Below are 134,590 nucleotides of genomic sequence, written 5' to 3'. Positions count from 1 at the left end.
AAATAATCTCTCTCTGTCACATGGAACTCATGGGAGATTATTTTCTACAACTCAAATGTATTTTCTGAATTAGAAGGGATGTTTTCCTTGTTGCATGTGCTGTCATTGCAAGCATTTCCTTTGGGCTCTATGACATAACATACCTGGATCGTTCAGTAGCATTATCAGGTCAAAGGCTGTGTATCCATTTTTTGCACGTAGATTGACATCAGCTCCTCGATTCAACAAATACTTAACAACTTCTTTATTTCTTTAAGGGAAAAAAAATTGGTCACATATGTGAAAGAGTGCTAATGTTCCATCTCTTCCCTCTTATGGCACGCTCTTTTTCCTGAATTAGAATTTGTCCAGATATTGTCTATAGACAACATAGGTGGCTCTCAATTCTGTGGGACTGGCACCAGCAAGGAACCCTCTAACATAGAAAGTGAGGCGTCACTTCTGATGGGGGGAAACAGTGGAACCCTCACATCAAAATCTTTGCAACAAATTAGAATGCTCCTGGCTATCTGCAGAACCAGTTTGGCACTTAGCATCTCCAGCACTGAAGTCCCCAGATCTGCCATTCAATTCTTGGATCCATAGTCGCAATGTTTCTTCTTCTGCTGTTTCTTCATAAGAGAGTTCTGGTTCAATAACTGGGGCTCTCTAAGAACTTTCCTCCTCTTATTCTCCTTGGGGTGAAGAGTGGTTGATGGAACTTGAGACTGAGGCTTCTGAACCAGTGCTACTCTGCACTGACAGGCTTCCACTTGGTACCAGCTTGGTACCCTGGGTCTCCAAGCCACTTACTGGAGATAGGACCTGCTAGAGAAACCTGAGGGTCCCAATACCAAAACTGAAGCTTCTTTTGAAGCTAGCACCGAGGAAAATCACATCAACAATACCACAAGTTTCAGCACCTAAGAGAGGCCTGGTGTTTCTCACCAGCATAGGACTTATTGTTCCTTGGCATCGGCATATAGAATTTTTAGTTAGCTTGCCCTCTGCTATTCTGAGCCAATATCTAACTGATTACTTTTGTGTCCATATCTAGGAAGTAGAATAAACCCTCTCCTACCACTAATCAAGGGGGAAAATCACTTACCCATGGTATGTGGCCTGCATTAGGGCTGTCCAGCCATGAACATTATCTTGTTTGTCAATGTCAGCATTTCTCTCAACAAGCAGCTGTACAAGATCCAACTGTCCAGTTACAGCTGCAATCATCAGTGGAGAAGCACCATCACCATTAATAATATTAACTTGATTTGGGTCTTCATCCACAATCTCTTTAACCAGCTGAAAATTTCCTATGAAGAAAGTCACAAAACATAATAATGCTGTATATTAGGAATAGACAATTTCTCAGCCTCTAAATTAATATATATTTTGATTTGCTAACTTTGACAAAATATTCTTACTTAAAAAGAAAAATAAAGAAACAAAATATATATCACCTTTAAAATGTATTGTACTATGAAAACTAAATGAAATAGCAACATCAACAGAAATATTATTACTTCACATACACTATAGTTCCATCTACATTAGAGAACTGCACTATTTCAAGTTTAAATGTTACAGCTAAGAATTTGTAGTGCTATTTGTTCCTTCAACTGATCAGTGTATCTGTCCTGTTTTGCACAAACAGGCGGAGTGTATCCATACAAAGTGCTCCCTCCAGTCTTTTCCTGTGCACCACAGCACTATCCCATAATTCCAAGGATAAATCCCTAGAGCAGGTGTATAAAATGTGTACATCAAATATTATAGAGACATTGGTACTGACTCTGTAGTTAAAGTTTCACTTTGATTTGCACTTAAAACAGGCCTAAAATCCTGTTTCACTTTCATGACTGAACGTGGTGTCGAAACTTTACCACGAAGGAGCGTGTTAGCCACTGGGGCCTTGTTACTTCTACTGTACTCTAGCATCTTAACAGATTTGAGATGACTCTAAGCCCTGGTCTACACTATGAGGTTAGGTCGAATTTAGCCATGTTAGGTCAATTTTATAAGCAATGTGTCTACACAACCAACCCCGTTCTGTTGACCTAAAGGGCTCTTAAAATCGACTGCTGTATTCCTCCCCGGCGAGGGGAGTAGCACTAAAATCGACTTTTCTGGGTCAAATTTGGGGTAATGCAGACACAATTCGATGTTATTGGCCTCCGGGAGCTATCCCAGAGTGCTGCAATTTGATCACTCTGGACAGCACTTTCAACTCCGATGCACTAGCCAGGTACACAGGAAAAGCCCTGGGAAATTTTGAATTTCATTTCCTGTTTGGTCAGCGTGGCAAGCTCAGCAGCACAGGTGACCATGCAGTCTCCCCAGAATCACAAACGAGCTTCAGCATGGACCGAATGGGAGACACTGGATCTGATTGCTGTATGGGGAGAAGAATCTGTGCAGGCCGAATTCCGATCAAAAAGAAGAAATGCTAATATATATGCCAAAATCGCACAGGGCATGGTGGAGAGAGGCTACAACAGGGACGCACAGCAGTGCTGCGTGAAAGTTAAGGAGCTCAGATAAGCCTACCAAAAGACAAAGGAGGCAAATGGTCGCTCCGGGTCAGAGCCCCATACATGCCGCTTCTATTATCAGCTGCATGGCATTCTGGGGGGGACCCTACCACTACCCCACTACTGTCCGTGGACACCTGCAAGGGGGGAGTCTCACGCAACAGGGAGGAGGATTTTGTGGATGAGGAAGAGGAGGAGAAGGAGAATGTGCAGCAGGCAAGCGGAGAATCCATTCTCCCCAGCAGCCAGGACGTTTTCATCACCCTGGAGCCAATACCCTCCCAAGGCGGGTTCCGACCCTGAAGCCAGAGAAGGCACCTCTGGTGAGTGCACATTTGTAACTACACTACAGGGGATAAAAGCAATTGTGTTTAATGTTTGATTTGCCCTGAAGAATTGGGATGCATTCGCGGCCAGTACAGCTACTGGAAAAGTCTGTTAACGTGTCTGGGGATGGAGCGGGAATCTTCTAGGGACATCTCCATGAAGCTCTCCTGGAGGTACTCTGAAAGCCTTTGCAGAAGGTTTCTGGGGAGGGCTGCCTTATTTCGTCCTCCATGGTAGGACACTTTACCACGCCAAGCCAGTAGCAAGTAGTCTGGAATCATTGCAGCACAAAGTATGGCAGCGAATGGTCCTGGGTTTTGGTCGCATTCAAGCAACATTTGGTCTTTATCTTTCTGTGTTAGCCTCAGGAGAGTGATATCATTCATGGTCACCTGGTTGAAATAGGGGAATTTTTGTAAGGGAACAGTAAAAGGACCCCATTTATGCAGGGCTGTTTGAGCTTGGCTAAAAGGGATCATCCCTGAGAATAGCTACGCGGTGGGGGGAGGGGTGAAGGGATCATCCCAGAGAATAGCCACACAGTGGGGTTGGGGGAGGGGTGTCCTGCACATCCACCCGAAAACCACAGCCCCTCCTTTTAAATGGCAAACCCAACCGGCATTGCTTGCTCTGGGAAAGGAGGGTGCTGCAGTTTGAAACCATTCCCACATATTATGAAGGCGTTAGAAGCCAACCCCACATACCCTTTGGCTTACCATGGCTGCCTGGAAACTGAATTCTGTTGCCCAGCCGTGTGTGATGTGTCACAATACCGGCAGGTGCTCAAAATAAAAGGCAAAATGCGACCTTGTACCTAAAGCACATGTGCTGTCTGCTGTGAATTGCTTGATTCACTGTGAGTCTCCCTTTTCTTCTCAGAAATGTATCTTCTTAAATTCTACTCTCCCTTTTTATCCCCCCGCAGGTGCAAATGTTTCTATGCTCCCCCTATCATCTCTGTCCCAGAGGTTATCATAGATTAGAAGGCGAAAAAACTACACTCGTGTTGACATGTTTTCCGAGCTCATGCAGTCCTCCCACACTGATAGGGCACAGCTGAATGCATGGAGGCATTCAGTGACAGAGGCCAGGAAAGCATTAAGTGAGCGCGATGAGAAGAGGCAGAAGGCGATGCTGAGGCTAATGGGGGAGCAACCGGACATGATCAGGCATCTGGTGGAGCTGCAGGAAAGGCAACAAGAGCACAGACCACTGCTGCATCCACTGTATAACCGCCTGCCCTCCTCCCCAAGTTCCATATCCGCCTCACCCAGATGCCCCAGAATGCGGGGGGGAGGCTCCGGGCACCCAGCCACTCCACTCCAGAGGATGGCCCAAGCAACAGAAGGCTGTCATTCAAACAGTTTTGATTTGTTGTGTGGCTACAATAAGCAATGTGGCCTTGTCCTTCCCTCCTCCCCTCCTCCCCCACCCCACCCGGGCTACCTTGTCAGTTATCTCACTTTTTTTTAATTAATAAAGAATGCATGGTTTCAAAACAGTAGTGACTTGGTTTCCTTTGCCAGCTGTGATCGAAGGGGGGAGGGTGGTTGGCTTTCAGGGAATTAATATCAACAAAGGGGCGGGTTTGCATCAAGGAGAAACACACACAACTGTCACACCGTAGCCTGGCCAGTCATGAAAATGGTTTTCAAAGCCTCTCTGATGTGCAGCACGCCTAGCTGTGCTCTTCTAATTGCCCTGGTGTCTGGCTGCTCAAAATTGGCCGCCAGGCATTTTGCCTCAACCTCCCACCCCGCCATAAACATCTCCCCCTAACTCTCACAGATATTATGGAGCACAGAGCAAGCAGTAATAACAATGGGAATATTGGTTGTGCTAAGGTCTAACCTAGTCAGCAACAGCGAGCTTTTAAACGTCCAAAGGCACATTCTACTGTACCACCATTCTGCACTTGCTCAGCCTATAGTTGAACTGCTTCTTACTTCTGTCCAGGCTGCCTGTGTACGGCTTCATGAGCCATGGGAGCAAGGGGTAGGCTGGGTCCCCAAGGATAACTATTGGCATTTCAACAGCCCCAATGGTAATTTTCTGGTCTGGGAAGAAAGTCCCTTCTTGCAGCTGCTCGAACAGCCCAGAGTTCCTAAAGATGCGAGCGTCATGCACCTTTCCCGGCCATCCCATGTTGATGTCGATGAAACTTCCCTTGTGATCCACCAGTGCTTGCAGAATCATTGAGAAGTACCCCCTTGCAGTTTACGTACTTGGCAAGGTGGTCCGGTGCAAAAATAGGGATATGGGTTCCATCTATCGCCCCACCACAGTTAGGGAACCCCATTGCAGCAAAGCCATCCACTATGCCCTGCACATTTCCCAGAGTCACTACCCTTGTTAGCAGAAGGTCAGTGATTGCATTGGCTACTTGGATCACAGCAGCCCCCACAGTAGATTTGCCCACTCCAAATTGATTCCTGACTGACCAGTAGCAGTCAGGCGTTGCAAGCTTCCACAGGGCTATCGCCACTCCCTTCTCAACTGTCAGGGCTGGTCCCATCTTGGTATTCCTGCACTTCAGGGCAGGGGAAAGTAACTCACAAAGTTCCAGGAAAGTGGCCCTACGCATGCGAGAGTTTCGCAGCCACTGGGAAATATCCCAGACCTGCAACACTATGCGGTCCCTCCAGTCTGTGCTTGTTTGCCGGGCCCAGAATCAGCGTTCCTTTGTATCGACCTGCCCCACTGCTGCCATGATGTCCCAATTGCCTCATCCCGTGCTTTCAGGAACGTCTGTGTCCATGTCCTCCTCACAATCCCCCTCATGCTGGCAGGTCCTAGCCAGGTTCTGCACATACTGCAGGATAATGCGCAAGGTGTTTACAATGCTCACGACAGCAGCGGTGAGCTGAGCAGGCTCCATGCTTGCCATGCTATGGTGTCTGCACTGGTAATCTAGGAAAAAAGGCGCAAAATGATTGTCTGCCATTGCTTTCATAGAGGGAGGGAGAGAGGGAAAGAGGGAAGGGAGACTGATGACATGTACCCAAAACCACCCACGACAATCTTTTTGCCCCATTAGACATTGGGAGCTTAACTCAGAATTCCAAAAGGCAGCAGAGACTGCAGGGACTGTAGGATAGCTACCCACAGTGCACCGCTCCGTGAGCTGATGCTAGCCACGGTATTGAGGACGCACTCCGCCGACTTAATATGCTTAGTGGGGACATACACAATTGACTATATAAAATTGCTTTCTAAAGATTGATTTCTATAAAATCGACCTAATTTCATAGTGTAGACATACCCTGAGGAAAAAAAGGGAAGATGGGTGGTTAGCATTAATGTAGGGAAGCAACACCCTTGAAGATGTGCAGTTATTGGCAAGTATCATCCCTTTCTTTGTCAGAGTAGTCTCTGCCCATTTTCAGTACTGCTAGTTTGACAAGCAGTACAAACTCCAGAGATAAGCGGGCTGAAGAGTTTTTAACTGAACATCAATTGTAAAAGCACTCTCCCAAACCTAGCATCAGATCTGGAGGTAAATCTAGGTATTATCATTGTGTAAACATAATCCTATGCTTCTCAGTTTGACAGTGATGAAGACAACCACAGGAGGTACTTCCTGTTGAATTAGCCCAAAGTCCGTCTAATTTGGGAACACTAGCTAAAATGCAAACAAGTCTCTGTGCACAATTTAATCCATCTGGACAGATGTCAAGAAGCAATGACATTTCCCTTACAATGTTTCACATACGGAATAAAAAGAAATCTAAGTAATTTTCTAAACACCCTAGATTTATCTTCGTAATAACTCAAAGCTCTCTTAAAATCCACAGTGTAAAGCCTAACTTCTTCACGGTGTGCATGAAGCTTATGGGAAACACACACACCAGAAAGTTAATTATTTCGTTAAGGTCTTGGGGTGGGTATGTATAACAACCATGGTCTTGTGAAAAACTGGAAATGGAGTGTCAGGCATAAGACTCTATAGTTTACTTACTCTCCTTATTCATGTCACCATCATCAGGAAGCCTCTTTTTATAGATAGGTTAGTGAGCATCAGATCCCAGATGGTAACTGGGTCTTTGACTGGTAGAAAAACATTAGCTAGACCCTTCAAGAACTTTTTCACTGTTGAGTGCCAAAACACTTCGTTATTGTTGCTCCTCTTTGCTTGATGACACAGTATATTACAGACTTGTTGTCCTGAATGACCTAGATCACACCACCTCAGGTTTGCAGAAGAAAGGTAAAGAACCCACCTGATAGCAGGGATAAGAGATTTTGTACTGCTGCATCTGTGGCATCATCCATTTGAATGTTGGTTTTTCAAGACAACAGATCTTCAGCTCTTCATTACTATATCAGATAGCATCTCAAGCTGTTCTTCTAAAAAGTCACTGGTCTCCAAAGGTCTGTGGATTAGCAGGCTATCCAGTCTGGATTTGTCCCTGGTCTTATAGGTCAGATAGATGAACTGCAAAGATTTTGTTTCAAGTATATATTTCCTGCACTTGAATCTGGAAGTGAGAATTATGGCTACATCATCTACTAATTTGCATTCTGTGGACTGGGTTGGTGGGCCCAAGTGACCTAGCATGGGGAAAATGGTGTCAGAAAGCCAGGTTGCTATTATGTAGACTAGGTAACTCATTTTGTATGAATGGTTGACTGCTGACTTTTACTGATCAGCATAAGGCTGAAATATTTTAATTTATCTGTTTTGACTTTGTTTGGGTAGTCTATTCACTGTGTGCACTGGATTTTAATTTCTTGTCTGCTTATCTTTCCAGTCACTGGTGGGTGCTTCCTCTGTGTTATACTGTGTTCCTAAGTGTTATACTTCTTGATAACACTTATATCAGAGAAGATTGTATGTAGATGATCAGTTTGATCAAGGCCATGCTCAAGAATGCATAGATCTCTTCCTGTACTGATGGAGTCTACAAGTTCAAAGCCTCACCCAGGTTGATAGCCATGTCCTGCACTTGCTGGGGTCTCGTGAAGATACAGAAGATACTCCAGTGTTGTCATCTAGAGAAGTTGATTGTCAATACCAGTTGGGACATCAGCACCCACCCCATCATCCCCTGACAGCCTGTCATCAGTCTCAGCCAGGGCAAAGGTAGATTAATCTAGTTACACATCATCTAGTCTACTGGCAGGAACTGAGGGACTATATACAAACTTTGAAAGACTGACAGAATCAGCATGGCACAGCTCTTGTTACAGTCCTGTCCTCCTGCAACACTGCAGGAAGAATTCTTGCTGACTGTCACCCCATCCACCTGGTTATTTACTTGTAATTGAGTCCTGAAAATGTCAGAGTGGATTTCTCATTTTGATATCCTCCCAGTGTGTCAAAGGAATCACAGAAGGTGAATGTCTTTTTTAGCTTGTCAGAACCTCTGATTTTGAGTCCTTTGATACGCTAAGCACTGATGCAGCTTTTGTTCATATCTTTATCTAAATAGTAAGGAAAGGGCAAAGTAGCCTATAACTCCAGTACACACTGTTTCAATTTTCCATGTTAGCAAGTAAGCCTGCCTTACAGTCTCAAGAAACAGATTTGGTGGTGAATTTTTTTTAATGCTTACCCATTTTCAAAGCATGAAAGACATCAGGTTGCCTCTTGTCATTATCTGAGAAAATACAAATATCTGTATTAAAATTTGAGTCATGTAGCTATAAATTTTTAGTACAATTAGTTTAGCATAAAAAGTAAAAATATATTTGTGATGTTATCTGATTAGAGTATGACCATGCAAATCATTGTTGCTACCACTGTTATATAATTGCAACAAATCTTATACAAAGTGTGACGCATGGCCAGAAAGGGTTAAGCGGCTCGCAGGCTAAATGACCCAGAGTCAACCTTTAGAGACATGTTAGAAAAGTATGTAAATGGTAATTAGGGCCATTCCATGTTACATAGGCTAGAACTGTGAAATGCAAACCTGTATTGTTAGAGAATTAGAAGTGATATTAATTGTATGTTTACTTATATCTTATTAGATGTTACCCATGTAAACAGACAGTTCCTCTCCGTCACAATAGATATTGATTCAGAGATCAAAAGGGAATATTAACATTTAGATGAATCTGGGGTGAAATATATCATTGTCTATATGTCTCTTTAAAGTTTGTGATAAATTGCCTAACGGATAAATTGCCTTATGTTAATCTGTGTAGCTAATTACTGGTGATGCTTAGGAAATCGGTCTACTTCAAAGTCTCCATGATTGATGAATCTTCGCCTAAGGACTCCGAGCTGTCAAGAGAAGGCCTGGAACTGTATAAAAATCCCTTGGGTCCTAATCCTTTTTTTATCTCAGATCGGCTTGATGCTTCATGCAGGGGAAGCTTAAGACATAAGATTGAGATCTCCAGTCTCATCTGGATCAACCTGAATATAGACATTGGACTAATTCTGAAAGAACTCTTTGCAACTACAAAGCTCACCATCTCTTCTATGAATCTGATCTCAGAACTGTACTCATGTCTGTATGTATATTGATCTTTTAACCAATACTCTCTCTATTTTCTTTTTTAATAATTTTTAATTTACTTAATAAGGATTGGCTGTAAGCGTATATTTGGGTAAGATCTGAAGTATTCCTGAACCTGAGAGGTAATGTGTCCGATCCTTTGGGATTGGTAGAACTTTCTTATATGATGAATAAGATTTTCAGTAATGATCATCATATTTGACTTGGGTGTCTGGGTGGAGGGCTGAGGCTGGGTTGCTTTAAGGCAGTGGTTTCCAATCTTTTTACGCCCAAGATCACTTTTTGAATCTAAGGGCAACCCAAGATGTGCCCCGCTCCTTCACCAAGGCCCTGCCCCTTCCGCAAAGACTTGCCCTACTCACTCCATCCCCCCCTTTCCGTTGCTCACTCTCCCCCACTCTCACTCACTTTCACCGGGCTGGGGTAGGAGGTTGTGGTTCGGGAAGGGGTACAGGCTCTGGGCTGTGGCCAAGGGGTTCGTAGCGTGGGAGGGGTCTCTGGGCTGAGCCTGGGGCAGAGGGGTTGGGGTGCATAAGGGGGTATGGGGTACAAGCTCTAGCAGGGAGTTTGGGTGCAGGAGGAGGCTCTAGGCTGGGGCAGAGTGTTGGACTGCACAAAGGGGTACAGGGTGCTGGCTCTGGGAGGGGGTCAGGGCTGGGGCAGGGGATTGGGGTGAATGAGAGGCTATGAGGTGCTGGCTCCAGGAGGAGGCTCAGGCTGGGGATTGGGGTGTGGCCTCCCACAAGCAGCACTTACTTCCGGCAGCTCCCAGTCGGCGGCAGGCAGCAGGCACAGCGAGGCTAAGGCAGGCTCCCTGCCTACCCCGGCCCCACACCGCTCCTGGAAGGGCCCAACGCGCCCCTGGGGGGGGGGAGGGGCGGAGCATGTGACTCCGCGCACTGCTCCTCTCTGCAACCACCGCCCCCACAGCTCTCCCGGCCAATGAGAGTTGCAGGTATGGTGCTTCCAGGAGAGTGTGGGGCCAGGGTAGGCAAGGAGTCTGCCTTAGCGGCAGCCACGCTACACCACCAGAGATCGCATTCGACTGGGAGATCCTCTAGGATCGACCAGTTGATCGCGATTGACCTGTTGGTGACCACTGCTTTAAGGGACCTGTGTTGTTGGCTTCTGGGTAAACAGTAATATATTATAGAAGCTGTTTTATGCTGGCTTGGTAAATCTAAGTATTGGAATATCCACCAGCTTTGCAGATTGTCTGCCCCATTCTTTGCAGTTCACCCTAATTGAGTAACCTCAGTGTGGCTCCGTGGGACCCCCGTCACAATATTCTACATATAATTATCTTATTCCAAAATGTACATTCGGGCTTCTATTTGATCAGTAAAGAAGAAAGCACAAAGAAACTAATATAGGCCCTGCGGGAGCAGAGGTCCACCTGCAGGGTTCTCAGTGCAGGAGCAGGACTACAAACCGTATAAAGGATCAGTAGAGTTGTTTGCCACCCAACTTCTATTCTGTATAAGGAAAAGAAATCTTGAAATTTATACAGTAATGTGTCTGGAAGAGTAAAATATCTGTTAAAGGATGACATTCACTTCAGAAGGCCCACAATAAGGTTCAAAGCATTAGTGTGAATTTCTGGGATAAAATGTGTGAGCTTCTGCACTGGGTAAATATTCCCCAAAGTGCAAGTCTACTCTGAAACATAGCTAAAAAATGGCTTTGTGGGATTCCATTTTCATTTCTACTCATGGATTTCCACATCAAATTTGCTCAGTTCACATAAAAAAAATATTTTTCTAAACCCCCTTTCCAAGGCCATCATCTCCATCCTTTTATCAATGATAAAAGAACGTAAGAATGGCCATACTGGGTCAGACCAATGGTGCATCTAGCCCAGTATCCTGTCTTCCGACCATGGCCAATGCCAGATTCGTCAAAGAGAATGACCAGAACAGGGAAATTATCAAGTGATCCATCCCCTGCTCTCCAGTCCCAGCATCTGGCAGTCGGAGGATAAAAATTCTGCATATGAAATTATTCCAATTTTAAGTTTTTTAGGACATGGTGTTTGTCTTCATAAATCTCTGAAGTCTCTAGGAACTGTTGGCCCCACATAATTAAGGAAAAAAGTGATATATTCTGTTTTGTGTATACAAGTCAGATAATAAATCCAGCTCCCTCTTCCAAAGCATTATTGGCACTTCAGTGCTAACAGAAGTATAAAGTAATGATATATTTGAAATGAAATCAAGAAAAGGTGGACAGAACTACTAAGTTAGAAGTTGCCATTTTTACACAGACAGTTTTCTGTCCATAACTGGACTTCACAGGGAGTAATTCCAAAATACTGCATAGAGTCAAATGCTGAGAAGAGAAACCAAAGGAAGAATGAGAATTCCTTGGACTCTTTAAAACTGGGAGCAGTAGTTGAACGTAATATCTGGTCCTAGTCACATGCACTAGAGGAAACTGTATAGAATGCTTCCTAACTCTTAGGCAAAGGACCAGAAAGGAGAGACCCCGGGTCAGGAAAGGACCTGGAAAGGGGGACTCCTTGCACCTGTCAAGTAAAAGGCCAAATAGGAAGACACCTACAGGGAACTGCAGCTGGCTGGAAGAAAGCCTGAGCTGGAGACCCCCTGGACAAAAGCATATAAGGACTGTGAAGCCCTGGAGACAAGGGTTAAGACAACACCCTGTAGGGCAGCCAGAATATTTTGTTTTTGTTTTAATGTTGTGTATTTAAAAAAACCCTGAGAAGAAAATTTGAAGTGTGCTGTTGTTTAGGGGGTGAATTCTCCTTCCCTCACAGGGCACATCAGCCAGCCATCTTACAGCATATTAGATATTTAAGAGCTGCAAAACTCATGTGAGTGTCCCTTTCTGCTGCCTTGCCCCTTTCGAGAGTATATAGCTAGACCCCAGTGTATGGCAGGGATTAAGGCCTTGTCTACACTAGCACTTATGTCAGCAAAACTTTTGACACTCAGGGGTTTGAAAAAACACACTCCCTGAGCGACATAAATTTTGCTGGCATAATTTCTTTTGCCCAATAATTCCTGCATCAGACCCAGAAATTTATGGATGAACTACAGTATATATTTTAAAAACACATTCAATCTTGCTTTAAAGACTTGAACTGATAAAGAATTTACCACATCCTTTGGTGGTCTGTTCCAAAAGTTAATTATTCTCTTTGTTAAAAAATTGTCTTATTTCCATTCAGACATTCCATTCCAACATTACTATGCCTTTGTCTGCTAAAGAAAAGAGCACCCCCCCCTCGTATAAGATTTCTTGTCCCTATGTAGATGTATTTAGATTTTGATCTAGTCACCTCTTAACCTTCCCTTTGTTAAACTAATAAGACTGAGCTCCTTTAGTCTCTCACTGCAAGGCAGGATTTCTAGACTTGAATCATTCTCGTAGCTCTTCTCTGAATTGTCTTCAATTTTTCAACATCTTTGACCCTTTGGATAAATATTTTTATTTTCCCCTAAAAGAGAACAAATAGGATCCCGCTTGGAACACCGATTTTTTTGTTTTAATTTTTCAAGTCAAATTCACAGTCTTGTTGCCATAAAACTATGGAAATACTAACATGCCTCCATATTATTTGGAGAAAACCTGCTCGCAGGCAAAGGTGAGTAAATCCACTCCAAGAACATCTAGATCAAGAGCCCTGTGCCTCAAAGTATAAAATGTACATTAATAACTACCTCTTTGGTTCTTATGTCTCAAAATGTCTAACCTAAACCCTGCAGAAAGGAAACTAAAAGAATAGTAGCCCATACCTGTCAGGGGTCTGATTGTTGTTAGTGATTCCAAATAATCTTTCATGTCTTTATGTTTGAAGCCAATGGAGATTTCAAAAGGTGTTTTATGCAGCACATTTAGGTGATTAGGATTGGCTCCCTTGTCCATGAGTTGTTGTGCCAAGCTCAGCTTTCCACTAACAGCTGCCAGCATTAGAGGACTCCAGCCCACAGTCTTCACAGTGTAATTACAATCAGCTCCCCAGTCCAGTAGCAAGTGCACCACTGCCTCATATCCATGCTGGGCAGCTGCTATTAGTGGTGTTATATCAGGCAGTTCCTCTTTGCTGTTGTCAACCAAACTGGTATTAAAATGGTCATAATTATCAACAAAAGCTCCAGATTCCAGCAACAATTTCACGACACTGACGTGGCCACCTCTAGAAGCCATTGTAAGTACACTGGCTCCCAGCTTATTCTGTGCATTGAGATCAGCACCATTCTCCAACAAGATGTGAGCCACAGTTAGATGTCCAAACCTTAAGAGGAGGAAAAAGAATTGAAAAAAGAACCAATTCTACTGTAACAAATATCTCCTATAGAGAGCATGTGAGAAAATTTTGCTGCAGCAGTTATCCAGTATGCTAAACTCTCATAAGATACCTACATCAACTGAAAATGTACCATTTGGACTCAAGACTATCACCACTGCCCAACCCCCATCCTCTGACATTAGGATTTAGAAGAATCCACAGAACTATAAAGATCTGGACAAAACACAAATGTCCCAGATCAAGAGGGCATTTAAATATATGTGAGTTCAATATGGGAATATTCACATGCTTAAAATTCTACACATACTTAAGGGATTTCGTGAATCAGGGCCTAAAAAAATAGAAGTATTGTTTTAATACCACTACTGGATGACCTGCCACTGTGCACACGTATTTCCATTATAAATCCCTATGTTCAGATATAGGCTAGGTCTACACTGGGGGAGGGGAGGGTCGACCTAAGATACACAACTTCAGCTACGCGAATAGCGTAGCTGAAGTCGGCGTATCTTAGGTCGATTTACCTGGCCGTGAGGATGGCGGCAAGTCGACCACTGCCGCTCCCCTGTCGACTCCGCTTCCGCCTCTCGCCGCAGTGGAGTTCCAGAGTCGACGGCAGAGCGATCGGGGATCGATTTTATCGGGTCTACACTAGACGTGATAAATCGATCCCCGATAGATCGATCACTACCCGTTGATCCGGCGGGTAGTGTAGACGTACCCATAGTCACTTTTAGGGGGGTTATTTCACTTTTCAAATAGAAATCTTTCTTCACCATAAACTTCTCCCCACCCCAAGCTTTTGAAATTTTAGAATGGAGGTTTTATTTGTTTCTTTTAAATTACCAGTCCAATTAACAACTGGCCCAGTAGTTCAAAACTTCAAATTCAATTTTCCTTCCTATAAATAAGCTTCTACTGCTGTGAGCTCTGCAGAGCCAATATAGCTCTGTGAGAATGAGAGAGATTCTTAACCATTCTGTGGGCAAAAACAAAAAAGTTCCAACTTCAGAATATTTATTATTGGGGATGAGCCAGAAAGACCTAAGCTTGGCTGTGGTGAAAGATGCTAGAAAAGGGAAGAGTTAGCATTCAGTGTACAAATCAAAAGGAAAGGGGAAATGTTCAAAGTACAATAATTTTGTTTTCAAATGCATGGGGCTTTTAATAAATATCTCAGTCTCAGTATCCTGCAGGAGATTGGAAACAGGCAAGTTTTTGTTGTTGTTGTTTTTGTTTTTTGTTGGGGTTTTTTTGTGTGTGTGTGGGGGGGTTATTTTGTTGTTTCTTTTGTTTGTTTAAACACTACCAGGATATTTTTTATATCATAAGAATCAGGATATGTCCCTCATTCTTGCCTCACCTTCTCTCCTCCCCACTCTCCCCTTTGTGAGCTCCTGATAAAAGAGGTTTTCCTAAGTTCCAGGAGGAGAAGCAATGACAGCATAGCCAGAAAATGCCTCCCTGTCCGATTTTGCTACCAGTAGCTGAGTGTATAACATGTATCATCTATCCCATTTATCATCTGCCCCTTTCTTCCCACAGTAATTATTATCATTTAATATTTGTCACATAAGAGTATTTTTTGGTAATTCATGTATATATATACACTCATACATTCAAACACCTAATTAAATTTACCATAAATCAACAAAGTTGAACATTTCTGGTTAACTTGTGTGTGTGTATATATATATATATATATACACACACACACACAAGTTAACCAGAAATGTTTAACTTTGTTGATTTATGGTAAATTTAATTAGGTGTTTGAATTTGCATTTGCGAGTGATCAATGTGTGTCATCAATTAGCATAAAATAATTTGTTCCTTTTCCACACAGGATTTGATGTTAAGCTTATACTCTGAGAGTACAGATATAAGGAAAGTATTTATTTTGGATCAGATTGTGAAAAATATGCACTTCTGTTATAATAAGCCTGATTTCTCCATTTATATAAAACCCAATATCCCCCAGGCACCAATTCAGCCCTGCTGGCGCTCCCCAGGAGGAGCGCAGGGATGGAGAGACCATTGTCAGGTGTCTGGTTTTCAACTGGAATACCTGGTGGAAAAGGGACCTTCCCCAGCCCAGTGAAAATGAGTGAGTGAGGGTGGGGGACAGCAAGTGACAGAGGGAGGGGGATGGAATGAGTGGAGCGGGGCCTTGGAGAAAGGGCAGGGCAAGGGTGTTCTGTTTTGTGTGATTAGAAAGTTGGCAACCCTAACCCTGTTTATTATGGGCTCTAGCCAAGGTAAGTGGAGAAACAGACACACTCCAAGACCCGATGATGTTCAGGAAGGAATGTCTCTGCTCTGAGCGGACCACTCCCCCAGGTTTCCTCTGCTCTTGGGGGTTGTTTTGTTTTCTAACGGGCTTCCTTGAAATGAAGAAAGAACAGGGCCACTTTATAAACACCAAAGCCAGGTCAAACCGGGGCGGGATCAGCCCCAATAGGAGCCGTTCTGCTAGAGAAGAGACATTACACAGGCCACTGCGACCCAACCTCTGTCCTGCAGGAAACCCCTGCGCTCTAGCCGCCCTCACCCCCCGGCCCCTGAGCAGGGCGATGCCCCAGGCGCCGCTCGGGCGGCCGGAGCATGCTCAGTGGCTGCGCGGGAGCGGATACGGGCAGCGCCCGGCCCTACCTGGCCGCCTGCATGAGCGGGCTCCAGCCGTAGTGGTTCCGGCTCTGCACCGAGGCCCCTTTGCGTAGCAGGAACCGAACCAGCTGCTCGTGGCCTCCGGCCGCGGCGAACTGCAGCCCCGTGTTGCCGGCCTCGTCCGTGCAGTCGACCGGCACCGAGGGGGGAGGCGCTGCCGCCTCGCCTGCCCCGGACTCCGCCGCCTCCTCCGCCCCGCAAGCGGAGCCGCCCGCCGCCTCCGCGCCGCCCCCGGGCAGCCCCAACAGGCGCCGGGCGCTCTCGTAGTCCCCCTGGTCGCAGGCGCGGAGAAACAGCTGGACCTGGGTGGGAACCCCGCATTCCCCCATCGGCAGCGAGCCCCGGGCAGCTGCCGGCTCCGCTTCCTACGTCCGCCCCCGGCGCGGGCCTCGCTGCCCTGGAAGGAGAGCTCGGCGCTCCGCCCGCGGGAGGGCAGCCGGTGTAATGTTACACACACCGCTCCCGTCCCCGGTTGCTCCGGCAGCAGTTCCTGACAGCCTGGTGCTCCTTGGCGCTTCTCGGTCTCGCTTTGCTACTCCTCGCCTTCCCCGTCCTCTGGGCCAAGGGCAGCGAATGGGGACTGATGTGGGAAAGCCTGTCACAACTTGCTAGCGCTCCCCTTTCCCCAGCTCTTGGGGCAGGCGTTGCGATGGTTGGGGGTGCACTGTCACAATTTGCTACTACTGTGAAATCTGCATTTCCAATTTGGACGCAAATAAAGAAACATTTTGGTAATTTGGAAAACCATTCGACAGAGGTAAATGGCAGGGCTAGTGTATGTGAAACCCTGAACGATCTTCTTTCTTTATTAGTCTCTATAGACCATATAGTTTCTATAGTAAACAAATATTTTATGTACAGGAAACACTGAAACTAGTGCAAAGCATTGTAAATAGTATTTGAAATACATTTTAAACACAAGCTGTTAGGCAGAATTTCTTCCATTGTTCCTTATGCAACCTTTCCCCCTATTGTCAGTTACACATACTGATCAAGTTTTCAACCTGATCTGCTTACCCACTTTGGCAAAACATATGAGTATATTGCCCCAGCTCTTATTCCAGAGACATTTTCTCAGGCCTTTTTCCTCACTGTTCAAACTGAAGTGCCTTGTCCTCACTGTTTTTTCCCCAGTAGAATCATAGAACTGGAAGGGGGACCTTGAGAGGTCATCTAGTCCAGTCCCCTGCACTCAAGACTAATTATCTACACCATTCCTGACAGGTGTTTGTCTAACCTGTTCTTAAAAATCTCCAATGAGGGAGATTCCACAACCTCCCTAAGCAATTTATTCCAGTGCTTAACCACTCTGACAGGAAGTTTTTCATAATGTCCTGTTATACTAATAGAATAAAAACCAGCAGGATCTTATTAAGAGGGATAAGGCAAAGATGCCACATTTATTGTAAATATAATGATAAAGCAAAAGATAAAAGTAAACAACGTTGTTTGACTACTTATTCCTATCACTACTTATTTCTTATACACACACACACACACACATATATGGATTCATTCACACAATCATTCATTCAAGTTCTGTATAGGTGTTATAGTTACCAGCCTAGAAGTTGCTCATGCCAAGTTACTGGCCAGGTATCTTGGTCATGAGGATGGAGCCGAGTCTGTGTCAGATGCACCTGATGCTCCTGGAGGTTGGCAGCAGAACCAGAGACTCAAAGTCATCAGTCTTGAGAGTCCATTCTTATAGGATTTAATTCCTATGTTAGTCTATGGGAGCTGTTTCATTCTGCTGTTGCTGACTCAATCAGCAGATGGCACATTCCTGGACACATTCCTGGGCACATTCCTGGTGGCTCCAAACTGTCCAAAGTTTGTGTTTCTCATCCTTCCAGGTGACGGGGTGGATCCCAGTTTATCCTCCGGGGGTTGTCTGGTCATCCACTTGACACATTCTTCGGCCGATGGATACTCCCTTTCTAGGCTGACACCTCCCTAACCATTCATGTACATCAAGCATTCATCAGCATACATTTCATATCTTAACCATATTTTAATTTACTGTCTTCACCACTTTCGGGGTGTGTGCTAATTCATTTGAGACTCCCGGCCCTTTAATCACAGAGGGTGGGGGTCTGTCCTAGGAGTCGTTGAATGAAGTGAAAGTCACTTAACAGCTTATAGTGTTTGTTTACATTGTATCAATTACTTCAAGAACAAAGTCAATTAACTTGTTTGTAAGTTTTACATAGTAATAAAGTATCTTTCACAGGATAGATATAATCAATGGTTTCTACAGACAGTAGCTTACAAGTTTTAACAGAAGACCCAAGAGATTTTTGTACATGGTGAAACTGTTGGATTTTAAAGTGTGGGGGACAAATTATGAGGGGGTCACTGTCACTTGGGGGAATCACTGTTAGTACCTTCTTTAATATCCCTACAGTCCAACCTAAACCTCCCTTGCTGTAATTTAAGCCCATTGCTTCTTGTCCTATCCTCAGAGGTTCCTCCTCCCTGTAACAACCTTTTATATACTTGAAAACTGTTAACATGTCCCCCCTCAGTCTTCTCTTTTCCAGACTAATCAAACCCAATTTTTTCAATCTTCCCTCATAGGTCATGGTTTCTAGACCTTTAGTCATTTTTGTTGCTCTTCTCTGGACTCTTTTCAATTTGTCCACATCCTTCCTGAAATGTGGCGCCCAGAATACTCCAGCTGAGGCCTAATCAGAGCGGAGTAGAGCAGAAGAATTACTTCTCATGTCTTGCTTACAACACTCCTGCTAATACATCCCAGAATGATGTTTGCTTTTTTTGCAACAGCATTACACTGTTGTCTCATATTTAGCTTGTGGTCCACTATGACCCCCAGATCCCTTTCCGCAGTACTCCTTCCTAGGCAGTCATTTCCCATTTTGTATGTGTGCAACTGATTGGGCCTTCCTAAGTGGAGTACTTTGCATTTGTCCTTATTGAATTTCATCCTATTTACTTCAGACCATTTCTCCAGTTTGTCCTGATCATTTTGAATTTTAATCCTATCTTCCAAAGCACTTGAAACCCCTCCCAGCTTGGTGTCATCTGCAAACTTTATAAGTGTACTCTCTATGCCATTATCTAAATTATTGATGAAGATATTGAACAGAACCGGACCCAGAATTGATTCCTGCGGGATCCCACTCATTATGCCCTTCCAGCATGACTGTGAACCACTGATGGCTACTCTTTGGGAATGGTTTTCCAACCAGTTTTGGACCCACCTTATAGTAGCTCCATCTAGGTTATATTTCCCTAGTTTGTTTATGAGAAACCTGACCTATGAAGAAAGGTTAAAAAACCCTGAGCATGTTTAGTCTTGAGAAAAGAAGACTGAGGGGGGACATGTTAACAGTTTTCAAATATGGTAAGGGCTGTTGTAAAGAGACGGGACTGTGAAACAATTGTTCTCCATGTCCTCTGAAGATAGGATGACAAGTTATGGGCTTATTCTGCAGCAAAGGAGACTTAAGTTAAATATTAGAAAAAACTTTCTAACTATAAGGGTAGTTAAGCTATGGAATAGGCTTCCAGGGGACGCTGTGGAATCCCCATCACTGGGCGCTTTCAAGGACAGGTTGGACAAACACCAGCCAGGGATGGTCCAGGTTTACTAGCTCCTGCCTCAGCACAGATGGTTGGACTTGATGGCTTCTCAAGGTCTCTTCCAACTCTCCATTTCTATGATTCTATACTGTGTCCATAATATGTAGTGTACATGCCTGTCTTCTTCAGTTCTTCATAACAATGTCGACATCCTCCTTCTTTTCAAAACATTTCTCAGTGTTGTCAGCAAAACCATCCTTCACAGCAGACATGTGCATGCTCTTTCATTGATCAGTCACTTATGTCACAGGGCTGTCTTCAGCAGTTACGTTTATAACATTCCCCCTGCCCCTTGAGGTCTCATTGGCTCAGCTATATGGTGAGTAAATGGGAGCGACCTGCCAAGTGGCTTGCGTACAATGAAAACATTCTATACAGCTTCAGAAACAAATACAGAGCATGTCTAGTAACTGCCACACTCTGTTTCTGGTGATCAGCTCTGCACATGTGTTGAGGTACAACATCACCATGTTTTATGTAAGCTGAAAAGACTTTTGTTGCGCCTATCAGACTGTGCCCTTACACCTTTGTGGATATTGCAATAATGGACTCGTTAATATTACCATCATAATGCAAGAAAGGGGTAAACATGGCAAATGCTGCGTTTGTAAGTTAAATTTTCCTGGGACCACGCAGTTATTAAAAATAAGGCTTATATTACTTTTGGTTAGCTAGCAGGTAGAGGCTGAAATCAAAGAGAAATCTTTGTTAAAGCACCAAAACCAAGGATCAGTTGGTTAATTCTAATGAGGCAAGAGTGCCACCACTGTCTGTGCATTGCTTATGGAGGGGATCACTCTACAGCTAAGCCAACACCGTCTGTGTGCACAGCAGAATCTACCATAATACTCTCAGGCCTTCATTGTCCTACTCATGAAAGATGTCCTGACCAGTGCAGGTCAGAAAGGAGCAAGATCACCTTTAATTTTAACCTTAAACCATTTACTGAAATTTTGTCAGGCCAAAACTGATACTTGTGAAATATTGCAAAGGTCTTTCTATATAGGGCAACATTCTAAGATGAGTGCTCCACTACTTCACTCCTTCTCTTTGGATACACCTGGACTATACAATGTTTTTAAAATGTTGAACCCAAGTCAAAGGCCTGATGGTGATAGGTTTTGGGGAATGACTCTTGCAGTCTTCTATGGTTGCCCTGACTGCCGTAGTCAAAACTAAGGTCATAACCTCAAAACAAAAGTGTCCATGCAGGGGTTTAAGGCACAGTAACTTATGTGCATTAACTTCACACCTGTAGTGTGTCACACCATCTAGACAAGCCCTTAATAGGGGAAGGGAATAAGGGAAAATGAGGGGTAAGAAGTCTTTATTAATTCCTTTAGTTTAAAATGTTTTAACTGGTTTTCCATGACACCCATACATTGGGGGGGGGGGGTAGCAGACATTAAGATGCAAATGCCTGTGCTGGAGAAGGAGCAGTATTCACTACATAATCAATATCAGAGTTGTCAAGCTCTGAATAATAATGATTAATTTAACATCTAAATCACCAGTATAGTCTGTGTCCCCAGTGCTAAGAACATGTGTATTTTCAGTGTCAGGTAACAACATGTATTAGTAAAAACTCAGTGGAGACAAGGCATTTTAGGCTATGGCTTCACTACGCAGCTTTTAGCGACAGGGCTGTGTTGCTACAGCCGTGTCGCTAAAAGGCGCGGAGTGTAGCCGCTGTTTGTCGGCTCTCCTGCCGACAAAAAACTTCCACCCCCAATGGGTAGAGTTAGCGTTGTCGGCAGGAACAGCTGTTCACACCGGCGCTTGTCGGCAAAACTTTTGTCTTTGGGGGTGTGTTTTTTTAACACCTCTGAAAGACAAAAGTTTTGTCATTTAGTTGCCAGTGTAGACATAATTTCACCCAAGGCAAACTAGGTGAGGTCAGCACTATGCCACCCCACCCAACCAATGCAAAGGAGTAACTGGATAAATCATCTTAAAAATCCTTGATTTTAGCAGTACAGAACAGTAAACTTGTCAGAAAGAAGAACATCACTGAAATGTATCATAACCAAATATGTAGCATACATAAAAGGCTATGAAATTAAAATATGAAATTAGAAATATAAAAAATTGCGTAGAAAAATGAACATTTATTTATGCAACAAATGAAGTAATAGGAGAGTAAAGTGTGCACTTCAGAGTTTTCAGGATAGGGAATTACAGAAATAAGGAGTTTTAATATGTTTTCAATTACAAGAGGAGGTAGAAATCACATGTTACTGGAAGTACAAAATTATATGGAATGTTATGGGAATGTACAACTCTTTTAGGTATATGGCTTCTTAGGGTGAGGTGACAGCAAAAGTATCAAGCTAATGTGCCCTAAAGGCTCAAAAACAGAAAGGAAAATTAAAAGAGCCCCAAATGTATTTATCTATCTACTTTAATGTCATGATTTTGGGGGGCATAATTCATGATTTTTGAATACTTGTGGTTGTCAATCTGTCTTGGGGTTGTATAGCTAGCCTATATTAAGTAAAAAATACAGTAGAAATTTGCCTTTGAGGAGGATTTTATAAAAGATAGTATAGTGACCTTCGGGCCAGATTTTTAAAGGTATTTAGGCAACTAGAGAGATTTTCAAAAGCATCTAGGTGCTTTCAACCTTTAAAATTCTGGCCTGTGGTGAATATATGGGAACCAAGTTCTACACACATGTGACATATGAAAAAGCACCAAGGTGCTGGATAGAGAGGCAAAATAACAGTTTATAAAGGCAATCCGTTTGGTGGATCAAAGGGCTTGGAAGAAGGGGTGGAGTGGGGGCAGGGTCTGGGGCAGAGCATAGGAGCATGCAGGGGTGTAATCAGGAAGGCCAAAGCACAACTGGAGTTGCAGCTAGCAAGGGATGTGAAGGGTAACAAGAAGGGTTTCTACAGGTATGTTAGCAACAAGAAGAAGGTCAGGGAAAGAGTAGGACCCTTACTGAATGGGGAAGGCAACCTAGTAACAGATGATATGGAAAAAGCTGAAGTACTCAATGCTTTTTTTGCTTCGGTCTTCACAGACAAAGTCAGCTCCCAGACTGCTGTACTGGGCAGCACAGTATGGGGATGAGGTGAGCAGACCTCAGTGGTGAAAGAACAAGTTAAGGACTATTTAGAAAAGCTGCACATGCACAAGTCCTTGGGGCTGGATCTAATGCATCCGAGGGTGCTGAGGGAGTTGGCTGATGTGATTGCAGAGCCATTGGCCATTATCTTTGAAAATTCGTGGCAAGCGGGGGAAGTCCCGGACGATTGGAAAAAGGCAAATATAGTGCCCATCTTTAAAAAACGGAAGAAGGAGAACCCGGGGAACTACAGACCGGTCAGCCTCACCTTAGTGCCTGGAAAAATCATGGAGCAGGTCCTCAAGGAAACCATTTTGAAGCACTTGGAGGAGAGGAAGGTGATCAGGAACAGTCAACATGGATTCACCAAGGGCAAATCATGCCTGACCAACCTAATTGCCTTCTATGATGAGATAACTGGCTCTGTGGATATGGTGGAAGTGATATATCTTGACTTTAGCAAAGCTTTTGATATGGTCTGCTACAGTATTCTTGCCAGCAAGTTAAAAAAGTATGGATTGACTGGATGAATGGACTATAAGGTAGATAGAAAGCTGGCTAGATCATCAGGCTCAACGGGTAGTGATCAATGGCTTGATGTCTAGTTGGCAGCCGGTATCAAGCGGAGTTTCCCAGTGTCCTGGGGCTGGTTTTGTTCAATATCTTCATTAATGATCTGGATGATGGGATGGATTGAACCCTCAGCAAGTTTGTGGATGACACTAAGCTGTGAGGAGAAGTAGATAAACTGGAGGGTAGGGATAGGGTCCAGAGTGACCTAGACAAATTGGAGGATTGGGCTAAAAGAAATCTGATGAGGTTCAACAAGGACAAGTGCAGAGTCCTGCACTTAGGACGGAAGAATCCCATGCACTGCTACAGGCTGGGGACCGACTGGCTAAGCAGCAGTTCTGCAGAAAATGACCTGGGGAATACAGTGGACTAGAAGCTGGATATGAGTCCAGCAGTGTGCCCTTGTTGCCAACAAGGCTAATGGCATATTGGGCTGCATTAGTAGGAGCATTGCCAGCAGATCGAGGGAAGTGATTATTCCCCTCTATTAGGCACTGGTGAGGTCACATCTGGAATATTGTGTCCAGTTTTGGGGCCCCCACTACAGAAAGGATGTGGACAAATTGGAGAGAGTCCAGGACAGCCTCCCCATCGTCCCCCAACCCAGTGCGCGCGCACACACACACACACACACACACTATTGCTCCTTCCCCCAACCCAGTGCATCCACTCACACACGCACACACACTATTGCCCTTTCCCCCAACCCAGTGCATCCACACTCACACACTCTACTGCCCCTTCCTCCAAACCTGTGTATACATACATACACACACACACTACAGCCCCTTCCCCCAAGTCAGTGCATCCACTCACACACACACTATTGACCCTTCCCCCAACCCAGTGCATCGACACTCTCACACACACACTACTGCCCCTTCCCCAACCCAGTGCATACACACACACACACACAAACGACCCTTCCTACAACCCAGTGCATCCATGCACACAGACACTACAGCTCCTTGTCTACATCCTATTTTCCTATGTGATAGTCATCTCCATAGCCCTCCATTACTGTCACCTCCACATTACTGTCTCGTCCCCAAACACAGGACATTCACCTCAAATTACTACCTCTTCCCCCCATTTCACCCCCACACCACAGCTCACTGCACTCACCATCTGACTACAGACATTTTCCTCCATTCAGTACATCCACCCCCAAAATTACAGCCACTTTCCTTCATTCAATCAGTTATCTTTCTCCCAAACCAATACAACCACCCCCCCCACGTTCTACACCACCTACCACCCTCGCACTGTAACCTCTTTTCCCCCATCCAAGTCACTCATAGAGTGAGGGCTGGATTAATGCATAGGCAAACTAAGCACATGCCTAGGTCCCAGACTGTGGTGAAGGGGGCAAATTGTTTTTTGTTTGTTTGTTATCAATGCAGATTTGTACGCAAACTCAAATAATTTAATTCACTTGAATGAGTGGTGTTGTGACTTCATGCATGGGGTTGCATCACCACTCAAATTTGCCTTTGCTATCCCTCATCACGACTTTAGGGGCAGCTGGACCAAATTTGAGTGGCATTGTGAGTGCAACAGCACTCACTCAAAATTGGGCCTGGCTATTCCTCCATCATGATGGAGGGGTAGCCAGACCAAACTTGAGTGGTGTTACAACCCCATGTGCCAGGTCCCAATGTCACTCACTCAGGTGAGTGTAAAGTTCTTTTAGTTCATGCGCAAATCTGCATCAGTGGGCAGGGATCTCAATCTCACATACGGTTGAGATTCATTGTGCCATTCCCAACAGAGCCAAGGAGAGAGAAGGGACTGGGTAAAGAAACCACTTCCTTTTCCAATGGCAGTAAGTGAACAGGCTGGATGGAAATTTACTGCAGTGGCACGTAAGGGAGGGAACATCATGGACGGGTATTTTCCCACCTTCTTTCCATTGATTGGCTGTTTGTTGTTAGTCACAGTAGAAGGTAGGGGCCCAGAAATTTATGTTTGCCTAGGGTCCAGTGATGGGTTAATCTGACTCTGCATATGGCACAGTCTCTTCCAGTCACCCAATACAGACATATTACAGCATCTTCCTCCCACTCGGTACTCTCCTCCCCACATTACAGGCCCTCCCTCAGCCATTACAGTCATCACCACACTAGAGCTTCATTACTGTCCCTTTCCCCCCACTTATTACTTCCACTCCCACAACATAACCTTGTCTTCCTACATCTGTGCAGTGCTTGTTACGCTACAGCCCCTTGTCCTCACCTCAGTACTCACCCAAATACAGAACCCCACAAACAACTGCCCTCCACACCACTATATATCTCCCATGCTGCTGCTTCCCTCTCTAACCGAAGCCAGTTACCCTCAAAATCCATGCTCGTCAGTATCTATAGTTCCCTGATACTCTTGTGACGCATGACCAGAAAGGGTTAAGCATCCTGCAGGATGAATGACTCAAATTCAACCCTTAAAAACATATGGGGAGATAATGTTTGTGTTTTTGTGAATTTACATATGTATTTTGGTAAAGGTCAACAATGTAACCGAACAGTCCCTGTCTATGCTGTATTCTGTTAATTCAGAGATCAAAAGAACTGTAAACATAGGAAATCGCTATATTCATCTCTCTTTAAAGTGTATTACAAATCATTTGTGAATGTTGGAAAAACAGGCAATTGCCTTATGTTAATCTGTGTGAATAATTAATGACAATGCTTAGGAAATTAGGGCCTATTGTTCCCAGAGGGACTCCAACCTGTCAAAGAAGGTCTAAATTGTATAAAAGATGTTTGGGTCCCAATCCTTTTTATCTCAGATTTGCTTAAGAGTCGTCAGGAGAAGTTTGAGTAACAAGATTGAGATCCCAGTTCAGTCTGGACTCCCCTGACATATAAACATTGGACTATAACCTTTGGACTATTTCTAAAAGAACTCTTTGCAACTACAAAGCTCACCATCTCTGCTATGAATCTGAACCTCAAGAATTGAACTCATGTCTGTATGTATATTGATCTTTTAACCAACACTCTCTCTTCTTTTTTTTAATAAATTTTAGTTTAGTTGTTAAAAATTGGCTGTAAGCATGTATTTGGGTAAGATCTGGAATATTCATTAACCTGGGAGGTACCTGTAATGTGTCTGATCCTTTCTGATTGGTAGAACCTTTTCTTTTTTATATGATGAAATAAGATTTTCAGTAATCTTCATCATTTTTGACTTGGGTATCTGGGTTGTGGCCTGAGGCTGGGTTACTTTAAGGGAACTGTGTTGTTGGCTTCTGAGTAACCAGTGAGGTATAACAGAAACTGTTTTGTGCTGGCTTGGTAAATCTAAGTCTTGGAATATCCACCAGCTTTGGAGATTGTCTGGCCCATTCTTTGCAGTTCACCCTAATTGAGGGACCCCAGTTGGCTCCCGTGGGATCCTGGTCACAACCCTATTCTCACTTCCACCCCAATAGCTACAGTCACTCACCTTATTTCTCCCATTTCAGTATCATTGCACACCCCAGCCTCTTCTCCAACCCAATACAACCACTGCCCAATTAAGTTTCTTCTTTCCCTGGTACAATTATCTCCATCCAAGTCTCTTCCTTCCACACTCAACCCCATACAGTAACCTCTTCAGCCCAGTTTCTTCAGTAGTTATCCCAATCTGACCAATTTCATCCCAGTCCAACACCCTTAAAACCCTGCCTGTTCGTTCTATCCAAAATGCCATCCCTTCTTGAGTTCAGCCAACTCTATCCAAGCAGTCACCCACAGACACAGCAAACCCAGATATTCTTCAACCCATAGTGACACTAGAGTGCTTTCAATGCCCAGATTGAGCATGACTTCTGAAACAGCCCAGGATTTCATGGTCACTATAGTAACCATGGAACTATCTCAGTGCTCATGCACACTTTGGATTTAGTTTTGGGATTGGTGAGAATATTGTAAATTAAACACTTGTCATGGCCTGATTATTGCTTCTTTCTATTTAAGACAGATGGTCACCTCTCCTGATGGGCCTCTAAATGTCATCTTTCAACTTTAATTTCATAGGTCACCTTGGATTACAGATTAACTGTGACAAATGAAGTGAGAGAAAAGACAGTTAGAACAGCAGTAAAAGAAGTCTCAGACCTAAATTGACCAATTGACCAAAGATTTTTAATGTCTTTTGCTGTGTCTCTGCAGTAAACAAAGAAGACAACTGCAAAGAGTCAGTTAATCCTTTTTTTTTTTTTTTTTGGTGGGGAACATGTTTAATCCAGGTTTCCTCTGCTTGTCTGTTGAGGTGAGTACATCCTGTTCTCAGGAATTTTATTCTTACTTTGCAGGTAAAATTACTCAACGTTAGTAAGGGCTATATGCCTCCATGGGAGCAGGGCAAATTCTCAAGGGGACAAATGCCAATCTTCTCTGCTTGAGTTATGGCCAGTGTCTCTCTCTGAAGGAGGTGGGAGGACTTTATACACTAACTTGTGCTTGGAATCCATATCATTCCTGGCTGGCCTGTGGGGGAGTGCTGGACCAACTGTTAGTGGTGATTGTTAATGCCTCCTTGCAGGAGAGCAGATAGTCTGCTTCACTTAGAGGCATGTGTATGGCTTGCTCAAGAAATCTTCATTTCACATTGACATTCTAGCCAATTATCACAATGTCCCATCTTCCATTTTTGGTTATGATTATTGAAACTATTGTGGCAAGACAACTCTCACAGTATCTAGTATCAAATCTAGGCCTTTGTAAAATGGGGTACTGACTTGGGTACAGAACAGAGACCACCATTCTCAAAAGGTAATGGTGAGAAACTGTTCCTGCTGTGTGACAGAGCTTGCTTGCGAAGTTGCATAGGGTTTTGTTTTATTACCTTTCTTTTACAAAAGGGGGCTGTTGGGAGGGTTACTAAAAAGATACTGGCTGCAGTATTTTCTCTAAACTGCTGATTCACAATTTTATGTCACCATTTCATCTGACCCACTCAGCCAGAGCCTATGGCTGGTGGCAGCATGTATCGTACGTATAGCTACACACTGCAGTGAAAAGCACTTATGTCTGGGTAGAAGACACTGAGTTATGCCACTCACAGTTGGAATGCATTTATGTCTCCTGATTTAACAACTTGCAGGCCCACTTCTCCATCATCAGGCTGGCCCTATTCTTGGACCACCACTTGATAGCTGTGATGGCCTCATTGACACCTCTTCTGCAGTGACTACACCTGGGGGTGAGAGGTTTTGGAGCTGGAGAAGCACCTGTCTGCTCGCCCCAAGGATCCATCTCTCTGCAGAGAGTGTCAGGAGAAGCAGGAAGAACTCCAGGCACTTGATGACCATTGCACCAGGGCTGCTTTTTGTTCGATCCTGCATCTAGCTCCTTTGGAAGATTGATTGTGGGTCCTGTTTCTTCTACAGCTTGGAGAAAAAGGAGGGGGGGAGATGAAGACATATCACTTGGTATGCATCTGCAGCCAGGTCCACACCTTCCGTCTTTAGGCCCTGCAGAGACTCCTTTACATTGCACGTAGTCTGGCATGGAGCATACTGCTGTGCTTCTCCCTCTGATGCCTCCAATATGACTGGCGGCTCTTTTATCATCACCCAAGAGGTCACCCCCAAGACTTCTCTGAGCTGCCAGTCTTTCACTAGGACGTCCTTAGGACCTGGAAGCTAGTTTCAGTAACTAAGTCCATAGCCACTGAGGGGGACAATCTTCTCACAGAAGCCTTGCCACACAACCCTTACCTTTATGTGCAGGTGACGGAGTCCACTTTGGTGCACCAGAGGATGATCCTGGCTGGTGTCAACGGAACTCGAGACCTCCTGAACTACGTTCATAGAGACTAAGTGGACCCCATGGTGCTCAGCCAGCGTATGGGACTGCCCACATTGTGTGTTCCCCATCATGTGCTCCGGAAGGTGAGGGCAGCCTTGAGTCCCATTTATCTCAATTTTCTCGATCAGGTCGTCTGGGAGGGTGCTCCCTGCCCACCCCTTAACCCTGGCCCCCTAGAACTCGTCATTGAGCCCCGTCCTGCAAGCCTCCCCCTACATGTCACCTGAGCCAGCTGAATGACGTCCAGCCAGTCTGTCTCTGAGCCGTGCCCAGAAAACCTCTGTACAAGCTGGTACTTCATACCATCCACTTCCAGACCTTTGTGTCCTGCCCCAACTGAGGAGGATGGGGAACCCTGGTGGGCCAGTCTGTACTCCACTCTGGTGTTCCACAGCCTATTGGGATATTAGTTGGCAGCTCCTCCATGGAGCTGTAAGCACAGGAGGGTACCTGGCACAGTTCACAAACTCCCTTGACACCTGGTTCTTTCTGCAGTGAGTGGGAGACTCTGACACACATCTATGTAGAGTGCATCAGGCTGCAGCCCCTTTTCCAGCGCCTCCTAAACTTCTTACTGAGTTTCTGTCTGCACTTCTCCCTGCACTTCCTCATTTATACACACCCCTTTCATGGCCCCACAAAGTCACAGGACCTCCTTGTCAACCTTCTCCTGGCCAAGATGGTCATCCAGAAGGAGAAAGCTGGATGGAGGGGGGTGTGTGCTCTGCGAGTGTTGGCCTATTTCCAGTCCCTCATCCTATCACACCTCCAGGCAGAGTTCCTCTGGGTGGTCTTCACTGACTCCTTAGACACTTTTAAGGAGAAGTTGGCACTTTTGGGGCTTCTCTGCTCAGTGACTCCCCCTAGATTCCTGATTTTCAGCCTTTAACCTTCACTCCTGTCCACAGGCACTGGCTTCCTCTGGGCCCCAGGGGTGCTCAAACCCCTGCTCCACCCCAGGACCTGCCCACACCTGACCCCTTCACCCAAACCCCCACCCCTGCTCTGCCTTTTCCTGCCCCCACTCTGCCCCAGGCCTCCCCACACTCCACCCCTTCCCCCAAGCCTCTACCTCCACCCCACCTCTTCTTGCCCCCACTTCACCTCAACCCCGCCTCTTCCCGCCCAGTTCCACCCCCTTCCCCAAGCGCACCCCATCCCCGCTTCTCCCCCTCCCCCCAGACCTCCTGCACGCTGCGAAACAGCTGACCGCAGCGGCCGGGAGATGCTGGGAGGGAGGGGGATTTGATCAGCGGGGCCGCCAGTGGACGGGAGGCGCTGTGGGGAGGGAGGGGAGCTTGGCTGCCGGTGGGTGTTATGCACCCACTAATTCTCCTGTCCCTGTTTATTTCATTTATTGTCCCCAGTACTGACTTGTGGCCTGGGTCCAATGACTCCTCCCTCTCAGTTGAGGGGGTGGGCCTCTGGCTTTGGGCAGGTCTAGACTTGCCTGTCCCAGTACACACAAATAGTACACACATCTCAATTCTGCAACAAATGAGGCAGGGGTCCTACAGATAACAGCCTCCTTACCTATAGAACCCCAATTCATCCCCAGGTTGGGTAGAAGGGAAACCTAGCAACCGGAGAGTCTAGCAGCCTGCAGGTTCCCTGCAGCAGAGCTCTCAATCCTGGAACACCATCAAGCTTCCAATGGAAACCTGCCTATGTTTTTGCAAAAATGTTGTCAAAATTGCAATAGATTTGTTGAAGCATTTTACTCCGTGTGGCCTGGAGAATACTATTATTATTAGGTACAGGTGCTCTATACCCACAACTTTATTTACTTCTTATAGTTACACAATCTAATTTTTTCAATCTACTTTTTGGCACCTGTTGTCCTTTTTTGCACTTCTTCATTAATCCCATCACTTAACATCTTATTCCACTCCTGGCTCACAGCTTCTATCATTGCATACAGAATATATCAAAGTCTTTGGGCTCCTGATATAAATTTGTCAGCTACTGTAACCCTGTGATATCCAAAATCATACAACTTTGAATAAGGAGTCATAGTCCTAGACAAATCTATCATATTGTTATCTTGAATTTAGTATTCGAGTCACCTATATCTGCACAGGAGTTTCCTCAAAGCTGGTTTTTCATTATAACAGGGCTTTGATGGTCCCTTCAATACCATCATCCGACACGCCATTTTCCAATGAAACTGTGGTTTTATTGTAATGGTTTTTGTTTGATAACGTTTAGTGACAGGAAGGTTGCATCAGAACACCCCCCATTCACGCAAAACCTTAAAAGAAATAGAAATATGAGGAAAGATTTGTGCATTCCTTTCCACCTTCGTGCTGCCTATAACACTGTAGATAACTCACTCCAACACTCCATAAGGTTTTCACTTCCATCTCCAACAGATACCAAAAAACAATATGTATCCTAACTTAATCAAACTTGCACTCTAATGCAAAACCATAACAGTGATCTCATATTCTTTTTTATTAACAGATCAGCATATCTGACTGCTGCCCATTTCATGTATTTGCAAAGTTATTCTGTCTTAACACTGCTAAGGAAACCGCAGCACTATGCAAGTAAGGGAAGCAGAGAGCTGGGGGAGCCAGAGCTGGAGTCCAGCTGCAACAAGGGATCAACGAGAGCTGGGCTGTCTAGAGTACAGTGCAGCAATTGAAGCCAGGGGAACCCAAAAAATGAGCTGCTGAAATTGGCTGCAAGCTCTCTCCTTCACTTTACTTGGCGCAATGAGATTCTGAGCCAGGCTACCTGGACTGCCAAGCCTATGGATCCTAGAGAACCTACAAAGAAAACCTCTACTCAAAAATAATGTTGCTGCATGGTAAATGTTATGTCAAATATTTTCAGCTATTGGCCATATTTTGTGTGTTTGGGGACAGCAAGGCTTTAAGACACTCCAGAGAAACACGGGGAGTGGCGGGTGAGGGAGGAGCTCCTGTGCATCCATTCTTATGTCATGGCTCTGCCCCCACTTGGAGTGACAGAGGCAGAGTGTCCTTTTCCACTCCCAGAGAGTCAGGGACAGTGTAAGGGGGTCCCCTTCTTTTGCCAGTAATGGCAGCAGGGGCCTCCCAGTGCCACTTGTCCCAGTAGTCAGGGTGTGTCTGAGTGGATGGGCAAAGCCTCTAGTGCAGTCAACTTTTGTACTGGTGACCCCTTTCACATAGCAAGCTTCTGCGTGCGATCTCCCTTATAAATTAAAAACACTTTTAAATATATTTAACACCATTATAAATGCTGGAGGCAAAGTGGGATTTGGGGTGGAGGCTACCATCTCGCAACCTCCCCATGTAATAACCTTGTGACCCCCTGAGGGGTCCCGACCCCCAGTTTGAGAACCCCTGCTCTAGTGCTCTACTTTTACAGAGTCCTCTGCTGGGGTGGTCTTGGTAGGTCCCCCACCTCCTGAGCAGGGAATCTTGGAATGAACACTCTGCTATTGCACGTGGGGGCATTTCACACCTCAGAGCTGTTGCTCTAGGCTGTCCACAGACACAGGCAGATATCATAGTCACATTTTCAAGCTTTCCTTTGCACCTAAGAGTTAGAAAAATGTTTTAAAATGAAAGCTAAGATATTGATGTAATCACATGACTTCAGGAGCTGGGACCCTAGGCACAGGCCTACACTGTCTATGCCTTCATCTGGTGTTGTCTGGGGGTGAAAGGGATGAGAATTAAAGTCAGGTGTACACTAAAAAGCTAAGTTGGCCCAGCTATGTCACTCAGGGGTGTGAGAACTGCACATCTCTGAGCAACGTAGTAAAACTGACCTAACGCCTGGTGTAGACAGCACTAGCTTAACAAAAGGCCTACTGCCTCTCAGGGAAGTGGATTAACTAGTGAGTAGCTACACTGACATGTTAGTTATGCCATTGTAGCGGTATAAGTGTAGACATAGCCTTAGGGTTTTTCATGGATACAAATGAATTAGCATTGTTGTGAAATTTTAGGGGATCTTGGGAAATTTGGCCCCATTGTGCCATAGAATGAGTATTGCTAACCCTAAACATTCAAAAACTACTATATGACATGGGATTTTTCCTTTGCTTTGAGCCATTATGTAAGCGGGGGAATGGTCCCGCTATTGTGGGGAACACTACCCTGGTGAAATGGGCCAGCGAAAGGATCTGAGTCCTCGCTGCACTTCCTTTACCCAGAGGCCTGTCTGACCTCAAGGGCTCCCCTTCCACTCTCCTGCATGGCAGAGTCCTCGTAACCCCAACAAGGCTGGGCCAGGATTCCTGGGGGGCTCAACCCCCAACTTTGTCATGGTCACTTAGGGCAGGGCCTAGGGAGTACTCACTCCGGAGTGCTCTCTCTGCACTGAATGCTTTCCTGACCCACTGATCATTACATACAGTTCAAAGCAAACACAATTTATTAAACACCAATCAATTTAAAAAGTAAGGAAAAAATGGGAAAGGTTAAAGGAAAACACATGTCCCCGTGCCACTGTGCGCGTTTATCACAACCGGCGTCTCTGGAATGTAAGGGAAGTTCAGTCTGTTCCTCACAAGTCTGAAGCCTCCTTCTCAGGCCCTGGCTGTGCTGCAGGGATACTGCGGATTGGATACTTGCTCTGGCGGTGGCCACACACCCTCAGGGTTTAGGTGACAGGACCCTTCTTCCTAGTGTTGCCCCCGCCCCACTGGGGTTACAGGGACCCTCTAAGTCTAGCCTGCAAGGCCTCTTGACTGGGGGCATCTCCCTGCGCTGGGCCCACTGCCCAGGGTCCCCCTCATTCTCCCCAGCTGCTCACTGCACTCAGCTCTAGACTACTCCAGCCCTAGCCCCAACTCCACTCTGCCTCAGCACTGCTGCTGCTGCTCTGCCTCCAGCTCCCTGGGCTGCTTCTCTGGCCCCTCTGGCTCTGGTTGCTACAGCTCTGCTCCCGGTGCAGGTCTGCTCTCTGGGCTGCTTCTGTGACTCTGCTCCTGGCACTGACCTGCTTCCTGGACTCCTTTTCTGGCCCCTCTGGCTGGCAAGGCTCTGCTCTCTCCTTAGCTTGGCCCCACTCTGTCTGACCCAGGCAATTCTGGCTCACACCGAGGACGGGACCTCCTGGCATCCTGACTCCCTCATTAGCCTGCCCTCCCTGTCAATCAGATTGACCTGGAGCATTGGCCTCTCCCCTTGTTTCTGAGGACTGTCAGTATCAGGGTCCTGATTTCCCATTGACCCTTCCCCCTACTTTTGGTACTGGGAGTTAGCCAATCCCCCCGACACACACACTGAATTTTAGTAAGGGGCCTACAGTCCCCTTACATTTAGTGTCCACTTGGGTCACATTTTCCAGGTTTTCTCTGCAATCAGAAGTGTTGGAAATAGAGACAGGTTCTTAATCCCATGACTCCAACTGCTAGGTCTTTTAAGAAAAACGCCAAGTACCATGAAGCTTGCAATAAAACTGTGCACCACCAAGTGCAATGGGGTTTTGACGATTAGTATTGTTAGGAGCTCTTCCTGTTACTGTGAAGCTCTATCAAGGGCAGATGCTTCAGGTGTTGAGCTCCTTCCTGCCTGACATTTACACTCTGAGGACGCTTTCCTGTCAACGAGCAGTGATTTGTTTGTATTTGGGGAAGGGAGGCTTCTTCAGCCGTGGGAGCATGGCTAGGAGTTGGACCTCTGCAGCAGTCGGTACAAGCTGAGCAGCGCAGCAACGCTCAGCTCCCCTTTGAAAGAGTTCAGGACGAACTCCGAGCCTATTAAATGTAGGCAGCGGGGGCTGGGTTTCTCTTGCTGGGCTGACGCTTCCCTAGGCTGCTCCGTCCGGCTCTGCCCTCCAGGTTTTGCTGGCAGTGGGGCGGGGAGAAGGGAGGAGCCGCTGGCGGAGGATCCGGCAGGGTTTCCTGGAGGGGGAGCTTTAGCGCCCGCTCTCGGGTAGTTGTGCTGCTCCCAGGTTTGTGAAACTTTGCAAAGTTCCCAGGCCGCCCGCGGGCAGGAGCGCCCCCAGCGCGGGCATGGTGGGGCTGGCCGGCCGCGGCAAGTGGTGGGGCAGGCGGGGCCGGGCCCCCCGGGGAGCAGGGGCATTGCTGGCCCTGGGGCTGCTGGCGGCACTGGGTTTCCTGCTGTGGCGGCGCGTCCCCCCGGAGAGCGATGCTGCGCGTCCTGCCCGCGGGGCCCCCCAGCCGCCACTGCCCGGGGACCCCGAGCGCCTGCGGAGACCCGTGTACGAGAAGCCGCCCCTGGAGCCTGGGGCGCTGGGCGAGCTGGGCCAGGCTGTGCGGCTGGAGCTGAGCCCGGCCGAGAAGAACCGCCAAGAGGAGAGTATCCGGCATCACCAGATCAACATCTACCTGAGCGACCGCATCTCCCTGCACCGCCGCCTGCCCGAGCGCTGGAACCCGCTGTGAGTACCCGGCGCCCCCGCTGCGCCCTGCCCGGCACTCACTCTGTGCGCTCAGGTGCCGCCTGCTTCCCCGCCGCCCTCATGGGGTGGGTTCCCTTTTCCTGGGCGCGGCTGCCCTCTGCACACGCAGGCTCCCACTCGCTGCAGCCAGCCACTCCTACTCCGCGCCCCGCACAAAGGCGGCCAGAGATCCCGCAGAAGTGCCGCTGAGCTCGGTGAGCCCTCCTGGGCCTGCCAGGGATCTTGGCCCTGCAGACTGTTTAGTCGCCTCATTTGCCCTTGGTGACCGACTGAACTGAGCATTAAGTGCCATTTTGTGGTTTAAAAGATATACAGCCAACACATCAGGAATTAAGATTTATAGAAACAGAAGATTAGGGTTGGAAGAGACCGCAGGAGGTCATCTAGTCCAACCCCCTGCTCAAAACAGGACCAACACCAGCTAAATCATCCCAGCCAGAGCTTTGTCAAGGTGGGCCTTAAAAACCTCTACGGATGGAGATTCCACCATCTGCCTAGGTAACCCATTCCAGTGCTTCACCAAGCTCCTAGTGAAATCGTGTTTCCTAATATCCAACCTAGACCTCCCCCACAGCAACCGGAGACCATTGCTCCTTGTTCTGTCATCTGCCACCACTGAGAACAGGCCCTAGCTCCATCCTCTTTGGAACCCCCCTTCAGGTAGTTGAAGGCTGCTATCAAATCCCCCCTCACTCTTCTCTTCTGCAGACAAAACAAGCCCAGTTTCCTCAGCCTCTCCTCATAAGTCATGTGTCCCAGCCCCCTGATAACTTTACTTACCCTCTGCTGGACTCTCTTCAAGTTGTGCACATCCTTTCTGTAGTGGGGGGGACCAGAACTGGACACAATACTCCAGATGTGGTCTCACCAGTGCTGAATAGAGGGGAATAATCACTTCCCTCCGTCTGCTGGCAATGCTCCTACTAATGCAGCCCAATATGCCGTTAACCTTCTTGGCAACAAGGGCACACTGCTGACTCATATGCAGCTTCTCGTCCACTGTAATCCCCAGGTCCTTTTCTGCAGACCTGCTGCTTAACCAGTCGGTCCCCAGCCTATAGCGGTGCATGGGGTTCTTCCGCCCTAAGTGCAGGACTCTGCACTTGTCCTTGTTGAACCTCATCAGATTTCTTTTGGCCCAATCCTCCAATTGGTCTAGGTCACTCTGGACCAGGGTGTCCCAAACTTGGTTTGCGGCTTGTTCAGGGTAAGTCCCAGGCGGGACGCGAGACGCTTTGTTTACCTGAGCTTCCGCAGGTATGGCCCCACACAGCGCCCAGTGGCCGCGGTTCGCAGTTCCCGGCCAATGGGAGCCGCAGGAAGGGGCACAGGCCGGGCCACTGCTTCCTGCAGCTCCCATTGGCCTGGAACCGCAAACCGCGACCACTGGGAGCTGCGAGCGGCCGTACCTGCGGACGCTGAAGTAAACAAAGCGTCTTGCGGCCCGCCAGGGGCTTACCCTGAATAAGCCACAAACCAAGTTTGGGAACCCCTGCTCTGGACCCTATCCCTACCCTCCAACGTATCTATCTCTCCCCCCAACTTAGTGTCATCTGCGAACTTGCTGAGGGTACAATCTATCCCATCGTCCAGATCATTAATAAAGATGTTGAACAAAACTGGTCCCAGGACCGACCCCTGGGGCACTCCGCTTGATACCGGCTGTCAGCTAGACATCGAACCGTTGATCGCTACCCGTTGAGCCCGATAATCTAGCCAGATTTCTATCCATCTTATAGTCCATTCATCCAATCAATACTTTTTTAACTTGCTGGCAAGAATACTGTGGGAGACCATATCAAAAGCTTTGCTAAAGTCAGGATATATCACGTCCACCGCTTTCTCCATACCCACAGAGCCAGTTATCTCATCATAGAAGGCAATCAGATTGATCAGGCATGATTTGCCCTTGGTGAATCCATGTTGACTGTTCCTAATCACCTTCCTCTCCTCCAAGTGCTTCAAAATGGTTTCCTTGAGGACTTGCTCTATGATTTTTCCAGGGACTGAAGTGAGGCTGACTGGTCTGTAGTTCCCTGGGTTCTCTTTCTTGAGACTGTTGTTTTTGCTCCTTGGTGCAGTACATGGTACTGGTCTTTAAATCTTAATTTAGTAGGGTAGACTAGAAACAGTCTGTCTACCAGTACAGTGGTACTAGATGACAGCAGTCTGCTCTCTGAGCAAAGTTAGCTGTTGAGTTTAATTGCCAATTCCTTACTAATATACAGACTTCCTGCCCTGTAGTAACTTTGCATATGATTTTTCAAAGTGTTTAAAAATGAATGACCCTAAAACTGTTGGACATCTTATTGTATTTTGTATGCTTGTTTAAAAGACATGGAAATAGTATATTGGCAATGTGCGTATGGAGATGGGTGAGGGTCAGTTTCCTTGGATTGCACTAGCAATGTAATATCCACCTTAAACAAATATTGTTTAGTGGAGCATATATGAGCAATTATGCCCAAGAACAAATATTCTCAAGTTCAAACCAGTGCCGCTTACCATTAGCTTCTATCATGAGCATAAGATATGGCCCTCTTGTGTATCCACACACAGAAATGTTCCTAGTGGTACCCACCTTGCAACCACTGTTTTGGTTTAGCCTTACACAAAACAAGACTAACAGCTATGCGGTCTGACACTGAGAGTCTCCACTGGTGCAGTGCTAGTGGGGGTGGGGACTGCTGATGTAGTAATCTTCACAACACACATAATTTTTCTACTGCTGCCCCACAGTGCACAAGAATCTGTTATGATGGACTAGTAGTCTGCTTTCTAAAACCAGCCCTAACTTTACAAATAGTGCTGCACAGGCCTTGAATTTCACTTGTGTGCTGTTTCCACCGTATCTTTAAACACTTATGTGAAGTTTTTCTTACTGTAGTGGCACGCCTTAATGTTGGCTATCATACGAATAACTCAGACTGGTCCGAGGCCATTGTTCAGGCTCTGATAACGTTCTGGGAAGCAAAGAAGGTTCAGGATCAGTTCAACTGTATTATGTAATACCCCATAATCAGGTGGCAAAGCAGGGCATAGCCACCTAAAGCACAAGTGTTTAGCTGGTGTTTGCTACAGACCACCAAATCACACTAGGGAACAGCATGGCCCCCTCTTTATGCATCTATCTATCATTTGTAGGAAAAAAAGCTGCATGATCATGAGTGACTTCAATTGGAGTGACATATGCTGGACATCTCCTGCTGCCGGTACTAAAACATCCTTGGAATTTCTAAATATTATAGATGACAATTTCCTAACTCCAAAAGAGTTGCATCCAACATAGGGGAATCCTATAGTAGACCTGAGTTGACAGATAAAAAGGAACCAATCACAGAACAAAAAATTAATTGTACCTTAAGTACAAGTGAACGTTGCTTGATCACATTTATAGTGTGCAAACAGAATAAAGTCTAGACCACTAATATATACACTTGGTGCTTTAAAAGGGCCAATTTCACAAAGTTGAAAATAATTATGAGCCAAATCAGCTGAGAGGAAGAATTTAATCGGAAAAATGTGAATGATAATTAGGATTTGTTTAAGAACACTTTACTAGACGCCCCCAAAGCCACAATCCAGACTAAACCAACCTGGTTTAGAGGGGAAGTAAAGGCAGCTATCGACAATAAATAATATATATATGGAAGAAAGGGGAAGTGTATACTAGTAAATATAAATCGGAACCTGGGAATTGTAGAAAAATTAAAAGGGAAGCAAAGAAACACAAGGAAAAATCTGTGGTCTGCAGAGTTAAGGATAATAAGGATTTTTTAAAGTACATTAGGAACAAAATGAATCTTAACAACGGTATTGGTCCAATATTAGCTGGAAATGATAGAATTATCAATAATAATGCAGAAAAGTAAGAAGCCTTCAATAAATATTTCTGTTCTGTATTTGGGGAGAAATAGATGATATAGTCTCATCATATGAGCAACACATTTTTAAGTCAGCAAGTCCAGATAACTTTTATCCAAGAGTTTTAAAAGAGCTGGCTGAGGAGCTTGCTGGACTGTTAATGTTGATGTCAATAAGTCTTGGAACTTTTGGAGAAGTTCCAGAACACTGGAGGAAAACTAAAGCTGTGCAATATTTAAAAAGGGGAAATGGGATGACATGGGTAATTATAGGTCTGTCAGCCTGACATTGATTTCGGGCAAGATAATGGAGTGGTTGATGTGGGACTCAATTACATCTCTACCCTGATGTAACGCAATCCGATATAACACAAATTCTGATATAACGCGGTAAAGCAGTGCTCCAGGAGCGGGCGGGGCTGCACACTCCAGCGGATCAAAGCAAGTTCGATATAATGCGGTTTCACCTATAACGCGGTAAGATTTCTTTGGCTCTCGAGGACAGCGTTATATCGAGGTAGAGGTGTATTAAAGAATTAAAGGAACATAATATAATTGATGCCAATCAACATGATTTTATGGAAACTAACTTGATATCTTTTCTTGATGAGATTATGAGTTTAATTGATAAAAATAATAGTGTTGATGTAATATACTTAAACTTCTGTAAGGAGTTTTCCTTAGTACCACATAACATTTTGATTAAAACAAAACAGAATGATATGAAATAAACATAGTACACATTAAATGGATTAAAAATTGGCTAGCTGATAGGCCTCAATGTAATTGTAAATGAGAAATCAGCATCGAGTGTGTTTGTTTTTAGTGTGGTCCCACAGGGATTGGTTCTTTGCCTACACTATTTAATGGTTTTAGCATTTACCTGGAAGTATACATAAGATCATCACTGATAAAGTTTGCAGATAATGTACAAATTGGTGAAGTGGTAAATAATGAAGGAGACTGGTCATTGATACAGAGTGATCTGGATTGCTTGGTAAACTGGGCACAAGCAAATAATACGTGTTTTAATACTGCTAAGTGCAAAAGTGTGTGTGTGTGTGTATGTGTGTATATATAATATAAAAACAAAGAATGTAGGCCATACTTCGAGGATGGGCAACTCTATCCTGGCAAGCAGGGACTCTGAAAAAGATTGGGGGTCATGATAGATAATCAGCTGAAAGTCAGCTCCCAGTGCAATGTTGTGGTCAAAAGGGCCATTGTGATTCTTGGATGCATAAACAGGTAATCTCGAGTAGGAGCAGAGAGAATATTTTACTTCTGTTTTTGGCACTGGTGCAATTGCTGCTGGAATATTGTGTTCAGTTCTGGTGTCCACAGTTCAAAAAGGATGCTGATCAGTTGGAGAGGGTTGAGAGAAGAGCCACAGGAATGATTAAAGGATTAGAAAATATGCCGTATGAAGATAGACTCAAGGAGCTCAATCTATTTAATATAACAAAAAGAAGGTTAAGGGGTGTCTTGATTACAGTCTATAAATTACTGCATGGCAATTTTAAAATCAAGATTGGATGTTTTTGTCTAAAACAGAAGTTCTCAACTGGGGGTTCGCAGCCCTCTGGGGGGGGGCACAAGCTGGTTTCAGAGGGGACTGTGAGCCCTGGTGTCCCATGGGGCAAAAGCCCAGAGCCCAGGGGTGGAGTTGGAGGAACATCGGTCTTAACCAGAGCGGGGCAGTCCTGGGGGGCAGTTCCACACTTCCCGTACCTCCTCCTCTTCTCCCCCCACCGAGGCCCTGCCCCCTGGCCAGGTCAGAGACAGGAAGCCGGAGCTGGGCAGTGTGGGGTGGCTGCTGCTCTGGCTGGTGCCATCCAGTGGGCAACTGTGGTGCTCCCCCACCTCCTTCTGCTGCTGGTGCCCGGGGCTGCGGCTGCTCCTCAGCTCCCACCCCTCTTTGAATACTGCACAGCTGGTAAAAGCTGCCTGGGCATGGGCCTCCCACCACCACCATTCCAGCAGAGCTCTGATGGGGCAGAAGCAAGGGGGCCATTCTCACACAGAGACTTTTGCTGGAGCTGTGTTGGCAGGGAGCCATGGTCCAAATTCTCTGCTGTTGTAAACTGGCTCAGTAGAGCACATACATCACTGGAGAATTCAGCCCTGTGAGCACAGTCTCTCCCACTCTGACCCCCTTTTCTTCTCCCCCATCCCCATTTTTATTACCTCTTTATTCATTCATTCCCTTTGCTTCCTCCTTTATTTCATGACTCATCTACATGAGAAAGTTGCACCAGCCATAGGCACCAACTTTTACCAGCAACAGTGGGTGCTCGCGCCCCCGGCCCTGCCCCAACTCCACTCCTGCCCCACCCCCATTCCAACACCTTCCCCAAAGTCCCCACTCCAACTCCGCCCCTGCCCTGGCCCTATTGGACTCCTTCTCCAAATCCCCACCCCGGCCCCGCCTCTTCCCCAAGTACGCCGCATTCACCCTGCTCCCCCCTCCGTCCCAGTGCTTGCCACCGCGAAACAGCTGTTTCGCGGTGGCAAGCGCTGGAGCTAGGGGGAGAAGCGGTGCGCTCAGGGGAGGAGGCAGAGGTGGAGGTGAGCTCGGGGGTGGGGCAAGGAGCTACCGGTGGGTGCAGAGCACCCACCAATTTTTCCCCGTGGGTGCTCCAGCCCCGGAGCACCCACGGAGTTGGCACCTATGGCACCAGCTGTGATTTTAAATCTTTTTAGTTAAACCAGTGCAAACCCCTGTGTTGACACTTATTTCAGTTTGAGTGGCTTATTTAGGTTTACCTTTAAACCAGTTCCTAATCGACCCAAGTTAAACTGAAATAAGACACTTTTTTAAAAACAAAGATTGTGTGCATTCAGGGGTTTGCACCGGTTTAACTTAAATCAGTTCAGGAAAGAAAAAGCAAAAAAAAGCAATAGCAAAAAAAGCTATTCATGTAAACGCTCAGAAATGTGAGTAGGGATTCAGGCAGAACATATTGGTCTGAGGAACATAAAGTGAGGGTCACCTTTAAAAGGCTGGACAAGAGTGTACAAAGACTTTGGCATGACAGGACACATTACTACAGGTAGACAAGAAAATGATTCAGGAATATATAAGGAGAGAGTACAGAGTACAGTGAGGTAAATAATATTTTTTTGAAAGGGTAAGAGAAATAGACTGTTGCTCTAACCCATCATCTGGTCTCTGCTCTGCCTGACCAGTACTAAATTAATTTAATTTAATTAATTTAATATATCCTCAGTCTGGACAATAGTCCTTATTGGACTACCTCTATCCTTCTGTTCTCTCACAATCATCCTCAGCAAGATGATGAAAAAGAAATAGCTTACCTTAAAAAGTTGCATTGTATGTGAATATTAATATTGCCACTGCTTCTATACTTAGAGGGGCATGTAAGCTTGATTGTATGTAATTTTTTTTTTAAAGCAAATGATCCACATATTTCTATGATACTGATCTTACAGCATCAGTTCACTTCCCCCAAAAATACAATTTAGTTCCATAGTTACAATCCCACCAACTGAAAAACAGAATATATTAATTGCATAATAACTCTCCGCAACCTTCCTCATCACACTGTTTTCTCTATTCATGATTAATAAAGACATTTTAACAACATAAGAAATAGGTGCATTATAGCATGTGAAGAGTCATGTTACTGCTCTGTATGATCGATGAAGGACATAACACAGCTGAAGAACTTCAGGCCTATATCAATACTATGCCACCTCTACCAACTGTATGAGCATCTCATCTTAAATTGCCTGTCATCATTCATTGACAAGCACCTAATCCCAGAGCAAGCTGGATTCCACCCAGGCAAGTCATGCACTGGTCATGTGCTGAATATCACTCAATACATCGAAGATGGCCTTGAAAAAGGTATGGTAGTAGATGCCTTGTTTGTTGACCTATCAGCAGCATATGACACAATGAATCACCAATGGCTCCTCACTAAAATATACAACATGATGAAAGATCATCACCTCATATGGCTGATATAACCTCTATTAGAGAACTGACGTTTTTATGTTGAACTATGCAAGAAGCGGAGCCAATGGCAGCACCAGAAAAACGGCCTACCGCAAGGGAGCGTACTCTCGCCAATACTTTTCAACATCTACACAAATGACTACCTGATCCATCTCGGCACAAGAAATTTTATCTAAGCTGATGACCTACGTGTCAGTGCCCAAGCCAAGGATTTTGCCTAGATTGAAGCTATGCTAACATCGGGGCTGTCTAGGCTTTCAGTTTAAGACAGAAAATATCATATTGCCTCTATATAAATCCATCGTACGCCCACACCTTGAATACTGCATGCAGATGTGGTCGCCCCATCTCAAAAAGTTATATTGGAATTGGAAAAGGTTCAGAAAAGGGCAACAAAAATAATTAGGGATATAGAACGGCTTCCGTCTGAGGCGAGATTAATAAGACTGGGACTTTTCAGCTTGGAAAAGAGGCGATTGTGGGGGATATGACAGAGGTCTAAAATCATGAGTGGTATAGAGAAAGTAAATAAGGAAGTGTTATTTACTCCTTCTCATAATACAAGAACAAGGGGCCACCAAATGAAATTAATAGGTAGCAGGTTTAAAACAAACACAAGAAAGTATTTTTTCATGCAACGCACTGTAAACCTCTGGAACTCCTTGCCAGAGGGTGCTGTGAAGACGAATACTATAACAGGGTTCAAAAGGGAGCTAGATTCATGGAAGATAGGTCCATCAATGGCTATTAGCCAGGATGGGCAGGAATGGTGTCCCTAGCATTTGCCAGAAGCTGGGATTGGGTGACAGGGCATGGATCACTTGATGATAACCTGTCTGTTCATTCCCTTTGTGTACCTGCCATTGGCCACTGTCAGAGGACAGGATACTGGGCTTGATGGATCTATGGTCTGACCCAGTATGGCCATTCTTACGTTCTTATTACATCAAGAACCAATTGCGTGCCAGTCCAGACAAAATACAAGTGAGTCTCTTCTATTTTCATAATTGTGAGGCCAATAGACAACTCAACATCATCTGGAATAGGGTATCACTTCCCCACTGCTGGAATCCTGTCTACCTTAGAGTGACACTAGACCATTTTCTTTTCTTCAAGGCACGCATGGAGAAGATAAAAGGCAAAGTTAGCACGCAGAATAGCACACACAAAAAGCTTGCAAATTCAAAATGGGGAGTCAACCCAGCAACACTAAGAGCCTCTGCACTTGCACTTTGCTGTTCAATGGCCAAATACGCATGTCCAGTGTGGGAAAGATTGTCTCATGCAAAAAAAGCTGGATCATGTTCTGAATGATGGCTGCTGCTATATTGCAGAGTGTCAAACCATCAAATGTGAACAACTTTTATGTGCTTGCTGGAATTGATCCACCAGATATCAGGAGATTGGTCAAAAGCAAAATGGAACGATTATGACAAGCCAAAGATACCAGACATCTGTTGAATGGCTGCATGCTGGCAGTGAGATGCCTGAAATCTTGGAAAAGTTTCCTAGCTGCAATGGAACCACTTAAAAAAAATCACTGATGGCTGCCCAGTTGGAAATGTGATGCGAACAGCTAAAATTACTCAATGCGGATATCAAAATTCACATTGGCATTGTCGAATTCCTTTCTGCAGGCACAGAAGAGGATTGATCAACCTGGAAATGTTTAAATTGCCTCTGACAAGAGTTGGCAGGTCAAAGGTCCATATGTGGAATTGGGGCTATTCCAGTGACCCAGACACATGATACACCATGAAAGATACACCAGGGCCACAGACCCTGTCATGTGCCTAACACTGGAAAAACCTATGTCTGCAATGGAAGGACAAGAGAAGAACTGCTTTGTATACAATTTTCAATCCCCAGTTTTGGAAGAGTGTGTACAGAATACTTCTAATCTGTGCCATATACTTACCAGGCAATTCATGCAGCCCTAGCTGCAACTGCTTGTCTGTCCAATAGTGTGTAGGCTGCGGCCAGTTAAGTAGCTTCAGCACTATTCATTGAAAACTTCACCTTGCTTTTCACAAACATTATACAAAATGGATTAGGATGATATGAACCTCCCACAATATCCACAAAGTCCTGCATCACCATTAAGTAGCAATACTTTTTCTTAATGTACTCTTGGGATGGAGGGGGACTATTCTTCATCTTGAAGAAAATATAATTGCTTGTATTAAAGGACTGCATTGTTGGTATTTGCATACGAATTTACGTAGCAGATCACACCATGCTTTATTCAATTCAATATCCTGTCTCTGACAGGAGCCAGCACTATATGCTTCCGAGGAATATGCATAAAGCTCTCACTCTCTAGTAGTTAGAAACTGATTTCAGCCCTGAAATGTGAAGTTTAATACTTCTTCCAAAATTTGTTAGCATTAACTGTTATAACTGTGGATATTCTTGTTATCCTGTTCTTTAACTTATCTTGTTCCTAAATATTCAGTCCCATATTGAATATTGCTGTGTTTTTGTCCTCAATTGCATCTTGTAGCAATGAGTTCCACAGTGTAATTACATGTTGTATTAAAAAAAAAGTATTTCCTTTTATCCGTTTTGAATTTTCCACTTTTTAGCTGCACCAAATGTCCCCTTGTTCTTGTATTATAAATCAAGGTAAATAGAAGCTCCCAATCTACCTTCTCTGTACCATATACTCTTATCTCTGCTAGTTGTCTCCTTTCTAAGATAAATAATCTAGCTTTTCAGACTTTTCATATAAGCATTTTTCCACACCCCTAATTATTTTCTTTGTCCTTCTCTGAACCACCAGTAGTTCTGAAACACGCTTTTTGAGATGGGGTGACCAGTACTGCCCACTGATTTATATAGTGGCATTATTATTATTTATTTTATTGTATTACTTGCTGTCTCATTCCATATCCATCCTAATATATTGTGTCCTCTTATATGACTGCAGCAACACATTGAGCTGATTCTTTGTTGATGCTAAGTTCTCATAGCAGCATCTGTGAGTAATGCATTTGTCATCTCTGGTTGTTAGAAGACTCCATCCCATCCTGGCAGATGAGGATCTGGCATCAGTTATTTGCACCTTCAATTCTCAAATGGACTACAGCAATGCATTATACCTAGGCAGAATGTCTTTGGCACTTACGAAATTACAGCTGGTACAGAATTCTGAAGTGCATCTCCTCAGCCATACAGGCTACCATGAGTACATCGAACCTGCCCTTAGCTCTCCCATAGAATATTGAATCAAGTTTAAGGTCTCAGTTCATGGCTTGGGTCCTGGATATTTAAAAAACTGCCTGAAGCTCTGGGATGCAGACCATGGTTGACAACTACTCTTCTTTGTCACAGTGGAATTCTGCAATAAAATAAATAAATGAAAATAAATAAACTCTGCAGTGTTTTGTGTAGGGGACAGACCTTCCTTGTGGAGTGGTCCACGGTTGTGGACTGAACTTTCTGAGGAACTAAGGACCACCACAAACTTCACCACCATCTCTTCCAAGTGTGAGGCGCATTGCTTTGATTTTTGCCTTCGCTAACATAAAAACCAAAGCAACATGTACCGTTAAAAAAACCAATCAAACCCACAACTTACCAAAACAAGATACCATTGCACACATGTCTCTCCCAGGGAGCAGATGAGAGAACAAATGCCACATGACAGCTGTGTAGTCATGTTGCTTAATGCACTACTGGAAGGCGATCAGATACCACAGTGATGAGCATGGTATAAGAATCCATATAGAATAGAATACCTATTTCATTCATGTAGTTACCCCTACATGGATTGCTTAATATAGTAACACACTTAAGTAAACTGCACTACTGTAAGCCTCATTTTACATCTATGCAATGTATATGCATTAGGCGTTTGTATCAGTGTAATTACAATCAATGTAGTTAGACCTGTGCAAGTTGCTCTGAAGTTGATAGGGCCTCAGACAGACTATGGAAAGAGCTGTAGTCCTACTTGAGTGAGCACTAATCTTTGCAGGTATGGGCATTTAAACTATGTTGTAATAAGTTTCCATACATGATCTTCTCCATTTTCTGACTATTCTGGGTAGATATTGCATCTCCTTTGCTGTTTTCTCCATAAACTACAGACTCTAGTGCAAGGGTCTCAAAGTCCCGGCCTGCGGGCCATCTGCCACCTAAGAACCTCCTCACTGCGGCCTGCGGAGGAGAGACACATGCAGCCACGTGGCTGGCTCTGTCTGCTGCAGGCGCCGCCACGCCCCACAGCTCTCATTGGCTGGGGGAGAGGGACAGAGATACCATCACTAGTCACTGAGCAGTCAGCCATGGAGGCAGCATCATTAGTTGCCGGGCAGAGTCAGCCATGAATGTAGCGTCACTTTTTTCCACAATGAATATAAACAAGTCAAAATACCGAACACAACTATTTGATGCACACCTTGCTGCAATCCTGAAGGTTTCAACTGCTCAGTCACTGAGGCCAAACATCAACAAACTGACAGAACTGAAGCATTACCTGGTGTCTGGCAAACACTAAAAACTCTCTGGCAGGCGAAGAATTGTATAAAGTTGTATGCCAGTTTTATTATTTCTAAGAAATTTGAAATAAAAAATACAATATAAATGTTTTCTTTTCTGAACACCATCTTCAGTGACATTATTGGCCCGCTGGGAAGATTTGAGGACTGGCACTGGCCCTAAGGTAAATTGAGTTTGAGACCCCTGGTCTAGTGGACTTTACTTTTATTTGGAGAGAACAAAGCTGTTTGTAGAGAGCCCTGTTCACATCTAGAGTGTATAGATGGGTCTCCCAAAGAAGGGTGTGGATCTCGGGGTGGTACGTCAGGAGCAGAGTGTGATCGATGCATGTGGAAATCTGTGACCACTTTAGGAATAAAGTTTAAGTGTGGTCTAAGAATGATTCTTAAAGAATCACTTTGTCCTTATGAATATTAGTGTAAGGCAGGTCAGCCATCAGGGCTTGTAGTTTCTGGCTGAAGTGTTGGCTGTTAAGATGATGTTTCAAATGAGAGGTGTGAAACAGCAGTCTCCTAGGGGAATTGAGTGGCGCTTCTGTTAACTTTGTTAGCACCAAATTAAAGTCCTAAAAAGGGGCAATTCTTTCAGAGAAGGAAAGGTGTTGGTGAGGTCCTTCAGGAATTTTGAGACTATTCAGTAGGAGTATACACTAGCTCTCTGTATTAGCTTGTGATATGGCAATGAAATGGACCTGGATAGATAGTAGAGACAGTCCTAGTTTCTTCAGATGTAACAGTCTAAGATGGAGGAGACTAATCACTTGATAGCCTTTCTTCCTGGCCCATGTTGAAAATCTCTTCCACTTTTGGGTGTAGAATTTCAGAGTTGAAGGTTCCCAAGTTGGTAGCAGAATTGCTTGAACTTGAGAGAAACAGTTTAGGTCTGTGAAAGCCAAATGCCTAGAATCTCTGCTTTCCAGATGCAGAGATTCTGGATTGGGGTAGAGAACCCAATAGTCCCTGCATTCCCACTAACTGAGCGGTGTTAGGGTCTTTGTTGGACTGAAGAGAAGAAAGTCCAAACTGTCCATATAGGAGGGTGTAGTTTTGGGATGTTCAGTGTTATACAGACCTCATGTGTAACTGAGTATATGATGTTATGTATGTGAATGAAGTTCCATCAGTGTGAGAGAAAATTGTTGTCTGATGTGGTTTAGTCTTTAAGGTAGACAGGGCTTGTAGTATGTTCAGATATCTGTCACCTGGTGGAAAGATTCTTCCTAACACTGAATCCAGAACTATGCCTATGCAACATATCCTTTGACAGGGAGCAAGGATGGATTTTCCCCAGTTTATTTGCAGACCAGAGTCTGAAAATCCATGTCCATGTCTTTCTGTTAGTGCCTGGCTCAATCTTCCTCATATGAGCTGGTGGTCCAGATAGGAGAAGGTAGATGAATCCCCTGATATCTCAGCTGTGCAGCTACCACAACTAGAACTCATGTCAAGTGTGATAGGATAATTAGACAGGCCAAAAAAGAATTTGAAAAGCAAATAACAAAAGACAAAAAAACTAACAGCTAAAACTTTTTAAAGTACATCGGAAGCTGGAAGCCTGCCAGACAATCAATGGGGCCACTGGATGATCTAGGTGCTAAAGGAGCACTCAAGGAAGACAATGCTGTTGCAGAGAAGCAATATAAATTGTTTGCATTGGTCTTCACTGCAGAGGATGTGAGGGAGATTCTCATATTTGAGTCATTCTTTTTAGATGACAAATCTGAGGAACTATGCCAGATTGAGGTGTCATTAGAGGTGATTTTGGAACAAATTGATAAATTAAACAGTAATAAGTCACCAGGCTCAGCTGGTATTCACCCAAAAGTTCTGAAGGAACTCAAATATGAAATTGCAGAACTACTAACTGTGGTGTGTAACCTATCTCTTAAATCAGTCTCTGTACCAGATGACTGGAGGATAGCTAATGTAACACCGATTTATTTTCAATGTCTCCATAGGTGATCTTGGCAATTACAGGCCAGTGAGCCTAACTTCAGAACCAGACAAATTGGTTGAAACTATAGTAAAGAACAGAATTACCATATACATAAATTAAAAAAATATGTTGGGGAAGAGTCAACATGGCTTTTGTAAAGAGAAATCACGCTTCACCAATCTATTAGAATTCTTTGAGGGGGTCAACAAACGTGGACAAGGGTGATCCAATGGCTATGTGGTATAATTGGACTTTCAGAAAGCCTTTGACAAGGTCCCTCACCAAAGGCTCTTAAGCAAAGTAAGCTGTCATAGGATAAGATGGAAAGTCCTCTCATGGATCAGTAACTAGTTAAAAGACAGAAACAAAGGGTAGGAATAAATGGTTAGTTTTCACAGTGGAGGGGTAAACAGTGGGGTCCCCCAAGGATCTGTACTGGGACCTGTGTGTATTCATAAATGACTTGGAAAAAGGGGTAAATAGGTGGCAAAGTTTGCAGATGATACAAAATTACTCAAGAGAGTTAAATCCAAAGTAAACTTTAAAGAGTTAGGAAGGGATCTCTGGAAACTTGGTAACTAGGCAACGAAATGGCAGATGAAATTCAATGTTGATAAATGCAAAGTAATGTACATAGGAAAACATAATTCCAACTATACATACAAAATGTTCGGTTCTAAATTAGCTGTTACTACTCAAGAAAGAGATCATTGTGAGTCATCTTGGATATTTCTCTGAAAATATCTGCTCAATGTGTACCAGCAGTCAAAAAGCTAACAGCATGTTAGGAACTATTAGGAAAGGGATAGATAATAAGACAGAAAATATTATAATGCCATTATATAAATCCATGGTACCACCCTCATCTTGAATACTGCGTGCAGTTCTGTTTGCCCCAAAAGAGATATTAGAATTGGAAAAAATATAGATAAGGGCAACAAAATGATTGAGGGTATGGAACAGCTTCCATGTGGAGAGAGATTAAAAAGACTGGGACTGTTCAGCTTAGAAAATAGATGATTAGAAGGGGATATGTAGAGGTCTATAAATCTGGTGTGGAAGTGAATAAAGCAGTGTTATTTACCCATTCACATAACACAAGAACCAGGGATAACCCAAAGAACTGATTAGGCAGAAGGTTTAAAACAAACATAAGGAAGTACTTCTTCACACAATGCATAGTCAACCTCTGTAACTCATTGCCAGGATAAGTTGTGAAGGCCAAAAGTATAACTGGGTTCAAAAAAGAATTAGATAAGTTCATGGAGGATAGGTCCATAAATAGGTAGTAACCAAGATGGTCAGAGACCCAATCCCATGCTCTGGGAGTCCCTATGCCTCTGACTGCCAGAAGCTGGGACTGGATGACCTGGGATGCATCACTGGATAATTGTGCTGTTTTGTTCATTCCCTCTGAAGCATCTGTAACCAACCACTGTCAAAAGAAAGGATATTCAGCTAGATAGACCATTGGTCTGAGTCAGTTCTTAATTTGGCGTATCCTTTCAGTGCCATAGATAGACTGACAAGTAGCACTCCATTGTTCTTCTTTCCCACATATAACCTCAGATATTTGTAATGTGTTTCTGATGGCTATGAGGAAGTAGACATCTTTGGGATTGAGAACCACAAACCAATCTTATTAGGATACAGAAGGGATGATGATGATTACCATGGTCATAAACTTGAACGTAAAAACTGTGATGAATCTATGTAGCCTTCTCAGAGCCATTCTAGGACCATGCATAACAGGCCTGTGCCTGTACCACCTTCTTTTCTTGAGGGATCTGGTTCCTCTTCTGATGAGTCTCATTCCTCCTAAAGTACTGTCTTGTGAGAAGGATCCTTGAAGGAACGGGGGAAGGGGATGGTGGTTTTACAGGGAGTGTGATGTGAAACTGTATGGTGTATGAATTGCAGAGGGTATAATCCAAAGCTCTGAAGTAAAATGTCATTTAAAAATGGAGAGAATTTCAGAAAGGAAGGGGTGCAGAAGTATCAGAATAGGTGTCATGTTCTGGGAGTGCAATTCAGACCAGTGAGGGGTTGTGTCCCTGCCTGCCCTGTAACTCTAGGTGCCTCAAATGCCCTGTTGCAGTGGCTCACACACTAGAATGCCAGCAGACGAGCATCCAGGTCACTTCTTGAGTGTCTATGTGCTGTACAGCCCTGGATCAGCAGCTCTGACTCCAGCAGCCTGCCTACAGCACAAGAGCCCCACCCTGGTTTCCATTAGCCTTGGTTACTACTTGCAGGGTAACCCCCAGCACACCGCAAGTCCTGATGTTTCCCAAAACCATCTGCTCTGAAGTGTCCAGTCCTCTCCTGGACCACTCAGAGAAATAATAAGGTTGGTTTGGTTAAAGAGACAAAACCACATTAGAGCTTATTAATTTAACTGGGGTAAACTGATTCCCGTCAAGCACAGCACGGAGTTGGTTTATACTAAAAAAAAAAAAAAAATTATTAATAATAGGACCTAGGTTAAGTGATGCCAAGTAAAAGGAATAAAGTTAGAAAGGGTTACAAACCAATAAAAGTGCAAACACATATCTAAAAGCCTAACCCTTAATCTAGCAAGGTACAAGTTTTGTTGAAGATGGTTCTCTCTCCAATTATTCTTCTTCCCAGCCATGGCTGACTTTCCCTCGGTCAGGACCTTCTACAGAAGTACAAGATGCTGGTTTCCCTTGGCTTCTTAGGTGAAAGGTCTTTGCCTAAGCAGGTTTCTCATCTCAGTACACAGAGACTTCAAGCCCTCTCCCCCAACTGGTAGAAGGACCCTTCTTTCTCAGCTTTGCAAGACTTCTGTCCCTTTGTGTCTGTGTAGTACTGAATGCCAAAATGGCTTTCTGCCTCTGTTTATCTCTCTCAAAGTTCAATGACCTTGTTTCAAGAGGCAGGATGACACCATGCTGTTCTTCACTTCCTGTGATCTTCGCAGCCTGCTGCTGATTGAAATGTAAATGGGGCCGCCCTTGGTTTTGGTCACACCTTGCTTAATTTCATTGGAGACAGGTAGAGAGCTGTGATGTTCCCTCCTGTCTGGGAGAGACGTGTCTCTCCCTTTGTTTGGTTACAAACTGTAAAGCACAATATTAATGCGTATCTATAATTCCTTATTTAGCATTGATACATACGATTCACAATTATATTAATCACCAGTGTGTCATAGACTTTCATAAAACACTTAATTCATCATACGTTTATAGTACAGTAGTACTGTACAATCAGTTGATTCAGTTGCTTATCACTTGAGCTTCAGACCCCATCTTTATAGCCCAGATAAAGTTTCTCTTCCCAGCTGAGGTGTAGACCCCATGCTGTATCCTTCCCCACTTGTTAACTTGATAGTTTTTTTTTTATCTCCTATGTAAATAGACCTTAATTCTCTCTGCCTGACGACCAGGCTAGTCAGAAAAATAAGCATATTCCTTTGTCTAGGGCAGACTTGTTTACCAACATACATCACACAAGAATATTAATGATCAGCGAGTTATTAGTTTTCCAGTGATATCTTACATGCCACCTATTAGATACAGATTAAGACATCAGTGAATTGGGGTACACTGAACTGGTCAAGCCAGCTGAAACTCATTGCATGATACCAGTGAGCCCTTTGCCCCTGAAGAAATTCTTCTTCTAAAAATCATGGAATGAGCAGAGACACTGGCTTTATGGCTTATTACAACAATCTATAATCCACTTAACCCATTCCCCCCAGCTTTTTTCCCCCTTTCTCTCCCTTATGACTGGAGAGGTGTTAAAGGGCCACCTCACCTTGAAATATGTCTTAACTCCTTATGCTAAACAATCTGTTTCATCTTGTATTTATCTGTGACACTCTGAGTACATTTCCCAGACCTGGAGAAGAGCTCTGTGTAAGCTCAAAAGCTTGTCATTCTCACCAACAGAAGTTGGTCCAATAAAACATATTACCTCACCCACCTTCTCTTTCCAATAAATGTGTTGTGTTGAATACCCCAGGGGTAGGTGAAATGGTTCATACAGTGTGTAGATGATTAGATGCTGTGGTGATGTGTGCAAACTAAAAACCTATTTCACAGAGTTAAATACAAAAATAAAAGAGAGAGGGGATGTAATGTTATGGTAGTATAGTTAAATACACAAGTCAGGAAATGCAAAAAGGTGAGGTATAACTGCTAGCTTTTAAATTAGGGAAGTTCTAGGGGGGTTAGACTAGATGACCCATGTGATCCCTTCTAACCCTATGATTCTATATATGTTGTCTTTTCTATTCATGTTTTTATGGTTAAATATTAGACGGCGCAAACAGCAACATTTATACTTACGATATACATTAAAGGGCCAGGAGGCTCTTAAATTTGCAGTCTAGTCATCTGGTAGATTTGGCAGTTTCTTGAGGCAGTGCTTCTACTGGTGTAGAAAAATAGCATTTTTTTAGTAAATCATGGATGGGTAAAGCAAAGCAAATTAAATCTATTTGACATGGAATTGTTTCCAGGCAAGGGCATGGTATATTCTGCCCTCTATTTCTATATTGCAAGTAAAAATGCTGAAAAATATAAATTCTGTTCCCAGATTCCTTGATCTTACCCTCTGATCGCAAAGCTGTAAAAACCTTATTGATCATAGTATGTTTGGAATCTTACAACTTTAGTCTTGAGTTTGTTGTTGTAGATCACCCTTGGAATTCTGTGTGAACTTTTTGATCAAGAGATACTAGCATTTTTGGTGTCTGATGGCCATTTTTCAAAATATTTGACAGGATTGTGAATTTACTCTCCTTCTGCAAAGCCAATTATGTGTGTACTTTTATACCTTTCTCTGTTCTTGAGGTTTTTAGTATCATGTTCCAGCATTTTTATGGTCTTCTTGGAATTATGGCACTTTGTTGCACAAATCCCATTGTCTTTATCTGTTACTGAATTTTCTTTAGATATATTTTGGCTTTTTCTGTAGTAGCAATTTTGCTATTGAGCACTTCCACTTTGTTCTCTAGTTTTTCAAATTTAGCCTCCAGGACAAAAGTTAAGTTATCAGCAATTTAGGCAAAAAATAATAGCAGGTCTTAGTTGTTGCACTGGGTGTGTCTTCCTGTGGTGAGCCGGAGGCCACAGCGTTTTCCCCATTGTAAAATTCTTCTTTAAATTGAAGTCATTTTCTGATGGGACACATATTACATGTGAATGAGCCAGTTACATCTTCCCTTGTCTTTTTAGATGTTTGGATACTTTTGAAATATAAATGTAAAACTGAAGAAGTTAGATTCCCCCTGAAAAATAGCTACCTCACTAAGCACATTGCATGACCTCCCTCATTGTTCCTTTATATCTTTGATGTGTTCTTGCTAAAAAAAAATTAGTAAGCACTATATGCAGTCTTCATTTGAAAACTTTTCTGAAAATTTACAGATAATTTCACACTTTTACTAATTTGGGTCCCCTTATTTACAGGTGCAAAGAGAAGAAGTATGATTATCATAACCTGCCAAAAACCTCAGTTGTAATAGCTTTTTATAATGAGGCTTGGTCAACACTTCTGCGAACAGTTCACAGTGTTCTTGAAACATCCCCAGATATTCTGCTGGAAGAAGTTATCCTGGTGGATGATTATAGTGACAAAGGTAGGTATTTCATTGTATAAAGAACAGTACTCTTGACAGACAGACAAGGTGGGTGAAGTAAAAGTCTGCAGGAGTAGAAAGTATACTGATATGGTAATGGCTCACTAAAATTTTGTAATTGTTATATTTAGCCATACTGTAGCTTGAAATCGCTTTTACTTTGCCATGCTGATGGGACTGTCAAATTCAGTGTCTTATTCAGCAAGTTGAGGGGAGGAACAGTCTAATGGTTATAGTGCTAACTTGAGACTTTAGAGATTTGGATTCAATTCCCTGGTCCACTGCAGTCTTCCTATGTGACCGTGGGCAAGTCCCTCTAATCTCTGTAGGCCTCAGTTCCCCATTTATACCTCACAAAGTTGTTATGAGGATAAAGACATTGAAGATTGTGAGGCACTCACATGCTACAGTAGTGGGAACCCATGTAAGATAGCTAGCAGCTAGAAATATGTGTCATAAAAATATTAGGTGTAGTTTTGTCTGCCACTCATAATGTAAGATCATTATACTCTGGCTATTTTTAAATATTATATTAAAGAAATGGTTTTTTGGCAGGGATTTTTTTTTTTTTTTTTTTTTTTTTTTTTTAATTGCTCCTTATCTTTTAAGAGCTTTCAGGATTTTTAGAGATACTGCTAATATATATATATATATTATATATAATAATAATATATATATATAAATATAAATATGCATGTTTACAGTTCTTTCATTCTAAAATATCACTTTGAATGTATGTGGAAGAATTAGATATATTTTTCATATTCCTATGGAATAGTTTATTAAAAGTATTTGTAGAGTACAAGGAAGCTAGTGCGTGGCAGTACTTCTGTCCAAAGCCCACATGAAGGGGGCAGTATGGAAAATTCTGAACAATTAATCATCAAGAACATTCTGGTACAAACATAACTTGTTTGAAATTTTTACTTATTTTACTTTTTTAAACCTTTACTTGATTTTCCTGCACTGTAAATTGATATGGCCTACAGTGAAGGATTGTAGAATGGATGTAAAATTTTATACACAAATGAGTGATAAATTTAAGCTACTGGTCCTTTCAGTTTCTACAAAGTTCTGCTCTTTTCTGCCACAACTTATTTCTGAATATTTTTCTATTATACTAGCACACCTAGATTCAGAAGTGTTACTCAATGAATTTTTTTAATTGTGATGTACTTAATAAAAAAGGATATCTCTCACAGTCTGCGTATCTTAAAACAACTTTTAAAAAACGACTTAAAATGTATATATTTTGAAATATACATTTTATGTTTCAACACATACAATATAGTAAGCTATTGTCCACAACTTATATTAAACATACTGGTATTTATTTTTGAATGTATAATTAAAATACTGTAAATATCTTAAATGACCACACTAATGCAACATAAAGATTGGAAAATATAAATATGTACTTCAGGGATGATTCCCTGCATGATCAGTCACCACACAGCTCCTAATCATAGGTGCTGGAACTGGGGGTGCTGGCTTGAAGTGATTTCCATTATATACATGGTTTTACAGTTTGATTCAATGGCTCTTAGCACCCCAATATAAAAATTGTTCCAGAACCCCTGCTCCTAATTGCTGAACTGACTGTGATGGTCCATTCTCATGGAGCAGTTGAGCATACTGCATCCCAGGGATGCAGAGCAGGACTTCTCCTGCAATTGATCCTCCTAGCTGTCATGTTGCCAGGCAGTAAAAGTAAGAGCCAGGAGACTCTTTTCTGGACTCTCAGCGGTCTCCCTCAGCAGGCAGGCAATGTGGAAGAGGAGGAGGAAGAAGCTAACTGATTCAAATGTAAAGGAGAGGCAAATAGGGGGACAGGGACAGGAGCTGTGTGAGAGGGACAGAGACAGGGACAAGACATGGCAACAGGAGCAGAGGGGGAAAGGGACAGGGGCAGAGGGGTAGAGATTTAAAATTAAGCGTATCTCACTGTTGGAGCAAAATGATTAAATCAATATAAACCTAATATTCTTTTTCAGGACAGTCTCTCCATTTCACAGATAAATTGATCTGCTTTTCAGCCCCTTCCTAAACTTTCACCAAAACGTTTACAGATAGAAGACAGATTACTGAAATATTGTACTATTATTCATGTAAATGGGACGATTTCTGCTATTGAACTTTTTTTTTTTTTTTTTTTTTTTTAAGAAAAACATATCTCCAAGTCCATTCACTTCCAGATTGCATTTTTAGCAGCTAAATTTATTTAAGGGACTGCTAAGAGTGTGTACAGGAATTATGCCCTTTTCATGTGGTTTTCCAAAATGCCTGTTTTGATTTTTCTTTGTCATCTTTCTGAAAAACCCAGAAAGTCCAGTTTGAACATGAATGGAGCAGTAAGCCATTTGCTGGTAATCATAGGCGCCAACTTCCACTCTGTCTGGTGGGTGCTTGACCCCAGTCCCTGCACTGCTCTCGCCCCACCCCCATTCCACCCCTTCCCCAAAGTCCCTGCCCCACCCCAGCCCCGCCCCCTTTTCACCCCCTTCCCCCAAATCCTTTTCCCTGCCCCACCTCTTCTCTGCCTCCTCCCCTTAGCGTGCGGCGTCCCTGCTCCTCCCCCTCCCTCACTGAAAATCCTAAGTGCTGCCAAACAGCTGTTAGGTGGTGGGGGGGTGGGAAGCGCTGGGAGGGAGGGGGAGGAGCAGGGACGCAGCACACTTGGGGTGGGGAGAAGGAGGCGAGGAGGAGGGAGCTTGGCTGCAATTTTTCCCCCTGGGTGCTCCAGCCCCAGAGCACCCACGGAGTCGGTGCCTGTGCTGGTTATAGTGCCCTGATGGCACACAGTACCTAGTCAGGCATATCAGTGAAGATTTTCTGGAGCCGTAACAGGGTGCTGGCCAAAAAGGCACTGACTCAGCCCCTGTTAGCTCAGAGCCTGCTAGCTCAGCTCCCAGTAAGGGGAAGTGATTGGAGCTGACAGGCTGGGGCTGATTAAAGCCCTAAAAGAGAGACACCTGTGAGCTTGATGGGGGAAGGCCTATAAAGCTAGCAGAAAGGAAGTAGGAGGAGACGAACAGGAAAGTGAGGAGTGAGGGCCCGTTGCTCCCAGCTAGCTGTAAGAGCAAGCTGTTCCCTAAGGGGCTACCTGACTGATAGTTAACTGTAAAAAGCTGTACATACGTGGTGGTGGTGGTAAAATACAGGGAAATAAAAGGGCACTGGTGTGTGAAAGAGTTGTCTCCAGCGAATTTGTACCGCGAACAACGAAGGGCATGTCTACAGGGGCACACCTCCTTTTTTTCTAAAGTAATATCCTTTCTTGCCTATCCAAATAAATGTTTTCTCTTTGCTCGTATGATGCTACTTAAAATGAATTTACATTGTCTCAGAATTCTCTCATCATAAACTTTTAGGTGCAAATGAGATGTACATTCTCTGAGCATTTCTTTACAATAGTGTCTGGAAGTCCTCCAGAGTATTGGGGCCCTATTGTGCTAGGCATGATGCATACTCCATACAAAGACGTTGTCCTTGACCTGAAGAACTCAGTCTCGCCTGCAGTAGATATGTTAGGTACCTTTTTTAAATAGGCACTCTTCAGAGCAGAAGCACACTTGAAAAGAATGCATTTTTCAAAAAATATTTTATACCAACTACACACACACACATCTTTCAATTGGAAATACAGGGTCAGGATCTTTGGTCCTGTCTAAGTCCCCTTTGCGCCATGGGAGCAGTGCAACTAGCTCCCTCAAACTTGCAGCTGAGCCTTTCCCCAGACATAGAGAAATCTTTGACTGGTGTAAAACTGGTACAGCTGCTTTAACACAAGATGGAACCATTTAAAATAATAATTTAAATCATTTGGTGGTTTTGTTTGTTTGGTTTTAAATTATTGATTTAGATCAAGTTGAGGCTTGATCTAAACCAAAAATATTGAAAATTAAGGCCCTCACTCTCCAAACCCTTCAATAGGTACTCATGTGAGTATTCCCTCTTGATTTCAGTGGGGCAGCTTGTCCTTAAGTTAAGCAAGTGCATAACTTTGCAGCATCAGGATCTAAATTACATTTTTATTAAAAAACTTTACTATTAGTGGCATAAAAGCTTTGTCACTTCAAAACAAAATTGTTTCAGAGTTAATAAAGAAAAGCTGTTTAAACTTTCAATACATGAACAAAGTTATTGTGAATTTTTTTTGTACACACAGGCCAAAATGTTCAAAATAGGATTAGGCTCCTAAAATGTGGTATTTTCAAAAGCACTGTGTGATTTAAGAGTACACATCCTATTGACTTCAGACTGCAAACCCTAATGGAGGAGAACAGCATGGGCAAAGCATTTCAGTTTTCTTGACTGGTGGAAGTTCAATATATTGGAAGGTGTTGGTTGCAAATGTAATATGGGCTATTTGTTTATCAATTTTGTATTTGAGTTTGTGGTGTTCTCACAATAAGAATGTTACAGTATTGGGCCCATAACTTATTTTTTATAGCATAAATGACCATTTTAAGTGTGAAACTTCTTAGTAAAAAAAAAAAAATCTATGTAAAATTGGAAATGCTACTAACAATTAGAAAACTAATTTAAAGAAACAAATATAAATCATCCACTTAGCAATTAAAGGCTGTAAGAAAAGAAGAAAGCTAAGAACTAGCAACATGTAAATAAAAGTCTGATTTTAAATTTTAAAAATTGATTTAAATAAAATCTATTTTTAACAAGATATCATGATTTTTGTCCACCCTAGTTTTATATTGCCGGTTCCCTTGCCCTGTCCAGGTATAGGGGACATGCCAGGATTGGGAGAAGGGCTGCAGGCCAGATCACACAGCACTGTTATTAGTGTATTACAACAGTGCTTTAAATACTGTTTTTTATAACCTACTATGTACAGTAATTTTACAGTGATCTGTTCAACTTCTTTGTAATAGACCATTTAAAGAAACCTTTGGAAAACTACGTGGCTGATTTACGCAAGGTACGTCTTATTCGTGCAAATAAAAGAGAAGGACTGGTTCGAGCTCGACTTCTGGGAGCTTCTCTTGCGAAAGGGGATGTTTTGACATTTCTTGATTGCCACTGTGAGTGTCATGAAGGGTGGCTTGAACCACTACTGGAAAGGTAAAGTTATACCAAATGTGCTGGTTTTTTTATCATAAACTTGTTAAATTCCTGTGTTTGTAGAGGTAATGAAAATATCATCGTTAACCAATAGTTACCACAATGTGATTTCTGAGAGAATGCAAGTATTTGCTCTTTGAAGTGCAACAGAATGGTAAATATTCAGTTTATTTAACAGCAAATTTTGTTTCTCTATAGAACAGATTAATAGCTTACTGGAATTAGAGGTTCGAAGATCCAATTTCCTACTTCCTAAAGGAATGAACGATTGTTGCCAGGAAGAGGGGACAGTGTTTTATATGGAACCCCAAACTTTTCACCTAATTTGGTGTTTGTGATTAGAACTGGGTAACGTTTTTTGTCCACAACTTTTTTCACTGAAAAATGCATATTCGGGTTGACCAAACATATTGCAAGTTTGTGTCAATTTTGGCAGCTTATTTCTGTTGGGGGGAAAAAGGGGATAAAATTCAGAAATGTCAAAATGGTGAGTTTTAATATTTCCACAGTGAACAGTTTCACTTGCATTCACAAACTGGAGGAGCTGGCAGTGGTGTTGCCTCTTGCACACTATAGACCAGTGGTGGGCAACCTGCAGCCCATCAGGATAATCCCCTGGCGGGCCACCAGACAGTTTGTTTACATTTTCACGGCTGCCCGCAGCTCCCAGTAGCCACAGTTCGCCATTCCTGGCCAATGGTAGCCACAGGAAGTGGCTGCCAGCATAACCCTGCAGCCCGCGCCGCTTCCCGCAGCTCCCATTGGCCAGGAACGGCGAACCACGGCCATTGGGAGCTGTGGGCGACCGTGCAAATGTAAACAAACTGTCTGGCGGCCCGCCAATGGATTACTCTGACAGGCTGCAGGTTGCCCACCATTGCTATAGACCAAGGGTTAGGGCACTCACCTAGGAAGGACAGACTGGGCTCAAGTCCCTGCTCCAGATCAGGGAATCAAACCTGGGTCTCCCACATCCCAGGTGAGTGCCCTAACCACTAGGCTATAAAGTATAAGGGGGAGCACCACCACTGTGATTTCTCCTCTTCCATTTTGTGAATGCCACTGGCATTGAAGTTGTCTTGTGAATCTAACCCTTTGCTATGAATAGATAAGGCTATAAGTGTCCAACCTGAAATGATTTTTTTCCAATTGTTCGGACCTGCCAGTGAACCAAAAAACCATTTATTCGCACAGCTCTGTTGGTGACCACATTGTCAGCCTGGTAAGGGACCAAGGAATGGTTCTAGAGATATTCAGTTCTAGACAGAGGTTTACTATTTCAGTGCAAGATACACATAAGCAAGTTGGAAATAAGGGCAAAGAAGAACTTACCTTCCTAGTTTTCAAGCAATCTATTCTTTCCATATTCATATAGAATAAAGAGGGCTGGGTCAGGCACTATGCAGAAGAGTTTTCAAAGGGAAAGAATTAAGGTTGTGTGTACACACACTATAATTTGAGTCCTGTATACTCAGTGATGCTTTGATTTACAGCTGTCATTTGACACATATGCCACCTTCATCACAGAATGATGCAGAATCCAAGCCTTCATTTAACAGAACAAATCACGGAATACCCCATCTACATTACATTAAAACATTTGTAATACTATTTCAGCTGCATCCATATACTACACATCTACTAAATACACTTGTATATTTTTCCTAGTTTGAATGGAGCCATAGATATTCCCACAGCAGAGTTTAGCTTCTCTCAGACTCTGTAAACAATGCCATATCTTTTTTTCTTCTTTCTGCTCTCAAAGCCACATCCAGACCCCTTCTAATGCCAGAGCTACACTTGCAAATATTTACAATGCCTACAACAGACTTTACAAAGACTGTATTGCAGATAGGAGACTATATTCAATCCTTCCCAAAGGCACCAGCTCTTGCTGAGACTAAAGGACACGATTCAAACCCATTTAAAATCAATAGCTCCCATTGAGTATAGTGGACTTTGAAGAAGGGGCCAAAAAGTACAACTTTACAAAAAACACAAGTTAGATTTCCAAAACTGCCTTGCCCTAAGGGGTTTAGGAGCATGCATCACATTGACTTTCAATGGAAACATGTTCCTAAATTCCTTAGGCATGTTTGACAGCTTCCCCCAAACTCACTGATTTTTTTTTTTTAAATTGACCTCTTACAAACAACCTGTCTGATTTGTTTTCCTTAAATTTAACCTCTGGGACAGGACCATGTATGGTAAATTCCAGACATATTAGATTAATTGTACCAGATTAAATGGAAAACAGCAGGGAAAGGTGATTAAAAGAATCAGGATTTTAATATCAAGTGATTGACGAAACAACCTTACATATGAAGAGGCAGTCTGTAAGTAGTTTAGGTAAGCCAGAAGATGGCAGTCTTAGGAAGGACTTTGGATGAAAAGTCTGATTTTCTTTACTGAAAATGTAGTGAATTGCCTTCCATACAAATCAGCCTAATCAGGTCATCTCAGAATCTGGATCCCTTTTGTTGAGGATGGAACATAAGTTAACTGTTTCTTACTTGTGTACTGAATATACTTTGGCTGATCTGGTTCAGTCTTAATTTGCAGAAAAAGCAGATTTTTTGTGTTTGTTTGTCTGCTTTCTTTTGTAATTATACCTGTGTGGCAGTTACCTTTTTTTTTTTTTTTGTAATATACAGCAAAATATTTCTATGATTGGATGGAAAAATGTCCAATGTTTCTTCAAGTTATGTGTGGATCCCACTGTAAGTGCACATGCACCTCATCATGTACATGAAAATAGAGCTGTTTTGAATAGCAGTGTCCATCAGGGCTGTGTATGCATCCTGTGCTTCTTCATACTCCCATATGAGCATGTGTCCATATAAAGGGCTGGGTGGCTTCATCCTTCCTCTGTTCTGCCTGCTAGTTCTTCACTCAGGCTAAACTTCAAAACTTTCTAAAGTTTTTGAAGCCACTTCTGATCTACTGTATTTGACCATCATGAACTGATGCAACCCATTAGGACTCAAGTCTGTTATTCAGACTCTGCCTCTCATACACACATCTTTGTACAGGGCTCCTTCTTGTGGCAGACTCAAAACCTGCGGGCTTCCAACCCTGTGCATCCAGCAATGGACTAATCCCTCTGAAGGATGGGCACAGTAGGTGTCTCTCTTTGCCTGGGGGAATTGCACATTCAGAGAAGATGCTTGGTGTGCTTGTCTTCCTCTGCTAGAATGCGTAAGTCATGAAACGCAAGGCTTAATTGCCATCTGCTGGAACAGTCCATGAAGGTCTCCTCAGACCCTAAAGAAACGAGCTCTGGAATCCTGCTGGTGGACGAGCCAGCATGATCCAGCACCACACTGAGCAAGCAGGTGACGCCTAAGACTAGCATGGAGAAGATGGTGCTGAGGAAAGATCCAGCAGGTCTCAGCAGCAGCTGAAGTCAGGTACTGAGAGGGCCACTCCAAACATGGAGGCAGAAGCTCAAGAAGGAGTGCAGTGTCCTCCCATAAGGACAAACACTGCTAAGTCTCCAAGCCATGCAGGGTGTCAAGGCCTGGGGAGAAGCAGCAACCTACAATGCAGCAACTCCTTCAGCACCAGCCCCAGCTCCAGTGATGCACCCCTTAGCTTTAACCCTGGCCTGAGGAAATGGGACACATCGAAAGACCAAACTGTCTCATCTCAGAGAATAAAAATCTGCTATAATGGTCAGGCTCTCTCACTGAACGTCAAGGCACTCTCCTTCAGGAATGTGCCAGCAAGAACAGTGTTAGACTAACTGGAGCCCAGGGCAAAAGCTGAGGAGTGGGCCCCCACCCTGCCTCCTTTACCTGCTCACACATTGGATTTCTGCAACATTTCTGAAGCCCAAGCCCCGCTGCACGGGGCCGCCTGTGGTGTGCGGCCCTGGGCAATTGCCCTGCTTGCTATACCCCTAATGCCGGCCCTTTGTGCCAGTCTCTGAGATCTGCAAGGCAGCTAAGTGAAGCAACCCATTAACTTTTGTTAGACATTCTGCGCTTGACATGGCAGCCAGGTTGGAAGCCAAATTCAGGAGAGCAGTGCTTCAGTCGCTTGTTGACAGATACAGCTGAAATGCCTCACTTCCACAATTCAGGGAGGATACAGCTTGTCTGTCACCTACAGAGGGATTGTCCACACTGACACATATTCAAGGAAGCAACAGTTACCCTACAGTAACTATTTTTTGTGTTATGTTGTAGTCTGTGTGGGTCACATAGCACACCCTCCATTCCTGCTTTTAGGAAATTTTGGCAACATGGGCTTTGGATTGTGAGGGAACTGAGGGAGGGTCGCAGCCACTCCGCCTTTTATGCTCTAATATACATAGGGCCCTACCAATTTCACAGCCATGAAATAAGCCCTTTCCCATGAAATCTGATCCCCCCCTTCTCCCCCGCTGTTGCGAGGAGCGCTCCAGCCAGGGGGCTCCTACCTCCAGCTTGGCTGGTGAGGGACAGGACTTGTCCATCCCCTGCACAGCCGCTCTTGGGTGGGGGGAGCTCAGACCCACCTCCGGGTGCCTCCCCCATTTCAGGACGCTCTGGGACTGGGCAGCAGCCCCAGAGGTTCCTGCAGCTGGAGGAGGCTTGTGGAGGTGGGTTCAATCTCCCCCTACTGCTAGGAGTGCCCCAGCCAGGGGCCTCCTAGTTCCAGCTGGGCTGGGGAGGGACATGACTTGTCCATCCCCTGCACAGCCGCTCTTGGGGGCAGCTCAAAGCCACCTCCGGGAACTTCCTGCAGCTGCAGCCTTCAGAGTCTAGCTCTGAAGGCAGCACAGAAGTGAGGGTGGCAATCCCGTGCCCCCCCCCCCCAACAGGTTTGTGACCCCCACAATCCCCTTTTGGGTCGGGACCCCCACAGTTACAACACTGTGAAATTTTCCAGTTTTCAAATCCTATGGCCATGAAATTTACCATAATGGACCGTGAATTTGGTAGGACCCTATATATAGAAGCATTAGGAGATACAGGGCCCAAGTGCAGCGCCGATGGACACGGTTAGCAAAAAAACTCTGGTCTTGTGTGCATGAGGCACACGTGCACCTACAGTGGGATCCACACTGACTACAATATCTCGAAGAACCACACCTACTGTAAGTAACTGTTCGTTACTTGTATCCCAATATATGTAAAATGGGAGTAAAAACTTTACTTTTGTATTAATAAACCCTTTCTTTAGTCCTGTCGTTTCTAGTTTCTGCTAGTGTCAACACAAATATTTTTTTTTCTTTCTAAAATAATTTAGAATTGGGGAAGATGAGTCAGCAGTCGTGTGTCCTGTGATCGATGTGATTGAATGGAATACGTTCGAGTACTTGGGAAATGCTGGGGAGCCACAGATTGGAGGGTTTGACTGGAGACTGGTCTTCACTTGGCATGTTATCCCAGAGAGGGAGCAAAAACAAAGACGGTCCAAAACTGATGTAATCAGGTGAGTATTATTTTGCTGTATCTTCATTTTAAATGTCAAATTTTATAAAATTTACAAATTTTAACTTCAGCTGAAGATAAATAAAAGAATGTGTATAACTGAGCACTTAGCATTCAGCACTGAAACTGAAAATATAGAGTTTTAAAAAAAATTGCTCTTTCTTTTTTTAATGTCGTTCCAGTCACCATGCTTTTGGCAAAATTTTGCTTTTAAAAAAAGAAATCTGCATTACTTTTGCTATGTAAATTGTCATGAATGCGTTTACTCAGGAAGCCTTTCTTGCCATATAAAAGAGGTTTACTGCTAAATCTAATGGAATAACAGAAGAACACTGGGAAAAGATAAGGAAAGGAGACTTGGAGAGAATAGCAAGTGGTGATTTATGCACACAAATAAGAAGCTTGGCAAACAGGCAAGAGGCAATAGTTAATAATAAGATTTGATAGTACTGAAACAGGCAACCTTACTCATATATTAGTAGCTTAGTTGTCCTATTAAGAGAGCGGGCAAAATCCATTCATCAAGAGTGAGTAGGAATTTTTCCTGGGTGAGTGTCATCAGTTTGTTCAAAATCTCAGCTTTTGATGATATTTAAAAAAAAAAAAAAATCCCAAATATGAAGAGTGTAAACCAATGTCGTGATGTCTTTCTATGTTTTCAGAGGCACAGCTCTGGAGGAGACAGAGCAGGAGGGTGCATGCTGCTTAAGGCACTGGTGTATTATGGCCTGACAAGTAGTCTTGGTCTTTGGGCTAGTAGGTTTTGTATGCATTTTTTAAGCCTTGCCTATAAACAACGGTGGGTTTACTCAGAGTAGCTACGACTCAGCATGAGTGAGGGGGGCAGAATCAGGGCCTACAGGCTAATAAGTGCAACCTATTCATTAGTGAGTCCTTACTCCATCAAGTAGTCTCATTTAAGTAAATGGAACATACTCACATAGGTATGCATAAGGGTTGTAATAATGGGTCCTGAATGAGACGCTAACATGGAAGGATACTGTCCTTAGGAGGAGACAGCAAAAGCAGTGAGGAGTAATGACACTGTATGAAATGTATCACAGGCCACAGAAGACATAAGAGGAAGAGGTTATGATGATCTATTAAGTAAAGCTGGGGAGTGTTGGCAGAAATAAATGATTAATTGTATGTGGTTAGCATAGGCCTCCAAACATGGAGCTACTGGAGAAGGCTTTTCTTGAGGAAAGCTACGTCACCTCATATGGAAAGATCAGGCTGTATCTACAGGTTCAAATCTAGATGGTGATGGTTCTCCCTTTATTCTCAAGCTAAAATTGGACCAGATCCTTGTCCGAGACCAGTACAGGTTCGAATGAGGATTCGAGTGGAAGAGGAAAATTGAGACAGAGGCAGATTGTAATTCAAAACAGGTGGCTGTTTATTAATGGGGGATAAATCACAACTTGGCCTGGGGAGGAGCACCTCTACCAACTAACAATACATATTCAATTGAAATAGGAACAAGTAACCAACCAAAAATATCACCAGAGCAGTAATATAAAACAGTCTATGTACACTTAACAACAAGGAATCAGATAATCTACAACCAACTATTTACTGACAAACCAGAACAAACATACAAAACTGAGTAAACTGTAACAATTCGTCCTCTATACACTACACATAAGATTTGGTACCAAGTAATAAAGAAAAAAGGCCTAACAAACAAAATATCTACAAAAATTAATATATACATACACACTCCAGGCGCAGCTGACCAGCAGTACAGACACCAGGGACATGATGAGATGTAACCCGAGATGACACGACACGAGCCGGCTAAATCCGGAGGAGATACTGGCTGAAAGGGTGATCAGGCCTTCCAGCTAACACGCGGACACTCCTGCTGATTTAGGCGAGGGACATAGTTTTGTTCGAAGACCCTTGCATGTGCTAGCATCTAATTGGTTCCCCGCTCTTACACCAACCAGGCTCCGAGCTGGTGCCCTCTACGTAAACAGACACTGCACCCGGCACGCTAAGCTTATGCACACGGCACACTGGAATTGCAGCCCACGGTACCAATGTGACCCCCAATTGACCAGGCGGAAGGTTCGAGAATGGTCACACGGCCCCAATGTGTTGCACACGACACCAAGGCGCTGCACATGACACCAAGGTGCTGCACACGACACCGATGTGACCTTCTGACCAACAATTGGCCATCCAGACGCCATGACAGAGCATAGGGCTCCGACAATCCTCAGTTGATGTAAACTAGTGTAGCTCCACTAACTTTAGTTAGCGACACTGTTTTACACCAGCTGAGGATCTGGCCCATAGAATTCTGTGTGGAAGTTTTAGGGATAGCTCAATGGTTTGAGCATTGGCCTGCTAAACCCAGGGTGGCGAGTTCAATCCTTGAGGGGGCCATTTAAGGATCTGGGGCAAAAATCTGTCTGGGGATTGGTCCTGCTTTGAGCAGGGGGTTGGACCAGATGACCTCCTGGGGTCCCTTCCAACCCTGATATTCTATGATTCTATGATAAGACTTTAAACAAACATCCCGCACAACAAACAGATCTTCAATTTGAGCTCATGATGCATTTTTTGGAAGAGCTAGGGTTTGCCCAGTGTAATTGTACTAAATGTCCACTGATCCCTGCAGTTGTATAACATCCTGTGTGTTGCTGGGTGGCTTCTGCCCTCCACCTTAGAGGCTGCTCCAGTTCAACAGTGGATAGTGTGCTCCAGGAACAAGGCAGCTTTTCAGTATTTGTATCCTCATCATTTAATTAGTGGCCCCTGCCTTTATTTACAACCTATCCTCCAAAGCCTTCATCAAATACAGAATTATTCATTTCTTCCTAGGCTTTTTAGGGATCTTGTCACCAGAATATCTGAGTGCCTCACAAACATTAATGAATTTATCTCCTCTGAGAGATAAGAGAGCATTATTTTTTAAAGATGGGGAAACTAAGACAGTAGTGCAGTCCTTCTCAACATATTTTGGTTCACAACCCCAAAAAATAGTTTAAACATACATATTCCACAGCTCACCAAGTCACAAGATCCTTTGGCCACAAAAGTTTGTAGGATTATTTTTTATCGTGGTAAAAAATGGGTAGTTTTGGGGTGCTGGGTAGGAAATGTTTGGGCTTGTGGGGCTGCTGCTAAGAGATAATACAAGACTCTGGGGATTATGGATCTTGGATGGGGTATATAGTTCGCTGAAGGAGCAATAGTGTTGGGTGGGGGAACTGGCTTCTGTGTGGGGAGGGACAAGTGCTGGAGTGAGGCAGGAGAGCTGGCTGCTGGTGGAGGTTCTTCTGTCTTCTCTGCCTCACCTTGCTCCACTGGAACCGCATGCAGCTACAGGGCAGAGAATGTGCTGCTTAAATGGGTTGCCTGTTAGACCTCATTTTGACTTACTAATGTGAATTGATCACTAAACTAAAAATTTAAGTAGCCTAGGTGTAGTGATCACAACCTAATTACATTTGTTATGTGCAAGAAGAATATAGTCGTGACAGCAATATATGTATTTGCTGCTTTAAAAGGGCCAACTATTCCCACAGCTGAAAATAATTTATAGACAAAAATCATATAAATTCAATTCATTGCCCCACTGGAAACGACAGACGTGGATTTCCCTGGCAGACTTCTTGACTCAGAATCTGTCAAAATGGTTATTTTATGTCACTTTTTGGCCTCTCCAATTACATTAGTTAGGCAATGTCAACAAATTAAAAAAAAACATTTTAGGGGCTTAATCCATTGAAGTCTGAGAGTTTTGTCATTGACTTCAGTGGGAGCAAGATTAAGCCCCTATTTTGTTGAAGGCAACTGGGTCCTGTGGTGACACTAAAATATACCTTGGTTTATTTTAATATTCTATTTACTTCCCCAGAATTTTTTTTCGCAAGTCCATTCTTAATGCATTTCAGAAACTCTTTTCCAATACAATATTTTTATTAGCAAATAAAGCTTAAGTGTTATATCACTAGGATACTTATCTGATGTGTATTGTTACTTTGTAACTGGAAAACAATTAAGAAAATAGTAGATGTATGTGTAGATTCCTCCCCCCCCCCGCACCCAATCCAGAATTATTTTTCTCTTGCATAGGTCTCCAACTATGGCTGGTGGATTGTTTGCTGTCAGCAAGAAATATTTTGACTATCTTGGCTCCTATGACACAGGAATGGAAGTATGGGGAGGAGAAAACCTTGAATTCTCATTTAGGGTAAGTGACACAATCAGCAATTTTGTCAGAGGGTAAAAACTGGCTTTATCTTACATTTGTTTCTTTACATCTTCTGCACAGGGTGGGAGGTTTAACATAGAGTTGTGTAAAAGTGACAGTGTTTGCATAGAGATTTCTAAGAGTTTGTTTCCATCATTCTCATGCTCCAGAAATTATACTTACCCCCACAGTGGTCTTTTTGGAAGCAAAATGTGCAGAAATGCACTTTTCTCAAAATTTCACGCTGAAATTCTGAATAAGTGGGATGATGGCCATCTTTGAAATTTGCTTTTGGTGGACTGTGAAGTAAGGAGAGAGGATGGGAGGAAAGAGAGAAGTTTATAGCTATACAGTACCTCCTCACTTAATGTTGTAGTTACGTTCCTGAAAAATGCAACTTTAAGTGAAACAATATTAAATGAATCCAATTGTCCCATAAGATTTAATGTAAATGCAGGGGGTTAGGTTCCAAGGAAATTTTTTTAGGGCAGACAAAAGGCATTATACTGTATACTGTACAGTATTGTACTGTGGTTGGGAAGTTCCCCTGGCTTACCCCACACAGGCACAGCCCGCTGCAGGAAAGGACACTAGGAAGCACCTTTGCAGCAGCAGCGGCAGCTTCCCCGGAGAATAGGCTCAGATTTTGCTGGGAATGCTCCAGGCCCGCCTCTTCCTGTCCCCGCTCCACTCCAGGCCCACCTCTTCCCACTCCCACTCCACCTCCTCTCTGGAGCACGCCACATCCCTCCCCCCCTCAAAGTCCTAAATGCCGCCAAACAGCTGTTCAGCAGCGTTTAGGATTTTCTGGGAGGGAGGGGGAGGAGTGGAGATGCGGCACTTCCCCGCTCCTGCCCGTCCCTCCCAGAAAGTCCTAAGTGCCAGCTGTTTGGCAGTGGGGGAAGCACTGGGAAGGAGGGGGAGGAGGCGGAGAAGCGGAACTTGTGCAATGCTGTCTTGTAAAGTAGCTGCTCTTCCATAGAATCTTACAAGCAGGCAGCCAAATGATGTTATAAGGGAGCATTGCACAACTTTAAAATGAGCATCTTCCCTAATTGAACAGGGACGTAACATTGAAACAACGTTAAGTGGGACAACGTTAAATGAGGAGTTACTATATTGACCCATACCTGGAACTTCTATAGTGGTTGGAGTGAGAGGGAGGGTGGGAGGAGAGAAAGATACAGTCGCTACTGATAGAGCAGAGGCCAGACTGTGCTCCTTCAAGGCTTTACCCAGTTTGACTTTAGGAATAGATTGGGGGCATCAACAGCAAACCCCTTGCCAAGGTGGTGAAAAGGGATGATCTACATCCCTCCACAGCAATAAATTGGGACCACTGACAAGAGGGCTCACTTAAAGAGCACCCACAAAGCAGCGTAAAGTCATGTTGATGGTTGTGCAGTTCAGAGGGAGAACTGCCATGCATTGAAGTAGTAGCATCTCACGGGTGAGTGGGTCTGGCTAGTTTCTCCAGGGATAGCACTCGGAGAACAATCAAGGTAGATGGCTATGCTAGAGTGGGAAGGGTTCTTGGCACAGAAGGAGGGAGGAGTTACAGGCCAACACATTTTGATGGCAAAAGGGATTCTTGTCCTCTAGTTTTTTGGTGATTACTGGTACTGCTGCAGTTTTCCAAGTGAGCACAGGCTGCTCGTGCTTTACTCCGCGTGGTCCTCCTCTTGCTAGAGGTGCAGTGCTAAGTTGTAGCCCAACTTAAGGTAACGTTAAAATGTATTACTGGCACACAAAACCTTAAATTAGAGTGAATAAACGAAGACTCGGCACACCACTTCTGAAAGGTTGCCGACCTCTGTGTTAAACTAACACATTTGTATATAAACAAAGAAATTTCATACATTTTGGGAATCTAAAGGTGCAGCAGTAGCTGTACCAGTGAAAGACATAATCACACCACCTGAAGGGGACTTTGTTCCAAAAGACCTCATAGACGACAGTAGTGGTGGCACACAGCACAGCAATTTCAAAGCCTCAGCAATAGCCTTTCAAACCAAAGGTTTTTCATATATTTAGTAAGGAAAGCCTACTGTGCGGCAAATAAGTGGCTCATTGTCTAAAGGAATGATCCTTGCTTGGATTGGGACATCTTGGGTTCTGTCTTGGTCAACATGTGATTTGTGACAAGCAATGGTTCTAACTTGGCAGTTGCAAGGAAGCCATGTTATACTCACAAATAGCCATTTTTCATCCTAAATGGATATCTTGTGCAAATTTGCAGATGAGGAGCTATTGGGGGGGGAGGGAATCAGAGAAACTAGTAGCTGAGCTTGAAAAGAGGCCTCAGCCCTCACTGTCGAAGTCAGCATGGCAATCTATTGTTGGCTACAAACACCAACGGTATCCAAGAAGGGACTCTTACCCTCGCAGAGAGGATAATCTGGAGCAGAAACTTACAAAGTAACCTAGAAAAACCTGTCTTCCAAACCACCAAAATCCTCATTATGGAAAGACAAAGAGCATTTGTTTACAAGAGTTCACATTTCCTGTACAAGATTTTTCCTTCTGATCCACCCTCATAACCTAGAGCCTTAAGTGGCTGGTTGTAATCACAGCAAGTCACAGGTTGTATGTTATGCACCTATACCCATGCACTGACAACATGCCAATCAGTACTCTGTCCAGAGAAACAGACCCATTCTGAAATGAACAGCTGCTGGAAAGGATTCATAGCCACCAGTTCTTCAAAATCCAGAGGAGCTTTTGATCACAATGCAGAGAATTGCTCATCCAGAGATCAAAACAGACATGGCTCTGGCTGTAATTTTACCACAATGATAAAGATGTGCAAAGATCCAAAATTTCATTGCAACAAACATTTCCTGAGGGATCCTTAGTAGCCAATTATCTCCAAGATTAGGATTCCTAGTGCCATGCATCAGCTTCAGCACCTGAGTGGATTTCTCAAAATGCACCTGCAAAAATTATTTCTGAGGAATAGAATCATGCACTTGATGCAATGTAAAATTAGGTGTCATCCTCAGATCACAGCTGAATGCCTCTTTGTGGGGAGGTAAGGTAAGTACATACAACATGCTGAAAGCCAACCCAACTTTCACTCTAGACCTTTGCATACTCTCTATGGCAGCAAGCATACTTGGAAAACAAATTTCCAAAATCTCATAGTATACGTCCTTTTAGTTTATTTCAACACCTCTATCAGGGCGTGTCTTTAAAAACAAAAAGGAGAAAAAACCCACAAACATAGCCATATGGGATCAGGTTCTGTCTGTAACAGTGACCAGTACCAACTACATCAGGAGAAGGTGCAAAAAACCATATAGTGAGCAATTATGGTAGTTGCAGAGGAAGTCTCCAACTTCCTGGTTGAGATTGGCTTATGATTGGGGCATGAGTGTTGATATCCTTTCTGAAACCAGAAAGTAAACAAAGGTCAAAGCTTCTCCATGCCAATGGAAATAATTCCTGGGTAAAGAAGAATGCTACTTTTCAAGACAGTTTACATAAAGGATACGGAAAAGAGGAAAAGGGAGAGTTGTAGTTCTCCTCCTAGTCCTCCACTGGCCCAGAAGGAACTTTGCACTTGCTAGATAGTCAAGGACTCCACATTGTACCTGCTGAAAACACCAGAGCTCTTGAAGCAGAGATTCATTCATTCAGACTGTGAACACCTAGAGCTAACAGCCTGGGTATCAGAAGAGAAGTGTAGTTCAGTATGGATCCTCCATTCTCCCTTGGAAATTCTGGAATAGGCTTCCAAGACAGGGATATAGAATCCCCATCACTGGAGGCTTTTAAGAACAGGTTGGGCAAACACCTGTCAGGGATGGTCTGAGTTTACATGGTCCTGCCTCAGGGCAGGGGGCTGGACTTGATGACCTCTTGAGGTCCTTCCAACCTTAAATTTCTCTGATTCTGTGACTAGCTTCTGATACAGGTTGGTATCCAGACGGAACTCAACCAGGATATTTCACTCATTGATCTGGTCAAAATAACATTTCTAGTGTGGGGGAAACAAAGCTCTTTGGGGGTAGCAGCTGCATCTGTGTTTGTTCAATACCTAGCCTAATGGGGCCTTAACCTCTTGTAGCTTATTGAAATACAAATATTATAATAACCCCAAAGGTCTGGTGATCTCAGCTACACTAGTGTTTTTCCAGGAGTTTTGGTTTGCGTCTTATAACCAGGCACCTTAGAAACATGAGTACCAGCCATATTGGCATTTTATAGCCAGGCACATCAGAACTTCCATTTGAGTATCAGATGCCAAGTTTAACCACAGTGACAAATTAGACAAGCTTGTGGATGGTCTTTCTAGTGCCCATTAACTTTGGAAGGCAAGTTTTAGAATTTGTTCCCACATCCTACAAGAACCACACTGCCTTGAGGAAAGGGTTATTCTTATAGCTCCAGAAATCTCTCTCTTCAAAGTATGTTCCTCTTTTTCACAATTCCTGGGAAACAGTTCTCCCATCACTATGTTCTAACCCCTGGAAGGTTGTGGCATAAATGGCCTAGAGCTCTAAAGACATATTTCAAGCATATGGAGTACATACACCAGTTGTATCCTGTTCATCTCATTCTGTCCAAAATGCCAAGGCCAACTGCCTCCAGGTTGCTGCAGGCAAGACGTAAAAATTCTGCACCAGTTGGCATGCTAGTCATCTGGGAAACAATTCACAGCAGTCCCCTTAGGCACTGGGGGAAAAGTGTATGAGTCTCCTCTGTGGAAGATTTGCAAAGTAAGTTTCCATTCCTCTGCAGAGGTGTTCTTTGGTAAGAAGAGGCTACTGGGTTGATTCCCACATAATTCCTTATTTTATAATACTCTTGCTTTATATGGGGAGAACTTCCATTCCTGCCAGTTACTGTACTATAACGATTAAACTCTTCTTATCCTTTCCCTTCCTACGTCTGGTATTTACCGATCGCTACAACCCATGAGTAATGAATGAGGAGAGAAGCTGTGCAGCCGAATGAGAATTTTCATACCAGATAATTTTATTTTATTTCTGTCAGCACCTTCTCTCCAAATTCAACCCAACCTGGTAGTCTGGTAAATGAGCAGAATATAAATTGAAAATTTTCTCTAAAGGGAGGCTTAGACATATATTGGCTTAAGGTTAATTTAATACATTATACCAAGTTGCCTTACCACTAAGGCAAAGCTGGAGTGTTTCTACAGCTGTGGAAGAACTCTTCTGCTGGCCCAATTTGAGGGTGGAGCTTAGTCCTGAGGCCTCCAGTAGCAACAATATTGGATCACCTCCAAATTCCATAGCTGGTGGGGGCATTAACCCATTCATAATGAATTCAGGGAGATGCTGCTAAGAGAAAGAAAAAGGATCAAGTAAGAAATTTATTCTTTTTTCCCCTCTTACCCTGTGACGATGGATTTAAGTAATAGACAGTTTTATGATGACATCTACTGAAGCAAGGAGGCAGAGAGTTCTGTCAGTCTGCTGAGGTCTGGAGTGTCTTTCTACAGTTTTCTTTGCCTTCTAACTTTGGAAGAAAAGAATTTTCACTATTGCTCTCTCGTTCTGCCTGATTCTGTAGTGCAGGGACCAAGAAGACAGGACAAGAATGAAGAAGGGGGTTAAAAAGAAAAGGATGAAGTCTGATGGCTTTGCTTCAGATTGAACGGAGAGAATGGAAGGCAATCTTCCAAACCCTGTGGCCAAGCACCCCACCTTCTGAGTCAGGGCCAGCCATTCTCTGATGACACGACTCCTTCCTCTGCATAAAGGTGGAGTGAGGAATAGGTCACCTGCAGGCAGAAATTGCATTGTTCATATGGGGAATACAAGAGTTTTCTAGCTGGATGGTTAGAATTGCATGAGGGCAGGGAAACACCAGAGGGCCCTGTGCCAGGTTGTATCTCGAGGGAGCCCCTTTTGAATGAGGTTGGGTGCCTCTCTCATCCCAAGGTATCCTTTCCTGGATATTGGCATCACTGTAGAGCCAGTTTGGAGTTTGAGGTGTGGTTCTCTGGCTGTTTGTCTCAGGGAGGACGTCCCCTTCTGGGGAGGCATAAAGCAGTTCAAACAAAAATAGCCCTGCACCCCATAAAATGGTCCAGGCTCACCCTGTGGTTTCCTGCAAGACAAAAGATAAGTAGTCTCTGCGAAGGGGGCCTGGACTCCTAATTCCATGTGTCCAAAGGACCCAGGCTGAGCTACCTGAAGTTCCTAAAAGGGAAAACAAAACAAAGATGGTCCCCCAACTCTTCAGCATCTTCCCTGAAAGCAGCCCCTGCTCCATGGGGCCTGGGAGCTCGGTGTTCTAGCTCTGCTCACCTCAGAGTGCCACCCTGGACTGGACTTGGATCCTCCCTTTTAAGGAGCCACAGCCTCACAGATGCACCAGGTTGAGGCTGATTGTGTCCACAGAATGTCTTTAACATCTTCCTGACTGGAGTGCAGGAATCTGCCCACCACAGTCTCCACCAGGCCGAATCTGGAGCAGCAGAAATTCCTGCAGGACCTGAAGGAACAGGAGCAGAAGGGGGATCTCCCAGGGTGGGGCACAGAAGGTAGCTGGGGACAGAAGAAATACCCCCTCAGAGAAGGATTTACCAGAATTGGGAGCAGAAGGAGACCTCCAGTTCTGGAGCTCATGGCTCTATAGAGGCAGAGAAAGGTAAAGAGACGGAGCAGGGCTGCAAGCTTGGACCCCCAACTCCTATGCCCTCTTTTGTGATACTTCACATGGAGTTGGACCCAGGGACCAGGAATGCTGCTTTACTTTGCTTTCCCTGCTGCTCAAGGTGCTGAGGAAGGTCAGGCAGAATAAAGCAATTGTGATTTTGCTGTCTCTGTGGCTGCTCCTAGGTTTTCAGGCCTGAAAACCTAAAAATGAGTCCTTCCATGGCTGCTTCCAAGATCATCTTGGGGACTGGTATTTTACATTGTTTCAGGGTGGCTGTGTATGAGTTCAGCAGATCAATTTCCTTAAAGAAGGTTTCTCCACTGAGTTGACAGACTGGTGAGCAGCAGAAAATTTTCTGCCTTTTGTACTTTTGTATATGGAAGATATTTGTGGCCTGATGTGGCACCCTAAGCATTACTCCCCTGCTTGCTCATGGCAGAATATCTTGGACTTCTTTCTGTTGGGATTCAAAAAGGAACTCAAAGAACAGTTAAGATTTCCTTCCAGTGATTCATCAGTAGAACTTGACCCTCATTTTGCATGTTCTGATGGGGAACCCCAGTCAAGCCTTAGGGAAGATTCCTTTGATTTCTTTCCTTTCAGAGGGCTGTCCTTATTGCAGTACCTTCAGCCAGATGAGTGAGTGAAATGAGTGCCCATCATCTGTCCTCCATATCTACAAATGGTTTTGGAAAGTTTTTTCAGTGTTCTCTAGAACTCATTCCCATGGTGAATAGTGAATTCCACCTGAACAAACCCATTTTGTTCTTCTCATCTCTGTCCAAACCGAATATACTTTCTAGGTCAAGAAAATCTGCCTGTGTTGGATGTTAAGACTTGAGAACATGTCTGTCTGTCTTTCTCATGCTTTAATTTTCTAAACTGAAGAAATTATTTCTTTGGTTTTGGGAGTTGCACCAAGGACAAGGGTCCAGCTAAAGACAACATTGCTAGGTGGGACCGAGGCTGCATTGTGAGTGTAGAATCATGTTGATAAGTCTTGTGCAGAGCTTGACAGATGCCATTTGGCTAGAGAAATCTCCACTTCATATGCCTCAGTGCTCACTGACTAAGTTTCCAAGGTGTGTAAGGCAAGGACCTGTTAACTCCTTACTCCTTTTACATGTCATTATCAACTGGACCTCTCCGCTCTCTGGAAGCCTTCTTTGGCAACAAGTTTTGCTAGTGGCACTAAAAAGTAAACTCACCTCCTGGTGTTAGTACTTGCTATATCTGCTCTCTGTCCCTTAATGCACTGTCATAGGATGGGAGAAGAGAGAGATATTTGAGAAGGTAAAATTACTTATAGGTAATTTTGTTTATCATAGTCTCATTTTCTCCTTTTCTGAATTCCACCTTCCATCTTGCTGTATGGTATGCCACTGTGTGCTTGTTTTATTATTTATCTAGCATACTGTTTCTCCCACTGGAGGGAAGAGTCTAGCTGAGGCGTATATCATCAAGGACAAGGTTTCAGAATGCTTTGCCTCTCTGCTGCCCAATAGGTGGCATCATAACATTGCCTGTCCCTTAATCCACTAGTGAAAAATGGGAGAAGAGACAACAACAAACAGATTAGTCAGAAAATGATTTTCCTGTCTCCTTTGTTTAATATATTTGATAGTTTCCCTGATAATATGAAAATCCATTTTTTAATAAAAAATATTTACCGTATAGATGGGTTTTTTACATATGGCCAAAGTGAAGAGAAAAAGTCTGTCATTCTAGTGTTTTAAGTGGAAAAATTCCTGTGCTTTCTAACTGAAAGCCTTGTGCTAACAAGAACTAGAACACACACACACACATATACATATATGCAAGCACATACTATATTATAGTGAAATTTTTCAGCTGAAACATTTGGCGATACCAAATTATTTCTCAAATTCATGTCGGTTTCACTGAATTGTACATGTCAAGGGAAAAAGCAAACAAAATTCTGAAAGTTGAAGTGGTTTGTTTTGATATGTTCTGATTTTTTTAATTCAAAATGAATTTTTGTTTTTCTAATAATTTCCTTCCTTTGTATTTAAAAAATCAAAAGTAGAGGGTGGAAATACTCCACCCTCAATCAAAAATTACAGTTCAGGTCACATAAAGCATTTTGTTTAATCAAAATATGTCTTTTTTAAAATTTTTTGGAAATGCTTACAAACCAAAAAAAGAATGTGCACAGCTCTACATTAGCTATACATTATGTATTAAGTACTCTTATGTTCTACTGGATGGATGTGGTTTGGTGGGAAAGGAGAACTTTCTCCAGTTCTACCCATTAATACCACATTTACCATTTAGTATCTGGGTTTTTTTTATGCTGAATTCTTTACTTGGTTTTTACAGCTGTTCATTTTGTATCTCAGTTTATATAGAGATCATACTATATCTTCAGTATTAAAAAAATAAAAATCTGGCAGTGTAATCTCTTTAAAAGGGTGACCAATATTGTACAATTATGCCTTAATGAAGAAAATAGAATTTAATGGTACTACTTAGTAACTTTAGGGTTTCTTTTTAGGGACATTTAAATTACAACTGTAGAGGGGATTTCTGTAATTTTAAAAGCTGTTATTATGGAATACTTTTCTCAGTGATTTTGAGGAGAGACTTTGCAGTCTTTCGGCGTTTTTTTTAGGGTCGAGTGGAATGGGACTTCCTGAGAGAAAGACAGACGGAAGTTCCACTCTCCTATGTACTTTGTTTGGTTCAGTAGAGTTTAGGGCCCATTCCTTCTAATCTTATTGTATAATGTTTTAGGAGTACACATTAATACATAGAGGTAGGCAGTTGCAGGACTGAGCCTTTAGAGGCCACTGTTTAATTTGTTGTCACCTTATCACAGTTAAACATGTACCCCACAGTACCCAGTTACCCGTCTATTAAAAATGTTTGGTCAAAACACAAATGATAGCAAATACTACTTTCCTTAGTGAAATAGTGGAACAAGAATGTTTAAGTTGCTAATATAAATATACTTCTTGAAAAAATGTCAGACTCTGATTAAAAAAAATGGACATAGAGAGTACAGTAAATGTAATAACATACAGAGAAGAATGTTTCAAAATATTTATTCCATGGGGGAGAAGATGAAACTTAAACAGTTAAACCAACAGTCTTTGGAGTGAAATTGGACGGTAAATTTGATGAGAATTTTCAGTGCCATCGCTTTCTCTGCATCGAGTGATAAAAAATTAAATGGATTTTTTTTATCTGGAATTATGGCTGATTTCAAGTACTCTCCAAATATTGTCCAACTTTTGTCTGTCCTTAATGCATGCAGTTTGATCTGGGTTTATATAAATGGAGGCAATGGACTCCAATTGACTGGCTAGTATTTTTGCTAAAATATTTGTCATTTTTCAGTAGTGATATGGGTCTGTGAGAGAGCGGCATAAGGGAAGGTCTTTTCCACTTTAGGGAAAACAACATATAGGAAAAAGGAAAATAGACCAAAACTAGAGAAATAGTTCTAAAATATGGGAGTTAATTTTCTGTAACAATAAATTCACCAGTTACGTATCCAGAAAAATATACAGAGAACAAATAAATACTTAGATATTTGGTTACTATTTGTTCAATAATACATTGTCCTGCAAAAAAAAAAAAAAAAACCCAGCACACCTATCCAATATTTTTAATATTATTTTTGATAGAAAAGCCTGGATTGATAAATACGTATAATCAGAAGTTTAATCTAGTTTGATAAAAATCACCAGAAACAATATGTCCTGCGTAGTATAAACAGACTCACTCTGGAATATGGTAACCCCTGGTTAAATAGAGAGATCTGACAGCTTGTATTAATGTAGAATGTTTCTCTAAACAAAAGCTCAGTGTTGTAATGATTATCATTTTGTCTCTGATATTTACATGGTGATGATTTGTAAACCTGTTAAAACTTCCTAAATAAAATTCAGTGCTCCTGGTAAGGTAGTTCAGAAGACAACTTGTAACAGGAAGATGTTTTTCCACATAATATCCCCCACAAGATATTCTTATACCAAGCTTTCCAAAACTGAAAGCCCCACTTCCTGAAATGTAGTTACTGGCATTTGCTACCTTTAAATATAGTTTTAAAGCCCTCAATACGTGAGAGAGCCAAATGGCTTGTGTGCCCAGCCACGTGCTGCTGACTGTAGGGGTGTGAGTTGCAGTGTGCACTAAACTGGACTACGTTAATGCTGACTAACCCTTTAGTTTGTGCTAGGGCGGGTCTACACAGGACAGTTACAACACAACTCTTTACTATGTGCTGGAACTCACACCCCCATAGCCCACACCGTGGGGCTGTGTAGACACGCCCTGATATGCTGTGCCTTTACAATGTAAATTTTTAGGCATCTCTCTTTTCTCAACCCTTTTACTCACCAGTTGTCATATACTGAGACTTGGAACCTTCCTAATTATGCTTAAAAGAACACCAACCATGCCTTCTCTATTACTCTATTAACCCTGTGGAAAATGAAGAACAAAAACAAATAGAATTAAAACCTCAGGACACGCTATCCCTAATTCTCCTTCTAGAACTGGCACATGAGTAATATTTCTTTTCACTAAATTGTATTTGTAATTCCACAATCAAAGAAAGACTAAACCATTCTCGTGAATGGTTTTCTCAGATGATGGATGCACATAAGTTAAATAATTACAAATGAGTAGCAAGTGCTTTTTGAACAATTGTATCCTATCCACCAGTTTTCAGGATCCAGTTGTTCTACTTCACAATCTGGTGCTGACAAAGCAGTTATCTTTTTCTGCTAATTTAGTACAGTACTGCTGGGGAATCCTGACTGAAAGGGACCTCTAGGGTATCAGCAATGCTGGGAGGGGCTGGGTGGGTCTTTCAGAGTCTGAATTCTCTTTGATAGAGCAAGAGAGACTTCCTTAGTCCCCAATAGATTACTGTGCTCTAGTCCATATTAATTTTAGCTCCTGCTGCTGTGAATACAGGTCAAGTGTGTAAAAATGGGCCTGCTCTCCTCTCTCATGCCTATCGGAACCGTATTCTCATCCAAATGAACAAAGATTTTCATTGCTTCCCTTCTACTTTCCCCAACAGCGGTGCCCCCTTATACTGCTTATAACAATGGATTAAAAATATATTTGATATAACAGGATGCTCACAGGACAATCCTACCTCACCTTTGAGCATATCCTAATATCCTGCTCTCCATTCAGGGTTACCTGCTTGCATAATAACTAAAATGAAACAATAAACTGGCTCATTGAAATGTATTTTGCAAAAGGCATCTACAGATAGCCCAGGTTAACCATTATTTAAAGCCTTAACTTGTTCCAGTGCACTGACAGAACTTTCCAGTCCTCCCCTCTGACTTAAAAAATCTTTGAGGCTGCAAAGAATGTCTGCCACACGGTACCTCTGCACAACACTGAATTCAGAAGCATACTGCAATTTTTTCAGCAGTACTTCCCAACCACTTTACCAAAATTTGTAGCCAGTGTCTTATGACTGGCATTCAGTAATGCATTGGGTCTTCAGTTCTGAATATTTCTGAAGTTACGATTAGCAAGAGCAGTCAGGGGATAGTAGAAAGTGCACCCAAGTGCAATAGCTTTAGGACTGCAAGCTGAGGAGGCAAGAGTTAACAAACACAGCTCAGAGATGGCTTGGGCTCATTAGCCTCAGTGAAAGCCAGCCAAGAGCATTTCTAAGTGAGAGAGCTGCAGCCAGAAAGGGACTGCTCAGAGTAGAGAAATGAGTGTGTGGCCAGAGCGGGAAGGTTTTGTTCCTTACATGGGAAGTGATTCTAAGAGCTTGGCCAAAATTTTCCCAAGAGATGGACTATAATTATGAAGATCTGCTCAATCTACTGAGAAAAGTATCTCTTCTTGTAAATGCCAGTGAAAATTAGGTAGGACCAGAGTCTAAAATATGGAAAGAACAAGTCAAAAAGTACTTAGACAGGTTAGATGTCTTCAAATCACCAGGGCCTGATAAAATGCATCCTAGAATACTCAAGGAGTTGACTGATGAGATATCTGAGCCATTAGCAATTATCTTTGAAAAGTCATGGAAGATGGGAGACATCCCAGAAGGCTGGAAAAGGGCAAATATAGTGCCCAGCTACAAAAAGGGAAATAAGGACAACCCGGGGAATTATAGACCAGTCAGCTTAACTTCTGTACCCAGAAAGATAATGGAGCAAATAATTAAGCAATCAATTTGCAAACACCTAGAGGATAATAAGGTGATAAATAACAGTCAGCATGGATTTGTCAAGAACAAATCACGTCAAACCAACCTGATAGCTTTCTTTGACAGGGTAACAAGTCTTGTGGATGGGGGGGAAGCAGTAGATGTGGTATATCTTGACTTTAGTAAGGCTTTTGATACTGTCTCGCATGACCTTCTCATAAACAAATTAGGGAAATATAACCTAGATGGAGCTACTATAAGGTGAGTGCATAACTGGTTGGAAAATCGTTCCCAGAGAGTAGTTATCAGTGGTTCACAGTCATGCTGGAAGGGCATAACAAGTGGGGTCCCACAGGGATCAGTTCTGGGTCCAGTTCTGTTCAATATCTTCATCAGTGATTTAGATAATGGCAGAGACAGTACACTTATAAAGTTTGTGGACAATACCAAGCTGGGAGGGGTTGTAAGTGCTTAGGAGGATAGGATTAAAATTCAAAATGATCGGGACAAATTGGAGAAATGGTCTGAAGTAAATAGGATGAAATTCAATAAGGACAAATGCAAAGTACTCCATTTAGGAAGGAACAATCAGTTGCACACATACAAAATGGGAAATGACTGCCTAGGAAGGAGTACTGCGGAAAGGGATCTTGGGGTCATAGTTGATTACAAGCTAAATATGAGTCAACAGTGTAATGCTGTTGCAAAAAAAGCAAACATTCTGGAACGTATTAGCAGGAGTATTGTAAGCAAGACATGAGAAGTGATTCTTCTGCTCTACTCTGCGCTGATTAGGCCTCAGCTGGAGTATTGTGTCTGGTTCTGGGCGCCACATTTCAGGAAAGATGTGGACAAATTGGAGAAAGACCAGAGAAGAGCAACAAAAATGATTAAAGGTCTAGAAAACATGACCTCTGAAGAAAGATTGAAAAAATTGGGTTTGTTTAGTCTGGAGAAGAGAAGACAGAGGGGACATAACAGTTTTCAAGTACATATAAGGTTGTTACAAAGAGGAGGGATAAAAATTGTTCCTCTTAACCTCTGAGGATAGGACAAGAAGCAATGGGCTTAAATTGCAGCAAGGGCGATTTAGGTTGGACATTAGGAAAAACTTCCTAACTGTTAGAGTGGTTAAGCACTGGAATAAATTGCCTAGGGAGGTTGTGGAATCTCCATCACTGGGAATTTTTAAGAGCAGGTTGGACAAACACCTGTCAGGGATGATCTAGATAATACTTAATCATGCCTTGAGTGCAGAGGACTGGACTAGATGACCTCTTAAGGTCCCTTCTGGTTCTATGATTCTATGGTTCTTGGTTCCATGAGTGGGTGCCACTTTGGAGAATGCACACACCTGACCTGTGGAGCCAGAAAGTGGATGAGAGCAGAGCCTGGGGGCAACTGAGCCCTAGCAATGGGAAACCAATCCTGCAAAGCCCAGCATGCCATACAAGTTCTCCCCATGAATAGCAGGTGAGGCTTGATCTGCTCTAGTGGTAGATGCAGAGTTTCAGGTCACCAAAATACACTTAAAAGATTGTTTTGATTTTATTTTGCACCCCACAGCCAGCACTACATCTCTGCGTGCTTTTTAACAGTCTTGGGTCCAACCTCTTAATAACACAAGATACAAATGTTTATACTTAAATTTACCTAAGTGTGCAGGACAGCTTTGTTTTTAATCTTCTTTGGAAAAGATGATACACCGCTACCTCGATATAACGTGACCTGATAGAACACGAATTCAGATATAACGTGGTAAAGCAGTGCTTCGGGGGGGGGCGGGGCTGCGCATTCCGTTGGATCAAAGCAAGTTCAATATAACGCGGTTTCACCTATAATGCGGTAAAGATTTGTTGGCTCCCGAGGACAGCATTATATCAAGGTAGAGGTGTACAACTGAAACTTTCTCAGCTTACTGACAGAGTTGTGAATTTTCTTAAGTCAGTTTCCCCAAAGGAACATAGACAGAGCAAAGAGGAGATGGCAAAATGGAAGAGAATAAGTTCTAAAGGCTTCATACTAATTAATTGGGACAAAAAAATAAAAGTTTAGAATAGGACAGTAAAAAACTGGCAGAAGCAAAGACAAAGACCAACCAGGTTGAACAGAGACCCTTCACTCTGGGTTTTATACTTGCTCTATGGAATAATGCTAGGATGGTTCACAGCAGTCCTTTTTGAATTTTCCCAGGAGCTCTTCTAACTTAAACAGTCTCAGCTCATAAACAAGAAAAATGTTGGGAAAACCCAAAACATATCCATAAGAGTTGAAACAAAGTTTAGACACGGTTCCTGCATGCATTGTGTAGACCTTAGCATGATTTTGGCTAAATGGTTTTAGGTCGTTTCCAAAGGTTTTCTTGATATTGGTCTGTAGCACTCTAACCTTAGATCTGTTAGTTTTTCCTGGAGATAGGCCACACCAGCCATTCATCTTGGCCACTCTCAGGACAGGTAGCTTCCTCCCTGCATCTAGTGAATGCTGTTTCTCCCTCTGCTGAAGGCTGTCTGCAGACTCTGGCAGACATCACTTCTTCACAACCAGGAGGGCTAGAAATATATTTAAATGAAAGCTTAGTTTCACATGTTTAAGAGCTAGGGTGGTAGGCACTTTCCTATTGTATATATTACTTACACCCTGGGGTAGAGCTGGATTATCTGAACCCCTGAGAGGAGGAAGCAAGCCTGAGTTGCCCAGTGCAGCTCAGCATAGCGCAAATGATCATGCTTTGAACATCTGTAGTATTTCATCTTCGCCAACCAGAACTCCAGTGAAAGCACCACGGTATTCCTGACTCCGTTATCTTACCCATTCTCCCATTGACGTGCTTTGACACCTTTGTTTATTTACCTGTAAATTGAGGATCATATTTGCCTCCCTCCTGAGATTATGATATTTATAGTTTATAAGGTGCTTTGAGATTTTGGGAAAAATGCTATAAATACAAAGTATTGTAAAGTATTGTTATTCTGCATATTCTACTGTTTACGTGGTTTCAGATTGCCAACGTGTAATGTAAATTCTTTGTTTAGATCTGGCAGTGCGGAGGAAGTCTTGAGATCCACCCATGTTCTCATGTAGGTCATGTTTTCCCCAAACAAGCTCCCTACTCACGCGCCAAGGCCCTGGCTAACAGTGTACGTGCAGCAGAAGTTTGGATGGACGAATACAAAGAGCTTTATTACCACCGAAATCCACATGCACGTATGGTGAGTTTGATATCTATTGTGCTTAGAACTAAACTTGTATTTCTTTTCAATTTAACAGAAAAATCATTTATGGTGTTTTTGTTTGTTTTGTTTTAGTAGCTAAATTCAGGTTTTTTGCAAATTAATGTCTTTCACTGACATAAAAATGAACATTATCTACAGGGTTAATTTTTAATATGTCTTGGAAAACTGGGGAAACTCCAGAGGACTGGAAGAAAGCAATAGCTGTGCCTGTATTTAAAAAGGGTAAGCTCCATGACCCAGGTAATGACAGGCTGGTTAGGTTGACATTGATGCATATTGGAATAATGCAACAGCTGTTACAGGACTCTGTCAGTACATGATAGAAATACAATTAATGCTACCAACTAGTTTAATGGAAAATAGGTCTTATCTAACCTACTTGGCAATGTTCTTCAACAAGATTACAAGTCTGGTTGATAAAGGTAGCTGTGTTGGTCATTACAGAGATATTACAGAGACAAGGTGGGTGAGATAATATCTTTTATTGGACTGACTTCAGTTGGTGAGAGAGGCGAGCTTTTGAGCTACACAGCACTCTCTCACTCACTAACAGAAGCTGGTCCAATAAAAGATATTACCTCACCCACCTTTCTCTCTAAAAGTAACTGTTGACATAATAGATTTGTTTTTTGTAAGTTTGGCATAGTGCTGTAGAACATTCTGATTTTAAAATATTAATGTGATACAAAATTAATATGTTGCAAATTAATTTGATTAAAATACAGATCTAAAAACATAATTTGTTAATTGAGAATCATAAATGAGAGAGAATGCTGCTGGTGGGGTGTTCCAAGGATTTTTTTTTCCAAAACTAGTTATTTTTAGGAATAATATGGAAAAAAGTATAAAATCATTGGTGCTAAAAGTTAGCAGGTAACACAAAGATTGGCAGGAGGGTTAATAATGAGGACAGGTCATTGATATAGAATGATCTGATCACTTGATAAGCTGGGCACAGATAAGCAATGTGCATTTTGATACAGCCAAATGAGAGGTCATACATCTAGGATATCCTTATAAGGTGGTATCTATCCTGGAAAGTAGTCACTCTGAAAGATCACTGTAGTGAGCTTCGAGAGTGATGCTATGGCAAAAAATGTTAACATGGTCCTTGGATGTATAAATGAGAATATAAAGTAGGAGTAGAGAGATTGCATCACCTTTGCATATCACACTAGTAAGACCATTGCATGAATATTGTGTCCATTTCTGATGGCCGCACTTAAGGTGATGAAAAATTGGAGAGGGATGAGAGAATTGATAGAGAAATGATTTGGGGTCTGAAAAATATTCTTTACAATGTAATATTTAAGGAGTCCAATTTAGTTTGCTTGTCAAAGAGAAGATTATATTATCACTATAAGTATCTACATAAACTGAAGATATCTAACATTGCAGGAATAGGGGGAAGGGGATTAACTTAGATGTCTTTTTAATAGGGCTGTCGATTAATTGCAGTTAACTCACGCGATTAACTCAAAATAATCACGATTAAAAATATTTATCCTGATTAATCAGTTTCAATTGCACTGTTAAATAATAGAATACCAATTGAAATGTATTAAATATTTTGGATGTTTTTCTACATTTTCATATATACTCTATTCTGTGTTGTAATTTAAATCAAAGTGTATATTTTTGCTTACAAATATTTGCACTGTAAAAATGATTAAAAAAATATTTTTCAGTTCACCTCATACAAGTACTGTAGTGCAATCTGTCGTGAAAGTGCAACTTACAAATGTAGATTTTTGTTTTGTTACATGACTTCACTCAAAAACAAAACAGTGTAAAACTTCAGAGCCTACAAGTCCGCTCAGTCCTACTTCTTGTTCAGTCAATCGCTAAGACAAACAAATTTGTTTACATTTAAAGGAGATAATGCTGCCATCTTCTTATTTACAAAGTCACCAGAAAGTGAGAACAGGCATTTGCATGGCACTTTTGTAGCCGGCATTGCAAGGTATTTACATGCCAGATATGCTAAACATTCGTATGCCCCTTCATGCTTCGGCCACCATTCCATAGGACATGCTTCCATGCTGATGACGCTCATTAAAAAAAAATAAGCGTTAATTAAATTTCTGACTGAACTCCTTGGGGCAATATTGTATGTCCCCTTGTAGCGGTGCCTGCTCCCAGCCCCTCCACAAACTCAATTGGAGACCGCTCCAAAGTACATGCACCAGTGCTCTTTTATTGTTCGTGCATATCCCCACCACCTACTATTTACATATCTTACAGACCAACACCCTGGGAGACCGCTAGCTTCTCCTGCCAGTAGGGATCTAGAGCTCCTTGCTCCTCCCTTTCTTGTCTCTCCCCCTCTGCTTCCTCCCACCAGCTTTATATAGCAGGCTGGCCACTCAGGCCCGCAGGTGCATCCCCTCAGGTGATTAGGGTGTGGCCTCCCCAGCCAGTTCTAACTAATCCCCCTTTTTAAGCAGAGCTGGGCTAACAGGGGACTGGCTTGGATCTCCTAGCCAGCATCCTGTTACACCCCCGCATCTGCCATATATTTCCTGGTATAGCAGTCTCAGATGATGACCCAGCACATGTTGTTCATTTTAAGAACACTTTTGCTGCAGATTTGACAAAACGCAAATAAGGTACCAATTTGAGCTTTTTAAAGATAGCTACAGCAGTGGACACAAGGTTTAAGAATCTGAAATTCCTTCCAAAATCTGAGAGGGACAAGGTGTGGAGCTTGGTTTCAGAAGTCTTAAAAGAGGAACACTCCGATACAGAAACTACAGTACCCAAACCACCAAAAAAGAAAATCAATCTTCTGCTGGTGGCATCTGACTCAGATAATGAAAATGAACATGTGTTGGTCCGCACTGCTTTGGATTGTTATCGAGCAGAACCCATCATCAGCATGGACACATGTCTTCTGGAATGGTGGTTGAAGCATGAAGGGACATGTGAATCTTTAGCGCATCTGGCACATAAATATCTTGCGATGCTGGCTACAACAGTGCCATGAGAATGCCTTTTCTCAGTTTCAGGTGACATTGTAAACAAGAAGTTGTCAGCATTATCTCCTGCAAATGTAAACAAACTTGTTTGTCTGAGCGATTAGCTGAACAAGAAGTAGGACTGAGTGGACTTTCAGGCTCTAAAATTTTACATGTTTTATTTTTGAATGCAGGGGTTTTTGTACATAATTCTACATTTGTACGTTCAACTTTCATGATAAAGATTGCATTACAGTACTTGTATTAGGTGAATTGAAAAATACTATTTTTTTTTTACAGAGTAAATACTTGTAATCAAAAATAAATATAAAGTGAGCACTGTACACTTTGTATTCCGAGTTGTAATTGAAATCAATATATTTGAAAATGTAGAAAACATCCAAAAATATTTAAATAAATGGTATTGTTATTGTTTAACAATATAATTAATCACGCAATTAATCACGATTAATTTTTCTAATTGCTGACAGCCCTACTTTCTAAACAAGATGTTTTAGCTCAACAACATGTCACCAGAGCTTCTCATTGAAATGGTTATAAGATTTTTTTTTTTAATATGGGAAAACAACATTTTCCCCTTATCTCCCTCTTGGAAGCAGCTGAATCATTTTTAGCTGAAACTTTCCCAAAATTTTCAACATGAAACAGATACCTGGCATGGAGAATTACTACCTGTATGGTTAATGTTTGGCAAAGTTATAAACCACTGAAAACAGGACCTTATAATAAGAAAGTTTCAGGTAATCTTAACCATAGGGAGCAATACCTTCAATGGTTTTCAGTGGTTTATACTACTATGCTACCTAAAATTATAATATTGAAACAGTATGATCTTGGAGCAGAGCTAGAAGTAGAACCCAAATCTTCCATCTAGAGCCCTATGCAGGATTATTTTTAATTGTGCTCCTGTGCTGTTCCCACTATTATGGCAGCGGGTCCTGCGGGAACTGCAGGATCCTGGTCCTGCTGTAGGGCTCTACACTAGTCCTGTGCAGGACTCTACTTCCATCTTCAAATCCCATGCTTTAACCACGAGACCTGACCATCTCATATACACCTTTATTTTAAGAGTTTGTCATAAAGTGAAAACAGATTGTTATAAATTATAGGAAGCAGAATCACCACTAATTGATCAGATTGCTGGAGGGACAGCCATTACTGAGTAACGGAATTTTTAAAAAACATCAGCCACTTACATATAGCTCACTAAAGTACAGAACACTTCAAACCTGTACTTATATGGATAAGCTGACACGACAGCTTGAAGCACACAATAGACATATTTGCTGAACCTGTCAACACACCATATTTAGTCGTGTCCCATTAGATTTCACAGGCTAAGCATGGCCAGACTGGGTCAGTAGTTGAATGGGAGACATACAAGGAATATATATACCATACGTGCTGCAGGATATGGTAGTGTTGATTCACTAGTTAACCCTCTTCTGTTTTAGCGGATACTTAACCAGTGCACAAATATGGTTTCAGGCGATGTCTATGCTACAGACATCAACCTAGCTATGCCGCTAGGTCAGGGGTTTGAAGAGATGTGATTCCTGACTGACAGCTGTCCTGGCAAAAGTTCCTACATAGACTCAGTTATACTGGCATAAGAGTGCTTTACTGGAATAGTTTTTTTTTTTTCATTCATAGGGTGGGTGGAATCAGCTGTATCAGTAAAAACACAGTTTTGCTGGTATAACTACATCTAGAGTGGGAGCGCTTTGCTGATATACTATACTAGTATTCCTATACTGGTAAAGGGCTCCTAGTGTACATGTGACCTTAGAGGATGGGGCAGTTTCGGCAAAGATACCCTCTTTCAAAAGAGACATAATTTGGATATCCTTGGCCACTTGTGGTCAAACACCTCACTGCACTTTTCATAAGAGTAGAGATATTAATGCCAGCGTTCTGGCCAAACTCCATTCCATTCTCCATATTTATTGTACTGTATTAAAACAAAAAAACATTAACTTCAACCTCATGCTCTCGTTTCAAGATATTGGCACATCTGATTATCACAATCCACATATATGTAGAGTTGTTCTACTTTAACATTACAGAAGTCACCCATCAAAGTTTTGTGTTAGAACACAAGTTTGATGAAACAGGGATGTGCATTGTTTTTCCATATCTGTTGGAGATGGAATTGAATGCTTTCCAGAGTGTAGGAATGTTATTGATGGTGTCATGCATGATGGGAAGGTGGCAATAAATGCTGGGGAATTTTCCCTTTATTTTTTAATTCCATAATTTTAAGGTGCTTGGTAGCTGCGGGATGTTGTGCTGAATCTTTAACTGTCATTAAATTAATTTTTTTCTGTTAATAGCCTAGATTTTTTTTTTTTTAGTTGGGTTGCTGTAACTCACTATGTATAGGCTGGAGGGTTTGCTTTTTGTTTTTCCAAAAATTGTGCCCCCTGAATTGTGGTTCCCTTAACAATGTGATGCAACAAATGGCTCCTGGGTCCTGATACAGGATGTTCCTTACTCTGCCCGCCCTTGGTAGTTTGACAGCCTGTCTATGCAGCAGGGTTCTTTGTGGTGATGGAGTACAGAAGCATTCCTGAGGGAAGGGGGATCTCCAAGGAATCAATACTGAGATCATAAACCCAGTGGAGGACATATTCATGCAATAGGAAATAGTGGGCCTTGCTGGGGAGAGAAAGGGGGTATTGGGTGACAGGGCACCCTTGCTGTTCCCATCCACACGTGCTAGCCATTTGGTTTTTGGGAACAGTTACATCTAAGCTCATATTAGCCATGTTTTTTTCAACTTGGACATGAAAATTCAAACACTTCACAAGACACTATTGGCATTTTAAAGTAATCTTAATCAAAACACAGTTTTGATGAAAGTTGAACACTCCCACTGAAGCTAAAACTTTGGGAAAATCTTAACTATGGATAGTGCTATGGCTCCACCAATATTAACATCACATTGTTCTATCTATCTGTTAGAGTAGTCTGTCTGTATCTCGGGTCTTCCTCCCATTTAGCAGTGGGGACGGGAGGGTGATCGTGATCCCTGACACCTATTTGCTACCTTCCTGGGAGTCTCAAACTCTAGGATGACAACTCATATTGTAATCTGGCCAGGGAGAAAAGTATTCAGAGTAAGCCACTGCTAATCAATGAAGTATTCAGCAAGGGAAAAGTCACATGCAGAAAGGAAACTCCTTGCATCTAGTCTGATCTCAGACAAGTGGTTCAGAACTTTTCCACATGAAACCAACAAACCTGAGTGTGCAAGAGGGAGGAGCTGCCAATGTAGAGTGCCTATTTCTTCTCAGAAAATAGTGAAGAGATGTGAATTTGGGGGCTTACCTTTTAATAAAGTTCTCAACTTTTAGAGCCTTGTCAAGTACATTGTTTGCTTTTTGTGTTGGTTTGATTTTTTTTCCCCCCCCAGTCTGCTGGCACCTAAGCTTCCAGTGAATTGAACAATGTGTCAGAATGGCTTGGAATGCAGTGGTTCTTCTTTAAGTGCTTGTCCCTATGTGTAGTGCACTTCAGGTTTACGCATTTGCGCCATGCATCAAGGACTGCAGAAATTTTCCTAGCAGTGTCTATCTGGTCTGAGTATGTGCCCCTGCTCTTCTTGTGCTCTGCACTGAAGTTATAAAGGGGGCTGCCAGACAGCTGCCATCTTAGTTCCCTTTTTACCACTTGTGGTTTAAAATGGAGCTTCAGTGTTCACACTGACTTCAACTTTTTTTCCTGTAAATAATTTGTAATAGTTTAGCTATTTAGTATAGTTAGGACAGACATTTGGGGTTCTGTCCCCTAAGATTTGGGATCCTCCTCTGGATCAGAGAGGGATTCCTGTATTTCCCCACCACACCCCCGTTCTTTGACAGTAGTGGGGAGAGTCCCCCAAGGAAGGATTCCTGGCTTCAAAAACTTCATCAACTGCCACAAATCCTTCCTGATCACAGACTACCATCATGCCAGTCTGTACTGCCTGGAGGAAACCCACGTCTCATCCAGGTGCAGTATCTGCAAGTAGTCTCCAAGAAGGACAAAACAGCTGAGGAAGTTCCTGCTCCAAAGATTCCTCATGGAGAGGTCCTTGAGACTAGGGAAAGCTTCTGATTGCAAGGACCTGTATGTTGGCCTGAAGAAGGTAGGAGCAGCACACTGAGTTTGACTCTGTCCAGCTCCAAGGCCTCCACCCCACGCCCACTGGCTGCTGCTCTTCTCTGATGAGGTGGTGATTCCAGCCATATCCTGATGAGCCTAAGGCTTTCCAGAACTTGCTTAAAAGGGTGGCAGAGACACTACAGATTTCCCTGGAAGAAATCCAGGAAGCCCTGCACAGACTGCAGAACATCGTATGTAGCTCGAGTTCAAGTAGAGCGGAGCTTCCTATTAACAAGGCTATCCTTGAACCCACCAGGACACTTTGGCAGATGGTTCCACCAGTATCCAAGCAGGCTGAAAAGAGGTATTTCATATCTGCAAGAGGCTCGGACTAACTATTCTCATATCGGTCTCCCAACTCTCTGGTAGTATCAGCTACTACTGAGCATAGTAGGCAGAGACAAGCCAGGTTTGTGCCTCATGAAAAGGAGGCAAAGAGGTTGGACCTCTCTAGGAGAAAGGTGTACTCGTTGGCCTCTCTCCAGTGTCAAACTGAAACCATCAAGCATTGATGGCCAAATATAATTTTATCATCTTTAATAAGCTGACAGACTTTGTCAAGAAAGTACCTCAGGACGCTAGGGAGCAGTTTTAGGCCCTGATCGAAGAGGGGAAGCGGGTGGCTAGGTCTGATGGCCAGATGGCTTTAAATGTGGCAAACACAGCAGCGATGGCAAGGGCAGTGGTAATGAGGTGGCTCTCTCTTTTCCAGGGTTCCTGAAGGAAATGCAAACAACAGTGTAGGACCTTTTGTTTGAGTGCGACAAGCTGCTCTGCACAAAGACAGAATAATTCTTCCACTTGCTAAAAGTCTCTGGAGCCATGCTCTACACCCTTGATGTGCACACGCTTACAATTAAGTGGAAATCCAGCAAGCAGCAATTTCGACAGAGACCAGCCCTGCTGGCATTTTTACCATCTGCAGCAGCAAGAACTACTCCTCAGGTATCAGAGGACTTATGAAAATGGTGCTCTGGGGCAATCATCCATTACCTCCCAGCCAGCACTGGCTCCAAAGTGAGTGTTTTAATGAAACTTTCAAGAGCTGTGCACCAACAACCTCATCAGATCTAGACATTTCCACTGTCTTTTCTACCCTTTTGGAGGAAGACTCTCCCACTACCTGTCAGCCTGGACAGAGAACACTATGGACAAGTGAATACTAGACGTTCTCTCCTTGGGATCGCCATCCAGTTTTTACCTCATCTCGCTTCCTGAAAGGCTTGGTTAGAGTCTTCCCTCCAAATCTTGTATCAACCAAATCTTGAACCTGGTTTTATCAACTCAGACAAGGGCAGTACTTGAGCCTCTGGCATCTTGCTTTTTGATACACCTTTCCATAAAGGTAACAGTTCTAGTTGTAATCATGTCTGCCAGAAGAATAGGGGAGTTAGGAGGGTTCCTGGCTGACACCCTTCACCATACAGTTTTCCAGAAGGATAAAATATTCATGAGACTTTACCCAATATTTATTCTTAAGGTAGTATCTTACTTTCACATCAATCAAGTATCCACTTACCTGTATTTCACACATGAGTAGGCAAGAGGTGATGTGGTACTCCTCAGATGTGTGTAGGGACTTTGCCTTTTGTCTGCAGAGGACAAAGTAATTTCATACACCTCCCAGACTCTGTCTTATCTGTGGAAAGGATGGAAGGAGAGGCTAGAAACTTTCATTAAAACAAAAGTAAGGATAAGAAAGGGGCAGAGGAAAAGGAAGGTGGCCTCTGGGAAACTTGGGGATTGCAAATGAGGTTGTGACCACAGGTTGAGAACCCTTGGACTATGGAAAGAAGTGGATTTTGAAGGCATATTTGAAGAAATTGTGAGCTCTATTTGAATCTGTAGCAAGTGAAAAGTTTGAGTGGTGGCTTTCTTTAGCAGATTTAAGGTTCCATTTTTAAACTTAGTTTTCTTTTATTGAATTTACTAATTTACAAGATGTAAGTTCAAAGGCAACCTTAACTGAGAATTTCCAAACTTTTAAACACATTTAAGTTTAATGATGTCTTTAGAGAGGATTTTGCAAATGGATGGGGAGAATAATTTAGCACTCTTAACTTAAATTCATGCACTGTTATTGAGACTTTAAAATATCCAGTCAAAGTAGCAAATTAACAGTTAAGGCTCTGTGTTCTCACTTTAAACAGATTTTTTTTTTAAAGAATTCAATTTGCACTGTGTTTGAAAGCATTGTTGTTAAAATATTAAGAAATTTAATAATAATGAAACCAAATCCAGGGCCAAGTAATGGGAGGTTTTTTTCCTGGAAAGCACTGCAGGATCAGTTTCCTAATAGTGTATGTTGCTAATCTAACAGAAAGCACCTGTTCTTATTCTTCTATTGTATTTTATTTTATTGTAGGAGCCCTATGGAGATGTGACAGAAAGGAGGCTGCTTCGAGAGAATCTCAGATGTAAAGACTTCAAATGGTTCTTGGAGAATATTTACCCTGAACTTCATGTACCTGAAGACAGAGCTGGCTTCTTTGGAATGGTAGGCAACATGCTTCATTGGTTTTCTGGAAAGTGTCTTCCTAAGTCACTCTCTCCTCTCTTTTATTAGTTAAGATATGGAAGATAAAGATGTACCTGGTATTTTTATTCCAGAAAATATTGATTTTGGTAGAATTTAATTAGACTTGGTAGACACTAAAATTTGGTGGGTATTAGAAATTTAATATAAAGTAAAATAGTATGGTTAAAACCAAAACCTGCCATAAATTGCAGCTCAAAATTAAGTCTTAAGTGGGCTAATGGGGTTAGTGAGTATGGCTTTCAACATTTCTTAAAACATTACAGATAAGGAAAAAGCATTTATTGAAATTTTGGGATATGTTTTTAGTTTTGAACTTGAAAACAGGAATAAAGTGCTTTTAAACATATATGAACACACAATTGAGATTAGACTAATAGTCAGGAAATAACTTTTTCCTACTAATGATTTTTTTTTAGAATTTTATTTTTTGTTTGTAGCAATATAAAGCACCCACACCAATCAGCTGAGCATGCTGCTGGTTATCAGTAATACACATCTTAGTTAGCATCACTCCTTCTACTAAGCAGCAATTCTTAATGTAAAAAATGCTAATAATCCAGTACACCAAATAGCACCTCAGTTTCTGAACTCCCTCAAAAGGGCCATCAAAGCTGACAAATCTGAACTGTTTCGGGTCAGTTTAAGGAAGGTATTCCAAAGTCCTGGGGGCTTTATGGAGAATGTTCAGCCAGCTGTCCCCTCTCTGTTATGTCAAGCATGAGCACCTCCAGTGATCACAACTGTGGTGCTCTGTCATGGGGAGCGGTGGGCGGTAGTCATCCTTCAGATATTCTGGTCCCAGACCTTTTGGGACTTTATATGTCAAAACTAACATTTGAAAGTTTATCCAGTAGGTAATTGTTGACCAATGCAGATCCCTGAGCACAGGTGTCATGTGCTGTCTAAGACACTCAGGGGTACATCTACACTGCAAAAAACCCAACAACCCTGCAGCAGCAGGTCTCAGAACCCAGATCAACTGACTGACTCTTAGGGCTCATGTTGCAGGCTAAAAAAATAGTAGTGTAGACATTCCCGCCCACCCCAAAGAGAGGGGGGGGGTCTCAGAGCCCAGGCTGCAACCCAAGCAGGCATGTCTGCAGGGTTATTTTTAGCCCTGTAGTGCAAACCTGAGTTGGTTTCCCAAACCTTGAGACTCACTGCCACTTTTTTTTTTCCTGTTTTTTGCAGTGTAAATGTACCCTCAGTTACCAGTTGGACAGCCACCTTTTGCACCAGTTGCATCTTACAAATAAATTTAAGATGCATTGAAATAATCTTATTCTGAGAGGACAAAGACATGGATGATGGTAGCAAAAGCCACATCTGAAAGATAAAGCTGTACCCTTCTGGCCAGGCTCAGACGAGTAAATGATCCTATATGTCACCTGGTCTTATAAGTGTAGCTGTGGTTACCCCAAGTTTATAATCTCGGGCCCTTCCTAGAGCAAGTTCTGACACTTCTGGTTTTTAATCTCAGGCAACCAACATCACCTCAGTCTTGTCCTGACTGAGCCAGACTGACCCAGCATGCTTTAATACTGCCAAGTGCTGGATTAGTCACTTAACTGCCTCTACTGGATTTTTCTCAGTGGAGAAATAAAGCTGTGTGTTGTCCATGTACATAACATATGGAAAACACCATAGCGCAAGTCTCCTCATTCACTCCCCTAACAGACTGTGACATTCCCCTGGTGTTATCTGGACCGGTGTTCTGCTAGGCCACTCCAATCCTCAGCTCCAGGAGCCAGCCTTACCCTGCTCTGCTGTGAGAACCCCCACTCCCAGGATGTTCATGCACAGCCTCTGGCATATAAGCTGGTCCCAGCTACATGAGTGAGCACTTTTGGCCAGCTGCTGCTTGGATTGTGCAACTGAATGACACCAGCCAGTATCTCCCGTCCCAGACACAACCGTAGGAACCTCCGTCTTGCAGTGTCCGGTTATGCCCGCTGGATTCTACAAGCTTATAGGAGTTCGTCAATTTAACAAACAAATTGATATATACCAGGCTTGTTATCCCAAGGGGAGTTTCTGACATGCTTCAAACCAAATGCACTGCTTCAGGTAGAATAAACAAATTAACTACAAGAGAGATTTTAAGTGATTATAAGCACAACAAGTCAGATTTGGTCAAATGAATTAAGAGCAAAACACATTCTAAGCTGATCTTAACACTTTCAGTGCCCTTACAAACTTAGATGCTTCTCACCACAGGCTGGCTGGTTGTCCTTTAGTCAGGCTCTCCCCTTTGATCAGCGCTTCAGTCGCTTGGTGGTGGTGGGAGAGAGAGGAAGAGCATGGCAAACGTCTCTCCCTTTTATCATGTTCTTTCTTCCCTCTTGGCTTTGCCCCCCCGCCCCTTCAGGGTCAGGTGAGCATTACCTCATCGTAGTCCCAAACTGACCAAGGGAAGGGGGGGTGACTCACTCGAGAGTCCAACAGATCCTTTGTTGCTGTCTAGGCCAGTGTCCTTTGTTCCTGTGAGGCTGGGCTGGGTTTGTCCCATACATGCCCTGATGAGGTGTGAACTGCCCCTCTGTTCCTGGAGAGTTTTGCCTGGGCTTGTTTTAAGCCATGGGGACACATTTTCAGCCTCATAACTATATACATGAAATTACAACCTATAACATTACTACAACAACACTCAGTGCATCATGAGCCTTCTGAAGACACCCAACATGACAAACTTTGCATTGGATACAACACAATCATATTATAAGGATGGGCATGGGGGTGCATGGTGTTCCCCCAAGATACAGAGTGTCACACAGACCCATTACATACTGAACAAAAGAGGTGATAAATTAGAACCTTACAGTACCCCATATGAAAGTGCACTTGTAGTTGATCACCAATTGTACAATACAATCCTTTGGGACCTCTGAATAAGGAAAGAATGCAGTCAGTCTAAAGCAGTCTCATCCATTCCTTCCAGATTCATGCAAAACTATTGGAGAGCACAGGTTTGAGTTGCAGAACGGGAAAAAATAGCTTTTTTTCTGGTAAAATGAGCACATTTGATCAAAACCATTGAGATAGTAATTGTTAAATCCTGCAACTCCAGTCCCTTTTCAAAACAGAACCTCACTTTGAGAGTCTGTACTACCTCTATTGCTACTATCCTCTTTCATACAAAACTCCCATTAACTTCAGAGTTCTGCAGGATCAAGGCCATAGATAGACTGATAATAAAAATGTTAAAGAACAAATAGCCACATATACAAAGATCATAAATTCTTTAAATATTTCAGAAGAAGAAAATCTTGTTCTGCTAGACTAGAAACAAGTGAAAGGATTGGTCAAAGGTTAAAGAGCTTGCAAAGAAGCCAAATCATTTGTCTGCATTGATCTGCATGACAGAAGATACCAGTCTCTCTCTCTCATTAACAGGTGAAGGTGAAACAAAATCTGAGAAAAAAGTATAACCAAAAATATAATGGGCAATTTGAAAATAAATTGTTATGAGATTCAGTAAAATTCTAATGGAACTAACTAATGAAGAAATTCAACTAACAACAAAAATGGTATTAATTATTGCGAACTGTTGCTACGTGGCTGACTCCAGTAAATGCTGTGTTTTAGGGTTCTTTTTAATGATCTCAGGCATAATTTCTCAATAAATGTATGTGATGGTAACCTTCCCACACTGTTAAACTAAGCATGCAGGAAAAACTGCAAGTTACAAAAATGAGCTTTGTTTTTTAATCATGTTTCTTACATGAGGTAAATGCTAGTGATCTTACAACCAAATCTTTCTCAATTTACTTACAAGCAAAACTTTCTCAGTTTACTGACAAAACTGACTGCTTTTTAAGGTCAGTTTCTGCAACCAAATGTGCGCACACATATAAAATAGAAGACAGGAAAAGGAAAGGTGGTGGGGGGGAGAATAGGAGCATTCTTTTAAGCATAGGTTGATAGTAGTTGTTTTCAGTTTGAGACCAAAGTCGTAATTCTTTCTGTAGTAAGCCTAATTCCTGGTCCATTCAGAAAGACTGGAATGGAGGCTAGGTCCTGTTAGTGGATTAAGTCTCTTCCCTCACATTCCCCAATGACAGTAACTGGTATAAAAAGCATCAGATGAGCAGGCAAAACCAAACCTATGAATGGCCAGGGTTCCTGGTTGAAAACCAAGATGCCATTAAACTTTTTAACTTTGAATGGAAAATAAAACAAGACAAAGAAATCAAACCATACTAAATAAAAGAAACCTGACAAAAAATGAAGAAAAGCACTAGTTTCTTTTTCCAGGTTAATCTGGGTTTTATACTATAATTCATGAAAAATTTACAGATTGTGTATGTAGTAGTTCTTCTGGAGCATTCCAGTAGGGTATATCATCCCAAACAATCTTTACTCAAAAGCAAGGCAATCTTGGGCAAATTCAAAACAGTCTAAATCAAATCCACAAAAGGTCAGTTTTCAAAATAAAGTTCAACAAGATTGCCAGTCACTGTAAGGCTTTCTTTAGCATGACTTTGATTATTTGATCTTCAGGACTTTGTTCTAAATTCTATCTATAGTAATAATCTAGAGAATTTAAATTTGTCAGGTTTTCCTCCTCAAACCAGATTCCTTGCTAGGAGAAGTCAAGGAACACATTATACACACCAAGAGTTTGTTCTATTAAGATAGTAACAATGTGATTTTGTAAATCAAGTTAATTCGTAGTTTGTGGTGACAGGCTTATAGAATGAGATCCCCTCCCAACCTGGAGCTAAGTGAATTAAGATATATAATTTTTTGAATAGGAGTTAGTAAGCACATAAGCCCTTGGAGGTCTCAAGGTGCCTTTTACAAGTCCCAAGTCTGCTTCTAGAGTATTGTGATGGTTCTCGAGGCACCCAGACTGTGAGTCACCTTGTTACCCCTTGCCTCCAGCAAGAGGGAGCCTTTCTTGTGGTAGCTGAGTGTTAGCCACCTGACACCACCAGCCTTTCAGCAGCTCAAGAACTCTTCCCAGGGCTATGCCAGCCCTGACTTCGCCTTGCAAGTTAACAATAAGTGCACCCCAATCTCCAAGTCCTTTTGAACCGTTCCCTTGTGCTATCCAGCCCCTGAAACTGGCTACTCACATAAATTCAACATCCTTTCTGCACCCAAAGGTGCACTATACCCCATTTTACCTTTTTTACTTTCCATCACCACTCCTGTAAGTCACATCACTTGTGAGCACTTAAATAAACCTACTTTTGTTTTATATTATAAGAAAAAATAAAGATTTAACTCAGGGGAGGGAAAACTACAGCCTGTGTGCCGGATCCAGCTTGTCAGGGCTTTCAATTGAGCTCGTCAGAGCTTTTCAATCGCGGGATTGCCAGCCCCTTGGTGCAGCAGGGCTAAGGCAGGCTCCCTGCCTGCCCTGGCCCTGCGCCACTCCCGGAAGTGGCCGGCACTACGTCCTTGCGGCCCCGGGGGGGGGGAGGGGCAGAGGGCTCCATGCACCGCCTCCCACAGCTCCCATTAGCCAGGAACAGGGAACCATGGCCAATGGGAGCTTTGGGGGTGGTACCTGCAGGCGAGGGCAGAGTGCGACGGAGCCACCTGCCCCACCCCACCCCCAGGAGCCACTGCCGGACATGCCAGCCACTTCCGGGAGTTGCGTGGGGCCAGGGCAGGTGGGAGCCTGCCTTAGTCCTGCTGTGTGCCACTGCCACCCTGGAGCCACTCAAGGTAAGCGGCGCAGGGCCAGGACCCACACCCCCAACCCCCTGCCCTGAGCCCCCTCCTACACCCTGCACACTACCTGCACCCGAACCCCTTGCCCTGAGCCCCTTCCTGCACACCACACCCCCTCCCACACCCTGCATCCCCTCCCACATCGCAGGCTATTTAGGGCTGCACAGGTCCCCCGGCCTGGCCCAGCCCCTCTGGAGCTGCCAGGGAGAGGAGCCCCTCCGTGGGCCTGCCCCAGGCCCTCTGGAGCTGCCCTTCCCCCAGCTCAGCCCCGCCAGAGCTGCCGCAGTGAGGGAGGGCTGGGGGGAGTCCTCTCTCCCCGCAGCAGCCTCAGGGCAGCCTGCACCTCAGCCAGAGTCCTAACCCCTCCCCCCACACCCCAATCCTCTGTCCTAGCCCTGAACCCCCTCCTGCACCCTGAACTCCTCACCCCCAGCCAGAGCCCACACACCCCAACCTGCTGCCCTAGCCTTGAGTCCCCTCCTGCACCCCAATCCCCTCATCCCCAATCCCACCCCAACTCTCTGCCTCAGCTCTGAGCCCCCTCCCACACTCCGAACCTCTCGGTCCCACCCCCACCTCATATCACCTCCATATTGGTGCACATAATAAAATTCATTCCGCACATTGACATACAAAATTTGAGGGAACACTGGTGTACACTTATCAATAGTTACCTTTCCTATCTAACAAATAGGTTTTCTCCACAAAGTTCATTTGTTTGCAGAGCCGACTGGTTGTGCAAGAACCAGAATACAAATGTTCATGAAAACCCCACATTCCTTAAGGGGTTTCCTCAGTGAATGGACCCAGAGTGCCTTTCTCTACATTCTGTTATACTAAAACAGTGTTTTGTCTTTATTCATCGCCAGGGTGATCTCCTGCCTGCTATAATGTCCCTTTTCATGTCCAAATGGTTTCAATTGTTTGCTGTTGTCTGAGATGGTTTTCATTGCTTGCTCTGGGATATGGCAAGGGTAGACAACAGAACCTTGCCTTGCCTCACCAGCTGACTAGGCAGGGGTGACAACTCCCTCTTCCTGGAGTGGGCCATCACTGAGAAATATTACCCTGGTGACTAATTTTAGTTACAAGCTTTCTGTAGATACTTCACATGTTGCCCTTTATGGATAAATATCCTGTAATATTTGTTTGGTATAGTGAGTTTGTCAGGTCTGAGGTGAGAGATGTTTGCAAAGAACAGGGGACCCTTTGCCCAGGGGTCTCTGTGTCATAGGTATGCCTTCAGAAAATCCGTGTCATAGAGATTTGCAGAGCCAACGCTTGGCGCTCAGTCCATACCTTTGCCCAGCATTACTGTTGATCTCACCTTGAGGTCTGATGTCCAGTTCAGGAAAGCAGACTTCCAGTCATTCTTTAGGTAAGAGAGCTGCTTCTGTCCTACATCCTTGGTGTTTATCACTGCTTTTTTTTTTGGATCTGTAGTGATAATATCAAAAGGCAACAAAAAGGTTATTCATCTGTAAATGAAGCTCTTGAATAGGTTGTTAATACAGATCCAGACAAGAGACCTCGCCCTCCATCCCCACTTCTTTGAAATCTGTTAGGCTTTGAGGAAGTGGAAGGGCACAAACACAGTTAGCCTATGATTTTAGGAGGGGGATTTTCAAAAGCACTAGTTGTTGGAAGTCTAACTCCTCTCCAAGTAACAATGAGCCAATGTTGAGCACTTTTTGAAAATTCTATCCTGTCTTCCTGTCAGAAATGGTTCCTAATATTTCAGAATGTTTTAACAATTGCAGTTTAAATTACCTATCCCCAACCTCCAAAGGGAATGGTGACAAACTGTGGTTACAGAATACACAGCATGGAAGAAAAAAAATTATGTAGGCAAAGAAACAATCAGAAATCCTGCATAGACAGAATTAATGACAACTTTTATGAGATGAACTAAACGCTTCATAAGGAGAACAAATATTTTCTTGTTCTTATTTTCTTTAATGCAGCATTCTACTAAAATATTAAGGTAAGTCACAGACACATTTAAAATCCCATACTAAGTTTCTGTTTATACTCTTACTTTAGCTCTTCTTGCATGATTTAAGCTTGTTTGATACGTGTTGGAAAAAAATATTAAGAGAGAGTACATGAATGAATGGATACTATTATGGTACTATTTTTGTCAGCGCAAAACAAACTGTCTTCATCAGTTAATGGGAGAAGATAGTGTTTTCACAAACCCTCTCTCATCTGTTCCTTCCTTGGAACAAGAGACTGGTGAATTCATGCATAAATGGTTTCAGGACCAGATTTTTAAACCTGCAGTTTATGGGTGCAAATATCTGCAGGTGCATCTTGAATCATTTAGGTGCTTAGTACCTGGTTGTACCCATATATAAGGTTCTTAGATCTCTAAAAGGCCTACTTTATGGCTGTAACATGACATTAGAAAATTCTGGAATTCGCAAAATAAGCGATCCAGTTATAGTCAGGCTGAAATACTGACACTACATGTTAGTAGTTTGTCTGCACAACAAAAGTGTGTGTAGGGGACACAAAGATGAGATGACAGAATGATGGAGCATAAATATATAAAAAGTTGTTCTGAATTGAAATTTGAGGTAATTAGGCATCTTTTATAGTGTTTTCTTTTTTGAGTTTTCAGTTTCAGAACCCTGTTTTAAATTTTCTTCTCCTTTATGTCTACAGCATACAAAGAAAGAGTTGTATCTGTGTGCAGTAATTTGGTTTGTAGTTAACTTATGCACAGACACAAAATAGTGTTGTGCCTAAAAGTCAATAATATTGTATTGCTAACTTAAATGGGGAGATAATCATTGTGATGTTTAATGGAGTATAGTCAAGAGAATATTTATGCTGGTCAGATGCTAGTGGAGCACTCTTGGTGACTTCTTTGCTTGGAGCAGTCATCTGGGGAGTGACAGCTGGGGTGAATATTTGACTCAGTTGATCTTCCCATTGGAATAAATGGCTAGTGTGGCAACACAATTAGATTTCTGAGCATACTAATGAGTAACTCTGAAGTCAATTAAAGGCAAGCGAAACCCATTTATGATTTTAGTTTATGTAAGAAAATTGTCATTTATAATTCAGCATAACAAATCTGATATTCCTTCATATCAGAAATTATAGGTATTGGGTGCAAGTGTTGGGGGGAAGGTTGTAATTTATAGAGTTGTTTCAAGCTTTGCTCAATTTTACTTTTCTATTTTTGTATGTAGCCCTTTACCGGTGTTAAATGTAAATTAAAATTTCTCTTGGTCAAACCATAATTTACAAAAGGGATAGAAGAGGTTCTAATGCAACTGCCTTCAATCCAAGCCACTCTATAATAAAAAGGAAGCCAGGGAGACTTCCTTTAGCTCTGGAAAGCACCACTAAACTGCAAGGTTTACAGCTGCTCAGATAGAGATCATCAGAATTCAAAATCACTCTTATTGTTTAGTCACATGTTGATTAGTGGTGTTAATGCACTCACCAGAATGGTGATAAACATCTGGAGAAGGGTGTGTAAGGAGTGTTCTTGAAGCTAAAAGTATTACAGTGCAAATGGATCCAAAAAAAGTGGAAAGAGGAGATTGGGTAGTAGGTAAAAGTGGAGGAAAACAAAAGTAAAGAAAAATATTTGTGGAATACCCTTTCACTTGTTTTACTTTGATTTGTCCTAATTTATTCATGTCTATTCATTCTCTGCATTGGAAACTATGGATATAATTATCACCTAATACTTAAGAAGCAAAATTACACCTTCAATAGTCACAGGGATACTAACCCTGCCTGTTTTATTCTTTTATATTCGACATAGTAGGATTCAGGTAAAAGAGGCATTTAGCTTTAATGTTTATTTACAGAAGTTGTTTTGTTTCAACATTCGTTTAAGTGGATAATATGTGAGTGTGCAAAGCATGTATACATTTTTAAATCATTATGCCCTGGTTCAACTAATTTTCAAGTAACTTTTGTTTATCTTGGATATTTTTATTAATTGGAAGATCTTATTGATTTTCCTGTGGAATATTTAATAAAAAAACAACAATGTAATCTTTCTGCAAGTGGCAATAGCAGTAAGAAAGGCTGAGTTCAACATGACTAGTCATACCTTTAAAAATAAAAATAAAAACATTTGGTTCAAGTCACCATTGAAATTGTATCCACATGCAGGTTTTAGGAACTTAAATCCTAAACACTAGTTGCCTTCACAGGGTTTTTTCTCTACTCTGAAAGCACACGAGAGTTCTTTCATTTTTCAAATTGAAATAAATCTCTATTTAAAAAACAAAAAATTAAATGAACAAAAAGAGAAAAAGAACTATGGATATATGGCAGATTTCCTGGGCTCAGTGGTTAATTGACTAGTTTGCTGGGGGCCCAAATTACTGTTCAGATACAGTCCCCATTTACCTAAACCTGACTCAAGAATCCAGTTAGACTATGTGGCAACCCAAGTGAGTGCCTCCCATACACTTCTGCCAGGCATGGCCCAGTCCAATCAAGTCAGCAATAGCCGGTCTGCTCCAATCCAATCTGTCAAAGTTGCTGCCACCAGGTCTGCTGCTGCCAGGTTCTGGTTCAGCAAAGCCAGCTGCACGAGGTCTACTCTGGTCCATTATTATCAGGTTCAGTTTACAAAGTCACCTCTATCAGGTCTATTGTTGCCAGGCCCTGATTCAGTGAAACCAGCTCTACCAGGGTTCAGAACTGCGAGTGGGAAGCCTATAAAACAACATGGGGTATGAAGTGACACAAATGTATTTACTTCAGGCTGATGCTTTAATTTGTTCTTTTTTTCTTATTTAGCTGAAAAATAGAGGAATGGCAAATTACTGCTTTGATTATAATCCTCCAAATGAGCATGAAGTAACAGGGCACAGAATCATATTATATCCATGCCACGGCATGGGACAAAATCAGGTAAGATTTGTTTTTTACTGTAGTTATGATGAGTGTTATGATTAACTGTCTTAGGATGTATGATACAAAGTAAAAATGCTCCACAGTATTTCTGAGGGGACATGTGGCCACTGCAATGTGATCTTTGTCAGCACCATTCCTATTTTTGTGTCCTCCATGAGATTCTGTTAACTTTCTTGTGCCCCATAGAAAACAAGTCAGGTTTTCACAGTTCTAAGTTGCATTTGGAAGATAACTAGGCCATGTTGACCCATCTAAGTCTCCCCACATCTGTCAAGCAATTGTACCTTTTAAAATGTGTTCTCATCTGAATACTTGTCTAACTTTTTAAAATATATACATATTAATTGCCTTCCTGGGTAAAAGGTGTTTCTTCTAAACTCCCTTAGAATCTGATCCTTTCTCAGCTTTGGTTTTTGCGTTCTTGGTTTGAAGCCTGTTAGCCTCACCATACTTCTCATGGTTTGAAATACCAAGTACAAAAATGGCTTTAGTTTTGTGTACAATTTTAATCTATTTACATACAGTCATGAGACCTTAACCTTCTGAAAGTGTTGCAGGGCTCCAGGACTGTAATAACTTAAGATATTTGAGTAAGTAGCCTTTTAATGCTGGGGTTTCACATAACTCTGAGGACTGATTGGTGCCTCCACATGCCAGCACTCTTTCTGATGTATTGGTGTATCAGCCATCCTGGTATGTCCTTAGTCCTGGAATGAGCCAGAAGAGGTACGGCGTGCCCATAGTGGAAGTGGTGGTCAAATATCTAGGTGTGTGGTTGAGAGGCAGAGGAGTGTAAGTGTATGGCAGGAGGGACTAGAAAACTTGGGCAGGTGGCTGGGTTTGGGGTGGTGAACAGGGACAAGGATAAATAGTTTCAGAGGAGCCCCAGAGTTGAGGAGGGTCATGCAGTTTACCAGTCATCTTTGTAAACTTCTGGAAACTGTCAGACTATGAAGAAACTTAAAATATAAAGGGGTGTGAGCAAAGCTATCTTCAAAGGGAAACTTTCAATACAGAATCCATTTTACCTTCTTTTTGGGGGGGAAAAAAGGTATTCCAAGCTTCCATTGAATTTAATTGAGAACAGAGTTGTTCCTGCCATGATTTATCATATGGCGGTAAGATTTATTATTAGTAGCTGTATTATCAGTGTTAGTATTTAATAGTATTGGTTGTTTAGATTGCAGCAGAGGCCAAAATGTGTGGGTACTTTCTAAACACAGGAAACAGTCCCTGCCCTGAAGACAAAGACAGATGAAGGGTGGGGGTGTAGTTATACATCATAAAGCCAAGGGATTTGGGTGAGGTTAAGCATATCTTAGATTTTAAGCACACTAAATGTCATCCTTTCCTTGTTCCACAATTCAGTCCTCCTCCCCCAACACGCTGTTTCAAATGAGTAGTTCAGTGAGATGATTAATGAAATAGATAAACAGATAATTTAGTCAGCTAGCTTCTTGTTAGGAAGAAGTGACTACTTCCATGGATTGACATCGGAGCTAATCACATCCATAGGAATGGATGAACTCCAAAAGGCACTCATCCAGTAATTTTACACTCAGGGGTTTCTGTTCCTTTTTAGGATATTTTCATATTCTAATGAAAGAATTTCAACAAAAACATTAATTTCAGATTTGTTCCAATAGAAAAAAAAAAATCAGGGTACAAGAGCAAAACCAATAGAGAGAACTATTTATTTTCCTGCTTTTAAAAGGTTATTGTGACAGGACGACAATTTGTAATTCTTTTTTTTTTTTATTAGAAATAGAAAATTAACTCCCATTCTATTGTGAAGATATCACAATATAACACCCCCCCCACCAGCTCCCAGTCTTCCTATGCAGTCAACAGGAATAGTAAAAGGCACATCCCTGACAGACAGGCCACCCCCTGCCAAATTTCAATGCCCTGCTCCAAAACATGGGGGCACTCATAGAAGATGTCACCAGAATTTGCTAGTGTTGCACAAGGGTGTGGGACTCCCAAGTTAAAGTCCTTGCTCCAATGACTACTTAATTTATAAAAATGGAACAGCATTAACAGAGGAGGTTAGGAGTCCGCTCCAGAATATCCCATAGACCTGTGGCTAGGACACTCTTTTGCAACATGGGAGTTCCAAGTTCAAATCTCTTTTCCAAGCAGCCAGAGGGGGAAATTGAACCCAGATCTCCCACATTCCAAGTAATTACCCTAACCACTGGGCTAAAAGTTATAAGGGTGGCATCAGTCTGAGGGGTGTATAGAAGGAAGATATTTGGACTCATTGGGGAAAGAAGATGAGGCCAGTGTTGGCTGCAGTAGCTGATCCATTATTGTTTGGAGTGGTAGGAGCCAAATCTGCTTGGATGCAAGTCTGAAAGCAGGCTGAACACCACTTCCAGTCTGGGAAGCTTTGTCAGTGACAGGTTGTAGCTGGCCTTCATGTTCAAACCCTCAAAAGTCCAGTGCCTTTCTCAGTATGGTTAAGAATCAGTGGTGAGAGATCACACTGATTAGGCTCAGCTGGAGTATTCTGTCCAGTTCTGGACACAAGATTTCAGGAAAGATGTGGCTGAATTGGAGAAAGTCCAGATAAGAGCAACAAAAATTATTAAAGATCTAGAAAACATGACCTATGAGGGAAGATTGAACAAACCCAGTTTTTTCAGTCTGGAGAAAAGACGACTGAGGTTGTTACAAGGAAGAGGGAGAAAAATTGTTTAACCTCTGAGAATAGGACAAGAAGCAATGGGCTTAAATTGCAGCAAGAGAGGTTTAGACTTGAACATTAGGGAAAACTTCCTAACTTTCAGGGTAGTTAAGCACTGGAATAAGTTGCCTAGGGAGGTTGGAGATTTTTAAAAACAGGTTAGAGAAGCACTTGTCAAGGATGGTCTAGATAATATTTAGTCTTGCCATGAGTGCAGGGGACTGGACTAGGAGACCTCTTGAGGTCCCTTCCAGAATTCTATGATTATGGGTCCCCCATGATAGAATAAAATTTCTAGGGATCACCATTGGAGCTAAGATGACATTGTGGCCATGGGGGAGGCTGATTCACAGAGCACTCATCACAGGGATGTTACTGTTTCACAACTGATCATTTTTAGACAAATGGGAAGTGGAGGGGTGGAATGTAAAAGCCTGGTTTTGTGAGCAGGTCCCTGAGAAGGGAACATAAGGCAGCTTATGTCGACCTAATGATGTAAGTGTACACACAACCGCCTTGTCCCACCAGTGTAAGTGCCCTACTACACTGACATCATAACTCCACCTCCACGAGAGGCATAGTGCTTACGTCAGTGTAGTTAGGGTGATGCAGTGTCTGTGTAGACACTGTGTTACTTCCATTGGCTATTGGCTATCTTGTCAATTTCATGGCTCCAGAAGCCGTGAAATTGACAAGCCAGGTAGCTAGAACCCCGCTACCCCCAGCTCCCCACTCCCAGCTGGGCTGCTGCCTGGAGTCTTCCCACTCAGAGAGCTGAGAAGCCGAGGTGGCTGGCCCCCACTCCCAACTAGGAGCTGACAGCCAGGGGGGACTGCTGGGCTCCTGGCAGGGAGCTGAGAGCCCTGACTTTCAGCCCTCCACACTGCCACTCTTCAGTCAGTGGAAGTGCCCCTGGCAAGGGTGCACACCACCGACAGAAGGAGGGTAGTGTGGACATCAGCCACCACAATAATTACTGTAAGTCAAGCTAACATAGGTCAACTTAGGGCTGTAGTGCAGACATACCCTCAGTTCCACACTGATAGGGAGTGTTTGCTGAATATTTCCATATTGGCTCTATAGAATGTATTAAACGCATCTCCTTGTGCTGCTACAAAGACTAGTTTGGACTGTGATGTAGTCCCTCCCCAGCAAGGTGTGCTCAACATGAGGAATAAGAAATCAAATCAAGAAATATAACCTTACTCTCCTGCATGGGAATGTGTGATGTGCTAATTATGACTATTGATATTTCCATTATTCATAAAATTGAGATGGTTGGTACTTTCTTTAAAAAGTGGTGTGAACCATGTTGCAAGTAGAGCTGGTTGAAAATTTTTCAGTGGAACAGTTTAGCATCAGAAAATGCAGGTCTGTGAAAATTGAGACATTTCATTGGAACGTGTCGATTTCAACAAACTTATGGGAGGATGAATCATTTCAATAATGTCAAAATGTTGTGTTTCAATATTATTTCAGTTCATTTTGTTTACATTAATTTTAAAATTATATATCTAATATTTTATTTTTTAATGTTTCAGCATTATCAAAATGAAATGCTTCTGTGGTTTCAAATAAAAAGTTTTCATTCCATAAGAAAATTCAACATTTCGTTCCAATTCTTTTTTAAGTCAGCATTTCCCACAGAACAGAAATTTCATTTTCAGTGGTTTGAGCCAGGGCCGGCTCTGGCTTTCTGGCCACCCCAAGCATAAAAAAAAAAAAAAAAACCCGCGGGGGGCGGGAGGGGAAAGGAGCAGGGGGAGAGAGAGAAGGGGGCGGCCAGGGCTTCAGCGGGGCGCTATCACGCGGCCCCTCCCACCGTGCCCCCTGCCGGGAGGGCTCCGCACTGCTCTAGTTGGCTGGGAGGGAAGGACGCGGGCTGCCCTGCCGGGCTTGCTGCAGGGCACTCCCGTCCTCAACGCTGCTGCCCCCTACAGGGCGGCTGGAGTGGAACAAAACAAAACAAAAAAAAGCAGCCGTGCCGCCCTAGGATTGGGCGGAATGCCGCCCCCTACAAGCTGCCGCCCCAAGCACTAGCTTGCTCGGCTGGTGCCTGGAGCCGGCCCTGGTTTGAGCATTGGCCTGCTAAACCCAGGGTTGTGAGTTCAATCCTTGAGGGGGCCACTTAGGGATCTGGGGCAAAAATCAATACTTGGTCCTGCTAGTGAAGACAGGGGGCTGGACTCGATGACCTTTTGAGGTCCCTTCCAGTTCTATGAGATAGGTATATTGAGATATATTTATTTTGATTTATTTAGTTACAAAGCATTAGGCTCTTACAATGTGGCTTCTGGAAGCTTATGTGATCTATAAAATGTGGTCCTCCAGCAGTTCTCTATAGTGGCTTTTTAAAAGTATTTTTAAATTATTTACCTTGACCTATCAACACTAGAATATTTTGTACATATTAACATTGGGTGCTTGTAACGGAGTTGGGACTCACCACCTGGCACCTCCTATTGGTCGTCTCAGGAATTAGCTCAGTCCAGTGGAGCGCCCTCTTCTGGTGGTGTCCCACCCATTGTCTCGCCCTTGGTTGGCGTTTGAGCCCGCGTCGCTCTCCAGCTCGTGGCGTCCTCTTCAGGACCTCCAGCAATGCCCCTCAGTCCATCCACACCCCCTTCGGGGGGGAGGTGGGGGTGATCAGCAGTCCCACACCCCAGCCATCATGTCCAACCACACCCTCTGAGTGTGATCCCTCTTGTCTGGAATCTGGCATAGTCTATAATGGCTGCTCCCTATGGCCAATGGCTGGGTGTACTGCAAGGGGGGGATCCCGGCCCAGGGACCCTCTGGCAGCAGCCTCACTGTCCTTCTCTCCCCTCCGTCTGTCCATGTCCCTGGGCCGCTTCCCCTTCAGCCCCTCACACCGGCTAGGCCCTTCCCCTCAGGGCCTGCAATCTAGCAGACACCAGGCTGGAGTTCTCTTCTGCTCCCCCAGGCCTGCCCAACACTGCCCTGTCCCAGGTGCTAGTCTCCCCCTCTGGAGACAGACCTTCCACTCTCAAAGGCCTGGGACAGACTGACTGCTCTCTCCCTGAGCAGCCTTTTTATAGGGCTGAGCCTGGCCCTGATTGGCTCCCAATAAGCCCTTCCCCGATTGGCTGCCCATCTGCACAGGCGCACTGGCCTGCTGCAGCCTAAATCCTCCAGGAATGGGGCAGTTGCCCCACTACAGTGCTGTTTTCAATTGTTTCAGGTATATTTGTTTCCATAAAGCCTCAGTCATACTTCCTAAAACTGTTTTGTAAATGGTTTTCTCTTCTATGCTGTCAGTTAAACTGTTTTTAACACTAGGGCAGCTGCACTGATAACAATGTGTACGATATTTTCTGGGGTGGATAAGTCTCTTGTCTTACCATAGTAAGTATAACTTAGTCTCCCTAAAACAATTTAAACATCCCTCACATCCATGCATAATAGTGCTCAAGATGATTTACAAGCATGCTAAATACAAATAACTATTTAAACTTCGCCCATACCCTTTGATGAAGTCCAAATTTTGGCAAAAATCCGTGATAAATATCACTGTAGCTCCAGGAAAAGCAGGAAAAAAATCTGGTTTTGCTAGAATTCCTAGCAAATTTCTATTACCCCACTTATTACCATTACAGCATTTTCAGCCTTAATGGCACAAGGTGTGAGATGCCCAGGAATGCAACCAAAACTGGATTGTAGAGTATCATACAATAACCAATGCCACACAACTTCCTTAAAATCCTATTTATGTTTAAAAGAAGCTGTACCTAATTTTTCTGAGAATATCATCCTGAAAATTGATGTAGTGAAATGCACTTCATCTTGCATGCTGTAAACTGTAATTGGAAACAAGTTTTTGATTAAACTGAACATTTTAAAGTTTCAATGAACAACAAACTTCTTAATTAAAAATGACATTATTTGTGACACTAAAATTATGGAGGCCTAGTGTCAATCTATAAACTAGTCTCCATCCCACTGTAGTGATGATATAGATTAAAAACTATTGCATTACAATCAAACTTTTAAATCAACCTGTAAGCTTTGTAACTTTTTCAGTATAGGGAACTCTGCTTTCCTTCATGTTTGTACAGCATTTAGCACATTGTGGGTGCTACCAGAAACAATATGTGGTGATAATACTGCTGCAGGATTGCTTTCACATAGAAAGTAAAGTAAGTACTAGTAGTCAAGACTCCTGGAACGAAAACTCTCAACAGAATTTCTCTCCAACTCTAAATGAACAGGCAACTCTAAGTGACCATATTAGCACATTGATAGATGGAAATTTTTACCTTTACTGCATCCTTTTTTCTAATAAAATGCTTTTTGTTTGCATACTGCACATGTAACATTAATGTCCTTTGTTTCCTGTCTGGGATTGGCAGTTTTTCGAATATACATCTCATAATGAAATACGTTACAACACTCGGCAGCCTGAAGCCTGTGCAGCAGTTGATTCCGGGACTGACTATTTGACAATGTACTTGTGTCAAGACAATGTTCAAAATATTCCTGAAAATCAGAAATTTGTTTTCAGAGAGGTAAGCGTGTCAGTTTTTTAACTTTATTGTTTCTGGTCATCATGCAAGCAGCACAAACCCAGAACATGGGTTGGGGCGTTACATCCAGAGCTTTTAGATAGAAACCATTATGATGAATTGTCTTATCAATCCAAAATTATGCCATTAATTGTAAAAGTAGCCTACCTCTTATGTGGTGCTAGCATCTGGAAGCGAGTCCATTTTCAAATCACAAAAAATCATAATTTTCTTACTATGTGAGTAAAAAAGAGGTGAGACTCAGAAAAAAAATTCTTAAATGGCCCATTTTTGGCTGAAGAGTCATGGTATGGCAATGAGGGAGGGAGCAGGGTGAGTGGTGATATGTGTGGGGGAAAGAGTCTTGGGAAAATGGGCTGTGGAATGAGTCCAGTCCCTCTGTGCTGATGGTGCCTGATTGTAGGGTCACTCAGCACCTCTGGCATTCCTGTCTTGGTACCTTCAACTGTATTATATTGGCATCCTGAGGCACCAGTGCTGGGAGAGTATTTCAGGTGCTTGTGCCACCTCACCCTCACTCATCTATCTCCCCCCATAGTCTCTTTGCTCCTATTCACACACACACAGAGCAGCTTGTCTCCTCACATCCCTTGTCTCCCCGTCTTCCTTTCACCATACCACTGTCTCCCAACCCCATCGCCCACCACAGCAATGCCTCCGCCTCCACCCACACCACTACCTGTTGCTGTTCCTGCCATTCTATCCCTATCTTTCTGTGTCCCAAGACTTCCTTGCCAATCCCATGCTTCCTGCTGCCTCCATAGACCTTATGCCTCACTCATTGAAGTCCCCACTATCCCTGTCCACTCACTTGCCTACCATTCTTCTCTGCCCTCCCCGTCCCAAATCCCTTTCCCTTTACATTCAAACACATACTCACATCCCCCTGTACATCACTCGTATTATCCTCTCCTTGTCCATAGCCACAGCATCTCCTGCTGTCATACCTACTTCCTCCAACCTCCGCGTATCCCAAGGCTGCCCTGCCACCCCATGGTCCCTGTTACCCCCACAATCCTTTTATCCACCAATATATACCTCCCACATCCTGCTGTCCAGGAACCATACCTGCTACCCCAGCTGTCACGCATACCCCATAGCTCACAGCCCCTTAATATCCCCCCCTCCCATCTACAATGCCCCATAACCGCCTCCTCCTTCCCCCAAGCCCTCAGCCCCCTTCTCATACAGTCCCTGCTGCCTTCCCCATCACATCACATCAAAATGTGCCTGTTCACCATCTTAACCTCTGGCAGTGTAATGTATGGATATTTTGACAAGTATTGGGAGTCAATCAAAATGGTGCCACCACCCCACTTTTCACTTTTAGCCCAGAGGAGGGCACATTTTGATGTGCTGCTATCCCCACTGCCAGAGCCTTTCCCTGCAGTGGGAAAAGGCTCCCACTGGGATACTACATTGCTAAAAATTGCAATGTCGACGGGGAAGGGACTGCTTGGCCATATAGAGAGCTGTGTAGGGTACATACCCACAGGGTTCAGGTGTGTTTTTACTTACCTACGCAGTGCCTTACTGTCTACACTGCTATTTATACCCATGCTAGAGGTGTGTATAGTGTATGTACTCTATGTGCTGCCATAAGGAGTGTGCAGTGTAGATGTATCCTAAGATGACACATTGAATGGATCCCAGACACTTCAGAAAAAGCAAGATTTGAAAAAATGTGATTTGAAATACTTCCGAGTTCAGTGCATTCAGAAGCATTAATTTTTAAGACTAATGTATTGATTTTGAGCCACTGAAATCCTCTCCCATGGCTGTTGACTTGATCACATCACTTCCTTTGAATCCCTACACTAGCTCCCCATCTTCTGTTGCATTAGATTTAAACTACCAGTCACCACCTTCATGGCTTTCTATAAATCTATCCCTTCCTACCTAACTTCCCTTTTTGAGCTTCAGATGACCTCCTACCACAAATACCGATAATAATACATTTGTACTGGGAATTGTTACTGAAAAAATTACCCAACTGAATAATGTAGTGTGACAGGGCAGCAATAATGCTATAATTAAGGCTGGGTTCTTTTTTGCATTTAGACTCTTTTGTGGGGTCTGCAGTTAGCTGATGGAAATTATGGTTTACATTGTTCCTTCCATTCTCCAGTGAAGCATGCACAAGCCTTTTTGAACAGGTTAGGAGAGGAATTAGAATGCTGCCATTTGTCATATGCCCCCATGTGATGTTTTGTGCATCCAAAACTGAGAATCTCCAGCTGTAGTATGGAAAGTTCATATGCTCTTTTAGGGAAAAAGGTCGGACAGAGGTAAATTGGAGGATAGAATTGATATGAAACTGTAAAATTGCACTAATTTATCAGAGATTGATGACAGAGGTCATAGTCTGTCATTAAAAAAGCATTTAGGAAAAACTTAGAGAGAGGGGGGAAATGCATTTTGCCATGTAGAGGCATAATTATGGGAATCCTTAATGTTGTGAATCAGAGTTTGAAGAATCATTCTCTAAAAAAATGAAAGGAACAGAATGAAGAAGAGATGAGGCTGCAGTCGCTACAGGAGCAGAATTAGGTTGTTTGTTGCATTTTTGTTTATGATGTTTGTTACATGTGTTGGCTAAAGATGATGCATTTTATAAGCGGCTGTGAAGTAGCTGTATTGTTTTTCAACAGAACTTAAATGTTGTTTCCCTAGATATTTATGTTTGTGATGTTGGTTATTCATCATGAGAAACTTTAGCCATTAGACAACATAATGGTCTTGTGTGTGGATATTATTAGGTTCAGTATTATGTTCTGACATGTATACTCTAGATGCTGGTAATAATGTACAATCATACCATTAATATTGTGACATGTATTGAAACCGATGGTAATTGCCTGATTTAAAGACATGAGGCCTGATCCAAAACTCATTGAAGTCGGTGGGAAGATTGATTCCCAATATTTGTCGAAATATCCATACATTACACTGCCAGAGGTTAAGATGGTGAACAGGCACATTTTGATGCAGGGCACATCCAATGGATTTTAAATCAGGCCCTAAGTAAATAATGAGTAGAAACTAAAAAAGGACCTCTGGATTTGGCCCACAAATTTTATGCTGTCAATGATAATTACATTTGTGTTATGAGAGTTATTTCCAAATCAGAGAATTTTTGCATTTTGCAATAGACAACTGTTAATAGTTCATCCCTGGGGTTGTCTACATGGTGGGGTAACACACATTTACATGGCTGTGATTTCTAAAGTGCACTAGCATGTTGTGCATTAACTACTCTGTGTAGATGCTGTTGGTGCATGCCAAAGTAATTTACTGCCATTGAAACGGTAGTATGTTAAAGTGCAGTAGGGAACCTTTAGTGCACACCAGCAGGGTCTATACAGAGCAAATCAATGTACACATGCTAGTGTGCATTACCCCACTGTGTAGACAAGCCCTCTGTGAGACCTAGTTCATTATATGTATGAAAAATTCCACTTAGAACCCAATCTGCTTGCAGAAACTCTTACTGAAGCCAGTGGGAGCACCAAACACAGGCTTGCAGGATCAGGCTGTTTGTAAGAGGAAACTAGGTAGTAATGGGAGCAATTATATAGATTTTTTTTCTTTATTTCCCTTTCTAAAGAGATCTGTTTAAGGGCATATATTTTAAGTTGTATAATATATGCTGTAATGATATCTTATAGGTGTGCACTATAAATTTGCTTTTTTTTATTTTCAAAATAGTGTGATCTCTAATATAAGAAACAAAAGAGGCATCTTTTGACAGATTATTAGGAGAACTCCAATTTTATAGGCAGTAAATATTCTCACTTCCAAATCTCCCTGTTTTAGTTAGGTCATATCTAATGAAGAAAGTTTGCCCAGATTCTAGCATATCCAAACAAGTGGATGTCTAACAACTGAAAACAGGCACAATTTCACTAACTCAGTGGTGTAATGTCCCAAGGTGTTTATCTATAGGATTTGGTTGTATATAACTTGGCCAACTTTCAAGACACCTATAGGGAATGGTGAACATTTGAATGTGTTCTTTGAGGTACATGGAGTTGTGTCTAGGGGTCAGTAATTTCTTCGGGCGCTTATACCATGCTCATCTAAACCTAAATTCACAGCTGTTGAAATAAGTTTCTTTAAGACAAATTCTGCCTTCAAATTACACATAACTACCATGGAAATCTATGGTAGTTGTGCATGCTATCATAGTGCAGGATTTGGTCCATTCTTTTAATTGAACTAGCATACTTAGAAAGAGGGTATTTACCAGTAATTATGGTTCTTTGAGGGATGCTTCTACATATTCACACTCATGAGATTGAAGGTGCCTGCTCTGCAGTCTTCCATGTACAAGCATCGCTTCATGGCATCAAATGTTTGGGGACTTAAAGCTAGATAAGGGAAGTGTAAGTCTCAGTCCTTTTCTTCTGAACCCCAGAATCCAGAGATGTGTAAGAATTCTGAGGGAGAGAGGGAGAGGGGGAGGTAGGTAGAGAGTGTGAATATGCAGAAGCACCCCTTAAAGATACACAGTAACTCGTAAGTAACTTCTCTTCTTTTGAGGACCTCTTCATATTTCCACTCATGAGAGACCAGCAAGCAGTTCAACCCAGATGGAAGATGGGCAGAAGAGTGACATAAGTACTGTAAATCCTGTCTGCTCAAGCTAACATCATAGTGGAACTCTGACACCAACTTTGGGAGGAACTTAGGATAATGTTTTAGTACTGCTTTGTATTTGTAAAACAGTAAGTGGTGGGTCAAGCCATCAAAGCATGCAATTCACCCCAGCAGCCTGATCAGAATTAAGTTTAAATCCTGTGTTGGCACTGGGACTTAAACTAGTAGATATTGGTCAACCCTTTCATGAACCTGGATACCATGGACTGAAGATGGAAAAACCTTCAACAGGAGGGGGAATAGGCCAAAATTGCAGATTTGTTGACACTGATGGATGTCAGAGTCCTTGATTTTTAAGATTTAACAAGTAGTCCGCTACTGGTGACAAAGAGGCAGAGCACCAGGAAAACCTGTTTTCCACTCAGAACCAGTGCATCTACACTAGCATCAGAGGTATTTGTTGCCTATTGGAGCCAAGAGAGGTTATGGTCTAACCTGGAAACAGCTGGGTCCTGGAACTTCCTCCTGGACTGGGAAAGGGGACTTTGATTTCTCCACAGTTGGATATGTAGCTTCCTAGGAACCTAATTTCTTGGCAGGCATTGCTGACGGAGTTGAGGTTCGCTTGGATGAACTCGAGACTCCTGTAATCAGAAGGCCTTAAGCGTCAGCTTGATGTTCCTTGGGGACTCTGTGTATGAAGAGCTGGCAGACCTTGCATCCATCCAAGGCTTGCACTACCCTGAAGCAAAATAGGCATCTAACTTCACAAAGATTCTGGGCAAGAGACACACCTGGAATAGAGGCACTAAAATTATGGCCACCTAAGCAAGATGAGTAAATTACCTTAAAAATTATATAGAATTCCTAAAACTACCAACAGAAATAAAAACTGTTTACAAAATAAGCAAAAAGCTAAGGATTTTTGTCAGACAAGGTCATATGAGGGGAACATAAGAATGGCTATACTAGGTCAGACCAAAGGTCCATCCATCCCAGTATCCTGTCTACCGACAGTGACCAATGCCAGGTGCCCCAGAGGGAGTGAACCTAACAGGTAATGATCAAGTGATCTCTCTTCTGCCATCCATCTCCACCCTCTGACAAACAGAAGCTAGGGACACCATTCCTTATCCATCCTGGCTAATAGCCATTAATGGACTTAACCTCCATGAATTTATCTAGTTCTCTTTTAAACCCTGTTATAGTCCTAGCCTTCACAACCTCTTCACGCAAGGAGTTCCACAGGTTGACAGTGTGCTCTGTGAAGAAGAACTTCCTTTTATTTGTTTTAAAGCTGCTGCCCATTAATTTCATTTGGTAGCCCCTAGTTCTTATATTATGAGAACAAGTAAATAACTTTTCCTTATTCACTTTCTCCACACAACTCATGATTTTATATACCTCTATCATATCCCTCCTTAATCTCCTCTTTTCCAAGCTAAAAAGGCCTAGCCTCTTTAATCTTTGCTCATATGGGACCCGTTCCAAACCCCTAATCATTTTAGTTGCCCTTCTCTGAACCTTTTCTAATGCCAGTATGTCTTTTTTGAGATGAGGAGACCACATCTGTACGCAGTATTCAAGATGTGGGCATACCATGGATTTATATAAGGGCAATAAGATATTCTTTGTCTTATTCTCTATCCCTTTTTGAATGATTCCTAACATCCTGTTTGCTTTTTTGACTGCTGCTGCTGCTGCACACTGCGTGGACGTCTTCATAGAACTATCCACGATGACTCCAAGATCTCTTTCCTGATTAGTTGTAGCTAAATTAGCCCCCATCATATTGTATGTATAGGTTTTCAAATGTGCATTACTTTACATTTATCCACATTAAATTTCATTTGCCATTTTGTTGCCCAATCAGTTAGTTTTGTGAGATCTTTTTGAAGTTCTTCACAGTCTGCTGTGGTCTTAACTATCTTGAGCAGTTTAACCCTTAGGTTCCTCTAGCCACAGCTTGTGCCAGTAAGAAAGAAATTGAGGTTCTTGGGCCCCATTGCTGCAAAGCAACATTCATGTAAACCCAAAAGACACAGTTTTTGACCTTGGCATCAGGCGCCTTGGATTCAGTTCAGTGCTTTTAAGGAAAAGTATAAGTTTAGATATAGATGTTTCCTGTTACATTTCAAATATGGTAAAATTTAATGAATAACTCTAATCTTAAGACTGTGCTGTAAATAATAATTTTCCATCATCTTTTGTAGGATGGTACTTTGTTCCATGTACAAACCCAGAAGTGCCTACAAGCCGAGTCTAACTCTTACAATGGCAATCCAGCACCATTATTGCGACCATGTAGCAATTCAGAATACCAAAAATGGTTCTTCAAAGAAAGAAGTTGATCCAGATGTCATCAACTGTATGGCAGAATATGAAAATATTAACTTTCTAGTCAGCAGCTAGGAAATCTGTGGACAAATTACATAGCTGATCTATTTTTGTATGAAAAGAGTTGTAACTTGTTTACAAGTTGTAAACCTTGTTTTCTGGAGCACTAAAAGACATTAAGTGTTGAACTCTATTGAACGAGCACTGTGAATATACTGTGCTGCAGAAATCTCCTCTTCCACTGTTCTCTTTACTTGGCAGCTATACTGTTTCTAAAATGTTTTATGTTTTTCATACATGACTATATTTTTTTAACCTACTGTGTGCAAGTAAGGAAGTGAAAGTAATTGCACTAAAGCTATCTGCCAGTAACTTTAAAATCTTTATTTTTCTAAAACATTCTACAGTGGTGGCTTTTTAACAGATATTAGCTAAGGATTCTTCTTTTAAATTCCAAAAATGTAAATTTAGGTCAAATTCTGCCCTGAGATGTGAAAGTCAAGCAGAGCTCTCATTGAAATCAATGTGGAGTTGCACATCTACATCTCAAGCCAGACTAGGTCCTAATAATTTTGCACAAATAACACTCCAGATTGCACATATACTGAATGTTATAACATTTTAAATGTTCATGGTACTTGACAGATTCCTAATAAAGCTGCTTAAGGTTATCTTTGGAGTAAAATTAGTGATTATTTACTGCTCTTTCGTTAGTGTAAGAAATAAAGCACCAATATTAAAAATAACTTTGTGGGGAAAAATTAAATTCATATGGGGCCCAATCTTAGAAGTGTGTAGTATGTACTTCAAATGGAAGTTCTGCATGCACAAATCGTTCAAGATCTGACTCATAGACACTAAAGCTTTAATTCAAAGTTCAGTTTTTAAGCAAATACATTTAAAAATGGCACTCCTTTTCTACAAAAATCATTGAAACAAAAATTGTTTTATAATAAATTTAAGTGATAAGTTTTGTAATTGATGCTAATCTAAACATTTGTTTTCATGATTGTAATTGTTTTCTAAGAATTTTGATTATGAATAACAAGCTGTTCAATTCATCATGTACATTCCTGCTGAAGTCTGGATATTTAATTAGCATCTATACAAGATGTTGTTTGCTTAGAGCATAGGAATTGCCATACTAAATCAGACAAGTTATCATAGTCCAGTAGTTTGTCTTTGACAGTGGTCAGCAACAGATGCTTCAGCCCATAGAGCAAGTTTCTTCCTTATCGCTGTCAGAGGTCCACTTATGTGCTAAAGCATGAGTGTTTATATCTCTTCCAAAATACTTATTCTTTTATCCTTACTTTTGTAATTGTGGACGTTCTTGTTATCCATATAAACATCCATACCTTTTCTGAATCCTAGTGAACTCATGTCATATTTGCATACTTATTTCATGATTGTTGGGGACTCTGTGCCTTTAGAGAATATGTATGTAGGTTCTTCCAAGATTGTTGCAAAACTAATGTTTTTATAAGCACCTTTACAATTCTGTCTCTGTGGATTTGGTTGATGAAACTGATATTGGATCTAATAAAATAATTTGTGAATTAATAGTTTCAAAACTCTTTTGTAAGTATTTCTTTCTTGCGGTCTCAATATTTTTCTCTCAGAATTTCTCTGATCTTTGGCCCTGATCCTTCCAACATTTAAGCACATAGGAAAAGACAACTGTTTTATCTTACACTCTTGTTAGTTCTTTTTTCCTAATAACCTCTTGCCTCGCTCTCTCTGTTTGTATACAAATTGCAGTAGTTTTACTCACCTGCTGGATACCAAATTAGTATAAATTACACAACTTTACCACTAACCATTTACAACTGTTTCCTTACCCACTTACATTGCCATTTAGCTGACTATTGAATTTGTCCCTGGATATCTAAAAATCTACAAAGAAATAGGGTAGTGGCTTCAGTCCAGTACATATAGTACGGGAACAAATAAAAGAACTGACTGTGTGTGTGTGTGTGTGCGCGCAAGAGAGGAAGAGACAATAAAATAAAAGTGTGAGGTAGCATCACCATGATTGTGAAGGGACTAAATAGAGGCTCAAACTCATTAGCACTTTTGTTCACTGGCTAGTAGCACCTGTGTTCAGTTTAAAAAAAAAAAAAAAGCCATTCTGTTGGATCCACAAATCAAAACCAGATGTTGGCATAAGAGAGAGGTGTTAAAATTAAAGCAAGATTATCTGGTCACTTCTGTTTCCTTCTGGTACTTTTAAAAATTGTATGATATTAATCAGTTAAAGAGCCATATATTACAGTCCATACACGCACAGATCTCCCATTGAAGACTTTGAGTTTTCATGAAGTCAGGACTTTAGGATTTCACCTGTAGGTGGTGATATGCAAATAAGATGAAGAAAAAACAGACTTCACAACAGAATTGTACAGAGAGAAAGCCTAGTGTGAACCATCTGTTAAGAAAAGCAGTGAGGTTTAGGTTTACAGTAACATAAAATTGCATAAAACTCCTGTTTTCTCACAGCAAATCCTCTGGTTTGAGGAAATGACTAGGTAACTATATACAAATTCACCACAGAAGCAACCATGGGATAAAAATTTGATGTACTCCAGGCTCTTCACTTAGAAGTCAGGGCACTCTCTCAGAACCAGTTTGCTATTTCTATAGCTATGGCATGCAGTCTGCTCTCTGATAGGGATTTACAGCTGGTGACTCTAGGGCTTTTGTGTGCCAGGCCACCTGCTGCTTCTCTTCTCCCTCTCTCGCCCCAGTAGCCTAGTAATGCGTTTGGCTATAGGATCAGTGCACAGTCCAGCATCTGCCTGGACAGAGTGTGCCTTTAACCAAATGGTAAGATTCTGTTCCCTTTGAGGGAGATCATGGCTGGCTGGGAGTCAGTCTTTCAGTACCCCTAAGTGGGATGGGTTGAGAACTCTTGACTTCACCTCATTGGTGGAGAAGAGATTGATGTGTCAAGGGAAGGGTGGAGCTACAACCAAGACTAATGCCAGCCATAGGGCCTTGTGGGGCATATGGCCGGACCATGGCCAAACGGGATCCACTCTACATGTGCAGTAGCTGTTGTGTAAGGTATGCCTACAGAAACCAAAGGTCATCCCCCATTTTGAAAAACAGGGTTCTGGATAGCTGGGATCAGACCAGGCTTTGGCTGGCTGAAGCTTAGAGCAACTTTTCATTGCTGTGCTTTGTAATATATAAATATATACTTGTTTAAACAGAAGCTCTCCATGTATTGATAAGAACACCACAGCCTGCATGTGTACTGTGGCAGGACCATTTAACACTTTACTCTTATCCTCTCACATATAGATATCACCCGGGTCATGCCACAGATGACTCCAGCCACCCTGGGACCTTCTTTCATGGGGTGCTTGTCAATCCTGAGACCTTTATGATCCTGAATAAAATATTGCTTATTTGGCCTCAACACTGTCCATCCCTGGCCTTGGTTCCAATCATCCTGAATCTGGCTATGCCACACTAGCTGCTGTTAACTTCTGTATCTGTTTGGCCTGATCAAAGAGTTCTAGTCTCCCTGTGGGCTCCTGTTTCTATGAGAGGCTGATTTCATAGTCACAGTACAGTCTCTGGACTGTTCCTTATCAGCTCTATGGTAAATACTTGGAGGGAGACTGCTGTCTCAGCTCTGCCTGCCACACTGGGGAACTTACAGGACAAGCCTGTGTCACAGTCATAAGGTTAACCTTTGAAGCGATTTCTTTTAAAAAAAAAAAAAAAAAAAAAAACCTTTAAAAGGGCCAAGACAACCTCTTAAAACAAAATAAAACAAATTAACACACACACACACACCATGAGGTGTCCTGTTTCCTCCTGTGTTAGAGAGACATCTTTTCTTCTTCTGCCATGTAGCTTGTGAGAAGGACTTAGAACTTGCAACTCTGGATATATTGATAACATTATCCTGAAAGTGAACAGGGTGCTGGCAGTTCAAGAAGGGAAATCTCTGTTATTTTTCCTCTGGTAAGGTTTCCCTTAAGAATACACAAAGCAAGAAAGATATTCTTTCCTGCTGTTTAACTTTTTTGGAAGAGGCAGTGACTGCACGTTGCTCAGTAGAAGAATGAATACGCAGTCGCAGGCCTATGTTAATCTGTATAAAATCCTAAGGAAAAGTGGAAGAATAAATTTGGCTCTAAGGTAGGTTCTAATTCCCTTTACTGGGTCAATAGAACCATGTTTTCTGTGATTACCACTTCCCTCAAAGACCTAATGGATAACAAAATTAGAGCTTTTCTTTAAGGGATTATCATAACACAACCAGAGCGGTTCTGTGTTCTGCTAGGTCCTTTACCTCCACTCCTAAAGTCTTGCTCTAGGCTCTACACATGTAGCCATGATCTAGGCTTGGAAGGGTAAACCAGGAGAAGAATTTCTCAAAGCTGCATTTCTCAAATGCATGCAGTTTTTCCTGATTTTCCCTACCACTAAGTTTCCTTTTGCTGCTAAACAGGGTATTCAGCTCCAGTATTTGTTGCAAGCTTACTTCCTGCTAGAGTAAGTTTATTACTCATTAATATTAATGAGTAATAAACTTAGTAAATCCCTTCATTAAAGGGAAGTTTTGCTCTAATTGAGATTTGTAAAATTCAACACCCTAGACTGCTCCTCATCTAAGCTAGCCAAGAGGAGATGCCAAATTGAGAAGTTTGTGCTATGTCCAATCCCTCTCTTAAAGATGGGCATCTAAATGCAGGCTACAGGGAGACACCTATTTCTTCTCGGGCATCTCAGCTGCAAACCTATGCTGTTTTAGCAAGAATCTGAGGGGGAGTACTCCTGCAACTTTTAGCCCATGGATTAGGATAGTCACCTGGGATGTGGGAGACCCCCTAGTTCAAGCCCTCCCTTTGCCTGAAGCGGAAAGAGAGGATCTGAACAGAGACTTTCCACCTATCACTCAAGTGCCCTAACCACTGAGCTAGGGCATATTCTGGTATAAAGGACTCCCTCGGTCTCTCCTGCTGAAGCTGTTCCACTGTGGACAATAAATTAAAAAGTCACTAAAGCAGGAGAACTGGATCCTGTGTCTCCCACATCCCAGGGTCATGCGCTAACCACAGGCTACCGAGTCATTATGAAGTTTTCTTTTGGGCCCAATGATTCTTTCATTATTTAATCCAAAGTGTAGATATGGTACAAAGGATATTTTGGGGGTGGGAAATAAGATTATGGATTTTTAAAAATTCTTTAGAACTCAAGTTCATCTTTCCACAGAAGAATATGGTTCTTCTTCAAATAAACTTATGAAGAGTTGCCCTCTTTCAAAATGGCCACCATCTCACATTGTTGTCACTGCTACTGAGGTTGCAGGTTGCCTTAGCAAAGATAACTACCATCACAATTCCTCGTCTCCTCCTAGCATTCTCCTCTGACTCATGACAGCATAGAGGCCAACATCTTTCCTACGGGCAGCTGAGTTTCACTCACTTTAAGAACAGTGGAAGGCAGATCCTATATTTGCTAAGGATAGCCTGTGGCATCAGCCCCATTGAGTAAAATGGGAGACAGTTGTCATTTTAAGAAGACCCACTAAACTGAGGGCAGCTTCTGACCTCAATGGGACTGCCCCTCACCCAAAGCTCACACAAAGTCAGTGCCATCACGTGGAGGTTCTGTATCTGCATTTTGGCTCTGGGACCCCATGAGCCTTATGACTTAGGAAGCACTTTTCAACTGCAGACACTTTTGTCTGATAGTTGCCTCCAGAACTCTTAAAGGAGGGTTCCAGGTGCTGGGGGCTGCAGAACAGTTAATGAAAAAACTACATTACTGTAATGTTAAGGTTGAAAAGTGAAGCCCAGAAATCAGTATATAAAAAAGTAAGGTTTCCATAGCATGTTAACTTGATTATATTCTATGTACAGTACAGTGTATATAGTCCATAAAGTTGCACAGTTGAACCAATAAAAATCCTATATATTGGTAATGTTGACAAATGAACTTCTGTATGACAACCTTAACTTTGCATCAATATAGTTAGCAGTAGGGGGAATGTTGTCAGAATCCCCAGAGTAACAATATCTAAATCATAACAAACTAATGTCTACAAACTGATTATCTTTTGGAGACTGATCTGGTAAGTCATTACTACTGGATGTAATGCTTACAAACATGAGTTGTCCACATGAGTTCTATGAGACTATGCATGGTAGTCAGTAGCATACTAGCAACAAAATATTTCAGGACTGGAACCATTGTGTGGGAAGTAAACCATAATTAGATGTGGAAATGGAGAGACTGGTGCTACTAAAATTATGGACAATCTCTATACTAATTTTTTATATTAGTACATATCCCTACATCAAGTACATCAGAAAAATTATAACTTAAAAAGTAGTGTATGCCAGAATGTCACTTTCAAATATTAATAATGGTTTTTAAATTTGAAGATAGTTGGTTTTGAATTATCAGTACATCTTCCTTTATGTTTTATAATTCATCCATTTCTGAGTTGAGTGCAAAAGACAGAATACTTTTCTAAAGTAGAAAAAGTGTCTCTTTCTACCTGCTTGAACTCAGAAATGGCAGAACAGATTTTCCTCATGTTTTCAGGGGGAAAATGCCTTGGACTGATACAAGGCATGAGAATTTTCAGCTCAAACAGGATACTTTGAGGAACATTTACAATCCAGTGAAAATAGAATGGATAGGCCAGCCTCTGCTTTAATTACAGTCTCTGTTCTCTCTGTAAACATCATGAAGAAAAGTGTCTCTATAGTGAGGTAAGGTGGTTTACTCACACTCCAGAAGACCCTGATTTTTTTGTGGTTGCTTTTATCCATAAGTGGAAAAATATACTCTCGGGGTGAGGAAAAGGAAGAAAGTCACCTTTCAAATGACTTGTTTACTGCAATCAGTGGTTTTCAACCTTATTTTATTTTTAGACCTCTAAAAACTGTTGAATGAAGGTGCAGATCCCTTTGGATATCTTAGCCATAGTCTGCGGATTCCAGCTTGAAAACCACTGTTCTATGGTAACAACAACCTTTCGCAGACCCCTTGGCCATAGTCTGTGGACCCCCAGAGGTCTGCAGATCACATGTTGAAAACCACTGGCATAGATCATTAAAAGCTTCTAACAGAGGAGTGCTATTTAAAAAGAGACAGAAGCACCTGTCCTTACCACTACCACTTAAGGTGATGAAGCTGGGGAGTAGCTCAATGTTAGGCAGGTGGGTTCTCTTCTCTGGAAGCTACTAATTAGAAATCGATAAACAGGTAAGGGTTAATTGCTCAAGACCAGGATATACCTAAGGATCCTGAGTCTGCTTATCCTACATTCTTGAAGTCATTGGCCAATTTATTTTACTCTATATTTTTCTGTTCTCTTTCCTCTGTTTTCCCTGAACAGAAGCTAACCCAGGGGTAGGCAACCTATGGCACGCGTGCCGAAGGCGGCACACAAGCTGATTTTCAGTGGCACTCACGCTGCCCGGGTCCTGGCCACAGGTCTGGGGGGTTCTGCATTTTAATTTAATTTTAAATGAAGCTTCTTAAACATTTTAAAAACCTTATTTACTTTACATACAACAATAGTTTAGTTATATATTATAGACTTATAGAAAGAGACCTTCTAAAAAGGTTAAAATGTATTACTGGCACGCGAAACCTTAAATTAGAGTGAATAAATGAAGACTCGGCACACCACTTCTGAAAGGTTGCCGACCCCTGAGCTAACCCATCATAGAGTGGTGGGCCTTGGATACACCGGGGCACGGACTGGTTGGACACTCTGTACATCAAAAAATGGGAAATAATCCCATTATTAAAAACAAAACATGAGAAATGACTACTGTCTCCACACAAGCACTCATGAGTGACCCTCCATGATGGAGGAATGTTGAAGTTTATATGAGAGCACTGGGGCTACCAAAGGGTTTGTTGTACCTATATAGGTCAGCAATGAATTGGAAGCAATGTTTCCCACTTGCTGTGCTAACACAAAGACCATGGAAACTGTGTTGGTTTTTATTGTTGTTTTTGTATATATTAAGTAAATATTTCTGAAGAAGGGGAAATATATGTTGGTTTCCTAACAAAGACTGATGGAATTGTGTTCCTTTACATTATTTTATTACGTAATTATTATTTTATTGTTTTGTGCAATCGTGCTTAAGAACAAATGATGCTATTAGCTTGGTAATTCTAATGGAAATATGCACCCCTTTTGCTTTTATTTTATGGTATTTGGATGCTCTAAACACTTTAAGTTGGAGGTTTTTTGTAGTTGTTTATTTGATTTCTTTTGTTGTAATACACACTGTTTGGAAGAGTGTGAAGAAATAAAGATACGCTTATCAAGATGTTTAAGGAGAGATTTTTAAAGTTAGGAGCATGCAGTTGTATGCACACATTTATGAATACAATAGTATGGTACATACTGGCATGAACATGGCTCCACTGATATTTCACAGATTATAAAAAAACCCAGGGATTTCAAAGGGGAGTAAAGGAGAAGAAAGTACAGGTTATCTTCTGAGAGATCCTTCATATTTCACAAAGCAAGAACAGACAGCAGAAGGTACTGGAGGTGAATCATTGTCTTGGTAAGTGCTGTAACACAGGGCTATTTGGTTTTGCAGAGTATTGGGCCATCTCCCATGGTATGCTCAGACATATAATTCACACTCAAGGTATCATGAATGTAATAAAGGTGTCAAGAAATGTAAAGAGAATAAATTCTTTAACTGCCTGTATACAGTGCCAGAAGACTAGGTAACAAATGAGAGAAATTGGAAATAATTTATGAGAAGATATTTGGCAAAATTGTTATTACTGAAACCTGGTGGGAGGATTCACATGACTGGAATGTTAAAATCACTGGATACACCCTCTTTAGGAAGGAAAGAGCAGGCAGCAGGAGTTGGGGGTGGTATTCTACATCAAAGATGCCATTACCTATTTTAGACTTATTGACAACTCAGAAGCACAGGACCTGCAGTGCTTATGAATCAATCTGCTAACTAAGAAAGCATAAGAAGGGGGTACTGGTATAGGTCTGTTGTAGACCACCAAATAAGAAAACAGTGTAGCCTACGCACCTCCTTAAGCAACCACCAGTAATGTGTAGAAAGAAGACCTGTGTTATTCTGGGGAATTTCATTCTGGGGGACATATGCTGCAGGTCTCATGCTGCCACTAGTAAAACATTCTTGCAGTTTCTAATAAAATAATAGATGATAATTTTGTAGCACAAAAACTATTAATTCAATTTAAGGTAATTCTATATTAGTCCTCATTTCTCATAGATAAATATGAATTGATCACTGAACTGTAAATTAGTGGTTTTATGTAACTGATTATGACCTGATTACATTAATTATGTGCACACAGAATATAGACCCTAGCAATTATATATATTTAAAATGAGCATTTTCCCAAAGCTAAAACAATTATGACCAAGCTGATTGAGAAGGGAAAATTAAACAGAAAAATGAAAATAATTGTGTAAGACTATTTTACTAGAAGTCCAAAAGTACAATTCTACAATCATAAAAAAGGGCTACTTTGGTTAAAAACATCCTAGTTAAGAAGGGAAGTGAAATTAGAAATATAGCAGACACTTGAACTCAGGTTTCCCACATGCCAGATAAGTGCCCTAACCATCAGGCCCTTCTGGGTGGGTCTCTCTCAATCTCTCCTATTGAAGCTGTTCCACTTTGAATAACTGATTAACTGTTCACTTAGAGAAGGGATTGGAAGCCTGGAGTCCCCTGTCCTAGGTGAATGCCTTAACCACCAGGTTTTAGAGTCATTCTCACTCTGTGGCCCAATGAATATTTAGTATTTAATGCAAAGTGGAACAGCTCAACAGGAGAGACTGAAACAGATTTACCCCAGAATACCTGGAGATTAGGGAATTTGCCTGGGATGTGGGAGACCCGGAGTCAAATCCCTGCTCTAAAGTGGGGGTTTGAATCTGGTCTCCCACATCCCAGGTGAATGACCTTAGTGCCAGGCTTTTGGGAATAAGAGGTCAACAACATCCCCTGTAAACCTAGCCCAACATTTCAAAAATAAATAAATAAATAAATAAAAATTGACCACAATCAACACAAATTCATGAAATGCTTTGGTTGACCTGAATCTGCATTTTTCAATGAAAAATGTTTTGGCTGAAAAATTTCTCCCAGTTGTAAGTAATAATTACATAAAATGCAAAATAATTACATAAAAAGATCATATTTAAGATTTCAAAGTAAAACGCTCAAATGTTAGGAAATGTCAAGATTAAGGTTGCTTGTGCACTGAGGATGACTCTGTAGTCCAGTGGCTAGGACACCCACCTGGGAGGTGGGAGACCCCCACGTCCAGTCCCTCTACTTTAACCACTCTTTCATTATGCATCCACAATGGAACAGCTTCAACAGGAGAGGCTAAGGAAGCCACATATCAGAATATCCCATAGCTCAGGGATGCGCTCACTCACCTGACAGGTGGGAGATTTCCATTCAAATTCTTTCTCCCACTTTGGCAAAGAAGGCAGGGTGGGGGGAAAGTGAACCTTGGTTTACTGCATCCCAGGAGAGTGTTTGAAACACTGAGCTCTAAGGCGGGCACCTCCCCTACTTAGCTTTTTGCTAAAATGTTGTAGGTGCCTAACTCCAGGAGAGCATTCATAGCTGAGAAACCCAAGCCTCTGATCCACCAATGAATTACCCTGATGGGCCATGTGCTGAAGGTTGCCAACCCCTGATCTAGTCTTTGTTTCAAACTTACTTCTTGCTACTACTTTGAATCTCTATGCTTTGTTAAATAACCATATATTTGATTTCACTACAAACAAATCTAAGTGCTGTGAGTTAAGTGGAGTGGTGATATGAGGTGAAACTGGTAAACTGATGCCTCCCCAGAGCCTGGACTTATTGCCTAGCTCAGCAATAAGGGCACGGCTTAGCATACATCCCCTCTGGTCAACATCTCCCAATGGCTAGTTTAGGCAGCTCCCCACCTAAAGCACTGGGTTTTGTGAATCAGAGTCTGAGGTGCATATCTGTCACCATTCATTTTGTAAGGAGCCTAGGTGCCTAACTCAGGCTTTGTGAATTGTAACTTCTAGGCATCTACAAGTTAGGCCTTGTGACGCTCACTGTCACAACAGCTAACATCTTTTGTTCATCCTGCCCAAAGAATATAGGTCACACTTACAGGACAGGGAATCGCATCCTGGAAAGCAGTGACTCTGAATAGGATTCAGGGGTCATGGTGGATAATCTAGGGGTCATGAGATCCCAGGGCAATGCTGTGACTAAGAGGGCTAAGACTATCCTTGAAGTACAGAGGGGAATATTATTTAGGAGTAGGAGGTGGTATTACCTCTGTAAACAGCACTGGAATACCATATCCAGTTCTGGTGCCAACACTTCTAAAAGGATGTTGAAGAACTGGAAAGGTCTGACTCAGGGACCCATTGGTGCCATCTGGATCTGTCATATCTGCATAATAGTTCACCAAAGGGTGGCATGTGAGGTTTTTACTGAAAGCCCGTAGCCCACTGGCTTATTTGTTAAATAAACTCGGAGGGCTTGAGGTTTGGAGTGTGCTTCTCGCTAACTTCTACACTGACAGCTGGGCCTGTGAGGCCTAGAGAGGAGTGTTTGTATTGTCTGTGGCTGGTGCAGTTGGGGAGCTCACCCACAGCAGGCATAGACAAGGCTTCCTCATGCTCAGGGCAGGTAATAGCGAGATGCCTCACAACCCTGGGTACCCCTAGGAAGCATCACAAGGGGATTCAAAAAAGGCCTCCAAGAATGATTCAAAGTCTGAAAAACCTGCCTTACAGTGACATTCTCAAGACGCTCAATCAATTTTGTTTATCAAACAGGTTACAAAGTGCATAATGATTTGATCAAGTATCTAGATGGGGGAAGATTTCTGAAAGCAAGAGCTCCTTAATTTAGCAGACAAAGGCATAACAAGATCCAATGACTGGAAACTGAAGCTAGACAAATTCTAACTGAAAATAAGATGCACATTTTAAACAGAGTAATAAACCACTGGAACAACTTTCCAAGAGATGGGATGGAATCTCCATTATTTGAAGTCTTCAAATTAAGATCAGATATCTTTCTAAAAGATATACTGTTTCTCGACCAGAAGTTATAGGCTGGATGCAGGAATTACTGGGCAAAGTTATATGGCCTGCAGGGCTGGCCCACATCATTTTGGCATCCGAGGCAGGGAGCTCAAATGACGCCCCCATGCCCCCTCGCTTGGACCAAAACTTTGAAAGGTCTCCATTCTGCCTTCTTCCTGTTCTACTCCTCTCATGGTACTGCTCTGCTATCTACCCCAATAAAGGAGAACTAACAACTTAAAATGCCTTGTTCAAAAATGTTAAGTAACACTTAACTTTCAAACGCCTGAACAGTAAATGTAACTTTTCTTGTCTGCATAGTAAACACTGGCATTTTTATCTGTTTGAATAATCAAAATGGTGCTTTCCGTACCTTCTTGGTTGCAAAGATTTGAACTGCTTCCTGAAGGTCCACAGTCTGGGCCAGCTCATGCTCTATTGAGATGGTTGCAAGGCCAACCAGCCTCTCCTATGTCATTGTGGAGCGTAGATGTGTTTTTATTAACTTCAGCTTGGAGAAGCTGTGTTCTTCACTGGCAACTGTTACAGGAAGTATTAGAAGTATGCGCAGAGCAACAAAAGCATTTGGAAAGAGGGTGGTCATCTTATTTGTGCACTTATATTCCAGAACAGCCTTTGGAGTTGATCCTGCTGAAATGTATCTTGAAAGGGCTTTCAGTTCATCACCTAAATCACTCGCATCAATATCGCGCATGTCATCATGTGTCAACACTGTCTCTAGTGCCCTGCATTCCTGGTGTAGGTCTTCTTCAGGTATAGTGAGGAGTTTTGGAATATCATACAACATCCCAAATATATTGCTGTGTTCCTTGAGCTGCACAAAACGTTCTTCAACTGACTGTATTGCACAATCTAGCACCTGGTTAAAGAATTCAACTTTGAATTGTTCTTTGGAGTCTCTTATGGGATTATGCCGTGCCTCGTAGTCAAAATGTCTTCTTCTTCGGTGACTCTTGTATTCTTGAAGGGGTGGGAAAATAGCTTCAGTGTGAAGTTCCTCTGCCAACTTCTGTGCACTCTCCAGAACGTTTTGAAATCCCTCATTTGACCGGTAAGACTGTAGGTATGACTTTGCTTTGTCCAGTTGTTCCATTGCTCCAGATATATCAAGGTCAACACCTTGGAGTCTCTTGCTTACAACATTTATTTCAAACAGTATGCCATGCCACAAGACTAAGCCACACAGAAATATGAAGTTATGTATGTTTCTGGTGATTCCATTTCCCTCTGCCACTGTTCTCCCACGAACAGTTCCTGTCATAGCATGGCATCATCTATCTTCCCAATTTCATGTTTGGTAGGCTTTATCGCCTCCACTCGACTTTCCCATCGTGTGGCACTCAGTGGTTTCAGTGTCAGAGAGGATGTTTCCAGATGTTGCTTCAAAATTTGCCATCCATGAGTTGATGCAGCGAAAAATACATAGATGCTTTGAATTACATTAAAAAATTCAGCAGACTCACTGGAAGCTGATGCTGCGTCACTGACCACCAAGTTCAATGAATGAGAACTGCATGGGACAAAAAAAGCTTGAGGGTTCAACTCTCGGATCCGTGTCTGCACTCCTCTGTTCTTTCCTCCCATGTTGGCACTGTTGCTGGCACAGAGGTGCCCGAGGCAAAGCAACAGGGGTTCGTTGCCCGGGGTGCTTCGCGCCAATAAACACACCAGGTGGAGAAGCAAACAAAGTTTATTTGAGATTTCAAAGCGGTGCTAGGAGACAGGCACGTCTCAAATCGAGCACACTAACAGAAATAGTTTTTTTTCCTTTATACCTTTATAGTTAAGCTTCAC

The 134,590-nt window shown here is 42.6% G+C and overlaps 2 protein-coding genes across 2 annotated transcripts in view; one reads left to right on the top strand and one right to left on the bottom strand.

The window, feature by feature from the left end:
• ANKS6 (ankyrin repeat and sterile alpha motif domain containing 6) overlaps positions 1–16,620 on the bottom strand; it is a 79,750-nt gene extending 63,130 nt beyond the window's left edge. The window contains exons 1-5 of the mRNA XM_029913364.1: positions 16,230–16,620; positions 13,063–13,562; positions 8,393–8,437; positions 1,088–1,292; positions 144–250 (exon numbers count right to left, since the gene is read on the bottom strand). Of these exons, the coding sequence (XP_029769224.1) occupies positions 144–250; positions 1,088–1,292; positions 8,393–8,437; positions 13,063–13,562; positions 16,230–16,573 (1,201 nt within the window). The 5' untranslated portion in view covers positions 16,574–16,620. The remainder of the gene's footprint in view (positions 1–143; positions 251–1,087; positions 1,293–8,392; positions 8,438–13,062; positions 13,563–16,229) is intronic.
• An 18,508-nt stretch (positions 16,621–35,128) lies between these two features.
• On the top strand, positions 35,129–121,583 carry GALNT12 (polypeptide N-acetylgalactosaminyltransferase 12). The gene is made up of 10 exons (XM_024195107.3): positions 35,129–35,633; positions 55,376–55,545; positions 60,438–60,627; positions 65,863–66,048; positions 70,137–70,254; positions 86,074–86,250; positions 95,764–95,895; positions 106,396–106,509; positions 113,572–113,727; positions 120,558–121,583. Exons 1-10 carry the CDS (start codon positions 35,245–35,247, stop codon positions 120,693–120,695), a joined length of 1,770 nt encoding a protein of 589 aa, XP_024050875.1. The 5' UTR covers positions 35,129–35,244; the 3' UTR covers positions 120,696–121,583.
• The last annotated feature ends 13,007 nt before the right edge of the window (positions 121,584–134,590 follow it).

This window comes from Terrapene carolina, unplaced genomic scaffold (assembly GCF_002925995.2).
Source record: "Terrapene carolina triunguis isolate 2854851 unplaced genomic scaffold, T_m_triunguis-2.0 Scaffold613, whole genome shotgun sequence".
Classification (NCBI taxonomy): Eukaryota; Metazoa; Chordata; order Testudines; family Emydidae; genus Terrapene; species Terrapene triunguis.
Note: the sequence above shows the minus strand (reverse complement) of the source record. Positions and strands in the feature narration are given on the sequence as shown.

Coding starts and splice junctions, on each gene's coding strand:
- GALNT12 (XM_024195107.3), top strand. CDS start 35,245: ATGGTGGGGCTGGCCGGCCGCGGCAAGTGGTGGGGCAGGCGGGGCCGG. Junction 55,546..60,437: donor GGATGATTATAGTGACAAAG/GTAGGTATTTCA, acceptor TCTTTGTAATAG/ACCATTTAAAGAAACCTTTG. Junction 70,255..86,073: donor ACCTTGAATTCTCATTTAGG/GTAAGTGACACA, acceptor TTCTTTGTTTAG/ATCTGGCAGTGCGGAGGAAG.